Source organism: Panulirus ornatus, chromosome 19, assembly GCF_036320965.1.
Source record: "Panulirus ornatus isolate Po-2019 chromosome 19, ASM3632096v1, whole genome shotgun sequence".
Taxonomy (NCBI): domain Eukaryota; kingdom Metazoa; phylum Arthropoda; class Malacostraca; order Decapoda; family Palinuridae; genus Panulirus; species Panulirus ornatus.
Window position 1 is genome coordinate 58641020 of NC_092242.1, and position 122500 is coordinate 58763519.

General features: G+C 40.7%; 1 protein-coding gene across 1 annotated transcript; it reads left to right on the forward strand.

The window, feature by feature from the left end:
• The first annotated feature begins 42455 nt into the window (after positions 1 to 42455).
• On the forward strand, positions 42456 to 100079 carry LOC139755547 (influenza virus NS1A-binding protein-like). The gene is made up of 13 exons (XM_071673981.1): positions 42456 to 42948; positions 68030 to 68160; positions 70085 to 70195; positions 73560 to 73691; positions 75658 to 75798; positions 78223 to 78402; positions 82645 to 82779; positions 89730 to 89859; positions 90960 to 91418; positions 93107 to 93232; positions 93458 to 93631; positions 95156 to 95326; positions 95697 to 100079. Exons 2-13 carry the CDS (start codon positions 68035 to 68037, stop codon positions 95981 to 95983), a joined length of 2172 nt encoding a protein of 723 aa, XP_071530082.1. The 5' UTR covers positions 42456 to 42948; positions 68030 to 68034; the 3' UTR covers positions 95984 to 100079.
• The last annotated feature ends 22421 nt before the right edge of the window (positions 100080 to 122500 follow it).

The following is a 122500-nucleotide window of genomic DNA, read 5'->3' on the forward strand; positions in this document are numbered from 1 at the left end:
GAAGATTAATAAAAGAAGAAAAGAGTCTACACTGAAGATTAATAAAAGAAGAAAGAGTCTACACTGAAGATTAATAAAAGAAGAAAAGAGTCTACACTGAAGATTAATAAAAGAAGAAAAGAGTCTACACTGAAGATTAATAAAAGAAGAAAGAGTCTACACTGAAGATTAATAAAAGAAGAAAAGAGTCTACACTGAAGATTAATAAAAGAAGAAAAGAGTCTACAATGAAGATTAATAAAAGAAAAAGTCTACACTGAAGATTAATAAAAGAAGAAAAAAGTCTACACAGAAGATTAACAAAAGAAAAAAGTCTACACTGAAGATTAATAAAAGAAGAAAAAAGTCTACACAGAAGATTAACAAAAGAAAAAAGTCTACACTGAAGATTAATAAAAGAAGAAAGAGTCTACACTGAAGATTAATAAAAGAAGAAAAGAGTCTACACTGAAGATTAATAAAAGAAGAAAAGAGTCTACACTGAAGATTAATAAAAGAAGAAAGAGTCTACACTGAAGATTAATAAAAGAAGAAAGAGTCTACACTGAAGATTAATAAAAGAAGAAAAGAGTCTACACTGAAGATTAATAAAAGAAGAAAAGAGTCTACACTGAAGATTAATAAAAGAAGAAAGAGTCTACACTGAAGATTAATAAAAGAAGAAAAGAGTCTACACTGAAGATTAATAAAAGAAGAAAAGAGTCTACACAGAAGATTAATAAAGAAAAAAAGAGTCTACACTGAAGATTAATAGAAGAAAAAAAGAGCCTACACTGAAGATTAATAAAAGAAGAAAAGAGTCTACACTGAAGATTAATAAAAGAAGAAAAGAGTCTACACTGAAGATTAATAAAAGAAGAAAAGAGTCTACAATGAAGATTAATAAAAGAAAAAGTCTACACTGAAGATTAATAAAAGAAAAAAGTCTACACAGAAGATTAACAAAAGAAAAAAGTCTACACTGAAGATTAATAAAAGAAGAAAAAAGTCTACACTGAAGATTAATGGAAGAAGAAAAGAGTCTACACTGAAGATTAATAAAAGAAGAAAAGAGTCTACACTGAAGATTATAGAAGAAAAAAAGAGTCTACACTGAAGATTAATAGAAGAAAAAAAGAGTCTACACTGAAGATTAATGAAAGAAAATCTGATCAAAACCCGTCGAGGTATATATATATATGAATTAATGAGTTGGTCCGTCTGAATGGCAATAGCTTCACTCAGACACTGAGGATGGGTTGAGGGTGTGGCTGGAATGGTTGTCATCGGAGGCTCTGTGCACCCGATACAGATCACAAGAATTCATGAGTTTATGATGGTAGACCCAGAGACAGATCGGCACACGGATTTAGCGGACTTAAACCATAAAGGTCAGGTCCTCAAGTGGAGGGACGTGGATCCTGGCACCTGTGGAAGCCATGGCGGTAACCAGAGTATGACGTCACTGTCGTAAACTGGATCATTAAATCTTGTTCCACAACGCCGGTCATACTCACCTCGTGAGTGACGCTCACGTCTTTTGCACCCAGGACACAAATTTGCTTAAATTAGCACACCCAGCGCTACCTCCCTCTTCTATATGCAGTACGCCCTTAGGTGCAAATCTAGTGACACAATTTTTCAGGATGGGAATTACGTCCCCTTCCCACATAATTTATGCAGATTCTATACCGAGGCATGAAAGGTGTTAGCATGGCACCGCGTTAGCGTCGACCTAGTGATCCTCTGACGTTGTGTGTGTGTGTGTGTGTGTGTGTGTGTGTGTGTGTTATCATGGTCCGGTGGCACGACAGCACCAAAGCAGCCTCACACCACGACCATTACTCGCACAAGAGACCCATCCAGGAACTTCCCGTAAGGTCAGAGTAGCGTGTGTATGGAAGCACTAATGAAAGACGACACCCTTGTACAATAGCCATTTCTTCACTCGACTAATCCCTGTATATCAGTATGAATGACTGGTAAACATTATTAGTTCTATCTAATTCACCTCTATGGCCCCGAGAGATCTTTCCAGGTCAAAGATTCATGATGTACTTCATAGATTTTATCGACGCCTCACGTGTACCGCATAACAGCCGATTCATGTTAAAAGATATGATTACATGGAGGCCAGCTAATAAACAAGATAACGTGAGAGTGTTCGTGCGTGCAGTGAGGGGGGACCCTTGTGGTCATATGGAGATACCTCGAGACCCACACAGATCTGTAACAACGTGCAGATTCAGCTCTTGAGGACGGTGCACATACATGAGGATGACCTTCCAACATTACTGGGTCTCCTAGTGTCTTTTACGACGTTCCTAATCTATGACTGGAAGTCCAGGGAAATGGACTTGCAATCTCCTGAACAACTGGACTCAAGGGGTTCTTTACCTGATGCAGTGACTCAAGGTTTTCCCCGAGTTCACCTTCGTGAAGGCTGCGTGGCTGACAAGGTCCAGGTAGCTTTCCGAGATGGTCGTCTTCACTACTACGTGTTGCCTTTCGTCCCTCGCTCGCTTGGTCAGTGACGCTGGACAGACGGAGTAACTTTCTGCTTTGTATACAGCAGCCTGTTTAAGTAACTGACATGGAAGATTGATTTATCTTCTGCAGAATAAACAGATCTCGTATTGTATCCATCATTTCTTATGCAGTGGAAAGAGGTGAAATCTGTTGTAACAATACATACAATATATTTCCAACTATACTGACTATATCATGGTCAGAGGTCATATGTTATCTCAGAGGAGGAAAACTTATATTTTGTCTTCCTTTATTACTTTTAAAAATCCATCCTCCATCCTGCTGGATTCTGGCACCACCTGTAAGTGAGACATAAATTGATCGAATTCTTATCATCAGCTCCCATCACTCAGTTCACTTATCCCACCTTTCGTGCTTACAGGACGTATATACATTTCCGAATCTGTGCTACAGTGAAGTAACGACCCTGGCATAAGCTTCAGATACCATCCATCTGTTGTCAGCTTGTCTTATCAAAGAAGAGGCTTATACTGTCATTACTTATCGTCTGAATATCACGAGTGAGTCATCGAAGGTATAGCTTACCATATTGGATTTCGCAGACGTTCTTGTTTTCTCCCATCAGATCCAACCTTGGCAGCACAAGTACCCATGCCTACAGTGCCTTTATGATTGAAAGCAACTATTACCGTCGCATTTGCATTTGACAAGGGAGTAATATCAACACTTATAGAGCCTAATTACTCCCATCAGATACTGTCTGCAGCTGGGAATCATAGTGGCACTGCAGTAGAGGTAGCCGAGGATTGCCGTGGCCAGGAGAGATGCCTTCAGTTCGTGTCTGGGGTGAGACACTTTTATACTCCCGATCATCCGAAAGAAATCATAAAATGAGGATGTAAAGAAATCAGCTGAGGACTAGAAGTGAGCACGTCTAGACACAGCACTAGTCAAGATAAACTGAAGAAAATGGAAAAAAATCATCAAAATGAATATAGATACACATGATAAAGATTGGTAAGTTAATGTAGCCCTCTACGTGGCGAGCCTTCCCACCACACATCATGATATGCCTGACTGTTATATGCTTGCATCAAAATCTGAGTATAGATTCTGAGAGCATGAGAGTTCCACGATGAGAGACCTTAGTCTTTAAGGCCGTGGCAAATTCTTCATGTCAGACGGTCATCTGAGGAGAGGCATTCCCTTAGCGCAAAAGGGTGACAGGGATCATAGAGTCTTTGTCAGGCCCTAGTGGGCTGATATTACATAAACTGTAGAAAAAAAAGTTTCATTCTATGAGCTTCATTACACATTCACCCTTTCTTCTACATTGTTCTCTCAGACCCACGCTTCGCATCCGTACAGCACTAATAGTATTTACTATACCATCAAACTTACTCATCTTTGCCCTTGAATTCAATGACTTCTTCACCGAAGCCCTTTGCCCCAACACTCATCCTTCAACTCCTATGGTTCCATTCACTGTTACATCCACTCCTACGCATCTAAAACGCTCCATGTCCCCCAAATTCTCTCCCTTTAAACTTACACTCCAAATAACCCATGTCTTCTCTGTCAAACCAAACAACCTTGCTTTTGTTCACACTTACAACTTCCTACCTCCGCACTCTCTTCCAATCAGGCACCTGTTTCTGCGGTTTCTCACTCGAATTTGCCACCAGCGCTGTATCGCTAGGGTTGTATTGTCGTGTTTTAAAAGTTGCCAGGATCACGGGCTCGCTGTACGACAACCGTAGGTTGAGCGAAAACTGTGGCACAGAAACGAAATCTTTAACGAACAGTGTATGATATAAATACGCCAGACCTCTCCATATTGACAGTGAAATCCTCCCTTACAGAAGAGGTCTTAATAGATTCAAAGATCCAACCATCACGATCGCTCGCATGTCCCTCACTGTCACGACCTGGCCTTCGTCTCACGGCAGACGGCATGACTGCGCAAGTAACGACGGAAAATCACGGTCATCATGATGCGAGCGTGACCCACTCGCTTCCCAGATGACTTCTGTAAACATTCCTCCAAACATGGCTGACGTAATGAACCCTCGGATATGCCAGGCAACGTACAGAGCGGACCCCAGAGGGAGACTCCCCTCAGTGTTGCTAAGTCAGCCGGGCGATGAAATCCAGCCTTAACCAAATGCAGAGTCATAAAGACGGAGCCGAGTGAGGACAGACATGATTTCCGCCTGACTGACACAGAATAACAGGAGGCTTTCTGTAAGAGGGATGTGTTGTCCGCGGAAACCAGTCTGTCGCCACCATGACAGGTGTGAACCACAGTTCGAGAGCAGTAAAGGAAGTAAAGCATTTGTTGGTGAGGATCAAATGTGCTTTCAAGTAACTGAACCAAGGGCTGTAATTCAAGAAGTTTACTGCATAAAAATATCTTTCCATGTTCGAGTATGCGTCATTATGTTGATTAACTCACTCGACGATGCATGAATATCACACCTTTTCCGTTCCTCGTTGGATATAACGTTGTCGACACAGGAGGAGGAAATGATTAACGAAGGCACGCAGCTGGAAGGTGTGCAAGAGTGAGAAAATATGTGGAAAAAATATATATCTACAGTGAGAGAGTAATGTAAAAATGGAGAAGGTTGGACAAAGAAGCGACTGGCGAAGAGACCGTAAAGAAATTCAGAATACACATCGTAAGACAGAAATTGTATAATCCGCAGCGATGTTGTTGCTGCTGCTGCTGCTTCCCCCAGTTTCTGTGTAGAGACTTGCTACTCGAGAATTAACCGTTATCATACCTCCTTCTCGAGAATTAACCGTTATCATACCTCCTTCTCGAGAATTAACCGTTATCATACCTCCTTCTCGAGACTTAACCGTTATCATACCTTCTTGAGCAGATCTGTTACTCGAGAATTAACCGTTATGATACGTCCTCCTCAAGCAGGCCTGCTACTCGAGAATTAATCGTTCATCATACTTCCTTCTCGAGCAGAGCTGCTACTCGAGAATTAACCATTACCATACCTCCTTCTCGAGTAGACCTGCTACTTGAGAATTAATCGTTCATCATACCTCCTTCTCGAGCAGATCTGCTACTCGAGAATTAATCGTTCATCATACCTCCTTCTCGAGCAGACCTGCTACTCGAGAATTAATCGTTATCGTACTTTCTCGAGCAACCTGCTACTCGAGAATTACCCGAAATTATACCTCCTTCTCAAGCAGCTAAGCTGTAGAGTTCTCTTCCTTCTTTTGTCTTTCCTTCTTCATATAACACCGTCTACCATTAAGAGTCAGGCCTACAAACGCCTGAGGAGCCCTGTAATTTCTACGTCTTTTTTCCTCTCACTGTATATCTTAAACCCGAGATGGCCTTTGATTGGGGCATATTTTGCCCATACCATGTCGGTTACTATATATATATATATATCCCTGGGGATAGGGGAGAAAGAATACTTCCCACGTATTCCCTGCGTGTCGTAGAAGGCGACTAAAAGGGAAGGGAGCGGGGAGCTGAAAATCTTCCCCTCTCACTTTTTTTTTTAATTTTCCAAAAGAAGGAACAGAGAAGGGGGCCAGGTGAGGATATTCCCTCAAAGGCCCAGTCCACTGTTCTTAACGCTACCTCGCTAATGCGGGAAATGGCGAATAGTATAAAAGAAAAGATATATATATATATATATATATATATATATATATATATATATATATATATATATATATATATATATATTTTTTTTTTTTTTTTTTTATACTTTGTCGCTGTCTCCCGCGTCTGCGAGGTAGCGCAAGGAAACAGACGAAAGAAATGGCCCCACCCCCCCCCCCCCCCCCCCCCCCCCATACACATGTACATACACACGTCCACACACGCAAATATACATACCTACACAGCTTTCCATGGTTTACCCCAGACGCTTCACATGCCTTGCTTCAATCCACTGACAGCACGTCAACCCCTGTATACCACATGACTCCAATTCACTCTATTTCTTGCCCTCCTTTCACCCTCCTGCATGTTCAGGCCCCGATCACACAAAATCTTTTTCACTCCATCTTTCCACCTCCAATTTGGTCTCCCTCTTCTCCTCGTTCCCTCCACCTCCGACACATATATCCTCTTGGTCAATCTCTCCTCACTCATTCTCTCCATGTGCCCAAACCATTTCAAAACACCCTCTTCTGCTCTCTCAACCACGCTCTTTTTATTTCCACACATCTCTCTTACCCTTACGTTACTTACTCGATCAAACCACCTCACACCACACATTGTCCTCAAACATCTCATTTCCAGCACATCCATCCTCCTGCGCACATCTCTATCCATAGCCCACGCCTCGCAACCATACAACATTGTTGGAACCACTATTCCCTCAAACATACCCATTTTTGCTTTCCGAGATAATGTTCTCGACTTCCACACATTTTTCAAGGCTCCCAAAATTTTCGCCCCCTCCCCCACCCTATGATCCACTTCCGCTTCCATGGTTCCATCCGCTGACAGATCCACTCCCAGATATCTAAAACACTTCACTTCCTCCAGTTTTTCTCCATTCAAACTCACCTCCCAATTGACTTGACCCTCACCCCTACTGTACCTAATAACCTTGCTCTTATTCACATTTACTCTCAACTTTCTTCTTCCACACACTTTACCAAACTCAGTCACCAGCTTCTGCAGTTTCTCACATGAATCAGCCACCAGCGCTGTATCATCAGCGAACAACAACTGACTCACTTCCCAAGCTCTCTCATCCCCAACAGACTTCATACTTGCCCCTCTTTCCAGGACTCTTGCATTTACCTCCCTTACAACCCCATCCATAAACAAATTAAACAACCATGGAGACATCACACACCCCTGCCGCAAACCTACATTCACTGAGAACCAATCACTTTCCTCTCTTCCTACACGTACACATGCCTTACATCCTCGATAAAAACTTTTCACTGCTTCTAACAACTTGCCTCCCACACCATATATTCTTAATACCTTCCACAGAGCATCTCTATCAACTCTATCATATGCCTTCTCCAGATCCATAAATGCTACATACAAATCCATTTGCTTTTCTAAGTATTTCTCACATACATTCTTCAAAGCAAACACCTGATCCACACATCCTCTACCACTTCTGAAACCGCACTGCTCTTCCCCAATCTGATGCTCTGTACATGCCTTCACCCTCTCAATCAATACCCTCCCATATAATTTACCAGGAATACTCAACAAACTTATACCTCTGTAATTTGAGCACTCACTCTTATCCCCTTTGCCTTTGTACAATGGCACTATGCACGCATTCCGCCAATCCTCAGGCACCTCACCATGAGTCATACATACATTAAATAACCTTACCAACCAGTCAACAATACAGTCACCCCCTTTCTTAATAAATTCCACTGCAATACCATCCAAACCTGCTGCCTTGCCGGCTTTCATCTTCCGCAAAGCTTTTACTACCTCTTCTCTGTTTACCAAATCATTTTCCCTAACCCTCTCACTTTGCACACCACCTCGACCAAAACACCCTATATCTGCCACTCTGTCATCAGACACATTCAACAAACCTTCAAAATACTCATTCCATCTCCTTCTCATATATATATATTTTTTTTTTTTTTTTTATACTTTGTCGCTGTCTCCCGCGTTTGCGAGGTAGCGCAAGGAAACAGACGAAAGAAATGGCCCCCCCCCCCCCATACACATGTACATACACACGTCCACACACGCAAATATACATACCTACACAGCTTTCCATGGTTTACCCCAGACGCTTCACATGCCTTGATTCAATCCACTGACAGCACGTCAACCCCTGTATACCACATCGCTCCAATTCACTCTATTCCTTGCCCTCCTTTCACCCTCCTGCATGTTCAGGCCCCGATCACACAAAATCTTTTTCACTCCATCTTTCCACCTCCAATTTGGTCTCCCTCTTCTCCTCGTTCCCTCCACCTCCGACACATATATCCTCTTGGTCAATCTTTCCTCACTCATTCTCTCCATGTGCCCAAACCATTTCAAAACACCCTCTTCTGCTCTCTCAACCACGCTCTTTTTATTTCCACACATCTCTCTTACCCTTACGTTACTTACTCGATCAAACCACCTCACACCACACATTTTCCTCAAACATCTCATTTCCAGCACATCCATCCTCCTGCGCACATCTCTATCCATAGCCCACGCCTCGCAACCATACAACATTGTTGGTACCACTATTCCTTCAAACATACCCATTTTTGCTTTCCGAGATAATGTTCTCGACTTCCACACATTTTTCAAGGCTCCCAAAATTTTCGCCCCCTCCCCCACCCTATGATCCACTTCCGCTTCCATGGTTCCATCCGCTGACAGATCCACTCCCAGATATCTAAAACACTTCACTTCCTCCAGTTTTTCTCCATTCAAACTCACCTCCCAATTGACTTGACCCTCACCCCTACTGTACCTAATAACCTTGCTCTTATTCACATTTACTCTTAACTTTCTTCTTCCACACACTTTACCAAACTCAGTCACCAGCTTCTGCAGTTTCTCACATGAATCAGCCACCAGCGCTGTATCATCAGCGAACAACAACTGACTCACTTCCCAAGCTCTCTCATCCCCAACAGACTTCATACTTGCCCCTCTTTCCAGGACTCTTGCATTTACCTCCCTAACAACCCCATCCATAAACAAATTAAACAACCATGGAGACATCACACACCCCTGCCGCAAACCTACATTCACTGAGAACCAATCACTTTCCTCTCTTCCTACACGTACACATGCCTTACATCCTCGATAAAAACTTTTCACTGCTTCTAACAACTTGCCTCCCACACCATATATTCTTAATACCTTCCACAGAGCATCTCTATCAACTCTATCATATGCCTTCTCCAGATCCATAAATGCTACATACAAATCCATTTGCTTTTCTAAGTATTTCTCACATATAAAGATAAAATTCAGAGATGAGGCAACAGAACTATAAAACTTCGTTCAGTTAGTTAATCACACACACACACACACACACACACACACACACACACACACACACACACACACACACACACACACACACATGGAGACTCGACTGCAAGCGAGAGAAAGGTAACGAGACAAGCAGAGTATGACTCACCGCGCATGCTTAAGAGACGCCTGAACTGGCCGGCTGAAGCTGGTGGTCGTTGACCTCGCTTGTCCACGGGGCAGGAGCCCACCTCTCTCTCTCTCTCTCTCTCTCTCTCTCTCTCTGTGTGTGTGTGTGTGTGTGTGTGTGTGTTGTGGCCCGTGCACATCATGTATTCACCCACCAGTGTAGTGACACGTGTCACTTTTTGCCATCATCAGCGGCTGATTCACGGTGTTGGCCAGGCTCCTCCTGCCAGCTGAAGGGCAGGTGGAGTGCAAAGGTCATTAAGATCGTTTTGACAGACCCAAGTGGCAAGATCCAGCGTTCAGCGCATACAAAGTTAGTTCTCGCGAGAGAGAAGAGGGACCTCGTCCACAACACGGTCATCAAGTGCCTCCATCAGTGGCCACATAACTATTAACATTTATGTATTATAGAGTTGACTATGTTATCTCACAGTGTCGTCACAGAGTGGCCGAACTTACTTCTTTGACGTGACATACGGGAACAGTCTCAGGTGTTTTACCACTGACAGTAAATTACAGTGCGATCTCCTGCTGGGGGTGTCGTTAGTCTTGTCTTTTTAATCGTTCAGTCTTCGCACAAATGAAGGTACCCTGCTGTACTGTGTGTCCATATCTCCTCCTACACACTTTATGTTCATATGATCCGTATTACCGTAGGATATAAACTATACAAGGTCACTTTTAGTTGGTCCTTTATCTAGCAGTGGCAACAATCTTGAGTCATTTGATCTTGTACTTAATACTCGTAATTTACTTTATCAGTTTACTGTGACAGACCGTGGATCTGCGAATGCATACTTGCTCTCGTCTCCATGTGTCAGATGCATCTGGGAGCTCTTTCCTGTCCATAGTTTTCAAACATGTGTTTGACGGTTCAGCGTTCGGTTCAACAGCCCCTTCACTCTTGTGCAGCTCTTGAGCCAAGCCATCGGCCTCACCCTGTTCTCTGAGACTTAAAGTGAGATGGAATCGACAATATGTTCTGACTTGAATTCTTTTGACCAGTGAAGCATTCAAGCCTGTTCCTGGCCTGAGAGTCAAGCATGTTATATTCACAAAGGGGGGAAAAGAGGAGGAACATGCCGTCTATAGACGAAGGTCCGTGCCAGTCTAAAGCACCTGTGAATCTTAAAAAACGTAAAATTCACATTCACATTCGTGCTCAGCTCGGACGTCGTGGTGCCTAAGCTGACCCCCAGCCTCCAGGTAAGCCAGGATGACCCACTCTTAGCCCCGTTGTGGCCAGCCTTCCGCTGGTGTCCGTAACTCTGCTGTGACTACGGTATGTAGGGCAGTAGAAAGGCTAGGGTGGTGTGGGATGGGAAAATAGAAAAAAAAGTTTGATTACCTATTATGCTGTGCGGAGAGGGAGTTTTACACTATGGGACCAATTCACCTGAACTTTTCCTCTACTGTCATACAAGTTTTAAACTTCTGTAGGCTGTCCAATATCTTTCTCATAACTCAGTTTATTATCTTCGTTTACAAAACATATACATTGTATATGTATATTTGTCATGGACATTCGCATGTTTACCAAATGGCGTCCTAGCTACGTCTCTTCGTTTTATATCAACTGACTGTTATATTTCTCTCTTGTGTCTCTCCTGATGATGTGATTATTACACGAAAGGGCACTTGGGAACTTACCGTGTTTCATTTCCCCGTGGACTCATATATATATATATATATATATATATATATATATATATATATATATATATATATATATATATATATATATATATATATATATATAGATAGATAGATAGATAGATAGATAGATAGATAGATAGATTGATAGATCGATAGATAGATAGATAGATATAGATATATATCCTTGGGGATAGGGGAGAAAGAATACCTCCCACGTATTCCCTGCGTGTCGTAGAAGGCTACTAAAAGGGGAGGGAGCGGGGGAGCTGGAAATCTTTCCCTCTCCTTTTTTTTTTATTTTCCAGAAGAAGGAACAGAGAAGGGGGCCAGGTTAGGATATTCCCTCAAAGGCCCAGTCCTCTGTTCTTAACGCTACCTCCCTAACGCGGGAAATGGCGAATAGTATGATATATATATATATATATATATATATATATATATATATATATATATATATATATATATATATATATATATCGGAAACATCGATCCATATGTAAACAGATAATAAAATGACCAATAAATGCACCACTACCAGACACAATTTCGAATCCGAAATAACGACCAAATATCGTCACGGTAAAGTCCCTCGTTGACAGACCTCTGTATTTCCTTATGGGAGAAATGAACGTCTCTCGTAGATGTCTCCCGGTGAACGACCGCTGTGGAGATTCATGTATAAAAGTTGACGCCCTGGTGAAAGGGGGACCGTATCCACAATACTGTCAGTCCCGCGTGTAGTGGCCTGGCGATGAATATGACTGCCGACGCTTGATCGTTAATTTTTTTTTAAATGTGTTCCACGCAATTCTATTTTCCTTCATACTTGTTGTTTTACTTAGGGGGAACGTCACTGTATAACCACGAGTACTGAGGAAGAATCATACGTAAAAGTCTGCAAATACCGTACTTTGATAGTTGACATTCAAATGTGGACAGGGTAGCTACAATCATCTACAACCCAGGCAACAATGGGTTGTTAAGTCGAGTGATCCGCAGGTGGCAGTAGTGCAGTGAGGGTGGGCCACCACCTCTTCCACCCCACCACCACTCACTCCCCTCCAATAGAATCTCCCTCCCCGCCCGCACCAGCTGTCGCACTAGAGCGATGTTGTGGGCAGCGGCGGCGCGGTATGAGATAATGGCTGGCATCCCGGGTATTCACGCACTCTTGAGGCTTCGCGAAGCACTCCCTCTGGCAGTGGTCTCCGCCAATGATGTTTCAAGAGAGTCTCTTAAGAGTTTAATCGTTTGTTGCTCCATTATTACATCCGGGGTAACTCGTACGTCTTTTTATCTTTGTTAAGTATAACGAATCCGTTTCCGTAACGTTCAGGTTTTGCAATACGAATTATTACTGAAAAAAATGTATATATATATATATATATATATATATATATATATATATATATATATATATATATATATATATATATATATATATTTCGGTCTGTAATGCCTCAATTCGCAATACGTTCACAGAAACTTACAAATGTAGGAATAATGTCAGTATGGTGAGAGGTGGCACCATCACCCGGGGCCAGGATATGTTGATGGACAGGGGGGCCTCAAGCAGCCACCACACGACGCTCTCCTCCCGTGGCCCGCGGGTACTGGTAACCCCCTACGGCTTGACCCCCCCAGGATCACCCCCTGCGTTACAACTGACCTGGGGTCACCATGTGTCAACGGTGGTATAGCTGACCCATGCGGTTACAGCAAGTATGAGGGTAACATGTACAGACGATGATACAGCTGACCACCCTACCCCACCGGTACACCGAGCTAGGAAGAGCATGTGCCTTACGGCACAGCTGACCCCTGTGGTACACCAAGCCAGGGTCAGATGTGTCACCCAAGGACACAGATCTCACGGCAGCAGTCACACCTACAACCACTGGCGTTTGCGTCAGCTGGTGTCGATTTGCGTCAGGTGAGGAGGGATGTGTTTCCACCTCATAATTCGCCCATTATGTGTTGGCGAGGCAGCAGGGCGTGAGACAACAGACGTCTTGGGGGGAAACAGTTCTGGGAAACCTCTCATTTGTGTTAGTGGTGCTGAGCAGTGAAGATGGGTCGAGATATAGCACAAATATGCAGACCTTCACACACACACTGCAAAAGGGGCTGGCTATACCTTGAATCTAAAAGCCTTTGAACTCGACGGGAGCACCCTGTGTGACTGAGGACCTGGCCTTTCACATCTGACACTTATGGGTCAGGTCAAAGGCCAGACCTTCGTACTCAAGGGTCGCGCCCTCGTGCTTAAAGGTCGTGCAGTGGTCCTCGAGGCGATAATCTAATAAAATGCAACGACCGTGGAAGTTCTTTTGTTTTGCTGTTATCGCTCTCGGACTTCGTGCAGCAACGATGCCTGTTGATCACCGTACTCCACTGACAGTGGAGGCCACAAGTACACGCCTCACCTTATCATAATATTTTATTACATACTGTATCGTATTGCTGAGAAACAATTAAGATTTCATATCAACACGATCAGGTTGAAACATGTGGTGACATAATACACTGGCAGGGATCTCTCAGACCCGCCCAACGTCCGTCCTTCCTTGACCAGAAATGCGTTTGGAAATATCAAGAAGCGGCCCGACAAGAGCAGAGCGGCTGAATGCAAAAGTGGACTTTGGAAAAATCAGAAGATATATCAAATATGATCAAAGAATGTTCAGGAAAAGTTATGGTTATAAGAACACACAGTGACGACTGCAATGACATACTTTCTTCCCTTTGAATCATACTCAAATGCAACTCCAAGTCTGTAAGCAACAGCACCAGTGCTACTGTCACAACACACGCCAGAGTTCTAGGAACGTTTGTGGTGAACTGACGGAGGTATTTCATCTGTATCTCAGAGCACCAGAACCGGCTTAAGCAAGGGTCACAACACTGACAAACGTTTTGTGATATGAAAACTTGTTTTATATTTTTCTTCTTCTGAAGAGAAAATGTTAACACATCACATGACCAAATGTACGCATTATAAATCATTGGCCAGATCATTACACAGCCCTAGCCTGTCCTCATAATCATCTTGGTGACCTTATCATTAATTGTAATCAGATGAGGTGATTAGTTCTGAAAAATATTCAAATTCTTAGATTGTCCAAGGAGAGAATACGATAGTGCGACGAGGGATAATATACACGTATATATGGCAATGTCACAGTGATGGACGTGATCTAGTATTTGCAGATAACCACATGGTTATCAGCATATATATATATATATATATATATATATATATATATATATATATATATATATATATATATATATCATCCCTGGGGATAGGGGACAAAGAATACTTCCCACGTATTCCCTGCGTGTCGCAGAAGGCGACTAAAAGGGAAGGGAGCGGGAGGCTGGAAATCCTCCCCTCTCGTTTATTCTTTAATTTTCCAAAAGAAGGAACAGAGAAGGGGGCCAGGTGAGGATATTCCCTCAAAGGACCAGTCCTCTGTTCTTAACGCTACCTCGCTAACGCGGGAAATGGCGAATAGTTTGAAAGAAAAGATATATATATATATATATATATATATATATATATATATATATATATATATATATATATATATATATATATATATATTATCCCTGGGGATAGGGGACAAAGAATACTTCCCACGTATTCCCTGCGTGTCGCAGAAGGCGACTAAAAGGGGAGGGAGCGGGGGGCTGGAAATCCTCCCCTCTCGTTTTTTCTTTAATTTTCCAAAAGAAGGAACAGAGAAGGGGGCCAGGTGAGGATATTCCCTCAAAGGACCAGTCCTCTGTTCTTAACGCTACCTCGCTAACGCGGGAAATGGCGAATAGTTTGAAAGAAAAAAAAAATATATATATATATATATATATATATATATATATATATATATATATATATATATATATATATATATTATCCCTGGGGATAGGGGATTAAGAATACTTCCCACGTATTCCCTGCGTGTCGCAGAAGGCGACTAAAAGGGGAGGGAGCGGGGGGCTGGAAATCCTCCCCTCTCGTTTTTTCTTTAATTTTCCAAAAGAAGGAACAGAGAAGGGGGCCAGGTGAGGATATTCCCTCAAAGGACAAGTCCTCTGTTCTTAACGCTACCTCGCTAACGCGGGAAATGGCGAATAGTTTGAAAGAAAATATATATATATATATATATATATATATATATATATATGGTGTAATGGATTGAGTTTGGCTGAGGGAGGGGTTCTTCCCGATCGTGTAAGGGGAGGAGGATCGTGGGATGGCGTGGTTTGCTTTGCCTTCTGGTGCCCTACTGAACTGGTCTTGTGGGAGTTTTGTGTATATGAGACTATGGCGTGGAATCGCGAATTAATTCACCTGTTTCGATGCACATGGTTGACTCTATACGTCGGTTACCGTTGTGAAAGGTGTGTTGAAGTTACAAGAATCTTAGGGAGTGCAGCAGAAGAACGTGTGATCGAACTGCAAACACTAATAAGAATGATCTGAGTTATAACGTCCTTCTTTGGTAATCTATTCGTGACTGATCATCTCTAGTTCGAGTAGTGTTATCATGGGAACACAATTTTTTGAGTAGTGTGTTGCATGAATGTTCTACTGTGGAAAACATTCTTTGCGGTAATGTCCTCATTTTTCTGTCATTATCTCTTCTCCCGTGTGATCACAGACGATACTATACGTTAGCGTAATGGAGGCAGGCCCATCGCAGCTGCTTCATGCTGGCAGCCTCAAGATCCTTCATGTTCTTATCTTGAGGAGCTCCTCGACCACTCGTCCTCGACACTAAGAATTGTGCTTCATCACTCGTGGAGCAGATCCAAGCGCATCGTTATTGTCTCCGTAGATCCAGCAGGCAATTCCGGCGATACCTCGGAGGAAGGCGCTGCTAACACAAGATTTCCACTCATCCTTCATTGTCATGGGAAAACTGCCCACCCTGAAGACCGGTCATGGGATCATATCGTTGGGCTCCCAAGATGCCCTTTTTCCTTGGGGTGGCCCTGGGCGGAGCTATCCGTGATTAGCCTGAGCACTTGCCTCTCTATACTTCTTTGGGGGTGAAATGGGCGCCCCCACCTGTTGTCACTGGAGCACTGGATGTCAAGCCCATCTGTTGTCACTGGAGCACTGGATGTCAAGCCCATCTGTTGTCACTGGAGCACTGGATGTCAAGCCCATCTGTTGTCACTGGAGCACTGGATGTCAAGCCCATCTGTTGTCACTGGAGCACTGGATGTCAGGTTAGTGCCCGGCCCACTGCTCGTTATTATGACGATCAGAATCCATTTGTTCGGGTCAGCAGCCTCCCCGCTCCATTCAAAAGCTTCTGTTGGTAGAACGTTCCGAGGAAAGTTAAGTTTGGCTACACCCGGCCCCCTGTGTGCCTTGTGGGGAGGCGGTCCTCCACCTAGCCGGTGAATGTCGCAATGTCTAGCTAGGGCACTCGACGAGATGGATGGCCGTCATGCATACAAAATGGCGCTGGTCCGGCAAGGAGCAAGAGGCCACAGCAAGGGGGAAGAAGGCCAGGAGAGAGAGAGAGAGAGAGAGAGAGAGAGAGAGAGAGAGAGAGAGAGAGAGAGAGAGAGAGAGAGAGAGAGAGAGGTGGAGGAAGGTAGGAAAGGGATGAAGGAAGTGGTCCGAACGCCTTTCTCAACTTGGACTCATGTGGGATCCATAATGAGGCACTGAAGACGGTGATACAAGGATAGTAAGTAGTTAGCTGTCTGGGGGTAGTGTGCACTGCTGTGACGTCCGCCGGTGCCTAGCTACGGGTCATGTATGTCGAGGTGCCCAACTTATGTATGTTCATTCTATTCCCTCGCTCTCTTCGGCTCCCAGGTGTTCGTCGACGGGTGTTAGAGGGAGCAACAGAGGACTGACCACAGGAACACCTTGCCGGATAACACGTACATACGGGGTTTAGTATCGGGACGGAACTCCCCCAGTCTTCAGAGACTGGTGGAGAATCCTTAGTTTATTTCCCGTTCGTGCTCTGGATTAGAATATGATTTCGTACGTTTCAAGGAGACATATGATTGTCTATCTCGCTTCAGTGCTGCGGTCTGAATATAATTTCATAGTGAAAGTTTCTGCCTTGATTACGACGGTACGTCTGTAATAGGTATGACGGGCTGACCTACGACCTGACCTTACGGAACATATCAAAAGCCAGCGGGTCGTGCCCAAGGCTCGCACTGCCGTTCTCAAGGGTCGTGCCGTCGTGTTAAAGGGTCGTATCGTCGTGTTCAAGGGTCGTGCCGTCGTGTTAAAGGGTCATGCTGCCGTCGTGTTGAAGGGTCGTGCCGTCGTGTTGAAGGGTCGTGACGTCGTGTTGAAGGGTCGTGACGTCGTGCTCAAGGGTCGTGCCGTCGTGTTCAAGGGTCGTGACGTCGTGTTCAAGGGTCGTGCCGTCGTGTTCAAGGGTCGTGACGTCGTGTTCAAGGGTCGTGCCGTCGTGTTCAAGGGTCGTAGCGTGCTTTTCAAAAGGTCGTGCCTTCGTGTTCACGGTCGTAGTGTAACCAAAACATCAGAGGTATAGACTTGTCCGGACCAGCTGTTTTGTTTGACTACTTCGTGAGCTACGGTTCCCAGCGCCAACCTGACTCACTGATTTCTGTTCTGAGATTTTCTTCGTAATTGTGTCTGTTGGTATCACACAAGCAGAATGCATAGTATTAAGATCGTATATAATTATACTATTATCTCTGAAGGCAAAGTATATGATTAGCATACTTTCCAAGAAAGAAATCATATATAAGATATCTGAGAATGGAACGTATATATATATATTTTGGGATACAAACCTAAAAAAGGCTAAGTATTGGCTAATTTAGATTGCGTCCGGTAATGGCAACGGAGCTGACTAATATATTTCTAGAGAAGGGCAACGTCTACAATTACCATTAAGTCCCCCCGAAAAAATAAAAGCTACGAGTATCATCATTGCCAACGAAAAAAAGAAAAAAAAAGAATACACTTCTCCGTCCGAGTGTGGAAAGTGTACACCATAATAAACTTTTGATGACCGGATCGAAGTGTTGATGTTTTGGTTAACTGTTGTGGATATGACGTGTGTGTGGGTGTGTACCACCGGTCGTGCAGCGTTGACCTTGAAACTTTCCACGTCAATTACAGTTAGAGGCGGGAAGCCTAGGAAAGTGGCATGTAATATATATTATGCATTCAGTACTCCCCAAAATTCTACGTTTTAATTCTTTAGCTGAATACTGTCTGAACAATGGTTTATTGTAAGCTATTTTAGTTCGTTTTCTTTGTCTTTCTGTAATCCAGAAATTCCTAAAGTGAAATGATGATGGCCACATATATTGGCCTGCTTGATCTATCGCTCCTTAGCAGGCTTTTGTATTGTTGATATCACGTGCAAAATTGTGATCCTTTCCTATATATATATATATATATATATATATATATATATATATATATATATATATATATATATATTGGGGAGCGGGGGGCTGGAAATCCTCCCCTCTCGTTTTTTTTTTTTTTTTCCAAAAGAAGGAACAGAGAAGAGGTCCAGGTGGGGATATTCCCTCAAAGGCCCAGTCCTCTGTTCTTAACGCTACCTCGCTATCGCGGGAAATAGCGAATAGTATGAAAAAAAAAAAAAAAAAAAAAAAAAAAATATATATATATATATATATATATATATATATATATATATATATATATATATATATATATATATATATCCCTGGGGATAGGGGAGAAAGAATACTTCCCACGTATTCCCTGCATGTCGTAAAAGGCGACTAAAAGGGGAGGGAGCGGGGGCCCCCGGCTGGAAATCCTCCCCTCTCGTTTTAATTTTCCACACAAGACTCACTGATCATGAGCATTAGGGACTCGCAGGTTATGAGAATCTGTGAGCATTATGACGCACATGCGTTCCAGAGCTGACGACACGAGTGGTAACTCAGTCGAATCCAGAGACGGAGTTCGTGAAACAAAGGAACTGGGAAAGTTATCTACAATGACCAATTGTTCTGCGCTGGTGAATCGCTACAAGCTAAAACCAGTACAGACAGACACAGGCACCGCTACACGAGCGGCATCAGGTCATGGTTTACCTTTTTCACAAAATGTGAGACGATGCGTCCAAAACTGCTCCGGAATGCCGAGCGAGTTTGAAAGTATCGGAAATCCCTACGCTGAGAAAAATCTGAAATAACAACAATAGCGGAGCAACAAGTTATGAACTGTTTTAGTGAAGTTTCATCAGAATATTGGCATGTCTGGTGATGCAGAGTTATTCACTGCGTAACATCAGATCTCCAATACTCTACTAATGTTACATCAAGTGTATTTACAAATGCGACTTTTATAAACAACACGATTTAAACTCTGCTTGAAATGTATCCAATATCCAGAGTCCTAGATCAAGCGGGAAAGAATTTCTATTCGCATTTCTCATCTTTTTTTTTTTACATGAGGTAACGTATATGCATAGAGTTTTCTGTCCCAAAATCTTTACCTTTTGAGTAAGGTGTTACGACCCTTGTTTAAAGACGGTAAGACCCTTCTTTAAAACGGAGCGACACTTTACGACGATAAGGCCCTTGTGTACGAAGATAAGACCCTAGAGTATAATCTAGCCCTTGAGGGCCACGTCAAAGGCCTGAGGATTAGCGGCATGCCTGTGTAGTGCCACTGTATGATAACAAGGACGACAAAAGTGAATATTCGAATGGAAGAGGTGTAAGTCTGTTGAGTGTACCTGGTTAAGGAGCATAGGAGGATGGGAACTGAGAGGGCGGTGGCTTGTACAGAACATCAGACTGGGGAGGTATAACATGGTTTCAGGAGAGCCAGGGTAAATATTTGTACATCAAGTGATTAAGTATTTGTTTGTGGTATTCATGGATCTGGACAGTCATGTGATAGGGTGGATAGAGATATCTTGTGGAAGGATGTTAAGAATATATGGTGTGGGAGGAAAGCTTCTGGTGGGAGTAACGAGGAGTTTTTACCAAGTGTGTATGGCGTGTGTCTGAGCAGGGAGAGAGAGAGAGGAGGGTGGTGGTGGTCTCTGGTGGTGATGATGGTGTTTCATCTGTTTATGGATGGGGCGGTGAGGGAGGTGGATGCGACGGTCTTCGAGAGAGGGGGCAGGTCTGCTGTCTGTCGGGAGGGGGTTTCCGGAAGGTGAGTCAGATACTGTTTGCTACTGATGCAATACTGTTGGCAGACTCGAGTGAGAAGCTGCTGAAGATCATTTCGGAGTCTGGGGAGAGCGTGTAAAAGGAGCAACTTATGAGTAATTGTGAATAACAGCAAAGTTGTTAGGTTCAGAAGTGGAGGGAGACAGGTTAGCTGGAGGGTGAGTTTGAACGGAGAAAAGTTAAAAGTGGTGTTCGAGATACCTGGAAATGGACATCGAAGCGAATGGAACCATGGGGCTGAAGTGAGCCTTAGGGTGGGTGAGGGGACAAAGGTCCAGGGTGTATTGAGGAATGGCTGGAAAGAGAGAATCCTCACTTGGCCTCCTTCTCTGTTCCTTATTTTGGAAAAAGTAAAACGAGGGGAGGAGGCCCCCCTCGCTACCACCCTTTTAGTCGCCTTTTACGACGCACAGGGAATATGTGGGCAGTATTCTTTCTCCCCTATCTCCAGGGTTATATATATATATATATATATATATATATATATATATATATATATATATATATATATATATATATATATATATATATTCAGCCGCAACCCCGAGCCATGATTCCATTCACATAGAAAATATAATTCACAATGTTCCCAGTATTTACCAAGTGCTGCTTCCCAGAACCTGCGTCACAAGAAGAGTGTTTAAAGGAACATGTCACACGGCAGTCAGCACTTTCCTTGAAGGTTATCACGCACATGATAGCGAATAAGGTAGGAAGACCTCGCCAGTGATACAGAACTATAACCGTTACTACGTACATAAATAAACCCTATTTGTCGGTTCAATATAAACGCTATATGTCGGTTCAATATAAACCCTATTTGTCGGTTCAATATAAACCCTATTTGTCGGTTCAATATAAACCCTATTTGTCGGTTCAATATAAACCCTATTTTTCGTTTCAATATAAACCCTATTTGTCGGTTCAATATAAACCCTATTTGTCGGTTCAATATAAACCTTATTTGTCGGTTCAATATAAACCCTATTTGTCGGTTCAATATAAACCCTATTTTTCGGTTCAATATAAACCCTATCTGTCGGTTCAATATAAACCCTATTTTTCGTTTCAATATAAACCCTATTTGTAGGTTCAATATAAACCCTATTTGTCTGTTCAGTATAAAGCCTAGTATTTAAAGTTGAGTATTTCAATAAAGTGAGCCCATAGCTCCTAGGGTTCAAAGAGAAGCGTCAAACAGGTATGTTACCCACTGTCACGATGCCAGAGTGATATTACAAGCGTCTTCTTGGAACTTTCCCTAGGATCCATGGTATAATAAATACACGTAGTGTTTTCTCTTATATACATCACCCCTGGGCACTTGCCGTACGGTAAATCGATCCAAAATGGTCCGGCCAGGCGGTGTGAACTGAAGCTGACAACACATGACCTCCTCCGCGATGCCATCACTCGCCAGCCCCATTTATTGAGCAATCTAAATCAGAAGTCAGGAGCATCACTCACCGAGCGTACCCCATGTTGCTCATATGATGTTGCTCACGTCCGCCAGTTACAGTGACGCGTACGTTGTGTCCTGAATAACCCTCCGTCCGCATTGCGCAGGTTAACGTTTCTTCGCGGGATACGTCGAGTGGATGCCGATGCCATCCGCAGGATCGTTCGAGAATGATCCACGTACCCGATCGTAGTTCAACTCTTCCAGCTAGGGTTAACCCTTTGAGTTGCTGGAAGGTAGCTGTGTCTCCTGGAAGTCCAGCCTATTAGCTCAGTTTGTGGTATGGGCGTTAGCCTTTTGTTTTTTTGTTTTTTTCTAGGTGCAGTTGTGACAGCAGGTGCTTAAGACTTCTACATGAAGAGCTCTTTGATGAGTTTATTTACTCAGCACGTGCATAAGGCAGACAACAGTAATGGATACTTGTATCTCGTAAGGAAAAAAAAAAGGCCCTTTTAAATGGTGACCCTTAAAAGGCCAGTACGTAGTTTTATATTTAGTTGCTTTTATAAGTGTTCTTTGTCAAGATTTTACTTGCCTTTCCTTGTTGGCTTCACACATTACGCGCATCAGTGAAAGCTCTCTCCATCCAGGTCATGGCCACACTTTTGACCTGTCCCGTAAGAATCAGGCCCAAGGTTTGTTCCTACGTGCTCAAAGACCGTACCCGCGGTGTTCAAAGGTTACATCGTCATGCCCGCCCAAGGGCCTACGTACCGTCTTGCACAGGAGGTGAAGACCACTGCGTCGAATATCCCGTAATGAGAAACAGGGAAGGCGACACACTCTGGCGTGTAGGATTGGCCAGCAGTGACTCGTATCATCTAAGGGGGGAAATCATACCTTTATAATTTGAATTTACTTTTATAATTTGAATTTACGAATAGTTATTAATCCATAAAGCTGAACAGCCAAGTAAGAGAGTATGATATTACTACCATTCTGAGGCGTCACTTCCCAGAAATCTTTACTGATGCGAGTGATGCAAAGAGGAGGACTGTCTCACGTGGGAGGAATGTGGATGTGAAGGACTGCAGATGTGTCTCCTCTTTAGAAATTAAGGATTTACTGGGAAGCCTAACTTCCAACAAATCTGAAGGCACAACACAGGCACGCTTCTGACGTGGTTACTGTTATACTGTACAGTGTTCGCAAGTTAATTTTCAAATGTGCTGATATAATCTCTCCTTTGAAAATCAAAGTCAATAACGCCTCTGAATCCGATAATTCCAAGTCAAAAGGTAATTGGCACAACGGTTTAAACTTCTGCAGCACGCCATGGTGGACAAATCATATCAGTGCATCTAATATTGTTAATACTGTAATCAACCCAAGACCTCTTTCTAAATGCTTCCGCGGCGCAAGGCTGCGTTACTTCAAGTAGCAGGGAAATGTGTACTCCTTTGGAATGAGAAGTACTCCCAGTGGCACAGCCTCGCAAAAGCGACTATATTGTTCCATGTGTAACCTCGAGCAGGCGGAGCCAATAACACCCAGGTGTATGTCATGAATAATCAATTCGGTTACAAAAAATGCCACAGCACTGTTGTGTGAAGTTTAGTTTTGAAAAAGAAAAAATCATTGAATTTTGCAGTTATCAAGAGAGGTTTATGTATTTTTCGTGATCAAATTTGATGGGGGAAAACAAGTGTGTCATCCCGTTGTTTATGCGACGAATGAAGTCAAAACTGTTTTGATCGGGATAAACATAAGGGGGGAAGAAAAGTTCCGATAGCAAGTTGTGAAAGCAAAGTAGCGGTAACTGTCACACATCGGTAATGTGTGACCTACCTAGAGAAGGAGGAACGCAAATAACCAGCCGTCGAAAGCAGAAACCTAACAAACGTCCGTGAAAGACACAAAGAGACCGTCAACATCAGTTTAGATAAAAGGCAGAGTAATTAAAGAAGTGAGACAGGGTTGATATGGTAGAGCGAATCGCTGGTGATTGAACTTTATCAAGATGACATGTAAATCACCAAAATATGATTCGTATTTTTAAATACTAGGATGGATTGCCCCCTATGTTTACCATATTGGGTGACTGCTCTCATAAGTATACTTCAAATTACATGAGCAGAGTCCCGAATATTCGAGTGCAGACTTATTCAAGCGATAAGCTGTTTCTAAGAAAAAAAAAAAAGTTAAACTAATATGATTACAAAGTGGAATTTAAGAAAGAAAATGTTAGGAAGAAATTAAATTTTGGAAGCACTGAATTTGACCAGACTACGTTCAGCCAGTCGAGTTATATCGCCTTTGTCCGAAATGAGGAGAATAATTGAAACAAGGCAAGAAGTAAAACGTGCACGTCAGGAGGTTTGGTTTCTAAAGCAACCAGAGGAGTTAAAAAGCTAATCGTTCGCACATGAAGATTGTCCAGTTTTAAAAAGATCACTAAGAAAGAAGACTGAGACGAGGACAGAGGGAGAACAGAACTTGGATCGTGTTTTGATGGAATGACCCACCCTGCTCTTACCGTGTGTACTGCAAATGCTCCTCTGGTACATTTCCGGGTTGCATCTAAAAACGATCTTATGGTGCGCCCTTGCGAACCCTTTGGCGTCTTTCGTAAGTCCTCATGTGCAATGTTCTTTGTTAAATGCTTAAGTGCTCCAGGAGAGAAGTTGAACATAATGCAGGGAATCATACTGAAAAGAGGAAACTGACGAACGTTACCCCTAGGCGGAGCTCCTCGCTAATCCCATGCACAGGGATTAACAGGACAATCTGCGCATGCCCAGTGAGGTTTCTCTTCGTCATTGGTAAGAACACGGTGTGGGTGGTGCGGCCGCATCATTCATCTGGTATCTGTTCATTACCTTAAATATCGTTTTTAGGTTATTCGTTATTGAATAATAATAACAACAACAACAATAATAATAATAATAATAATAATAATAATAATAATAATAATAATAATAATACTGTACTCTGGTGAACGCGCATGTTTTACGAATATCGTTTTCTACTCATGTTAACGTAGCTGGAACCGCAAAGCGATTAAAATGGAATTTTTGCCCCCTACTCTTATAATCGATCCTCCGAAAATACATAACTCCTCTGAGGGAGGGATATGAGCATTTAATTCAAACTTTAAACATGGGGAATGGTTGTGAGCACGGGTTAGGTTGGGGGTTGCAAAGTATCCCTCGTGAAAATTGCATCAGTTTTGTATTACTGTGACGATAATGTGTTCTGAGCTTAGCTCCGTCCCCCAGCACATTGCCTGGTGGGATCGATAGGGTGAATTCGCCAGTGGCTGAAACCCGCTCCCACCGACACTTGAACACTTTCTGTACACGTCAGTCATTTATCGATGGGAGCGGATGGACAATAATTCTATTTAATAGAAGTGTAAGTGTCGATCTATTCTTATTCTCAGACTTTTCTTCTTCTATAACAAAATTATTCCAACAAAATATGATTCAATTAGATTAACATGATCGATTCACGTAATTATTTATTTATATTTTCTCTCAATTCTTTAGGTTTGTGTTAGATCATAGTTAAATATGGAGTGGTTTCATGATTCTAAGATAACAAGGGGATGCCATTTCCTTATTTAGACAAGGGGAATGATACTTGGAGTTAACCAGGGAAAGCAATCCCCCTCATTTCCCTTCAGTTCGAGCCCTGGTTGTGAGGGATGGGGAAAATGTGAGGATAAATAATAGTAATAAAATATGAAGTGCGGTAACGTATCAAACTCCACACCGAGTGCGTTAATGCTGGCAATGTCTGCAGTTAGGTGTAATGAGAGGTGTGTGTGTGCGGTCTGTTTATAGTGAAATCCATTATTGGTAAGGCACGTACCGATATTTTCATAAGTGTGTGGTTTAAGGCATCTGTTATAAGTGAAAAACATTTCGTAAAGTAGACGTACTAACATGTTATCTAGGAGCTGACCTTCCTGTAAATGCATTTTTTCTTTTTTTTTTGTTTTTAGACAATCTAACACCTTCAGATATTGCCTTTTTGTTTACGTTTATAAAAGAAGGAAGACATTACGGAATGTATGAAAAAAAAAAAATTGATCCTACTGTAGGATTTTCTTGGGAGAAAGATAGGGAAATTAATGTCATTCCTTTGACTGATGTCGGTTTTCCCCATAAATTTATGAAATATGTCGTCATTCTTGGCACCTCACGGCTCTGACACCTGGTGAGGACGTAGGTTGCTCCCGCCCTTTTGTGCATTCATGGTGGCTACCACGGACGGGCTGCTAGTCACTTAATTGAAAATATGTCGCTGCTTTGCCTACGCGATACAAATACATAAAAAAAAAATCCGGTGGGCATATCCAAATGAGTTAGCCCAAACCGTTTGTCATATGAGTTTCGTAATTTGGACATAACATTTAGGGTGGCCATATAATATGCATATAATATCTCCTTACGTTAAACCGTAAGGAGATAGATACATGGAACATCAGCGACTGTGGCGAGCTACGAAGTCTTCGTCAGTGTATCAAAGTCATATCAGGTTATGTCGGGGGAGAGAAAGGGAGGGTTATAATCTGGTCTGCCTTATCAAATGCTCCCTGCGGCATCTAGCAAGTAAACGAATAGAGCACCGGCACGACGCGTCGGGGACGTTCGGCTGTGCATGATTGCAACAAGGTTGAGGACGCCCATCAGGTTCTATCAGCGCTCAGAGAGAACTGAGGCAATGAGGCTTGCTGAGTGTGTAGCGCTCTGAGAGAACTGAGGCAATGATGCTTGCTGAGTGTGTAGCGCTCTGAGAGAACTGAGGCAATGATGCTTGCTGAGTGTGTAGCGCTCTGAGAGAACTGAGGCAATGATGCTTGCTGAGGGTGTAGCGCTCCAAGAGAACTGAGGCAATGATGCTTGCTGAGTGTGTAGCGCTCTGAGAGAACTGAGGTATTGATGCTTGCTGAGTGTGTAGCGCTCTGAGAGAACTGAGGCATTGATGCTTGCTGAGTGTGTGCTTGGTTAGGGGAAGTACCCAGAAAAGCTGGGGTTATATGAGGGGCTGAGTGAGTCTCATTGTGGTTGTTGAACTAGTGTAGAACACTGGACATACACACACACATTTTACCATTTTTTTCGGCTGTAAGTTAACATCGCTCTTCCAAAGTGACTGCGTCTGTCGACCTGTGGTTATATTACACTTTTAAGTTCGTTTTACTGATTCTTTTTTTTGTAATATGGACGGTTACCCAGACTATCACACTTACGTTTAATGACTTGCTATAAAATAGGCTATTACATCAACCCAGAACCAAAATTCGGACACTTTACTGAAAGTGATATTAGGTCGTCACTTAAGAGGATGTTCGCTGTGTCAGTTATGCATCTTACTTGACATAAAACGAGAGGTTTATGTATCTGGTAAAACTGACGTACCCGGCATTTTACGATGGTCAACAGATACTCACACTACTCGTTTTCTTTCTTGTAGACCTAAGGCGAAGAAAATGGACTGCATTGCCAGCTATCGAAATTCGCAGACGATACTAACTTGGGAAATAAAAGTCCACCAGAAACTGAACGTCTACCTCTTCAAATTGATATAGACAAGCTGATGGATTGTGCTCAGGTGGGAAATGAAATGTGATATTGATAAATGCAATGTTTTATATATCTGTAGTAAGAATGAAAAAGGCAAGCTACAGTAATCAATTCTGTTAAGCTGCAGAGATGAATAAAAAATATAAATGGGCGTAAAATAATCTGTAGAGACCTAAAGCCAGAGCAGTGAAAGAGGCGAACAAAAATTCTTGGATTCACAGAAAGAGCTTTCGAATTTCAGTCTTGAGAAATTTTCCTTTCTGCTTATAAAGTCACTGGTGAGTCCCCATTTTGAATACTGTGATCAGTTTTGGTCATCCTGCATGAAGAAAGACAAGAGACAGAATACAGTATAAAGGCAAGCTATTAAGGCGATTCCTGGACCGAGAAACAAATCCTAATGGAACCGACTAAACAACTAAGGTTCATTTAGCTTTAAAAAAAGAGGTTAAGCGGTAATCTAATACGGGAAGGTACTTATAATTATCAAAGGCTACGATAATCTCGATTTAACAGGCTACTTCAGGTTAGAATCCTTCGAATTCACTGGTACTAATGGATACAAGCCCGTGGGCTAACATTTTTCCTCGAATGAAGCAAGTACGTTTTTTCTTCAACAGGAATGTTAACATATAGAATGAAGTGCCATCTAGAGTAGATGAAAGCAGCACCACAGATATGTTTATGCACAGAGTTGATAAATATTTCACTTCGTATCCACGACTGACAGTATTTGCCCTTCCATAATTACGTGAAAAGTTTACAAGCTTTTTGAAAAATATATATCTACTCTTACTACACAAATCCACGAGTTTCTGTTCCCTTCCACTATCACAAACAGCCTCGTTAGGGAGCAATGGTCTCTTACTGCTTGAACTCCCATGTAACATAAAATCATGCAAGAAGAACCATACAAAGTATGGTTGAAGCTCGACTCAGTGTGGGCTATAGATACTCACATGAGTTTGTCTCTCCTCCTGCTGCTAATGAACAGAACACACGTAAACCTTGCCAGCGGATCTGCTCCCCCACCCAACAGTATCACGTACTTAATCGTTGTAAAATCAGGGAGTTCAGAGATGGTTCTTACCAAACATTAAAAGATATGTGGTAGCATTTCATCCATAACAATGTTCTACCTCGGATACCTGACCAAAATCTTATCTTTGCATATTGTGAATAGTTCACTAGTTGTATACTGATACATAAATCAAGCACTGTTGCTCATTTCTTGCATGCACTTCACATGATATAATACCATCGAAGTTGCCAAATAATTCATTTATTGCAGCCCAAACCCTGTTAAACAATTTTCTCAATGTTCAACTTGCACTTCAGTCACTGAGGGCCCCAGTCCCTGAACCTTTTATGCACTCTGTATCCTCTTTCGCGCCACCGCCCACAGGACTAGACAGATAGGTGTGCACAATAAATCCGCCATTATCTTGCAGCAAAAATCAAATAATTTCTGAGTCATGCTAGAGCACCTTCGTTGAACCCCCCTGGATCGATAACCTTATATTTTCTTTTTTCGATACTCTTTTTTCATCAACGCACTCCTCAAAACCCCTCCAAAACTCCTTCCAAGTTCTTTTCATATCCTAAAAGCCCCGTTCCTCCAAGTAAACAGTCAAGAAAATTTTCGTAACTTTAAGAATAATCAAAGTTCTTGAAATCACACTTCAATTTGGATATTGGTAAAACCTCGATGCCACAGTTGCATGAATTTCAGCATTCAATAAGAAATGTTCTTTCCTTTATATGTACAGCCCTAGTTCATCTCAAATCCTTTGTTTTCTGAAGATAATGACGTGGATATTAACTGCAACCCATACTATGAATAGAACCAATCAATCATCATAGTATTTTAGAATTCTAAGGTTTACCCAGCGAAAAGAAAAGTGAGCTTTTAAAGTTGCATGGGTAACTTGAAGCAGATGTGCCAACACGCGCGAGGGTGAGCAGTACCCACAGCTCCATAAAGCAGTTGCCTACCATATTCTGGCCTTGTTGATTGTCCTCATAATTCCACAGTGATCCCCGACATTAATCATGTATATGCTTGACTGATTGGTTATTTTTTCCTTCTTTCTTTTTTTCTAATGAACCACCAGGGTCATCAAGGCCGTCAGCTGCATACACCTAACGAAAAATAAGATATAATATAATATATATATATATACATATATATTTTTTTTTTTCAAACTATTCGCCATTTCCCGCGTTAGCGAGGTAGCGTTAAGAACAGAGGACTGGGCCTTTTTTGGAATATCCTCACCTGGCCCCCTCTGTTCCTTCTTTTGGAAAATTAAAAAAAAAAAAAAAAAAAAACGAGAGGGGAGGATTTCCAGCCCCCGCTCCCTCCCCTTTTAGTCGCCTTCTACGACACGCAGGGAATACGTGGGAAGTATTCTTAATCCCCTATCCCCAGGGATAATACATATATATATATATATATATATATATATATATATATATATATATATATATATATATATGCACAAAACCAGTCATTGAGCTTGTAAATTCTACCAACTGAGGACTGGTCACCGCGCCGTATGCTAACTACTGCTGGACTCAAAGAGAAATGTTTGAGTGAAACTGTGTTATACCCCGGTTGTCAGACGGACAACAGTAGTGTGTCCTACTGTTGTGTTTCTCATGTTTTTGTACCCAGAGATAAAGCGCTCGCCGGCGACTGTCGATAACTTAAACAGGTTCAGACACACTGACGAAGTTACTACGCTGTTACGCAAGAATTTATTCTCCGGTAAAGACGCACGGAGCCAACTAGGCTAGGCTGTGTTACGCGAGAATATATTCGGTAAAGACGCACGGAGCCTGAGAAGAAATTCTTCTTTTACAGAAAGTTCCGAAACCACTCCAACTCTGCTTGGTAATGGATTCACGACATTCAGTGTTCAAAGGTCACAGAGCAGTCAAACCTTTTGGATCACAACGGACCAATTTAGACTTGTAGTAGTAACCACTGGACAGTGAAGGAATGTTTCAATTACCATCCTAGCATCGCTATCACAGGAGGCAGAGAGATTGATGCCGCCCAGCGCCACATTGAATCTGGAACACATTTCCGACTACGATCTTAATTCCTATTTTGCCGATGGAATACGACCAGCTCCTCCTCCCTGGCCACACTTGTGCTATCCAGGCAAATGTGGCGTGGAAATGTTGCACACCCAACGAGACTCCACAGATTCCGAGTCATGTTACCTGGAAAGTAAATACTCGGACTGAAGGCAGATTAAAGATGACGGCTACAAACCAGAAAACAACAACACATGTAAATTCGGTGTGATAGATAGAGTGATATCACAGCGAACACCCGACTGACTGGCAACAAACAAACTGGGATCTACATTCTTGGTCCAAGTGTACCCTATTAACTCGTGTGTGTTTTCAGTACTCACTTAGCGTTATAAGAATAATAAACAACACGAGAGAAGTTTTCTTATAAATATTTACATGTCCAAAGCATTTTAAGAATATAATACAGTGCGTTTCTGTGTGGATATACACAGTACTGCATTAACTACTTTTAACTGACTACTTTACGAATATATCATTTAACTATTCTTACAGTTTGACATCATACTGAACAATTTTTTTTTAAGAATGTTCTACAACGATGATTCTACTGATTCTAACTTGTCATACATTTCATCAAGCACAGGGTTTCCTCCTAGCCCAGCTGGAGGTCCCGAAGCTCAGTGTCCGAGACTCCTGAGGTGAGCTTCCAGAACACACGGGTCTGGGAAGTGGAACTTAACACAAACACTTCAGATAAGAGTCTGGCATAAAAACAAAGATGCATGGCGGAGGGGGGGGGGGGGAGTCTCTCACTTGGAACCAGTTTATTTTTTCTTTAAAAAAAAAAATAACACTAAGATCAACCTCTGCTCAGACGAAAGTGTGTGTGTGTGTGTGTGTGTGTGTGTGTGTTTACTCTCCGGTATGAAAGAATAAGTGTATCATGTGTGGAACGAACACATAAACATTTAATAGTCTGACTATTAATCCGAGTTGGAATGCTGAGCGACCCTTGAACAGACGCAGTTTGTCATGCAATGTGCATAGCAGCATCTGTCTCGCACAGAGATAATGACTCACACTTTGGCCCACACATACACACAGTGGTTAGTGTCACTGACCATGCATGACTCAGCACGGGCCCGCCTGGCGTCGGGTTGGAATCCCGGGTGCTGCACTCTGCCCACACTTAACCCAGTTGTTCATCCTCTTCTCGGGTCTGGTCGATAGATGGGTGTATGGCTTAGGCTGGGATGTCGGAACTTGGATATCTATCTATCTATCTATCTATCTATCTATCTATCTATATATATATATATATATATATATATATATATATATATATATATATATATATATATATATATATATATATATATATATATATATATAAATATATATTGGAAAGGATCACAATTTTTGTGTCTCCCCTGATAATGTGATTATTACACGAAAGTGCACTTAGGAACTTTTCGTGTTTCATTTTCCCCGTGGACTCATAGGAATATATATATATATATATATATATATATATATATATATATATATATATATATATATATATATATATATATATATATATATATATAGAAGAGTAAAGACACTTTACATATGTACAAGATTAAGAAACGGAGCAGCACGAATGTGTAGCTGTCTCCCCACAACACACATACAGAAATTATAGACAGTGATCACACACACACACACAAGGATGACGTAGTGCGATGACTTTTTACACCCTGCGCCGCAGACCCGTCATGTGACGGTCTTGGCGCCCTCGTCCGTCATGTCTGGTGATACACCAAAATACACCCTAGTGATGCCGATAACACCCTTGGTCGAGAACCCAGCGTGAACTTGGGTGGTGGGTGGTGTGTGGGGTCATCCTCGTGATGGTTGTTTAAGACTCGCCAGGCCTTATAGCCTGGCACGGACCCTTGGCTTCACGTGGTCCGACCCCCTCATAATTCTCCTTGATCCCCGGTGTGTGTTTGTGTGTGTGTGTGTGTGTGTGTGTGTTAGGCACTCCATCAACCTCCACTTCCCGACTTTTAGTTCACTGACAAATAGACAAATAGTAGTGAATCTCCCATTTTTCGTACACAACGGGTTTGATCAAGACCGGGTGAGAGTGTTAAGAATGATGAAGCATGATGAGAAAAGTTTCGCAAGTTTCTGTTTGGATTTCACCCGTCCGGATCGCCCGGCTCGAGATGAGGACGGGCAGACGGAATAGTTCACTGAAACTTGCCGTTTTGTCATTAGGTCGTACCAAGAATGGTGGTGTTGACCAGTACGTGGCAGTTGACCCGCCAGTGGTGTTGACCAGTACGTTGCAGACCCGCCAGTGGTGTTGACCAGTACGCTGCAGACCCGCCAGTGGTGTTGAACAGTACGCTGCAGACCCGCCAGTGGTGTTGACCAGTACGCTGCAGACCCGCCAATGGTGTTGACCAGTACGCTGCAGACCCGCCAATGGTGTTGACCAGTACGTTGCAGACCCACCAATGGTGTTGACCAGTACTCTGCAGACCCGCAAATGGTGTTGACCAGTACGCTGCAGACCCGCCAGTGGTGTTGACCAGTACGCTGCAGACCCGCCAGTGGTGTTGACCAGTACGCTGCAGAACGGCCAGTGGTGTTGACCAGTACGTTGCAGACCCACCAATGGTGTTGACCAGTACGCTGCAGACCCGCCAGTGGTGTTGACCAGTACGCTGCAGACCCGCCAGTGGTGTTGACCAGTACGCTGCAGACCCGCCAGTGGTGTTGACCAGTACGCTGCAGACCCGCCAGTGGTGTTGACCAGTACGCTGCAGACCCGCCAATGGTGTTGACCAGTACGCTGTAGACCCACCAGTTGTGTTGACCAGTACGCTGCAGACCCGCTAATGGTGTTGACCAGTGCGCTGCAGACCCGCCAGCAGGCAGATGACAGATCCTCAACACAGGTCGTCCCCAATCATACATATGAGCTGTCAGTTATGACGCCTTTACTATTAAATTTCGTCTAGATCAGCTATGCCAAACGAACTGCCTTGCAGGTGTTAATGCAATTTTGAATTTTTATGTTTTTATCTGAAATAAAGCATTGGTTATTCTACGCTAATATAAAGGAAGAGATACAATTACACATCATAAATTGTCATCTGCATTTAAAGACTTGGTAATTACTAGATCAGTGCAGGAGCGATCGTCAAAGTTGGCTGTAACATCACCATGACTTGGGACAAAGACTTTGGTCAAAACTGTAAGGTGAATCGGGCTCAGTGTCTTGCTTATCTCTAGGTGCAGAGTCGCTCCTCATTACGACCACCTTGGCAAGTGGAGAGTTATGATCATCACCGAGGTGACTTCGTCCAACCTTGTCATGGGGGCCTCAGGGGGTTGATGAAACCCTCGCTCCAGCCACCGGCTTCACAACACACACTACCACGAAGACGGACTCGAGGCTCAGCCACAACGCATGGGTTTTTAAGAGTTTTGGACCTTCACCACAGCTCTTGGGTTATGGTCCTCACCACAGCTCTCGCGTTATGGTCCTCGCCACAGCACTCGGGTTATGGTCTTCACCACAGCTCTCGCGTTATGGTCTTCACCACAGCACTCGGGTTATGGTCTTCACCACAGCTCTCGCGTTATGGTCTTCACCACAGCACTCGGGTTATGGTCCTCTCACCACAGCTCTCTCGTTATGCTCTTCACCACAGCTCTCGCGTTATGGTCTTCACTGGTTGAAGGTCTTCACAGCACACGGGTTGGGATCTTCACCACAGCACGTGGGCTGGGGAGACTTAAATACATCGGCGACTGTATATTTGATCAAAACCATGAATCTCCAACATGATTCGATTTGCTCGGAAAGTCAAGATTACATTTACTTAACAGTGGAAGACTGATGACCAGATAACGTGAAGACATATACAGTGCCACTCATCTCTGACAGACATGGCCGAAGAGAATGACACGAAATCTATATCAATAAGACTCATGTCTTCATCATCAAGGGGGAAGGTTACCATTCCGTACACACAAATCAGGCAGTGGCTGAACTGGTAGAGTAATCGTGACAGATTACGTTACGGTAAAGGCATTATCGTACATTCCAGATAAATGATAATGAAAAAGAAAAACCAGCCGGTACAAAACTTTGAGTATTCAAGGTAAAGTAGGAGAATCAGATGCGTGTAAATATGCATCAGTCGAATACTCTCCACTCAAATTTACGTCATCTCTACGTCTATAGAGAAGACAACTCATCAACAAACAGGTGAGAATTAATGCCTCGGTTTTGTCAATAGGACCGAGATGTGAGTCTTACATGACACTCGGGATATGCTGAGATCTCTTAGACACACTGGATGTCATTAACAAAAAGTCATACCGTCTGATGAACCACGACAGAAGTCATAAGCAAGAAAAACTATTGGAAAAATGTCATATTTCTTATACTATTGAAGGACGTCGTCCTATACTACCTCACAGGGAGGTATGAGGTTCAACAATTTCTTATACTATTGAAGGACGTCGTCCTATACTACCTCACAGGGAGGTATGAGGTTCAACAATTTTTTATACTATTGAAGGACGTCGTCATATACTACGTCACAGGGAGGTATGAGGTTCAACAATTTCTTATACTATTGAAGGACGTCGTCATATACTACGTCACAGGGAGGTATGAGGTTCAACAATTTCTTATACTATTGAAGGACGTCGTCATATACTACGTCACAGGGAGGTATGAGGTCCAACAACTGAAACACAGACCAGTGTTGCGGTAAAGAACAGGTTGGGTGGAGAGGGTGGGAGGCCATAGTTACACAGGTGGGCGAGTGCTGTGGCCGTGGATGATGTTCATAATTACCACCTCCCAGTGCTGGCGTGCATTGACCCTGCTGCGGGACCCCTGGGGTCATGCAGATCCTGCTCCTACGAGTTTCATCTCTCCTGTATATTCTTCAGGTTTCCCCTCCCCTCACCTCACCTCCAGCACTTTCAAGTCGACCTCAAGAGTTACCCCCGTTTGCGTGACCGTTCACCATCACTCGTTTCAGCTGTTACCATTTTGCAGGTGTCCGGTTATTGAAGCGTCAAAGTTATGTTGCTACAGTGAGGAGGAGTGAGAGAGGTGCACGGACACACCCGGAGTAACAACACGGTGCTTATGAGTAAGGAAAGTTGAGCCTGAGCCACATGGCAGACGTTTCCAGATGAAGGCCAGTGTGCTGACTGAACTGCATGACTGCTCCCATGCCTGAATATATATATATATATATATATATATATATATATATATATATATATATATATATATATATATATATATATATATATTTTTTTTTTTTTTTTTTTTTTTCAAACTATTCGCCATTTCCCGCGTTAGCGAGGTAGCGTTAAGAACAGAGGACTGGGCCATTGAGGGAATATCCTCACCTGGCCCCCTTCTCTGTTCCTTCTTTTGGAAAATTAAAAAAAATTGAGAGGGGAGGATTTCCAGCCCCCCGCTCCCTCCCCTTTTAGTCGCCTTCTACGACACGCAGGGAATACGTGGGAAGTATTCTTTCTCCCCTATCCCCAGGGAAAATATATATATATATATATATATATATATATATATATATATATATATATGGGGGAGGGGAGGGGGGGTAGACCACGCCTTTAGTATTGATTGTGTGAGCGCGGTCGTCAAGTTCATGGCAGTAGACACCCCCTAGGGAATCATGGAGAGACCATGTGACCAGAGGGAATCTGAAGCGAATAGACCTCCCAGTGTGAAGGTCAGTGTCGTGTGCCCGCTCAGGTCCTTGGCCTGTGATCTGAACGATCACACATAAGGTCACACGCTCTTAATATCAACTTGAGATGATCGCATTAGAGCAGATTTCTAATGCTGGCTGCTAACGATTTCGCAATGACGTCAGGTCACCGCAGTGTGAGAGCTGATGCAGGACATGTGTAGCAACGTAGGTAGGTGTCGCCATACTTCTCCCACTTCCCCGTGATATACCCTCGGGCAGTGATGCAGTAGATGCTGTGGTTGTGCTGAGCGTCCATCGCTGGCTGATACCGGAGCAGCTAGAGGTCAGGTCAGGGCCAGAGTATTCACGTGGTTGGCGATGGTGGTACCAGAGTAGTGGGGGAGGGGGGATACTGTTGGCCTAATGTTGCTTGGCCCTGTAAAAAAAAAAAAGAGAGAGACAGAGGATGTGGCGAGGTAAGTGGATACGAATGGGTTGGAGAGGATGTAGCATTAGCAGGGGAAGATATCGTCGGGCTCAGGATGAAAGCATGACAGTCGGCAAGGTGCGAATAAGTTCAGTCATCTCACTCCAGGGTCAGTAGTTTAGCGGGTGTCTGGTTACTGAGGGGTGTGAGATCTATTGTATGGGAGAGGACTGAGATATGGATATTGAGACACGAATAACAGTAAGGTACTTCGCTGGAAAGTACAGACGTGATGTGGCTCAAGCCGAGCGACTGTAGGTGATGTAGGATGAGGTATGAAGATGCGGTAAGGTGAGGTGATATAGACAGGCGTGGAAGGAGTTCCGTGGCATTGGTGACGGTGTAGGAGGTGAGGCAGAAGTCCTGGAGGAGAGGTGATGGATCCCTGGCTTTCATGGTGCAACTATAGGAAAGGTGGCATGCAAAGTTCCTGAGGTGCGCAGCAGAAAGGAAGAGAGGTTGCTTGTTGAGGTCCCCGTACTTTTGCTGCAGGTGCAACAGAAGGCAGGCAGTTAAAGTGTCTCGGTTCGGAGAGTATGCGGCGGTTACTGGATTTGTGTTGCTGGAGGGAAAGCATAGTTGGGATACTATAGCGACTGCGGTAGAAAAAGGTGTTGACATTGTTCCAAGGAACCCTAGTCGGTAGAAGAGGGCGTCGGAATCACGCGAGCGTTGTTACTGACAATGGAGACGCCCTACGGACTCCATGAGTGGAAACTTATGCCTTGAGTCATATGGCTGACATATTCTGACGGAAGCGCTCCTCGGCGTCCAAAATCCAGTGTACTTTCTTCATTATTTGACTTTTCTGATGCTCGGGTAAATATAAGGATGGTAGGTTGACCACGCTTTTAGTGTCGAGTGTGTGGGCGCGGCCGCCTAACTCGCTGTGACTGCGAACTCTTGGTGAATTACAGAGAACAGTTGACTGGCGGAGTCTGACGTGAACAGACCTCCCGTTGTGAAGGTTAGTGTTGTCGGCTTGTTCACGTCCTCAGTCTGTGACCTGAAAGGTCACAGAAGGTCACATGTCGTAGACATCAGTAACTTGATTAGATAATCACAGTGGGTGTTTACAGCTCGTTGTGACTGGTTTGACTATAAAGCGTCAGGTCGGTGTCTGGGACGTCATGCAAGACGTGTGCAGTGACATCGGTATATGGCTGTGCGACCATAAACGGCCGTTGCTATGAAATCATCAATAGTCATTTCTGAAGATTCCCGTTGATTTCATGTTTCCACCGACTTCCGTTAATTCTGTAGTCCATCGTCAGCTCTGTAACGGCTGGTGGTCAAAGACACCTCATCTCTGGACAAACATTGGTTTCACATAATGTCATAATGTATTCCAGGTCCTCCTCACCGTTTACACTCCCCGAGTCATCTACCCGTAGGAGCTCCGACTGACCTCCCTCTGGTCGCGGCCTTGACCGCTGCTGGGAGATACTGAATAATGGGCGGCGATGCTGTGGGGGTGGCAGAATGTCTGGGGGGAGCATGACCATGTATTATCACGGGCAGCCAGCCCTCCAAGTGCTTGTTATTCCGGACGTGGGAGTCAGCACTTGACCCCAGGTGGGCAGACCCGTGGAAGTTCCGTTTTATCACTATGTATCAGCTCCCACGCCACCACGGGCACTGGATCAACTCGCATGCCGTGGTAATGTGCACACATTACCTATTCGATTTTCTTTTCTGCTTTTATTCATACTGGATTCATCACGATTCTCACATAAATTGGAAACAAGAGTTGACAATGAGGAATAGACAGAGTTAATATCATATTCATTTATCTTTATTACATTTTTTCCCATAATATACGAAGTATTCATTGTAATGCCCCAGATTTTTCATCATTCATCTTGATATATGTGAACTTCAGCCATAACGTTTAATCAATTCTCATATACCACTGAAGGCTTACATAAACAAGCTGTGTTCCGATACACTATCTTTAATTCTATTTTAGATATAGCTATTTTTTGTTTATTCTAAGTTTATTCTGTATACTGTATAAGATGGTTTACGTACCTTACTTTCCAAGCGTGAAGAGATAATGTACCTTCAGTATAATGAACTGATTTTCATTCCTGGACGTACAGTAGGGGATGACTAGTGAAACCATTAAAAAGGCTGTGACGTAAAGTAGGTCTCTTTTGAACTCTATAGTCGCTATCGTGAGAATGTGCTTCCCACTGTTTTTGCCAGCTTTGGTTGTATTATTGAATAACCTTGAGGAACCTCATCTCATAGTTTTTAACTACATTCTTAAATGAATCATTCTAATTTCATATTCACAATAGCAACCTATAAATTGAGAGTCGTTTATCATTTGCATTTAGCTCAGAACAGCATGTATTAGGCTGTCAACAGTTTTCGGAAGAGTGCTCAGAAAAAATACGAAAATCTAATTTCTTTTAATAATTTCGTATTTTCACTCCTCGACATGAATTACTGCAGTTGCTATCGAGAAACGCTATCGAAGCCCAGGGTGACGACTAGTGTCAAAACAACTCATTTACAAAAATTTAATCCGACCGATTACCGATTTCCTACCAATTTACTCTGTACCACAGGGAGCTGTAACATAATATCATTCAAAAGACAAGTGTCGGTACGAGCAGTAGTATTTGTAAGTGAAAATTTAGGGAAAAAATTAAATAGAAAATTCGAATAGAGTGAATAGTATGATTCTAAGTGTAGGCGGCTTAAGCGCATCTACTTCCGCATCAAGTAACGGAGAGTAGTATGTACAGCGCCCATTTCAAGTGACGGAGTTAAGTACAACCGCGTACAGTAGCGGTCATTATGCACAGCATCACCCACATCAAATGGCGGAGGTTAGTAAGAGCAACAACATCCACGTCAATGGCGGAGGTCAGTAGGTACAGCAACACCCACGTCAAGTGGCATAGAGCGGTTACGCCGGCAACAGTCACGTCAAGTGAGGTAAAATCAGACTACAGCAACACCCACAAGCTTTGGGCTTCAAGGGTATGTCTTGTTGAGAATTTCAGTTCCTATTCTTCTTGTCAAAGAATTAGCATTTTCTTATAAACACTGTAACCCTTTCGAAAAAAAAAAAGCTAATTAAATTTCCAGCAATTTCTAGGGTTTATAAATGTGTCGTTTCTTTCCTACGTTTTCTGTTGTCGAAATAACTTCCTGTATTATTTCCTGCATGTTGGTGGGTGTTTTCGACTGGAATTTATTTTTGGTAGTTCATCTTAAGTGTACTTCAACTTTTATCTTTATCTGAAATTTTTACACTGCTCACATGCTATCGCCCTGAATCATATTTATTAGTGTAAAATACCTAATTTTCTAGCGCTTGCCGGAAATTACTTCATCGCTATATATTACCACAGTTTCAATGACGGCTGATGTAAAACATTACCATCATGTTTGGTTTTTATCATCATTATCGAGATTTCGATATTAATCTAACAAAATTGTTGAAATTCTTAAATAATTTGTATTCTGTCTCCTCAGGTTTCAACTGACTTTTTTTTTAAATATCTAATTTGGACTGACGAGTCATCGAAAATACAAGATGAAATTATAATTTAATAATCATTCATAATGTTGACATCGTATGACGTCACATACGACACTAATGCTCTTAACGATATCCTTCTACTATTGTTACCTGAGTTGTAAAATGTATCATGTATCAGTCTCATGAAACTCTATTACTGTGTATCCTGTTTTTGAAAGAACTCTGACCCACTTCTGTATCCTAGGTAATGCCAGCATGTTCTGCATTATTTCATATAACACATTTAATTATCTTGTACATTTTCTTTATATATATATATATATATATATATATATATATATATATATATATATATATATATATATATATATCCTCCCCTCTCTCTTTTTTTTTTTTTTTTTTTTTTTTCCAAAGGAAGGAACAGAGAAGGGGGCTGGATGAGGATGTTTCCTCAGAGGCCCAGTCCTCTGTTCTTAACGCTACCTCGCTGACGCGGGAAATGGCGAATAGTATGAAAGAAAGATATATATATATATATACATATATATATATATATATATATATATATATATATATATATATATATATATATATATATATCCTATGCCAGTCTAGTCTTCTACGTGAACGTATTCACGAACTTGGTATACTATACACCAGTTGTCTGAGTACAGTCTGATCCTCTGAATTCTCACCACTGCCAAGGACATCGCTTTCCCTTTTATTCCGACGAGAAGAGACCCCTTTATGTCCTAGGCCCACCAGTCACCCTCTTATATCGACGTAATGTCTCCACTGTAAGCTCAATGCTTGCCTCCACCTACCCCCACACAATCTGCCATTCACCCACACTTATCATAAAAACACTGTGTATATGCATATTTAGGTGATTTAAACCGTCTGTATGACTGAGTGCTCGATCAGATCTGTCCCTTACAAAGGCTGGTAATATATAGATCGTCTCTTACAAAGCCTGGTAATATACTGTAATTCTAGAAATTTCCTTCCCCCCAGGACGAAAAAGTTTATTTTCCGTAAAGAACTTAAAGATTAATGAAAAACATGTAAAAAAAAAAAAGACTACATAGGCAAGTGAGGTAGAACGGCATTGAATGCACCTGTACCAAAGTATCATCCACTTTTGACGGAACGTTAAAGTATTATCGAAATATCAAAATAACATGTACTCAGATGTGCAGAAACCACTGCCACGGCCAGAGTTGCGCCCAAAGAAAACGTAACTAGAAATATGAGGAGAAAGCAGTTGTGGGAGGGAGTGCAAGAACGAGAGGGGGAGCAGAAAAGAGAGCAACGGGAGTGGTTCACTGTATGTGAAGGGAACTGAAGGACTAGGGTGTGAGGAGAAACTGCAAGGGAGAAAGAGAGTGGAGAGGTGGGTGGGTGAATGTGTTAATCAGCGGGTGAGAGAGGGGCACAGTTTGAAGATGAGAAGAAACACAAAGAACCGCTACGTATGCCCTTCTTAACAGGGAGAAGTAGATTAACTTCCCGTCTCCCTGAGCTTCACCATGCACCCAACGTAGGTTTCTTCGTACAGTTCATTTCTTGCCATTGACTATTACTGTCAACAGAGTTTTCAGAAAAAGTTTTTATTAACACAATCAAATTGATACTGTGTGGATGCCAACAGTCAAAACGATAAAATGGTTTACGGCCATGTGTTGCACAGTTTATCCCCATCTTTCAGGTATCATGGACGTAACCCTCGGCAAGCAGATATTCTAACTCCTGTCTGCGACGCCTACAAGGTTCCAATCATAAATGTTTTGAAAAACGATAACTGATAAAGTTTGTACATATAAATAACTATAAGCAGGTGGCCAAATCATTTAAAATAAAGGTGATGAGAAGGGAGGAAAGTTGGAAACGCCTCCACTAGTCGTACCTCAGCCACCTCCACCGCGCAGCAGCGTCTGCCTGGTAGGTGAGCGAGCCATGCGTGGTACACCCCATTGTATTGATCCACGCCACCCATACCAGAACAATCCAGATCTGCTCATTCGACGCATTACTCACCGAATCTACACACCAGACGTGATCATCACGATATAGTGGTCACACTAGTGGACTGAAGTCAACAAAGAACGACGACAGTTTCCATGCAAGAAATAGTGTAGCAAGTCTGAGCGGCATTACCACCATCTAACGAGGGCGAGTAAGACTCGTCAGTGATACCCCGCCAGCCAGCTAGCCAACCAGCCGTCAGCCAGCCAGTCGGCCAGCCGCTATCCCCTGCCAACGCGCACGGCCCGCCCGGCGCAGTCAGTCGCTCCACGTGTGTCAGGCGAGGTGGAAGCAAAGCTTGCTCGGCACTCCTCTAGTCTTGAAAGCATTGTGGAGACTTGACTATGTTTCATTAGTTCAGTGGAACTTCAAGCCAGGCGAAATCATAGGAACTTTTCTCAACTGAAAACTGCTGTGAACTAACTTTCGGCTCCAGAAGACGGGTTCAAACCCTCAGTACTTGTGTCAAGCACAACAACAGACGATCTACTATTACTATCAACTAAAGAAACCTGGAGGGTCACAGCTTCCCCAGGCTGGCGCTACTCATATCTCGGTTTCTCAACAATATGGTCGTTTTCCCAGTAGTTCTCTAGCAGAAGCTGCAGAGGTCGCCTTGCTTAGTCACAACCAACAAACGGAGACGAGAAACAACAAAGCGGCCCGTCACCAAGTTCACCCAACGTCGACCGCTTGCTAGGTAAGTAACCTGGGGAAATGTTCTTCTACACAGATTTTTTTTTTTAGCCTACAAGTGTGCCATCAAAGTGTAGAAGCAGATGATGAGCGTTTGTTTGTCAGACATGTCTGCAAGGTAAAGAGATTTTGCTGGTTTTTGTCGTTAAAAACAAACATATGGTGCTTGTTCACCGTGACTAACTTCGGATGCCTAGACAAAATATATTTTATCTTACAAATTAGGAAAGCTGGCTAATTAGTAATGACACCTGCTTTTTTCAAAGGAATTTTCATAGGGACAGATTTCCATATGTATATATATATATATATATATATATATATATATATATATATATATATATATATATATAATGTGTGTGTGTGTGTGTTACCGGACTACCTGCACGAGGTTATACCACGAGTATCGAGGACAGTCTCGTCAAAGAACTTATAACACTAAAGAAGTCTACATTTCCCTGCTCCTGGAAATAGTGCAGCTTTCGGCTGTTGGAGCATTTAGAAAGCGGTCCTAGGTAACACCAGGACTTAAAGAAATTGTTCTGTGTATATATATATATATATATATATATATATATATATATATATATATATATATATATAAAATGGTCGTGTATGTGTGTATACTCGTCAGTGACTGCAAGTACCTATTTGTACTGTACGGGTAGGGAGTTTTACTCTCGCTTGTGTTTAATGTGTTTGTGTGAGTGTGATTTATTATGTCAGTGTATGTTTCATTATTATTTTTTATTATCAAAGTTTTATGCTATCGAAGAATATTTTAAGTGGAAGATGGCTGTTCGAACTGAAGAGGGCACACACGGTAGGTATGACTCATTGATAGTTATTTTGAGCACAGACTTTTTGAAATAACAAAAGACATAATTTGGATTTCTTTTTCAAGAGCATGGTTGTACCTTGCTACATTAACGGCATATGAATTGTTATAGGTACGTCAGTCTTACTAAAACACTGAACAGGACGGTGCTGAGGGGGCTGATAGAATACATTTGACCAAGGCGATACAGTAATACTGAGAAAGATATTTAGAGGAGTTACGGGACTTTGAATGGTTGGGAGAAAAGAGAAGTTTCACTTCAAGACAAGAGTTATTTATGCTGTCCATTCCTTCACTCCGTACAACCACTTAACTAAAGTGCACTCACCCTACTACAGATGATTTTTTGGTTTTGTTTTTCAGTTTTAACCTCTGGGATTTTCTCTGGTTAATCAATAAGAGAAGGAGAGGTAGAGGGAGGAGCTGTTATGCTGTCTACTTTTTCAGACTAAGATGCCACCTCAGTGGCAAATTTCAAGCCTATCCCTACCCCCGTACTGGAGCCCGGGAGAGCGTTAGTTGAGCATGTTGCAACTGGGTATCGGCTTACAGTAAGCTTGGTGAATAGAGGCAGATGGAGTAACGAGATATGCCTAGAGATACAGATTAAGAATCTAAAATGAGAGAAAGACGTAATGCTTCATAGGAAAATATGAGGCGCCGATTTACATGGTCAAGGAGAAAGTGTAAGCCATGTACATACAGCCATCATAACGGAGTTATTCTGGCCTAGTAACCCACAAGATGACAAAAACTGACCTAATGATCACACTGGCTCCAGACAGCACAGTTATATACACTACTGTTATATTGAGACGGTTTCCCACACCAACTATGACAGAAAGGCGAATCGAGCTTAAACATCATCAAAGAACTGATGCTATGTTTCATAATAAATCTTTTATGAAATTCACAATAAATGTTGAAGTAAAATACAAACAATTTCTCAGATATAGGTTGACATATTGAACAATCAACTAAAGGGATGGAAACAAGTACAATATATTACGAAGATTCAGTGATTATTAATGACAGACTGGAATAAAGGATCATACAGGTGAACCGAAGCCATAGAGCAATATCAATTTACCGTAACTAACAAGATAATTGTTATCTAGGGTGAGTTGATAAGCTACTCCATCATGAAAAAACATATGAACGACAAACGATTCTAGTATTAAGACTTGTAGTTTGATGACCTGGAGGCAGCAAAACCGGCCGGCGTTTGTTGCGACTATCCATTCCTCCAGTACCTCCCGCAATCCTGCCATCATTGTTGCCTTCCTCCTTTCTCCCTCTTTCCCCTCGACTAATTAATTAACCCTCCAATATTAGGTGTCCCGACTTCTTTCTTTCCTCCTTCCTTTGTTTCCACTCTTCTCCCATGCCCCCTCTTCCGCTTTCTGCCAAGTTTCCCCCTTTTTATTACTTTCTCCAATTCGTAATCTCTCCACTCCCCTCCCTCTCTTCGTATCCTTTTACATTCCTTGAAAGTAGCCTAATTCTTCTGTTGCTGTGTTAATAATGTTCCTTAGCCTTTCTTGTACACTCGGAATGTGGTGTTATAGTGAACGAATATAGCCAAAAATTTCGCGTTCACCAAAGAATATAAGGTACTATGCTGGTAGCTGGCAACTTGTACTAGAGCTGGCAACCTGTACTAAGTTGACTTTCCCCACATGGCATTTTTTTTATTAAGCACTCCATTGTTCCTTCACACCAAATATTGTTCATGATATGCTTATAAAGACAACTGGTGGTAAGTATGCTTTCTTTAGCCATGTTTAACGCCAACGGATAGATAAAATACCGACGGGACGGATGTAAACACAGGAAGTTCAACAAGATAAACATTCTTCAGTTTTGTCGAACATGCCAGTGTGTGTGTGTGTCTGTGTCTGTGTGTATGTGTGTTTAGTGGCAGATGTGGGCGTGTTTGTGTGCCGTAGTGGACGTATGTTTCTGCGTCAGTGTTGGTGGGCTCCGAGGTACCCGACTTTAAAATTGCCACTCCCCTTACATAACTGGTTCTCTCTCTCTCTCTCTCTCTCTCTCTCTCTCTCTCTCTCTCTCTCTCTCTCTCTCTCTCTCTCTCTCTCTCTCTCTCTCTCTCTCTCTCTCTCTCAACGAAATTAATTAAGCCGGAGTGAAATAAGCAATTCACAGCAAAACTGAGATGACAACATATGAACTACCATGTTAGGCTGTAAGAACTCGAACATAACATCACAGAAAAAAAAGAGGTACGTGAAAACATACGCGTGACAACATTTCAAAGGGATCGAGGACAATTTTATAGTCCTAAAATCTTCGTAACAAAGAAAAGAGTAAGTCTGCAAGATAACACTGGAATGTACCAAATGGATATGAAATATAGCATAAATGAAATCGATTATTCAATGGACTACCTGGCAAAACGAAGAAATATGTATGGAGCAATTACATGAATGTTTAAAAAAAATGACAATTATCGATGATAATGTAATGAGTATGATGGCAGAAAAAAAAAAATTTATTGCTCGAGCAAGACGCGCTTTGAGTCACATGTTAGCTTTTGCATCTTCGTAAAATCTCCTCGTAGGTACTCCTTATTTTCGTCTTCTGCCCTCTCCATTACCCTTATTATATGTTGTGTTAAATATTCAGTCTTCACAAAACCAGTTAAGGCGATTATCTGGTCACTACGTGAGCACACAAAATTCAGCATTGATTTGTCTGTGCATATATTTTAAGATTTTGTTAGATGAGAGATGCAACTGTAGACGATTACTGTAAGTTTTCTGTTTCCATCTTCTAAGTGTCATCATAAGAATAATCCAGCAACTGAAGGGTGGGCCGTTTTGACAACTGCTTCCTTCCTTACACGTCGAAGCTTTGGAACTCTCTACCATCTCATGTCTTTCCCATCAATTATGACTTGGCATATTTCAGTAGACAGGTTTAACTTAATGAAAAAAAACAAAAAAAAAAAATATTTTCCCTTATCTTCTTTTTCGTTTAATAATTCTCTATATTTCAATTTGGGCCGGGGCTTGATTTGGAATTTTGTGCGTGACTGGAGCCTTAAACATAAAAAGAAAACATTTGCATCAAGCTCTGGATCGTTCTTACTTGCTCAAGGGGCTTACTTTTGTAGGATTAGCAAACCTAGGTGCATTCTAGTGACTGCTTCAGTTCCTAATTAGTCTTTCTAGACCTGACTGACAAGTAACTTTGAATCTGTCTGGTTAATGCTTAAGTGATTAAGTGAGAATGGGCGATATAAAGATTTGCCCTCAGTCAAAAGTATATTATTATTATTATTATTATTATTATTATTATTATTATTATTATTATTATTACTACTACTACTACTACTACTACTACTACTACTACTACTACTATCATTATTATTTCTCTAACAGTCTGGTTGTATTTAACCTTGTCCCTGTCCTGACAGGAAAACTGTCTCGGGAACAGGAAATGCGTTGAGCTTACATGGGTAATGTTATGGACACCAGTAAGGGGTCATTCGGAATCGTCGCATGACTCCTTATACATGAGTTTGGTTTCCTTTGTAAGAGTAGGAGGGGTAGGATATACAAATGTATGGTAGACTGTTAAGTCGTGGACTCAATGGATGTATCTTTCAGGTCGATGTTCTTCCCAAGACGATACTTTACAAGTGTAAAATTTTCAGTAATTTTTTTTTTAATCTTCGCGTTATGGCTGTCAATTCAAAGCTTCGCCCACACGAAGGTAAAGGCCACAGGATTCTCTGGTTAGTGCCAGGCCCTCCCTCTGGGCTGGTACTGGGTAATCGGTAATAGATCCTCCCTCTTGTGTTGGTGGTAAAAGCATATCGGTGGCATTTCTGTTTGAGTTCATAGTTTCTCACTGGTGGCACTTTTCTTTGGGTTCATACTATCATATTGGTGGCAGTTCTCTTCAGGAACATACTAGAACGTGGGTCCCCTTTATGTTCATACAACACATTGGTGTCAGTTCTCTTTAGTTTCATATTAACTCCCTCTAGGCTCATACTAGAACATGGGTTGCAGTTCCCTTTAGGTTCATACTAGAACATTGGTGGCAGTTCCCTTTAATACTAACTCACTGGTTGCAGTTCCTTTTTTTTTTTTCATTCCACCACATTGGTGGGAGTTCCCTTTGGGATCTTACTAATACTAGGTTCATACTAGTTCAGTGGAGAAATGTTTCCCTTTGGGTTGACTGTAGATCATTAGAGACGTGTGATATTGTTCATATTTTAGGTTGGTGCTAATTAATTGGTACCAAACAGCACCTTTTTAGTCGAGACACTAGTATCCATGGCATTTCCTTTTCAGTTCGTACTCCCCCAACAGAAGCAGTTTCTACCTTTAGGTCTGCAGTAGCTACAAGGAAGCAGTTTCTTCCCATGGGTTCGCACTAGCTAACTGGTGGCAGTTTCTCCTTTTGGGTTGGCTCCTGCTAATTGGCAGTGGGTTCATTCCATAGAATGATACAGCCTCATTGGTGGTAACCCTTTAGGTTGGTACAATGGCTTATTGATTGCCGGCATTCCTTTCATTAGGTTGCTGTTAGTTTACTAGTGGCAGTTCCTACCAGGATTTCCTTTCATTAGGTTGCTGTTATTTCACTAGTGGCATTTCCTTCCAGGATTTTATGTTTGTATTTGATGCCAGTTCTCTTGTTGGGGTGTTGATACCTTAGTAATTAGTCAGTCCATATTCGATAAATATGGTACTTAAAGTTACCGTGGCATTCGCTTGTATATTGCCAATACCATTAACACTTTTCTTTCTAACTGGACGAGGCTCTTCTAATATTGATAAATTGTGTCCGCTGCATGCGTGCCTACACTTGTGTGAGCCGTCATGAATAACTGCCCTGTCGGTGTTGCGTGTTGCGTCAAAGAAGAAGCGAACTTCTGGTGACAGCGAGGGTAGGGACACAGAATGGACATTAGCAGTAACTAAGAGGTTAATTTACACACAACTGATGCGCTGCGGATGAATCGCTCGACTGCAAATGAGAGAAAGGAGAGTTAAAGTAGGTGTGGAGAAGGCGGGAGAGTCGGAGACACTCATGAGCAAAGCCTAACTTCTCTTAACTAATCAGAACGTCTGAGGAAATCGAGTGTACGTAAGGAACACGTCTGGGGTGTCCCTTGGCGTGCAACCTGAGATCTACCGTGTTCCAGCATAAACAGATCCATCAGTGCAGTCTGTTGTGGCAGAGTCGTAAGGCCTGATGAACTAAATTTTCCAAGGCGATTTGAGAAAATGTGTTGCAGATGATCGGACATTTAAAGAAAACGCTGTTCTTTTCTAGGATCATTTGCAACATGTAAGCATATAGATTAGATTACTTTCTGCAATGCACCTTCAATGTCATTTGCACTACGAGGTGTAAAAGACCGCCAGACTTAAGCCTTTTTTTTCCTCTCGTTGAACAGAGCTCCTAACGAGGTATCTGTCCACCAGTGTTGTGACGGCTTGGAGGGGAGGCTAAAGCCCAGATCAGTAGATTCACTCTTTTATATAATTTGAGAGCAATAATACATTTATTGCTCTGGTATGAAAATCAGGTAACCAACTTTATATCTGGCCCTTTTCGGGCCAGTCTTATGTCCTTTTTCGAAGATTTCTTGAAATTGCATTACGTTTCGCGGTTAGGATGACTAATATAACGGCCTCTGACCCCAAAATACGAAATCCCTGTCAGTAACATCAGTATTTACACTGATATGCCTGAATCAGATATAAAGGTTTCGACATGCTTGCATCAGTTGAGTGTATGGTGTTTTACTTGAACGAAAAAGTTTAAAATTCTTCGACCAGTGCACTAACGAACTGCAGCTCCTCGGCTGGTAGCTGACGAGAACGTGGAGGGGGCTATCACAAAATGCTTATGGTTTCATGGTTATATACTGTAGATACTGTATAGACCGTATATGTAGTTAAATTTTCCTGTTGATTTAACAAACACTTCAAATTAGAGTTCTCTGAGGCTCGAATATTTGGCTAATAGGTGCATCGGATTTTTTTTTTTTTTTGTGGGCTACACTTTTAAAAATGACAAATGTTTTGGAAGAGTAAACTTGTTTGTATTTTTAGCAGTTATATTGGAAGAATTAATCATAAAGATTTATATATCTTTTTGGGTTCCTGACGCAGCCTCACTGGAGGGTGGGGGATGCTATTTCATGTTTGGTGTGGTGGCGACATAAATGGATGAAGGCAGCAAGTATGGATAAGTACATGTGTGTATATGTATATGTCTGTGTATGTATATGTATTTATACGTTGAAATGTATATGTATGTATATGTGCGTGTGTGGGCGTTTGTGTCTATACATGTGTATGTGAGTGGGATGGGCCATTTCCTCGTCTGTTTCCTTACGCTACCTCGCTAACGCGGTGTATGGGGTGTATGGGGGGGGTTGGGCCATTTCTTTCGTCTGTTTCCTTGCGCTACCTCGCAAACGCGGGAGACAGCGACAAAGTATAAAAAAAAAAAAAAAAAAAAAAAATATATATATATATATATATATATATATATATATATATATATATATATATATATATATATATATATATCGCTACCTTGCTAATGCGGGAAATGGCGAATAGTATAAAGGAAGGAGGTAAATAGGGTGCGTAAGACAAGGGAGCAAATGGGAACTTCAGTGAAGGGCGTAAATGGGGAGGTGATAACAAGTAGCGGTGATGTGAGAAGGAGATGGAATGAGTATTTTGAAGGTTTGTTGAATGTGTCTGATGACAGAGTGGCAGATATAGGGTGTTTTGGTCGAGGTGGTGTGCAAAGTGAGAGGGTTAGGGAAAATGATTTGGTAAACAGAGAAGAGGTAGTAAAAGCTTTGCGGAAGATGAAAGCCGGCAAGGCAGCAGGTTTGGATGGTATTGCAGTGGAATTTATTAAGAAAGGGGGTGACTGTATTGTTGACTGGTTGGTAAGGTTATTTAATGTATGTATGACTCATGGTGAGGTGCCTGAGGATTGGCGGAATGCGTGCATAGTGCCATTGTACAAAGGCAAAGGGGATAAGAGTGAGTGCTCAAATTACAGAGGTATAAGTTTGTTGAGTATTCCTGGTAAATTATATGGTAGGGTATTGATTGAGAGGGTGAAGGCATGTACAGAGCATCAGATTGGGGAAGAGCAGTGCGGTTTCAGAAGTGGTAGAGGATGTGTGGATCAGGTGTTTGCTTTGAAGAATGTATGTGAGAAATACTTAGAAAAGCAAATGGATTTGTATGTAGCATTTATGGATCTGGAGAAGGCATATGATAGAGTTGATAGAGATGCTCTGTGGAAGGTATTAAGAATATATGGTGTGGGAGGCAAGTTGTTAGAAGCAGTGAAAAGTTTTTATCGAGGATGTAAGGCATGTGTACGTGTAGGAAGAGAGGAAAGTGATTGGTTCTCAGTGAATGTAGGTTTGCGGCAGGGGTGTGTGATGTCTCCATGGTTGTTTAATTTGTTTATGGATGGGGTTGTAAGGGAGGTAAATGCAAGAGTCCTGGAAAGAGGGGCAAGTATGAAGTCTGTTGGGGATGAGAGAGCTTGGGAAGTGAGTCAGTTGTTGTTCGCTGATGATACAGCGCTGGTGGCTGATTCATGTGAGAAACTGCAGAAGCTGGTGACTGAGTTTGGTAAAGTGTGTGGAAGAAGAAAGTTGAGAGTAAATGTGAATAAGAGCAAGGTTATTAGGTACAGTAGGGGTGAGGGTCAAGTCAATTGGGAGGTGAGTTTGAATGGAGAAAAACTGGAGGAAGTGAAGTGTTTTAGATATCTGGGAGTGGATCTGTCAGCGGATGGAACCATGGAAGCGGAAGTGGATCATAGGGTGGGGGAGGGGGCGAAAATTTTGGGAGCCTTGAAAAATGTGTGGAAGTCGAGAACACTATCTCGGAAAGCAAAAATGGGTATGTTTGAGGGAATAGTGGTTCCAACTATGTTGTATGGTTGCGAGGCGTGGGCTATGGATAGAGATGTGCGCAGGAGGATGGATGTGCTGGAAATGAGATGTTTGAGGACAATGTGTGGTGTGAGGTGGTTTGATCGAGTAAGTAACGTAAGGGTAAGAGAGATGTGTGGAAATAAAAAGAGCGTGGTTGAGAGAGCAGAAGAGGGTGTTTTGAAATGGTTTGGGCACATGGAGAGAATGAGTGAGGAGAGATTGACCAAGAGGATATATGTGTCGGAGGTGGAGGGAACGAGGAGAAGAGGGAGACCAAATTGGAGGTGGAAAGATGGAGTGAAAAAGATTTTGTGTGATCGGGGCCTGAACATGCAGGAGGGTGAAAGGAGGGCAAGAAATAGAGTGAAGTGGAGTCATGTGGTATACAGGGGTTGACGTGCTGTCAGTGGATTGAAGCAAGGCATGTGAAGCGTCTGGGGTAAACCATGGAAAGCTGTGTAGGTATGTATATTTGCGTGTGTGGACGTGTGTATGTACATGTGTATGGGGGGGGGGGGGTTGGGCCATTTCTTTCGTCTGTTTCCTTGCGCTACCTCGCAAACGCGGGAGACAGCGACAAAGTATAAAAAAAAAAAAAAAAAAAAAAAATATATATATATATATATATATATATATATATATATATATATATATATATATATATATATATATATTGCAAGTAATTTACTTGTGTAGCTTACCACAGGCGCTCTAAATTGTAGAAAGTCTGTGTTATATAACGTTTAGTGCTAACTCGCAATTAACATGCCTTACGTCGGGGCAGATCTATAGCCTGCCAGGGAGGGAAGCCGGTGCCGGTCACTCATGACTCGTCTCCCGTCCCTGGCCACCCGCCCAGAGCGGCATTATTGGTAATGGGACGGTGCTGTATCAGACAGTCTGCTGCCTCTCATGACATGGGGAAGGGTCCCCGACATTCCACCTTGGGAGAGGCAAAGATAAGTTGTTAATGATGATAACTCCAGATACATGCCCTTCTCTTCTGCTCACTAATATTCTTTATTCCATATTTAGAAGAAAAACATTTTTTTGTGCATGAAATTGTATTTACAGGCTTGGCTTTGAGCAAGAAACGAGATACGACTCGACCCTTGTAGTTTGTGTACGGCGGTCAAAAGCTTTTAATATCCGGTGAATTATATACTTGCGGAAGTCATTTGCAGATTTTTTTTTTTTTTACTTTGTAGATACTCAGATAATCTACACACAGTTTAAACAATATGAATTGCTTGTATAACTTTTGTATCCTACATGTGAAGCGGACGTACTGTTTATGTATAATAAACGATTTTCCTTCAAACACAGGCACTCAAAAAGATTTCTAGATATTTCCCAGTAAAACCTGTTATCAAATACTACGGATTATCTCTAAATCTACGTCCAGTACAGGATGCGAAAGTAGCAGCCTAGTGCATCAGAGTGTAAAACGTCTGTGATTCCTACCTGAACCTCTTAACACCCCTGATGAGATGATAAAGGCTGATTGCTTTGCTTCACAACGAACGTGACCTAAGGCATGCGGGGGAGCCAGAACTGTTGTTGACAAGCAGCTGAGATTATGTTGGTGGAGAGGTAAGAAGACGGGGGTGGGAGACGCACGTGCCGACGGATGTAGGTTAATAACAACACTGGGTATTCCTAACCTAACCTGATTGAGGACGTCTGGCTTTCGTAGTAGTGAGCCTATTCCACCTGGTGGAACGGGAGCGATTGTATTGGTTGTAATCTGTGGTAGATGATATTACTTGCGATGGATACTGATTGCGGGAAAAGAATGGTTGAAAGGTGGACGAATGATGGCTGTAGTGGTGTTGGATAACGTCTGTTGGTCCCGAATGGTAATTGTAGTTAATGATTGTGTTGGTAGTATGTGATGATTGTGTGTTTGTGGTCTTGGTGGATGATGATTGTGGCTCACCATTGTGAGTGATAGTTAATGATTGTAATGTAGGTGTTGATGGTTGACCTTAGAGTGATGCTTGTCTCCTGTTTTGTATGCCTTTCCTAGACAGTGGCGAGTTATTTGGACATCATTTTGAACATATACCATAATTTCATTTTTTTTTTCTTTTTTTATAGTCGCATTTTTTTTACTTTTATTGGATGACCTTGACTTAGGCATGCTTTTGGCAGAGAGAGAGAGAGAGAGAGAGAGAGAGAGAGAGAGAGAGAGAGAGAGAGAGAGAGAGAGAGAGAGAGAAACGTAAGAGGTGACAAGTATTTAGGCTGTACCCCAGCCGAGAGCAAGGTAGGGTGGACTCCTGAAAGGAAAGGTCCACAATGATGCTGTACTCGGTATCGTCTGCTGACAAGGACACAGTCCAGCACACTGCGAACAACAGATCGCGGTGTTACCACCTGCAGGCAGTCTGCTAACACTTCTAAAAGTATCCATGTAACTTCCTGTATGTTTATCTATCTATATTTCCCTCTGTCATGTATATACTATTCATATTAATATATGTATTAGCAATGAAGAACATGAAATCTCTTGAGGAAAACTTGATAACTTGCATTCTAGAAACAAAGTAGGTTTCGAACATGAAAAAGTGGAACTTTCGGCAAAATTAGATGGATCGTACACGGATCACACGATTCAAGCGCAATAAAGTTGCCTCACTGAAACACAACTAAGCGGGTTACGTGGTTGTCGTTCCTTGCAGCATTTGCCAGCAGTCTTGCGACAGCATATCTCGGTGGCGCCGTGTTTTGGTACAGGAATGTCATGTACATTTTTACTGGAATAATTCTGCTGTAGTTATCATAAATACGTGTCTGCGCCAGAATTAGTATCCAGTTATTAATAGTCCACATCCCGCAACGTTCGGTCATGGGAATTTTATTTTTTTTTCAGAAATGAGGACGAAAAAAGAAAATTTCTTGAATCGTCAGCGTTACGAGGAGTTTTGGCATGTAGCCAGAAATGAACAAAACTCTCATGATGTGAGAGCGCTTGGGGAGGGAGAGCCACGATAACCTGCCAAGAAACGCGGGAAACTATCGTAGCAATTGAATACCATCACCGGAGTCCAGTCGCAACTCATGAATAATGTGATTGTCTTGGGAGTGCGGCCGGTTAAGACAGAAGACCTTAAAATGTGAGACGAGTCAGCTACCTGGCAAATGAGATAACAGATTTCTGCTGACCCACCCACCGGCCGTGCTGCTTAAAACTTATTTGCGAAAAGGGACGCGGACGTTACCCTGCGAGATATTTCGCTACGTTAATTTTTGTCGATATCGTTACGCAAGTTGGTGTATACGTGAACTCAGTACTAGAATATGTTTGATACTCCAGAAGCTTGTGGCAAAACCGTTTAAAGAATTCTTGGCAAAGACTTTCGGAGAGAAAAAATCTAGGAGAGTTAAAATCTAGAAGAGAGAGTTAAAGAGTGTGGGAGGAGTTTGAGGAAGGCGGAACCGGTTTCTTGCCGGTGGATGAGGCACAAGAGGCCGCTCGAAGCCCACGAAGGAGAGTGTAGAAACCAGATGAAGCAGGAGGAGGAAGTTGGCTGAATATTTCTAAGGCTTCGGCTGAACCTAAGCAGTGCAGACAACACTACAGCAGCTGAGAGAGAAATCCTCTGCCGTACGGTTATAATACTCCCTCCCATTTTTTTTTTTTTTGTAATGACCTAATTCGATTTGCTCCATCAAGACACTGAAGAAATTATACCTTCTGTTTTTTATTTGAATATACTTTCCCACATAGTTCCTTATTGTCATGAAAGAGTACGTACATTATTACGCCAGAGGTCGAAAAGCGCAGTGAAGTAAATTACTTAATGACAAAGCCAATTTAGCGGGAGACCAAGATTTTGCTGGGTAGTAAAGTAACCTCGTCTATCACCGTTAAAATACACACAAAGTACATCCAGGTTATGAATCGAGTTGCATTACATCCTGGCGTTAGCTACATCTGCTTTTGAATGAGAAACGATCGCTTCAAGATATATATATCGGATGTGGTATTTAATCCAGACTTACCGTTTTAAACACAATGTTACTTGATTATTTTAGGCTTCGAAAATTGATCGAATTGTACAGCAATGGACACGGCAATGCCAGCTCTTGATATATTTATAATCCTTTGGTTATCGATTTTTTTTTACGAATTGATAATTCAAAAATTCGTATACAGTACTTCATTACTTTTTCTCTGAAAGTGAACCGCGTTACAGGTATTATAATACAGAAAGTTTTAACGATTTCAGAATTGAACTTAGTAAAAAAAAAAAAAAAGAGAGATAAGCAAAATATTCAGTTTTCGATATCAGAGCCAGTTATTAAAATTTTGTTTGAATGGTCTTGATTTATTCCTGCCTGTGAAAGATTTCTAATGTCAACTTCACTGACTGTTTCGCTTCAAGTTATGGTTTTGTAAGGCGACTGAAAAGACAAATGAAAATAGTCAAAAAGACGAGGGAGGGAAAGGGCCCAGGTTTGTGGTCATGCTAGGAGATAGTTACTATATGGCCGCGCAAGGGGCGACAGATGTTTGTGGCTGCGCAGGGGGCGGGCTGCTGTTTGTGGCCGCGCAGGGGGCGGGCTGCTGTTTATGGCCATGCTGGTTGAGGGCTACTGTATATGGTCGTACTGGGGGCTGGCTATTATGGCCGTGTTGGGGGTGGGCTGCTGTTCATGGACGTGCATGGAGAAGGCTACTGTTTGTGGCCATGATGGTAGCGAGCTGCTGTTTATGGTCGTGCTGGGAGCGGGCTGTTATGGCCGTGTTGGAGGTGGGCCGCTGTTTATGAACACGTAGAGAGATGGCTGCTGTTTATGTCCGTGCTGGGGGCGGGCTGCTGTTTACGGCCGTTCTGGGGTAGCGTGCTGCTGATAGTGTTCGTGCTGAGGAGGGCTGCTGTTAGGGTCCGGGCGGCTCTTTGTTCCCGCGTTTGGGGGGGAGGGGGTGTTTGCTCTTTAAGGCCGTGCTGGGGGGCTGCTGCTTATGGCCGTGCTGGGGAAGGGGCTGCTTATGGCCGTGCTGGGTGCGGGTTACTCCTTGTGGCCGTGCTGGGGGTGATAGGCTACTGCTGTTTTTTAGCCGTTCTAGGAGGTAGGTTGTCATTTCATTTTTACAGGTAACAGGGTCAGGTCAAAGGCCAGACCATCATGCTGAAAAGGTCTAAAGGTCGTACCGTCGTGCTCACTGGTCTTACCCTCGTGCTGAAAAGGTCGTAAGGTCGTGCTCAAGAGGTTAATGTGATACACACTTCCAAGACGTGGTCGATAACGCGAAGTGCATGATGTGGTCGGGAAAGCTGGTCGACCTACAAAAACACAAGATTTTTTTTTTTTTCTTTTACGTTAGAGGCTCTAGTCATGGACAAAAGTTCTCATCAAGGCAGGGCCTTAACTGAAATACGGAGGTTAAATAAAGGTATAAAGAAGAGACGGGAAAGAATTTACAAATTTTGGAGGAAGTGGAAAACCTTCTTTTAAAAGGTGCTAAGTCACAGGTATTGGGGAAAGACATGATAGGTTAGAGAGTTCCGAAACTTCGAGGTGCAGGGAAAGAAACGGTTATCAAGACGGACCCACCCACGAGTTGCCATCGGCCACACATAAATCATGTGACGCAGTAGCTTGTCAAGTATTGTGTGGTCTAGCTTGTGGTGGGGGGGGGGGGGGGGGGCCACACAAGCAGCCAGATCTTGGGGGCAAAGACTAAAGTAATGCCTTTAGAGGAGGGAATGTGAAACAACGGTGCGGCGTAGGGCAAGGGGATTTAGTTTTGAATTCCGCCTGAGAAATTTTATAAGTCGGACAGCTTTGGACTCACTCTGTCCAGTAAGGATGCAGAGCTAGAACCATCCATACAAGACAGATCACAGTCCTTTGTGTAACCGGAGCAACTGTAGGGAAGGAAGGAAATCTCGACATCTAAGCAGGACTCCCAGTTTCTTAAATGCATACTTTGAGGCTATTTCTGTAATGTGGGGTTCCCAAGATAAAATGGATGTTACAGTAATACCAGGTACGTTCATTAATTCAAGAGGTGGCATTACAGAACATTCAAAGATAGGGTAGATGTGAGGAATATTCGATTGAGAGAGGTGCAGAAACAGGGTCTCTGAGGCATTAAACTTAACCACATTTCGTCTACCCCAGTGAGATGTCACGTGCAGGTCCGAGTTTAATGAGGCAGTTGTGTCGACACGAGATGCAGATTTTTTAAGGTGGTGCATGATTTTTTTCTTTCTATCCAAGTGTGGAATACGTATTTTCTTGTAGCCCACTCATACTAGACTGTGCTTTATATGTACGTCGCCAGAAAAAAAAAATCTGAATCTTAAGACACGGCAAGCTAAACTACTGACGAAACGTGCTTGCGTTGCTCAACTATTGAATAACCAGATACATACCAAGAAACATTCAGCTGAAGATGAATGATTAAGGGAAGTGCTGGCTGTCAATGAGAAATGAAAATGACAATAAGTAACTAGATGTTGTTGCACTGCCTCTGGATAAAGGAACACTTTCACGGATAACGGACTCGCAGTAATTGCGGGTAGGGGTGAATGGTGAATGGAAATGGGAGGGAGAGTTTTCCCAAGCCCGACATGCTGTCAGTGAATAAAAATGACGAGCGGATGACGAATAGCTGTTGCCATCTGAATACGAATAAATATGGACGTTGAGCAGAAACTACTCTTTCCATTTATTCTGGATTTTCTCAAGTTATCAACATCGTAACATCAGTTAATGACTTGCTTTCAAGTAGCAGATTTAAACGTTTAACTGCACACCACCCATTACACCGCCGTGAGCTGAGAGAAGCGAGGGTTTATCATCTTATCATCAATTTTACCGAAGCGTGCCTGACTGGCCATAATAACCTTGGCCTTCTTGCGAAACCACTCGGCAGGTGGCATTTCCTGGCACTTTTCACACGCTCCATCAGCCGAAATTGCATCAGATTTTACGGGACCTCTTAATGAGTATCGCTTCAGGAAATACTATCCTAGGTCGCGGTTAACGAGTATTAATGTAGTGTCCCCAGGAGTGTTTTCTCAAACAGAATAGAAATAAACGTTGTAAGAAACTGTTCGTTATTGTTAAAGTTTATGATATAAACGTTACCCAGCGAGTGCTTGTAACGACTCCTGCACACTCCTTCGCTTCTGACCAACACTTCACACACACCTACTATCTTATACGCCCAGATATAGTAGTATTCTTCCACCTACTGTTGTAGAAACACCCATGTACTTTTTCAGTCGGTAACATATATTGTAACACAGATGCCCACCTACAGTTTTACATACTAGTACGTACTGTACGACCATTTACATCGCTTATCATCCAGCTGGAGGAGTATTATACATAGGTGAACATCATCCACGCTTCATTCCCGACTTACGTAATACACACAAATTATACTCATCACCAGTCTCACATCACCTGCGCCCTGTACATCTGCACACACGGTTCTCTACCTAACGAGCATTTTTTCTCTACCATTAACCCCCCCCCCCCCGCACACACACACACACACACACACACACACAGACACTAATGACTTGCAGTAGTACATTCCATCCAACCTTACTGTCAACATACACTTAAGGACTGCTCTTTCACAAGCCTGAAGTACCCAATACACCCGCATCTAACACGGCACTATCTGTCTACCTCTCACCACAACTCACCATCATACAACCCCCCCTCCCCCTAACCTGCATTACCATGCTTTCTGCATCAAATTACGTCATTCTTTTAATCCTGTCTACTCCCAGTGCAGAGGCTTGCTCACCACCACAGCGTCCCACCCACACAGCCGTACCAGGTAGCATTGCTAGTTAGCCCGGACAGCTTTAAGATGAGGACCCTTCCTCCTTGATCAATGAACACAGTGTACATTCGGTTCCAGCCGACCGTCTCTGCTAGCTCGGCTGCTTCCCGTATAAGAACCCGAGAGACGGAAGCCTCGAATGTTATTTGAACTTACTAATTCTGACTGCTAAAAGGAATTGAGGCGTGGCCTGAGTAGCATGGGTAATACTGTTTAATCAGGTGTGACACTTTCATACTGCTGGATAAATTAATTAATCATATAACCGTATGACCCCGCTGCAGCAATGTGGCCTTAATCCTTACAAGAGCAAGAGAACGATGGATTCCTTTGGAATGAGAAATATAACACTGTACTTTTGTTCGTCCACTGACGTTACAGCCTTGTTGGTTATGTAGTTATGTAGGCTGTTTCTCCCTGACTACAGAATGCGTGTCGTATTGGTACTAGTATATTACGTTCTCGGACGTAAGATATCTTTCGTACTTTATAGAGAACTAATCTTTTTCGTATTATCGAAGAATCTTGTAAAGCATTGCTAAATATTATAGCACGTTGGAACTATCTCATCAGTACTTTTTCATGTTGGATTTCTTTCGCCGCCCATGCAGAGGAGCGTCTGGAACATCGTCTCCAGCTGTTATAAAACAATTCGTGGTGCAACTGTTAGCTAGACTTGACCTCCCAGTCACACCTTATCATCACTGAGGCAGCTGCTCTCGTGCAGTGAAATGGCTCAAAACAAGAAAAACAAACTTCAAATTTGTATTTCGATATGCCTGCTTGTGTCTTTGGATATATATTTATTTTCTACGTAAGTTTACTTCGTTTCGAGTAATTATATTAACGTTTAAGAGGGCTTTAATATACACGTGGGGTTGTACAGCTGGGTAGTAAGAAATCATACGAGTTTTAGGGCTCAAATAATGATTGTGAGGGAGCGGCCGGATGTGTTTATTTTGGGGGGTTACGCTTGTTGTAAAAACTTGGTAAATTTTATGGGGGGGAAGGGATGGTATTGTGGGTAAGGGTCTCATTAAAATATTTTGATCTCAACAGAAGAGTAAAATGCGAAGCCTCGCCACGCATAAGCACTTCATGAGCTATTATTCCGCGCACAATGAAAGCACGCTGGACAAAGGACCCACAAAAAAAATACCATTATATTTTTTATTTCGTCTTCCTTGGTATTTCTATTGAGCGTCAGTTTTTGACCGTAGAATTCCCCAGGCAACTTAAGGCCTCACTTGCGCAGGAAAAGCTTCTGTTCCATGTTTATATATATATATAACATACAAACCTCCAATAGCCAGGATCGAAACCAGGACCCCTGCGTAGCCCGTAGCCGACGGTTGTACTGCTGCTAGGCCACAGCATAACGGTAATGCTCCCGCCATCAACACAGGTGTCCCGTGTTCGATCCCGGCTGTTGGAGGTTTGTATGTTATATGGTAGTGCACGTTCATATGCACTATATATTATTTCAGTTCATTTCTTGAAAAAATTATCATAATACAATCCCAGGTATTTTAAGGGGTTCCTGCAGCTTCGCGCTCCACTCCAAGCAATGAAAGGAGTGGAATGAAATGATGGACTTCCTTGGAGAGAGTTTTTCCCCAACCGGAATACATGCATAGTGCCATTGTACAAAGGCAAAGGGGATAAAGGTGAGTGCTCAAATTACAGAGGTATAAGTTTAAGTATTCCTGGGAAATTGTGTGAGGGTATTGATTGAGAGGGTAAAGGCATGTCAGAGCATCAGATTGGGGAAGAACAGTTTGGTTTCAGAAGTGGTAGAGGATGTGTGGATCAGGTGCTTGCTTTGAAGAATGTATGTGAGAAGTACTTAGAAAAACAGACGAATTTGTATGTAGCATTTATGTATCTGGAGAAGGCATATGATAGAGTTGATAGAGGTGCTCTGTGGAAGGTATTAAGAGTATGTGGTGTGGGAGGTAAGTTGCTCGAAGCAGTGAAAAGTTTTTATCAAGGATGTAAGGCATGTGTACGAGTAGGAAGAGAGGAAAGTGATTGGTTCCCAGTGAATGTCCGTTTGCGGCAGGGGTGCGTGATGTCTCCATGGTTGTTTGTTTACGGATGGAGTTGTGAGGGAGGTGAATGCAAGAGTTGTGGAGAGAGGGCAAGTATGGAGTCAGTTGTGGATGAGAGGGCTTGGGAAGTGTCAGTTGTGTTCGCTGATGATACAACGTCGATGGCTGATTCGGGTGAGAAACTGCAGAAGTTGGTGACTGAGTTTGGTAAAGTGTGTGAAAGAAGAAAGCTGAGTAAATGTGAATAAGAGCAAGGTTATTTGGATAAGTAGGGTTGAGGGACAAGTTAATTGGGAGGTAAGTTTGAGTGGAGTGGAGTGAAGTGTTTTAGATATCTGGGAGTGGATTCAGCAGCGGATGGAACCATGGAAGAGGAAGTGAGTCACAGGGTGGGGGAGGGGGCGAAGGTACTAGGAGCGTTGAAGAATTTGTGGAAGGTGAGAACGTTATCTCGGAGAGCAAAAATGGGTATATTTGAAGGAATAGTGCTTCCAACAATGTTATATGGTTGCGAGGTATGGGCTATAGATATGGTTGTGAGGATGGTGGATGTGTTGGTGGAAATGAAATGTTTGAGGACAATATGTGGTGTGAAGTGGTTTGATCGAGTAAATAATGAAAGGGTAAGAGAGATGTGTGGTAATAAAAGGAGTGTGGATGGAAGAGCAGAGGAGGACATGTTGAAATGGTTTGGCCACATGGAGAGAATGAGTGAGGAAAGATCTACAAGGTGATATATGTGTCAGGTGGAGGGGACGAGGAGAAGTAGGAGACCAAATTGGAGTTGGAAGGATGGAGCGAAAAAGATTTTGTGCAATCGGGGCCTGAACATACAGGAGAGTGAAAGGCGTGTAAGGATTAGTGAATTGGAACGATGTGGTATACCGGGGTCGACGTGCTGTCAATGGATTGAACCAGGGCATGTGAAGCGTCTGGGGTAAACCATTGAAAGTTTTGTGGGGCCTGGATGTGGAAAGGGAGGTGTGGTTTCTATGCATTGCACATAACAACTAGAGACTGAGTGTGAACGAATGTGGACTTTGTTGTCTTTTCCTGGCGCTACCTGTGCGCGCGCGGGGGGAGGGAGGGGATGCCGTTTCATGTGTGGCGGGGTAGCGACGGAATGAATGGGGGCAGCAAGTACGAGTGTTTACATGTGCATACATGTATATGTCTGTGTATGTATATGTATGTATACGTTGAAATGTATAGGCATGTATATGTGCGTGTGTGGGCGTTTATGTATATACATGGGTGGGTTGGGCCAGGTCTTTCGTGTTTCCTTGCGCTACCTCGCAAACGCGGGAGACAGCGAATAAGTATAAAACAATATACGTATATATTATATATATATATATATATATATATATATATATATATATATGTGTGTGTGTGTGTGTGTGTGTGTGTGTGCTTGTCATTTTTACTGACGAGACCGATAAATGTGATATGACCACTTGTTAAAGAAATGTGAAATGCAAGAAAATTTGGCTGTTCGACAACCCCACGAGTGGCGGACACGGCAAGGAAGCGTTACTGGAATGTCTTGAGGGAGGTGGACGTCGGCAGGAAGTGTGTCAGTTTTTGACTGGATTGTTGATGCAGGATGGAATTCATCATCATAATGCGATTTTTTTTTTTTGGGGGGGGGATGTGCTGTAAGAAGTGCTGGATGTTTTCAGTTCAAGGACAAATTCATTACTGAATCGAAATGCCAGTTCTCCGAGAATTTGTTTCCCGTCGTAAGACTTAAATGAAACCAGTCATTTAGAAGTACGTGTGAGTAATATTCATTTTACTCAATCATCTGATCTTCAGGATCTTAGAGGTGACTGGGAAAGATCCAACGAATGATATTTATTAGGAATTCGCATAGGTTATGCTGGAGGCAGAATCAAGGTTGATAACCATGATCATAACGAAACATTGATAATTCTATGCACATAAACTAAAATCAGAGATAATTATGTCGCAAAAAGGAAACATTTTGTGATTATTGATCTGTTTTTGTATTGTCTACGAAGAGCATCTAGGAGACCCAGCTCTCCTAATGTAAACATTAAAAGTGGTTCCTTGATGAGTCCTAATCTCCAAAACTGATACTGTTTGGTCGTCCTTAGTTTCCCCTCTGTGCCTATAAAATGGAAGTATATCATGATGCTTACAAATTTGGTCTCGCCACGCAACCCTTTCCCTTTAAAAAAATAATCGGCTGTCTGGCTGGTATGTACCTCGACCTTTGAAAAGTAGTTAACGCACAACAGTGCCTAATAAACGTAGTTTGATCAGAATATCAATTACGAAATAGGGAATGTACTCAAGAAGTATTTCATGACTTGTTTCTGCCTTGTTGTAACAGACATCCTTGGATGAAACTGCGTTCTGTACTTCAGTCATAAGAAAAACCCGAAGCTAGTCGTTAACCAGGGAAATATACCCGAACAAATTGCATCAAATTAAGTCATTGTTAAAAAAAAAAAAAAACTACGTGGTGTATATGCCGTGACATCAAGCACCAAAAACAACGCCAGAGGAACACGACTTAGTAAGCACGTTGTGTGATCCAAATAACAAAATAAACACAGCTGCACTGGGACACTGCAAGACCATTGTTGCCATGGGAAGCAAACTTCTTTGTAGGGAGAAATAAAAGGATGAGTTAAACTTGAGTAATGGAGACGTTAGACGTACAGGTCTGGACCAAGACATGATCTCCAAAAAGGAAATATTCCAGAAAAGCACTAAAAAAAACAAGAACCATTATCTTGGTACGTTAGCAAGTCAAAATGCATTTTCCACGTTGAAACAGGTTTTTTAAAGTGCAGATTTTTTCAGAAAAATGAGACATGATGATACATACAAACGTAACTTAAGATGCTGTAGGACACCGTAGAGTACAACAGTTGGCCCACACAAAATGAGCGCTAATTTCTCTTAAAACTGGCGGTACAAAATTGTAAGTGGCACAAGGGATGAGCAGATTCTAGACATGTTATCCATGTAGACATGACAAATATTTTTAACGCACAAGAGATTAATGATTGTAAATATTTTTAAAACATTCATGAATCGAAAATAGATATTTAGGAAAGCATATACATCAGCAGGATAAGATTGTACAAGGTCATTGTTGGTGGAGAGTTAGACATTTGTTTACAAGGAAATTTAAGTAATGTCTCTAACAAAGTTTAATAGGCTAGTCACCAAAACAACAACAGCATCTTGCTTGTTCTCAAAATGCTGGTGGGCAAAACAACAATCGTGGCCACTTGCGAGTCGGCTGTGAACGGATGTCAAATAAAACAAACCTTTGGATTCTGAGGCACAAAACAGAAAGATATAAAGTGAAATTAAATTGTTCATATAAGTTGCTATGCACTTTGCAATATCGCCATTAGACCGTTGGAGGGCGGAGGAGCTGACAGATTACAAATTCCCAGCTTACAAAGACCTCTCCAAATTGCGTTGCAGAAGGCAAACTTGACTATGCAAAACATAATTAATGTAATGACTGTTTGTCACTGTTTGTTCAGTCGAGTTGGGGCTTTAACATACACGCGACAATGATTCAGAAATAGTTAAAATGATTGCTTGAATCAGTAGCTACAATACTGTCAAGAGAAACTACTTACCGGTGATGAAATGAATCCCGCACACTTTCACGTCACTGTCTGGGCTTGTCTTTGCCAGGTATAAAAATTTTTTCTTCGATTAATGGCTGCCACCCAAATTCTCCTTCCCGGGTATTTTGTTAAGACGACTGAAAGTCAGATTTGAACCCATAGTTTGTTGAATGGCACATCCGACAGCTATACAGCTTTTCACCTTGTTCAAAAACGTAAAAAGAGAGAGATTGTATACACAGAACAACACTAAATGCCCAAAATGAGAACACAAAAATAATCACAGTAACGTTCCCTGCCCACCAGGCTTTCAAAAAGTCACGTGACATCACTATTGACGGCACTCAGTATCCTTATATCAGTTAAGAATACATCGTTAGTGAAGTGATATAGATAACATATTGATTAATTTGTAGAAAAAAAAAATGAGTATAGATATAGATACGGAAAATATTGGTTTTGAAAACCAATTATTCTTGGTCATGTAAATGCTTGATAAATCTTACAACTTCTGTCTTCGTTTGTTACATATAAAAGTTTTAATGTAGAAAAATTGGGCAGTTATCATATGGTAATCCCTGAATCGTTCCTGCAGTGTAAAATAAAAGGACAGTTTCAGGTGATGCCTAAAAACTTTTAGAGCACTGGTTGCAACATTAATTTTTCACCGACCTTTCATTTCAAACATACGAAGGTATATATTTTACCCTTTACTACACTATTTGGTGTAAGATATTCACAGTATTCGAGTTTGAGATTGATAGGTTTAAAGTATTGGGTTGGTTAGGTGGAGGGCATCAGTGATGGAGTGTGCTAGAGAGAGGTAATAGTAGAAACGTGTGGGTACTTTTGAAGATGTGCTGTAATTGACCGTTTTAAGGTAACAAGAAAAAATTGAATGCACCAGAAGTCCTCACCCCTGTCTGCTTTTACCTGGGGTCATGAGGAGAATACAAATAACGTGGAGAGTGAAGACTAAGGACCCAGTTCCTACCCTATGGAGCCCTAATACCAGCTGCCTTGTGACCCAAGACATGCACCAGGAGGTGGGACATGCATCTACCATCATATGCCAACTATGTCAGTATAGTTGAGAGTGTCTTTAAATTTCTTTTTAGTTTTATACACACACACACACACACACACACATATATATATATATATATATATATATATATATATATATATATATATATATATATATATATATATATATATGTATGTATATGTATATATGTATATATTATAACATGGTGCAGTGTGAGTGTAGAATTATCTCACAGCAACTCACAAATAGTTATCACACACATGGGGCTTCGTAGTGTAGTGGATTTGAGTACTGATTATGAATCAGCATGATCCCGTGTGAAATAGAGCCCACATTGGTTCGAATCCTGGGCATGGCAGTCAGGTCACAAGTAGTTCTAGTTGTTCATTGTCCCATTGGGGCCGTCAATAAAGGGGTTCCTGGCTTAGGGTGGTGTATATATATATATATATATATATATATATATATATATATATATATATATATATATATAAAGACATGGTGCATATGTACAAGGTCAAGAGACAGGGCAACTTTAGTTAGATACTCTCCCTGTAACACACTGTATATATCAGTAGGTATATGTTATTGAGAGTTGGTTGTGTGATAGAGCGATTTTGTGTTTGCAAACTTACACCTGCAACCCAAATGTGTAGGAGACAGAAGGAAAAGACAGCAGTTTGGGCTAGGGAATGGGAACCTGCCAGCCACTGTAGTGCTAACTTACTGTGCTGCCATTATTAATCCTCCAGATACCCACATGGTAGTACTTCCTAGTTCAGTTGGATTCCTACCATTTCTCTGTGAGTTTGTTTAGCTCACTTATAGCATCATCTGCAAGCAAATTACCAGAGACTCAGTCCCTCTGGCATGCCTTTTTCAGAGATCAGGAATAACTATGGCCACAATTTGGGCTAAGCCTTTACATTCCCACAAGTATTTTTTAGTTTGTAAAGACATCTCTGACATGTCCTGTTTCTTATGCTTATATGATATTCTGTTGTAGCTTCAGGTGAATGTGTTGTGTAGCAGCCATAACTTAGAGATTTTTAGGAAATGCACATGAGGTCCAAGAGATTTATAGGAAATGCATAAAGTGGACCTCTTACACTTACTAGAAGCAAGGACGTTAAATCATCTGACAAAGAATCAAGACTTACTGGGATGACTCTTAAGTTTAGGGGTGTCTAATTTTTTCATGGTGACCAACATGGCATGGACAAATATATTCAGTCAAGGCCATCTCATTGTAGAGTTATAGAAAGAAAGTAGACATTGATTATGACAGCCTAATACTACCCCCTCCTCCCTACCCATTTCAGTTTTATTCATGAACAGTGGCACCACATGAGATGTTTCCTCCCCAAGCCAAACCTCTCATAACCAATATTTTCCAGGATTAACTTCTCTCATAACAGCTTGTCAAAGAGAAATTTATCATCGCTTGTTATCCCACAAAATTTTATCCATTCTGACCTGTATACCCCAAGGCAGACATTACATGCCTGTTTTTCTTCCCCATAATTAATTCCACTTGATCATATTTTGATATTCCTCTCAAGATTGACCTCACATGATCTATTGTCTTGCTAAGTAAAGATTCATCTCCTCTCACATCATAGAATACTTGCCCCATTTCTCTCCATCAAGATTACCTATTGAATTTATTTTTTCCCTTCGGTGATTAGCTGCAACAGACCTGCAACATTGGTGAGTAATGTTATATTGTCTTTGCAGGAAAGATGGTGACTGAAGGCAAGATGAAGGGCAGCCTGGTGATGGATGACCTGCCGGAGGTCCTGCACCAGCGCCTGGGACAGCTAAACCAGCTCAGGAAGAGTCGACACTTCTGTGATGTTGTCCTCCAAGTGAGTCGGGGGCTATGGGATCAGGAGCATGGGAAGTTGATTGGAGGTGGGGTAATGGCTGAGGAGTAGGATGGGTAAGTTAATGGGAAGCAGAGGAACATGAGGGGAGGAAGCGTAAAGGGAGGTGGAGGAATAGAGAAGGAGCAGTAAGAATTAGGGTATTAATGAACGTAAGTAAAAGAGGAGTGATAAAAAATGAAGGTGAAAGGAGCAGCTTCTGCAAGTGAAGGAGGAATATGAGCTGGTAATGAAAGCCAGGGAAGTAGAGAGAAATGATGTAATCCAGTCCATACCCTCTAGATATTCTGGGCAGGCTAAAAGTGCTGATAGTAAGACAAGAGGAGGTAGAAATGAAAGATCTGGTTTATGAAGTATAAAGATTACTGAGAATTATTCTTAAGGTGTCATAAGATACTGGCATGAAAATTATGTTTATAATATGAGAAGGTACTGGGGAAATAAGACAAAAAGTAACCATTTTATTTCCTGGGTATGTTAAGTGCTGATCATTGGTACTTTTCATTGGCTCAGATGCTGGAACTCAGCCAGCAGTTGTCAGCCAGTACTGCCATGTGCTCTCTCTCTCTCTCTCTCTCTCTCTCTCTCTCTCTCTCTCTCTCTCTCTCTCTCTCTCTCTCTCTCTCTCTCTCTCTCTATGTACAGTCCACAAGGAAATGGGCACAGAATTCAGTAACCTCTAATGAGAAATTCTATAGTCTACATTGCAGCTGTATTGATAAAAGGTTGAAGTAGCTTGTTACAGGATGAATGGATAAAGTTGCCATGGTCACCTTTCAACTAGATTGATAAAAGGTGCTGCAGTAGCTTGTTACATCTGAATGGATGAAGGGTGTCACTTTAACCTGTCAAAGCTGGATGGATGACGGGTGTTGTAGTAACCTTTCTTAGTGAGATGGATGAAGGGTGAATAACAGATGTAATTGTAGCCTTCATAGTTGTGGATGGATGAAGATTGTTGCCATAGCATGGCATTGTGGATGGATGAAGGGTATCATTTTAGCTTATCACAGCTGAACAGATGAAAGGGGTTGCTGTAGTCTTGCAACTGGTAGGATGAATGTATGGCTGTAGTTTGTTGATCACCTGTAATGTTAGTGGAGAGTAGCTGGTTTCAGCTATTATGGTTGAAGTATGATTTGGATGTGATTTGTAGTCTAGTACCATTCAAAGAGTTTGTGGTATTGATCATGGTACTCATGTGATGAAGTGTATGATTGGTTGCATCATGGTTTTTCGATTCAAGAACAGGGTGTGGGGGTGAGAATTACTGGAAATTCTCTGTCTGTTGAAGCTTGTGAGGTGAGCAGAGAAGCATCATCATAACTTGCAGGAAACCATCCTGTGGAGGTAAAAGACCTCAAAAAGAGAATATGCTTACAGAAGTATTGGATGAAATAGATCATATGAATTAAGTGAAGAAGTAGTCACTGGACAAAACAAAGGATTTAAGAAAATGAATCGTAGAAAAGAGAGATTAAGAGAATTTATGCCCAGAAATGTAAGACTTCCTTCTTTGCACAAATAGGTAATCAGACACATACTTCCACATACACTTGCTCATGGACATACTTATACTCACATACACACATAGATGTACTAAGACCATTTCACACACACCAAAATAGACCAAAACCATGAACAGTTAAGTAGATTCCATCCATCACTTTAAGGAAATGCTTGTTTGACATCACATATATCATGTCTTCTTTCTGCTTGCATATTCTAGCTTGTATCTGTGAAACATTGTTGTAGTTTCTCAATAAAGAAGCACATGGCTCTCTTTCTGATTAGCTCCTCATGTATATTTTAAGCACATGTCTTTGGTTTAGAATATAATCTGATATGTAAAGATTTTAATTTTGCCTTTTTCTTTGTTTCTCAATTGACAAGGATTTTTTTACAGGTTGGGAGCTCAGAAATCCATGCTCATCGCTCTGTCTTGGCTTGTGCTTCACCATATTTCTTTGAGTTATTTACTTCTGAGGATGATCATAAGACTGCACATGAAGGAAGGGTAAGTTAGTAAAAAACTGTTGATCATAATTATTAAGTTTTTTCAATGCCAGACTACATTGTATATTTGCACAGTGGCAGTATTGTAACCAGTGAGGTTAAACAGGTGCTCCTATTGTGATAAGGGGGCTTAAAAGTTTTGAATTACAGTTTCTCAAAGGGATATTCTAGTTTTATGGAGCATGCAAATCTCACTCCACCTTCTCATGCTAACCATGTTATTTCACCATTAGAGGTGGAAGAGAAGGGAGAAGCATTGCCGATCTCCATCAGGGCACTAATAGGTTTTTAAATCCAGACAGATGCTTGAGGTATGCTGGGATTTTAGTATTTTGGACAGTTTGGAGCACTGCTGCCTTTAGGAAACACTATACTAGAGTTGCCCTTTGCTAATGGCCTATTAAGGCTAAGAAGTGGCACTGGAGTCTACCACTTGTTTATAGGGAGTAATAGGGATGAGCGGTTGAGGGTGATGGTCCTTAATGTAAATGGGATGACTGGTTAGAATAAAGGAGGGAGCTTGTTGAGAAATTTAAAAGTTAGTTTTGATATGCTGGGGATCAGGGAAACCCATATCCTTGTGTAGGGTGTATGGAGTGAAAAAAGAAATGAGGAATGCAAGTTATGGGAGTGCATGGAAGGAATGGTGTGGATGGGAATGACTGAAAATTATCCATGAAGTTCCCTAGGGAAGGAAGGATATGCAATTGTGCTCTGATCAAGAGTATGGATGGAATCAGTCAAGAACAGTGTGGGTGATCGGAAAGGCTGAACTTGTTACACGTGTAGTTATGTGTATATGTGCCTGTGAATATGAAGACTGAGTGGTAAGTTGTTTAGAGGTGAGAGAATGGTTGCCATAATGGGAGATATTAATGCAAATGTGGGATGAAATTGACATGGTAGTTGGTAAATGGGGAGTAAATGAGAATAGAAGTTATCTAGTGGATGTCTGCACAGAAAAGAATTTATTCCTTGCAGACATCTTTTTTGAGCACAAGATGATCTACAGGTATACATGGATGAGAAATGATGGAAAATAACAGAAGGGTTTGATTGATTATGGGGCAGTGGACAAAGGTTGAGAAAGGTTGTGGATCTTGTGGGGTTGGAGATTAGGGAGAGGTAGAGGTGTGATGTAAGGAAGAATAGAGAGGTAAAAGTGTTGGCAAGTGAGAAAATGAATCAGAAAGAATGCAAGGAGGATTATGAAAGGAGGGTGACCAGAGGTTTAGTTGGAAGTGTAATAAATGTAGGGATGCAGTCATGTGTGAATGAGATGTTTAAGATGTTTAGATAAAGACTTAAAGATTGTAGAGTTAGTAGTTGGATATACGGTCATGAGATATGGGAATAAAAGGGGAAATGCTGGGGAAGAGAAGGAAATGGTGCATGGTACATTGCTTGAAAGGATTGTACCATTGGAATTTTAGCAAAGTAGGTGGAAAGAATACGAGTTAGCAGAATGTTAAGAAGCTGAAAGCATAGAAAAAGTAGAAGATTTTGGAAGAAAGTTGAGTGAAAAGGTTAGGGAAGATGAGAAATTGTACTGGAAGGAGGTGAAAGTGGAAAGAGGTGAATGTTAGAGTGGAAATGTTAATGTGAACAGTAAGGAAGGGGACTTGCTGAATCAAATAATTAAGTAGAAGGAAGGTGGAAAGAGTATTTTGCAGAACTGATGAATGTAGAGGTGAGGCTGCAGTTGTTAAATGCATGGGTATGGAGGATGGAAGTTAAGCCATACAAATGCAAGGGCATATAGCAAGAAAGGAGGTATAAAGGGAGGGTATTGATTAAGAAGGTGAAGGCAGGTACAGAGCATCAGAGTGGGGTTGAGCAGTGTGGTTTCTGAAGTGGTAGAGGATGTTTGGATTAGGTGTTAACTTCAATTTGAAGAATGTATGTGAGAAATATTTAGCGAAACAGATGGATTTGTATGTGGCATATATGGATCTGAAGAAGACATTTAATAGGGTTGGTAGAGATGCTTTGTGGAAGGTATTAAGAATATATGGTGTGAGAGGTAAGCTACGAGAAGCATTGAGAAGTTTTTATCAAGGGTGTATGGCATGTGTGCGAGTAGGAAGAGAGGAGAGTAGATGGTTCCCAGTGAAGGTTGATCTGTGGCAGGGGTGAGTGATGTCACCATTGTTGTTTAATTTGTTTATGGATGGGGTGGTTAGGGAGGTGAATGCAAGAGTTTTGGAGAGAGGGTCAAGTATGCAATCTGTTTGGGATGAGAGGGCCTGGGAAGTGCGTCAATTGTTGTTCACTGGTGATAGAGCACTGGTGGCTGATTCGAATGAGAAACTGCAGAAGTTGGTGACTGAGTTTGGAAAAGTGTGTGAAAGAAGAAAGTTAAGAGTAACTGTGAATAAGAGCAAGGTTATCAGGGTCAGCAGGGTTTAGAGACAAATTAGTTGGGATGTTAGTTTGAATGGAGAAAAATTGGAGGAAGTGAAGTGTTTTCGTTATCTGGGAGTGGACTTGGCTGCGAATGAAACCATGGAAGCAAAAGTGAGGCATAGGGTGGGGGAGGGGGTGAAGGTTCTGGGAGCGATGAAGAATGTGTGGAAAAAGAGAACATTATCTTGGAGAGCAAAAAATGGGTTTATTTGAAGGATTAGTAGTTCCAACAATATTGCATGATTGTGAGGCATAGGCTGTAGATATAGTTGTACAGAGGAGGGTGGATATGTTGGGATGGAATGTTTATGGGCAATTCTTAGTGTGAGGTGCCTTGATTAAGTAATGAAAGGGTAAGAGAGGTGTGTGGTAATAAAAGAGTGGGATTGAGAGAGCAGAAGAGGGTGTGTTGAAATGGTTTGGACACATGGAGAGAATGAGTGAGGAAAGGTTGACAAAGAGGATATATGTGTCAGAGATGGAGGGAACAAGGAGAAGTGGGAGACCAAATTGGAGAGGAAGAATGGAGTGAAAAAGCTTTTGAGTGATTGGGGCCTGAACATACAGAAGGATGAGAAGCGTGCAAGGAATAGAGTGAATTGGAACGATGTGGTATATCAGGTCAACTCGCTGTCACTGGACTGAACCAGGGCATGTGAAATGTCTGGGGTAAACCATGGAATGATCTGTGGGACCTGGATGTGGATAGGGAGCTGTGGTTTTGGTGCATTACACATGACAGCTAGAAACTGAGTGTGAATGAATGTGGCTTTTTTTTGTCTATTTTCCTGGCACTGCCTTGCTAGCGCAGGGGGTGGCAATGCTGTTTCCTGTAGGGCGGGGTGGGGATAGGAATGGATGAGGTGAAGCAAGTATGATTATATTTTATTATATAATGTATTAATAAGATGAATATTAAGTAGATAGATATTTAGAGAAAAAACTCGTTCTTTTTTCAGCTGATGTACAAACTAAGCAGCGGATTTGATAAGGATTCAATCGAGAGGCTTGTGAGCTATGCCTACACTGGATACCTGGAAGTGCCTGAATCCCTTGTCAAAACTGTTTTCTTTGCCGCTAAAAGGCTTAAGGTTTGTACATCCTTAACAGTATACACTGGTATCCTAATTAATCATAATTTTCTTTTAAGAGGATTTACATTGTTGCACTCAGAGGAATTCAACATTCATGCTGCCCCCAAAATACTTAGGTATTATTAGACTCTGCCTGCTTGTGGTTACAGATTAAGTAAAAAGTCTTTTTTGGTGAGGCTATATCATTGTAAGTGGACAAAAGGAGTACAGTTTCACTGAGGACCTTCTCACTCCAAAAGAGTCTGTCATTTTCCTACTCCTGATTGGAGTGCAGCATTGATCTGCAAAAGCTTTATGCGATGGGTCCTGGAGCTGTATAATTGTTTATGAATACTTATGAAGTGGGCAGTTGTTACAGGACTCAGCTTGCTTGTGTTTACATGGTGAGTGAAAGGTCACCTTTGGTGAGGATGTATCATGATTAATTGATAAGTAAAAAATGGAACTTTTCACTGCAGTGGAGTGCACCATTTCCTTTCTTATGATTGTAGTGAAACTTCAAAGCTGGGGTTATATGATAATGATTATAATTATGAAGGATGACGATTATGAGGATGATTTTCTCACACTTAATTTTTTCATTAGGATTTGAATTAAAACTTCAGCTTATAAAAAATTTCTAAAGCTGAAAATTAACACCATAGTTCATGTAATGAGAACAGTGTGTTGTTAAGTAGAAAAGAGAAATTATCATCAGTATATCTGTCTAGTTCTATTCGTAAAGGGTATATCCATTGCAACTTCATATTACTTTATGCAATAGAATGTTTCAAAAAGAAAATGCTGAAAATTTGAACAAAATCCATGGAAAATTCTTTGAGATATCACAGAAGAATGATCTTTCTTACCTTTATGAGAATTGAGTTTGAGCAGTCCTAGTTACCTACATTGCTGTGACATCATTGTTTGAGCCACCATATTGTGAAAAGGAATAACTTGCATTGGACTAAGAAACAGGAGTTTTTGAGTTGAATTGTGGATAATGTAAAATCTTTAAAGGTTTCTAATTAGCATTTAAGTTAAATTAGTTTAAAATTCGTTCTGTAAATTTATTAGTCAGTATAGATAGTTTTGTAATTAAACTATAAAGTTTGGTAGGGACAATTATGGCAGATGGCGACATTGGAACCTCACCGTCCTCAGGTTCAGGCAGCCGCATACAAGATGGTAAAAGATATGTTGCAGCATGACAAACAGGAATGATTTTACTCTCCATTCCTTTCCATTAGATTTTCTGGCAGTCAAGCAGCAGTAGATCCAGTCTGTAAAAGTCAGGCACATGAACTGGAAAGGACCTACCAAGCACTCTGTATTTTCTTGTTTTTACTTTCCACTCGTATCTGCTTTAGTTCAGAATAATGGAGCCTTGAAGCAGACAGTTATGCAGGTGAACACTTGACAGGATTTACATCAACTTAAACTAACAAGGAAGTTAAGGCAAATCTTTTATTCCTTCATGGGATAATAAACTTCAACAAGGAAGCCAAGGTTAATCTCATATTCCTTCATGGAATAATGCTGTCATTTGCTGTGCTTATAGCATGAATCCCATTAGAGAGAACTATAGATTTGAAGAACAGCCTCTTCTTTCTCATCATCCTCAATTTTTTGTTAGTGAATTTAATGTTTTTTAGTGTTAGAAGTACCCAAAAATCCATATTATAAGGGGGTACCCCATAGAGTGTAGTAGATTCCTACAGCGCAGTGACCCACTGAATGGTGAAAGAAGGACAAACCTTCAGGATGGGGTCATTAAGGTTTTACTAGCCCTGACAAATTTACTGTGTTTAGGGGACTTTTTCTCATAGATCCCTTATTCAGGAATCTCTCTCTCTCTCTCTCTCTCTCTCTCTCTCTCTCTCTCTCTCTCTCTCTCTCTCTCTCTCTCTCTCTCTCTCATTACTGTTTTTCTCCAAAAAATATACAGTAGATAATTCTGTAATGACATGCTTCATTTTCGCAGATGGAAACTGTGTCTCGGGCTTGTGGTGAACACCTCGTGGCTCATCTGACTCCTGAAAATTGCTTGGCGGTGCGAGCTGTCAGCGGTATTGCTTCCAATGAAGAACTCGTCAAGCGTGTTGATGAGTATATCCAGCAAGTGGTGAGTTTCACCTTAGAAGTTAAAGCATTCTAGAATCCAGGTATTGGACAATGAATGCTTATTGTAAACAATTATAGACTTGAGACTTTAATTTGAACTTTATTATTAGTCACTCTTTAGTTGTCATTTATGCAATGGAACCAGAGCCGACCATCCACAGACCATTTCATGGTGTTTTCTAACTGCTTCATCCCATTATCTATATATTGTCCCAGTATACCCCATCATTCCAGTTAACTCTGTCCCATGCATGCCTCTCCTGTCTGGATGTTCAGGCCATGACATCTCAAAGCCCCTTTCACTCCGTACTTCCATCTCCTTTGTATCCCCATTCCTGATGTTTTCTTTTCATTCAATATGTAGATCCTCAGTGTCGTTCTTTGATTTCCCACTCCATGTGTTCATCCATTTCCATACCCAGGCCACTTCTCTCAATTAGACTGTGCTTACTATCAAACTTTGCCATACATTGTCATTCTACACATGGTCAACCAACCTTATTGTGCATATTGTTCTCAAGTGTTTAATTTTCAACTTGTTTAACCTCTTCTGTTCCTTTATATTGTTAGGCCGTAGACTTGCATCCATACAGTAAAGCTGGGACTACTTTACCATCATACATTCCCATCTTTACCCTAACAGACAGTGACATGTTTCCAAACTCCTTAATGTATCCAGGACTGTAGTCCCTCCCTTTCCCACCTGATGACTCAACTCCCATGTTTTTTTTCAGCTGCTATGTCCATACCCAGGTACCTAAGACACTCCACTTCCTCCATGTCCTTCCCATTAAAATCTTGTATTCAAACCATCCTGTCTCATCCCCCTGCTACTTCATGGTAAATCTCCTTTTCCTTCTTTTTCACACTTTCCCAAACTTAGACAAGTGTTTGGAGTTTCTCTCTCAAGTCTCCCACCAAAGCTGTGTCATGCAAGCAGTTTCTGGCTCACTTCATAGGCCCCACCAACCTCAGCATACTGTAGCTCCACCCCTTTCTGTAAGACCTTTGCATTTCCTTCTGTCATCACCACATCAGTGAGTAGAGTAGATAGCTATGGTGATATCACACAATATTGACAGACACCCACCTTCATCTGGTCTCACTCGTCCTCCTCCATCCCATCCTGTACATATCTTACTTCCTTGATAAAAACCCTTCATTGCACATAGTAGTATTTCTATCTCACCATGTATTCATGACACCTTTGACTAGGTATCTCTGTCAGCCCTGTTGTATGCTTTCTCCAGTTATATAAATGCTACGTTCAAATCTTCCTTTAACTCCGAGTTCAGTATCTTTTGAACAAGTTCTTCAGAGTTAGCTCAAACTAATCCAAGCTTTTGAAGTTTTTCTTTGGATCTGCATTTAGAGGCATGTCATCTTCAAACAACAACTGATTAACCAACCTGTTCCTTCACCCCATTATAAATATGTATATAATGCAGACTGCATGCTTATGGTTACACTGCAGGAGAAAAGTCAGCTTCACTGAGTTTGTATCATTGTCAGTATTTGAAAAGAAATACAATTTTGTTAAGAACATTCACTCCAAAGAAGTTCATTCTTTTCGTTACTGATTGTTTTGCACTCTTGAAGATGCAGGATCCTTTTTAAGTCGTCCTGGGGATATATAATTAAAAGAACTGGTTTTATTTTGAATGAAATTGGTATACTTCACCTGCAAGAGGTAACACTGTCAGTGAGAAGTCTCCTTTAAGAATGCTGTATCGTTGTCAGAGTACAAAAAAGCTTACAGCATTTCCAAGGATCCACTTGCTCCATAGAATTCCACTTCATACTGTTTCTGTGTGGTGCATTGCCTCATAGCTGCAGGAGCCAAGGATAACATAAAAAGAAATATGTTCCAAAGTGACTTGCCATACTTTTGAACTTTTCCTATTATTCCAGTAATAGAAGAGTGTTGTTCCTTCTTTTGGAAAATTAAAAAAAAAAAAAAAAGAGGGGGGGGCCAGGTGAGAATATTCCACAAAGGCCCAGTCCTCTGTTCTTAACGCTACCTCGCTAACGCGGGAAATGGCAAATCGTTTGAAAGAAAAGAAAGAAGAGTGTTGTATACTTACAAATGCTATGCTATATATCAGTTCATTTCTCCATAGTTCAGCAGTGCAACACTTATCGATCATCTTCAAGCCCATCAATTATATGAATATGTAACACTCATACCTCTTGGTGCACTTATTCCATGTATCATTTCACTACTGCCATTTTCATCAGGCCATAGCTACCTATCATTCCCAATGCCTCCCATGCTTTTTAGAACCTAAGAATGTTTTGTCCTTGGTCATCAAGCTACAGCAGATTACTGTACATATTTTTGAATAGGAATTCCAAAATGATATTTTGTGATAGATGAATAGACATTGTGAGCATAGTGTATTGAAGGCTTTCTCTCACCTTTCAGAGTGATCTGGTGCAAGTGACAAGGGATTCCCTTGATATTCCTAAAATTCAGGTGTCTGTTATACATAGGACACATGATGAAGCAGCCATCACAGGTCATGCCCTCTGTAACTTAGTTTTGGAATGGGTGAAGAAACAAATGATTGAGCAAGAGTTTCATTTGGATTTGATGAAAGAAAAGGTAAGGATCAGTATCTTTTACTTTAGGTTAGTGTTATTTAAGTGAATTAAAAAACTTACCTATATCTGTAAAGATACAGCCTAAACCTTGATGCTAATCAGTGATCCCAAGTAAAGGTATATATTTTTGTCCGTAATGTGTTCTGAGCTAGTTTCTCTGTTTTCAAGAAACAGTAGAGTTAACTTGTTTTCATATATAAGGATATCACATGACTAATTGTAAATGAACATGATTAGCTTTTAAAGTATTTAAGCAGTTTTACTGCAGATGTGAATATATTTCAACAGCATTTTCTTTAGTTTCATGTCTAATGACAGGTGATGTCTACATGCACTCATACACCCCACGAGTGTAAAGCTCCCTCCCCTTACATGACAACAAATAGGTAATTACATTCACACACACAAAGAAGGTACCATAATTAAGAGAACTGTGGTACATGGAAAGGCTAGAGATATAGATTTTCCCACCTTGAAAGAGAGAAGAGTGAGGGGTGACCTGATCACTGTCAGTTCTATAAAACGGGATTGATGGATGAATGGAATAAGATGACTGAGAACATGGTCAGTACTGACAGCATACATAAGTTTAAGTAGTTGTATGGTACATAATGTCCAAGGGATGGGTCCCCATGGGTGTAAAACTCCCTCCCCACATAATACAAATAGGTATCAATGTGCTTTCTTCCACTTCTGATACATAATATAGTCTTTTTTTCTTTCATACTATTCGCCATTTCCCACATTAGCGAGGTAGCATTAAGAACAGAGGACTGGGCCTTTGAGGGAATATCCTCATCTGGCCCCCTTCTCTGTTCCTTTTTTTTTTTTTTTTTTTTTTTTTTTTTTTTTTTTTGTGTGTGTGTGTGTGTGTGTGTGTGTGTGTGGGGGGGGGGGCTCCCCAGGGGCTCCCAGCCCCCCGCTCCCTTCCCTTTACGTCGCCTTCTACTACACGCAGGGAATACGTGGGAAGTATTCTTTCTCCCCTATTCTCAGGGGATATATATATATATATTATTTATTTATTTTTTTATTTTGCTTTGTCGCTGTCTCCTGCGTTAGCGAGGTAGCGCAAGGAAACAGACGAAAGAATGGCCCAACCCACCCACATACACATGTATATACATACACGTCCACACACGCAAATATACATACCTATACATCTCAATGTATACATATATATACACACACAGACATATACATATATACACATGTACATAATTCATACTGTCTGCCTCTATTCATTCCCATCGCCACCCTGCCACACATGTAATAACAACCCCCTCCCCCCTCATGTGCGCGAAGTAGCGCTAGGAAGACAACAAAGGCCCCATTCTTTCACACTCGGGCTCTAGCTGTCATGTAATAATGCACCGAAACCACAGCTCCCTTTCCACATCCAGGCCCCACAGTACTTTCCATGGTTTATCCCAGACGCTTCAGATGCCCTGGTTCAATCCATTGACAGCACGTCAACCCCGGTATACCACATCATTCCAATTCACTCTATTCCCTGCACGCCGTTCACCCTCCTGCATGTTCAGGCCCCAATCACTCAAAATCTTTTTCACTCCATCTTTCCACCTCCAATTTGGTCTCCCACTTCTCGTTCCTTCCACCTCTGACGCATATATCCTCTTTGTCAATCTTCCCTCACTCATTCTCTCCATGTGACCATACCATTTCAAAACACCCTCTTCTGCTCTCTCAACCACACTCTTTTTATTACCACACATCTCTCTTACCCTTTCATTACTTACTTGATCAAACCATGTCACACCACATATTGTCCTCAAACATCTCATTTCCAACACATGCACCCTCCTCCGCACAACTCTATCTATAGCCCTCGCCTCGCAGCCATATAACATATACATATGTACACATATACATATTCATACTTGGTTGCCTTCATCTATTCCTGACGTAACCCCACCCCACAGGAAACAGCATTGCTACCCCCTGCTTCAGCAAGGGGGTAGCAGGAAAACAGACAAAAAATACCACATTCATTCACACTCAGTCTCTATCTGTTACGCGTAATGCATTGAAACCACAGCTCCCTATCCACATCCAGGCCCCACAGGCCTTTCCATGGTTTACCCCAGATGTTTCACATGCCCTGGTTCAATCCATTATCGGCATGTCAACCCCATTATACCACATCATTCCAGTTCACTCTATTCTTTGTATGCCTCTCACCCTCCTGTATGTTCAGGCCCTGATCGCTCAAAATCTTTTTCACTCCATCCCTCCACCTCCAATTTGGTCTCCCACTTCTTGTTCCTTCCACCTCTGACACATATATCCCCTTTGTCAGTCTTTCCTCACTCATGCTCTCTATATATCCAAACCATTTCATCACACCCTCATCTGCTCTCTCAACCACATACTTTATTACCACACATCTCTCTTACCTTTTAATTACTTACTTGATCAAACCACCTCACACCACATATTGTCCTCCAACACTTCATTTCCAACACATCCACCCTCCTCCGCACAACTCTATCTATAGCCCTCGCCTCGCAGCCATATAACATATACATATGTACACATATACATATTCATACTTGGTTGCCTTCATCTATTCCCGACGTAACCCCACCCCACAGGAAACAGCATTGCTACCCCCTGCTTCAGCAAGGGGGTAGCAGGAAAACAGACAAAAAATACCACATTCATTCACACTCAATCTCTATCTGTTATGCATAATGCACTGAAACCACAGCTCCCTATCTACATCCAGGCCCCACAGGCCTTTCCATGGTTTACCCCATATGTTCACATGCCGTGGTTCAATCCATTTGCAGCATGTCAACCCCGCTATACCACATCATTCCAGTTCACTCTGTTCTTTGCATGCCTCTCACCCTCCTGTATGCACAGGCCCTGATCGCTCAAAATCTTTTTCACTCCATCCTTCCACCTCCAGTATGGTCTCCCACTTCTCCTTGTTCCTTCCACCTCTGACACATATATCCCCTTTGTCAGTCTTTCCTCACTCATGCTCTCCATATATCCAAACCATTTCAACACACCCTCATCTGCTCTCTCAACCACATACTTTATTAGCACACATCTCTCTTACCCTTTAATTACTTGATCAAACCACCTCACACCACATATTGTCCTCCAACACTTCATTTCCAACACATCCACCCTCCTCCATACAACCCTATCTTATCCCATGTCTCGCAACCATATAACACTGTTGGAACTACTATTCCTTTAAACATACCCAATTTTGCTCTCCAAGATAACATTCTCTCCTTCCACACATTCTTCATCACTCCCTGAACTGTCACTCCCTCCCCCATCTGTGGCTCGTTTCTGATTCCATGGTTCCATTCACTGCTGAGCCCACTCCCAGATATCTAAAACACGTCCTCCTCCAATTTTTCTCAATTCAAACTTACATACCAATTAACTTGTCCCTCAACCCTACTGAACCTAATAACCATGGTCTTATTCACATTTACTCTCAACGTTCTCCTTTCACACTCTTTTCCAAACTCAGTCACCAACTTCTGCAGTTTCTAACTCGAATTAGCCTCTAGAGCTGTATCATCAGCAAACAACCACTGACTCACTTCCCTGGCCCTATTATCCCCAACAGACTGCATGCCCTCATAGGCATCCTTTCTTCTGTCATCTTCGTATGTTCAAACCAATTTCAGCATACCCTCTTCAGCTCTCTCATACATGTGATATTTGTTTTGGTTTACCAGATGTTGTAGGATTGTATACTATGAAAAAAAGCTGTGCAACTGTTTTCTTCAGTTACTTTTCCCACTATGAGATATATGAATACTTCCTGAAACTTTAGGTTTCCTGTTAGTAGAAGGACAAAGTCCCGTCCTTCTTTCCTTTCATGCAGTTTTTTATAGTAGATTTTATTCCATCTCCTCAGTAAATTTGATCTTGTCTACTGTAATACATTGATATCAGGTGCAGTCCTTGAACGTAAGTTTTCTCCCAGCTACAGCCAGTCTATCTTTATTACTCATGTATGCTGCTTTTATGTATCTGGTCTCTGTTTCATTGATTTTGGTGACCTGCTGTCTGGTTTTAGGTATCTCTTATATTTTGCTTTTCAAGTGTTTTCCTTACATTTTTGTTGTCACCATGCCCTGTTTGTTAATATATCAACTTATTAAATTCTTTCTCTATGTAATGCATTCACATTTTTCTGCAAATTATGAATATTGCCTGTTCAATCAATTTATTTTTTTCCACCCAGAAACATATGCTGTACCTGAATATTGACAATTCGCTACATGACTGTGCTGATATCCAGTCAGGTGACCTCAATGATTCAGACATCGTTCAAGACTACAAGAAGATGTCTAGAAAACTCTCTCAAACCAGTATCAAGGTAAATCAAGTTGGAATATTGAGTTTGCAAAGAAGGAATAATGAAATTGAATGGTATTGCCAGAAAGAGTATATGTGAATTTTTGTAAGCTTTTACAGTATTTCTGAGGTAGATTTTATTCCCAGAAACAGTACACACTTATTATTGTTTGATTGGAAAGTAAAACATAAGTTTTCTTAATTTCAAGTGATTACCATAGTTCCAGAATAAAGAAAGAAGAGTTGCTGCATTGAAATGTTGATTGTATGGTGTTTAGAGTTCAGGGAGATATGCAAAGTGAGTCATGAAAGGAGGTGTTGAAAGTCTTGTGTAAGATAAAATGTGGCAAGGCGGCTGGAGTGGGTGGCACTGCGGTTGAATTTCTTAAGAAAGGGGATGATTGTGCTTAAATTGGTTAGTTAGGATTTTCATTGTATGTATGATTCATGTTGAGGTGCCTGAGGATTGGTGGATTACAAATATGGTGCCATTAGGTGCCATTATATAAAGGCAAGAAGGACAAAGGTTTGTATATTGTACATGATTAGTTATATGGGGATGTGATGATTGAGAGGGAGAATGCATATACAGAGCATCAGATTTGGGAGGAAGACTGTGGTTTCAGGTGTGATAGAGAGTATGTGGATTAAATAATTGCTTTAAAGAATTTGTGTGAGAAATACCTAAAGAAACAGAAGGAATTATATTCAGCACTTATAGATCTGGATAAAGCATATGTTAGGGTTGATAAAGACGTTTACTTGATGGTCTTATGAATATATGGTGTGGGAGGAAAGCTACTGGAAGCAGTGAGAAGTTTTTATCAGTTTAAAGTGTGTGCAGTTATGTAGTGAGGAGGGTGAGTGGTTTCAGATGAGGGTCTGCAGCAGGGGTGTGTGATATCTCCATTGCAGATGGGGTGGTGAGGGAGGTAAATGCAAAGGTCTTGCAGAGGTGCAAGTATGTAGTATTTAAGAGGCAAGGGGGCCTAGGAAGTGAGGAAGTTGCTAGCTGATGGCTCAGCACTGGTAGCAGATTCGAGTTTGAGACTGCAGAAGTTGGTATCAGAGTTTGGAAGTGTAAGAAAGGAGGGAACTAAGAGCAGTTATGAACAAATGGAAGGGTATTAAGGTTATCAGGGTGGAGGTACAGGTTAGATGGGATGTAAGTTTGAAGAGAGAAAATTTGATGGAAGTGGAGTGTTTTAGATACCTGGGAGTGGACATGGCAGCAAAAGGATTCATGGAAGTGGAAGTGGATCATAGGGTGGGTAAATGGGCAAAGGTTTTGGGAGCATTAAGGAATGTGTAGAGAGGTTATCTGTGAGAGTGAAAATGGGTGTATTTGAAGGTCTAGTAGTCCTCAATGTTGTATGGATGTGAGATATGATCTGTAGATGAGAATATGCTGAGGAGGGTGGATATGATATGATAGAAATTATATGTTTGAAGACAGTAAATTTTGTGAGGTGGTTTGATTGAGTAAATGACATAAGGGTAAGAGAGAGGTGTGGTAATAAGAAGAGAGTGGTTAGAGCTGGAGAGGGTGTGCCAAAATGGGTTAGACACACACAGAGAATGAGTAAGGAGAGGTTGACAAAGAGGATTTATGTATCAGAAGTGGAAGGAAAAAGGTGAAGAGCAAGAGCAAACTGGAGATAGAAGGATGGAATGAAAATTATTTTGAGTGTTTGGTATCTAAACGTGCAGGAGGGGGAAAGCTGTGCAATTGATAGAGTGAATTAGAGCGATGTGGTATACCTGGCTTGACGTGCTGTCAGTGGACTGAACCAAGGAGTATGAAGCAGTTAGGGAAACCACGAAAAGTTCTGTGTCTGTTGGGTCTGGATATGGATGGGGGCTGTGGCTTTGGTGCCATACACAGGACAGCTAGAGAATGGTTAAGAGTGTATGGGGCCCTTTCTTCATCTGTTACTAGTGCTACCTTGCTAACATGAGAAATGGCAAAGAAGTATGAAAAAGAAAAATTATAATAATCTGCTTTTCTTACTTCCTACTTGCTTGCTGGTTCCCTCATTAGCAAGGTAGTACCAGGAGCAGATAAAGAAATACCTTATTCACTCGCATTTATTCTCTAGCTGTCTTGTGTAATGCACCAAAATCACAGTCCCCTATCCCCGTATAATAATGATGACTAGACAGCCATGTTATCCTGTTTGATTCCACACTTTTCTACTGCCATACATTTCCCTTTCCTTTTTGCAGTATCCTGATACACAAGGATGCATTTTTTATTGTTATTTGGCCCATTTTGCACGCCACTACTGCTAAATTATTAATAAAAGTGTTAAGCAAAAGTAGAGCACATGCAAGAAAATACAAGACTAGCAAGGGAGTCTTGGTATGATGCTTGCTGACTGTGAGTCTCAAGCCTCCTATCATGATGCTTTTTGGTTTTTGTCTCAGTTAGGCTCGGTGTTGTTACACTGTCAATATCTGCATTTTCTAGACCAAGTGTACGGTCAGTCATCCACCTTAAAACTATTGAAAGTGCAGTGGAAGAGTGATGAGCCAGTCATTTTAGTGCATTGTTATTTGATAGAATGAGGCTAGATGATTATTATATCATAAAAAAGTATTTTTTGCCTATGATGGGCTTGTTCAATCATGCTGAATGCCTGAAATGATACTCTTATAAGTACTGCATTACCACAAGGATGTGCAATTGTGAAAAAAAAATTTGAGACTGTTAAAAAGGGTGATTGTTTTTGAGAAAATTAAAAGAAAATGGAATGCAAAAGCAAATAAAAGGAAGGTGGATGTCTTAACAGTATGGAAACTATGATTAGATAAAAAGGGTGCCTTTAGAGTTTGAATATTTTGATAGTTTATTGCCATCAAGGGTGTTAGAATGAAAACTAACATACAAGAGGGACTATTGAAATGCAGGTATGTTGTAAGAGCTTCAAGGGGAGTAGTTCAAAGAAAAGAAATAGCCATCAAGAGCAGAATGTTTCATATAAGAATTGAAACAACCTACATCAGTTGATAGTAATGACAGTTGGATCTTTTCTAAATGTCAAGAGCTGTGATGGATTTTCTGAGAACTAGATGAATAATTTAAAGATTAAATGCAGTAAGAACTGAGCAATCAGAGGGGATAAGATAGCATGAAAATAGTGTGAAATGAATAGATCATTGAAATGGTATAATCTGTACTATAGATGTATGGAGAGAATGTCTAAAAGATTAAGCTTGAATTAGGGTAAGAAAAAATTTAGGGGCCACTCACAGGTAAAACAGGACAGAATGAGGTGTAGCAGGTATGAATGGAGCATCTTGATGGAGGAGGACTTTGGAGAAATTAATAGAGATCCTATTGTTTCGAATGTGTTCTGTTTAAGCTATCCTGCTATTTACTGGAGGTGTGCTATATAAAGGTTACTATAGGGATAGGGGAGAAAGAATACTTCCCACGTATTCCCTGCGTGTCGTAGAAGGCGACTAAAAGGGAAGGGAGCGGGGGGCTGGAAATCCTCCCTTCTCTTTTTTTTTTAATTTTCCAAAAGAAGGAACAGAGAAGAGGGCCAGGTGAGGATATTCCCTCAAAGGCCCAGTCCTCTGTTCTTAACGCTACCTCGCTATCGCGGGAAATGGCGAATAGTATGAAAAGAAAAAGAATATATATATATATATATATATATATATATATATATATATATATTTTTTTTTTTTTTTTTTTTTTTTTTTTTTTATACTTTGTCGCTGTCTCCCGCGTTTGTGAGGTAGCGCAAGGAAACAGACAAAAGAAATGGCCCAACCCCCCCCCCCCCATACACATGTACATACACACGTCCACACACGCAAATATACATACCTACACAGCTTTCCATGGTTTACCCCAGACGCTTCACATGCCTTGATTCAATCCACTGACAGCACGTCAACCCCTGTATACCACATCGCTCCAATTCACTCTATTCCTTGCCCTCCTTTCACCCTCCTGCATGTTCAGGCCCCGATCACACAAAATCTTTTTCACTCCATCTTTCCACTTCCAATTTGGTCTCCCTCTTCTCCTCGTTCCCTCCACCTCCGACACATATATCCTCTTGGTCAATCTTTCCTCACTCATTCTCTCCATGTGCCCAAACCATTTCAAAACACCCTCTTCTGCTCTCTCAACCATGCTCTTTTTATTTCCACACATCTCTCTTACCCTTACGTTACTTACTCGATCAAACCACCTCACACCACACATTGTCCTCAAACATCTCATTTCCAGCACATCCATCCTCCTACGCACAACTCTATCCATAGCCCACGCCTCGCAACCATACAACATTGCGAGGCATTTGGACAATTTTTGCAGGGGAAAAATGCAATTGAGTGGGAGATGTATAAAAGAAAGAGACAGGAGGTCAAGAGAAAGGTGCAAGAGGTGAAAAAAAGGGCAAATGAGAGTTGGGGTGAGAGAGTATCATTAAATTTTAGGGAGAATAAAAAGATGTTCTGGAAGGAGGTAAATAAAGTGCGTAAGACAAGGGAGCAAATGGGAACTTCAGTGAAGGGCGCAAATGGGGAGGTGATAACAAGTAGTGGTGATGTGAGAAGGAGATGGAGTGAGTATTTTGAAGGTTTGTTGAATGTGTTTGATGATAGAGTGGCAGATATAGGGTGTTTTGGTCGAGGTGGTGTGCAAAGTGAGAGGGTTAGGGAAAATGATTTGGTAAACAGAGAAGAGGTAGTAAAAGCTTTGCGGAAGATGAAAGTCGGCAAGGCAGCAGGTTTGGATGGTATTGCAGTGGAATTTATTAAAAAAGGGGGTGACTGTATTGTTGACTGGTTGGTAAGGTTATTTAATGTATGTATGACTCATGGTGAGGTGCCTGAGGATTGGTGGAATGCGTGCATAGTGCCATTGTACAAAGGCAAAGGGGATAAGAGTGAGTGCTTAAATTACAGAGGTATAAGTTTGTTGAGTATTCCTGGTATATTATATGGGAGGGTATTGATTGAGAGGGTGAAGGCATGTACAGAGCATCAGATTGGGGAAGAGCAGTGTGGTTTCAGAAGTGGTAGAGGATGTGTGGATCAGGTGTTTGCTTTGAAGAATGTTTGTGAGAAATACTTAGAAAAGCAAATGGATTTGCATGTAGCATTTATGGATCTGGAGAAGGCATATGATAGAGTTGATAGAGATGCTCTCTGGAAGGTATTAAGAATATATGGTGTGGGAGGCAAGTTGTTAGAAGCAGTGGAAAGTTTTTATCAAGGATGTAAGGCATGTGTATGTGTAGGAAGAGAGGAAAGTGATTGGTTCTCAGTGAATGTAGGTTTGCGGCAGGGGTGTGTGATATCTCCATGGTTGTTTAATTTGTTTATGGATGGGGTTGTTAGGGAGGTGAATGCAAGAGTTTTGGAAAGAGGGGCAAGTATGCAGTCTTTTGTGGATGAGAGAGCTTGGGAAGTGAGTCAGTTGTTGTCCGCTGACGATACAGTGCTGGTGGCTGATTCGTATGAGAAACTGCAGAAGCTGGTGACTGAGTTTGGTAAAGTGTGTGAAAGAAGAAAGCTAAGAGTAAATGTGAATAAGAGCAAGGCTATTAGGTACAGTAGGGTTGAGGGACAAGTCAATTGGGAGGTATGTTTAAATGGAGAAAAACTGGAGGAAGTGAAGTGTTTTAGATATCAGGGAGTGGATTTGGCAGCGGATGGAACCATGGAAGTGGAAGTGAATCATAGGTTGGGGAAGGGGGCGAGAGTTCTGGGAGCATTGAAGAATGTGTGGAAGTCGAGAACATTATCTCAGAAAGCAAAAATGGGTGTGTTTGAAGGAATAGTGGTTCCAACAATGTTATATGGTTGCGAGGTGTGGGCTAAAGATAGAGTTGTGTGGAGGAGGTAGGATGTGCTGAAAATGAGATGTTTGAGGACAGTATGTGGTGTGAGGTGGTTTGATTGAGTAAGTAATAATAGGGTAAGAGAAATGTGTGGTAATAAAGAGAGTGTGGTTGACAAAGCAGAAGAGGGTGTTTTGAAATCATTTGGTCACATGGAGAGAATGAGTGAGGAAAGATTGACAAAGAGGATATATGTGTCAGAGGTGGAGGGAATGAGAAGTGGGAGACCAAATTGGAGGTGGAAAGATGGAGTGAAAAAGATTTTGAGTGATCGGGGCCAGAACATGCAGGAGGGTGAAAGGCGTGCAAGGAATAGAGTGAATTGGAACGATGTGGTATACCGCGGTCTACGTGCTGTCAATGGATTGAACCAGGGCATGTGAAGTGTCTGGGGTAAAACGTGACAGCTAGAGCCCGAGTGTGAACGAATGGGGCCTTTGTTGTCTTCCTAGCGCTACTTCGCGCACATGAGGGGGGAGGGGGTTGTTATTACATGTGTGGCAGGGTGGCGATGGGAATGAATAGAGGCAGACAGTATGAATTATGTACATGTGTATATATTTATATGTCTGTGTGTGTATATATATGTATACATTGAGATGTATAGGTATGTATATTTGCGTGTGTGGACGTGTATGTATATACATGTGTATGTGGGTGGGTTGGGCCATTCTTTCGTCTGTTTCCTTGCGCTACCTCACTAACGCGGGAGACAGCGACAAATAGAATAAAAATGAATATTTATAGATAAGTAGCTTGACATGTTTGGAGAATTTTAGCATAAGATATCCTGTGCAATGTTGGAGATGAAGTCAGATGTATGTAATTTTTATAGTAAACTATGCAATGTATTGTTTTCACTGCTTTTACTACAAGGAGGTGAGAGTGTAGGGAAATCCCAAGTTTCACCATATTATCAAGCTGTTGAGAAAATCCCATCCACTGTTACTGTATATGGTAGTTCTTTATACATTATTGGACAAAATTAAAGTATCTTAAAAAGCTCACTAGTACATCATTGATCTTTCAGATAGAATTTCATTGCTTTTAGATTTATATATAAATGCAACATGGTTGTCAGAAAGTGTAATGTGGTTGCTTATGACAGGTACGAAGAAAATCAACAACACCACAGCCAGTCAAGCCCCGTCTGATGTTGTATTCTCGTAGTATCTCTGACAAAGATGACTCAGAACAAGATTCCGATTGGAAACTAATTGCCCACTCTCAAGTTTCTGGTGAGTGATAAAAGTATTAGGTATGGACATTAGGCAGGAGTGGAAGTAGTTGTCAGGAACATTAGACAGGAGCATTAGGGGGATGTAGTTGGCTTGAATGTTAGGCAGGAACATTAGCTAGACATGTTAGGTAGAAGCAGTTGGTTGAAACGTTATTCAGTAGGAACTTCTGCAAACACTGCTCTAGGGTTACCCTCTACCAGAGGCCTGTTAAAGTTGAGGTGCTAAAGGCTAAAAAGCAACACAGGAATTCACTAGTTCTGGAGACTTTATTGCAGTGGCCACCCCTTTGAGGGAGTTCCAGATGGGAGCAGGGATCAGAGATATACAGTAGATTGATAGGTAATAGATTGCAGTATTTACATTTTGTCTTAATAATGTTTTATGAAGTTTAGTTATTATCCACATGATAATTACAGTGGATAATTAGTATAAGCTGTTGTTAGCTGCACATGACTGATTTGATATGCTCTTAGTTGAAATATTGAATGACTTATGGAGAATTGTTTGATGTGCTAAATTAGATATGCCCATAGATCCAGAAAATGCTAGTAATTTTTCTTTTATCATGCTGCCACAAAGATAATTCATTATTATCCTTTTATATGTTGCCCGGTTTCGTGTCTTTTAACATTCATGTACCCACACCTTCCTCCGTTTTCACATATTTTGTTAACCACGTGTCATACAGTGGTTATGTACTGATCATTTGATAGCATAATTCATTTTATGTTGTATGATATCATCATAGACTTCATCATCTTGCCAGTTAAAACACCTGGGGTAAGATATTGTTTGTTTGATAGGAGGTGCTCTTCCATTTTTGAAGGAAAAGTTATGGAGTTATTGGTCTTTACAACTAAATAGGAAAGTTTTCCAAAACAGTATGGATGACTACAAAATTTTCATTCATTGAATACTACAAGCATTTCAAAACATGTGTTTTTTGATGAAGTGCACCTTCTTCCCAAGAGCATTCCTTTATTACAGAAAACCTTGTAGGTAATTTTCTTTCCAGTTTGCTTATTTTTTCTGTAGAACTTTAAGGATGGCAGAAATTTTGTATTGAAGGTAATTTTTACATTTTGATATTCTTCCAGAGATTTCATGGGTGGCTGTAGTAACACTGAAGGGATCGGTTGCTGTAATGTCAGTACAACGTAAGATGGACAGTTCTTCCCCTACTTCTACTCCAATCTCGTCCCGTCCTGCCTCAGTGGAAAAAGTTGATTTCTACACCGTTATTCCTCACATGTCATCTCCAAAATGTGCTACAGGCACAGGGAATCTCAATGGTCATCTTCTGGTTTGTGGTGGGTACGATCGTGGTGAGTGTCTACGAACTGTTGAAGAATACAGTCCAGAGACGAACACCTGGACTACACAACCTCCTATGCGTCAGGGTCGTGGACGGTTCGACTTGACTGTTCTGAATGGAAAAGCATATGCTATTGGTGGTTGTGATGGCTCTAGGGAGCTCAGTAATGTAGAGGTTCTTGAGGAAAACTCCAAGAAATGGATCAGTGTGGCACCTCTACCTTTGGCTCGCTCCAACACTGGTGAGACAACTGAGTTTATACTGTTGATTTCTACTCATTTACTCTTCTGCTGTTTTGCAGGCAAGCTGAAAAGAGCTTCCAGGAATGAAATGGAGATTGTACAAAGGGAGTAGTGTCATGAAGGCAAGTAGCTCTATCATACCAATTTTGTAAGATTAGCACAATAACCTCCTGAAGCTCTCTCAACTAGGCAAACACGTGAGTAACCTTGACTTTTAGCCATTAACAGATATCTCCCTCTCTCTCTCCAACAGGACAGTCGCTATCATGGACTCTCAACTTGCTAGATACAGGAAGGAAAGGGGCACAGAACAATTTTTTGTCCTGGCTATGATCATCTGTCATTTGACCAAAATACAGGCAGATTCACAAGCCACTTTTCCAGATGTTCATGTGCCCATTTCTTGACCTGAACTTTCGAGGCAAGTGTAAGATAAAGCTGTTGGAGGGGCGGTGCTCATCACAACACTTGGAGAGTAACCTTTTGGCTCTTTGTTTTGCTACATCGGTAAGTAACCGAAAGGATACATTATAGTTTTGCTCACCAAGCACTTGTGCAGGAATTTCATGACCTAATCTTGCTAATCTTCACATATTTCATGAGATCTCGATATGTTTTTCCAGATGGGAGACATATCCTGTGACGCGCTCACAACTGGATGCCTGGATGCCAAGCCAGAGGAGTCAGTCCCCTTTTTTGTATAGATTGCTGTTTTTGTTTACCTGTGTATGGTAAGCTGTCCTCAGGAGTTTTGTTAGTTGCTTCATTGAACAGCAATATAAACAGATCGTGATATACTGTACTTAGTACTGTAATCATATTCTGAATTGTGTTTATAGCAATTTCTGATATTTTTTTTTTCCCATTATAGTCAAGGTGGCTGTGACTGAAGATAACAAAACTTTTGAACAGTGCTGTCCATCTCAGTTTCAGTATAGGATCCATTCTAATATGTTTCTGTCTGCATGTGTCTCACAAAGAGTCAAACAGTTCAACCAGAAGTTAATACAGACCTTACATACATTTATTTTACCTATTGGATTTGCATCAGAATTGAATGAAATGATTATCTTTTATGGGATATCATGCAGAAGTTTACATTGTCTACAATGATCTGAATGGGTCCTATTCAGTGTTGCAGAAATTTCTGAGCATTGTTTTCAAGTTATAGTCTTTCTTTTCTAAGATCATCAAAGCATTTCATATGATAGTTATCTTTGAAGAGCTTGGGACTTTTACTTTAGATATGTTTTTTAGCTGCTTATTTGTTTTTATATTGAAGAATAGTGATCACAGAAGCATAGAACATATTGGGCCAGGCTTATTCTTATTTCTTTCATTGTTAGAAATTGTTTTAACATAAGATTCAAGTTGAAATATTATACAGCACTCATGCATTGAAACTGAATACAAAACATTCTTTTTTACAGTTGTAAAACAAACTGCAGTAGTAAACCAATATTTGAATTCATAATGTTTCATGGTTATCATAGATACACTTTGTTTTTTACTATATTCCCAGGCTCTTTTCATCACTGTAATTTTTGCCACTGTGGGTATGCTCAGAAATTTATGGCAAACTGACAGTCTATTATGGTAGATCTCATTGATATGCTTTGTTGTAAGGTACAGTCGTTAGAGTTGTATTTTCCTTGTGACTATGTTTGCTTTTCTGTTTTCCCTATAGGTGTGTGCAATGTTGATGGTAAGGTCTTCTGTATAGGTGGATGGAATGGTCAGTATGGCATAAAGCAGTGTGACATGTATGATCCAGATACTAATATGTGGACGACCATTGCCCCTCTAAATATAGGTAAGGTTTTTGTTAATAGAATATTTTTTTTGATGTTTAATGTGCTGATACTTTTATTGGTAATGGGCACAAGTTTATATTGCTGAATGCAAAATTATTTCATGATGAAATTCTAAAAGATGAAAAATATTTCTCAGTTTTCATTGCATGGAATAGCATTTTTCTTAAAGATTCATCTGCAGTGTTTTTACAATGGCTTACTCCTCTGAATCTTGATCTACTTAGGACGATATCAGGCAGGAGTGGCTACTTTGAATGGCAAGGTTTATGCTGTTGGAGGCTGTGACTCATGGAACTGTCTCAATTCTGTAGAGGTATATGACCCTAAAACAGATGTTTGGAGGTTTGCAGCTCCTATGACTACTCCAAGGCGAGGATGTGGAGCTGAAGTTTTCAGAGGTAAGTTTGAAATGACTCTCTTGTCTTTAGATATATTTTAATGCATATATTAGTTAACAAGTCCTACTGGATGAAGTAACATAAAGGTTCATGTAAATAATCCTTCTAGCAAATAATTTTATGATTAATGATTGATAAACCCTTTCCTTTAGAAATGAAGTATTCAAATTGAGATTAAAGTAAAGGATTGTGTATTTACTTTGCAATGTGTCCCAAACATGCAACCCTCTGTGAATGGTTTATCTTGTACAAAGAGTGATGCTTGAATGATAGAGGTTAAGTCCATCAGGTAAGATGTATGGTAATGTGGTAATCCAGAGGTTGGCGAAGAGCATTGTGGTTTCAAAGGAGGTGGTGGGTGTGTGGACTAGATGTTTGATTTGAGGAATGTATTTTGGAAATCGTATTATGTCTATCCACCTTCCTTCTCTTAGCAAGGTATCAGGAACAGATGACCAAGCCTTCAAGCAATACTCTTGTTTCCTATTCTGTTCCTCCTTTCAGAGTGATAATGTTTAAGGTATACTTTGGGAAGAATATTGACTTGTATATGGCATTAGATTTGAAGGGATCTGATAAGGTTGATAGAGATGCCTAAAAGAAGGTCCTAAAGATATATCAAGTAAGTGGAAAGTTACTTAAAGCATTGAGAAGAGTTTACTGGGAAATCAAGGTATACATGTATTTAGGAAGGGAGGAATGGTGAATGATTCCCAGGGAAGTTGGGGTCTTCTTCAAGTTTGTGTAATGACACCATGGCTGTTTAAATATGTTTATGGACATGGTGGTGATGGAGGTAACTGTGCAAGTCTTGGAGAAAATCTGCAATTTGCTGTAGGTTGGGTGCATTTGAGGTGATTCATTTATTGTTTCCTGTTGATATGGCTATGTGGCAGACTCCAGAGAGAAACTCCAAGAGCCATTTACAGATTTTGGAAGAATTAGGAAAAGAAAGTATTTAAAGATATTAACAGAAGTAAGGTAATGAGATTCAGCAGTGGGGAGATATAGGGCAGTTTTTGTGTGCTTAAGTGGGGAGATTTTGGAAGTGGAATGCTTTAAGTACCTGGGAGTGGATGTAGAACCAAATGGATGCGTGAAGTTAATCACAGGATGGTAGAAGGGGTGAAGGTCATGGTACATTAAACATGTGTGGAAGGAAACATCCTTGCCTATTAAGGCAGAGCTAGATGTATTTGATGGTTTAATGGTTCCAGCAATGTGTTATGGAGTGAGTTTTGGGCCTTGAATTGCAAAGGAAGGGAAGAAGGTAGATGAACTGGAAATGTGGGGCTTTGCTGTGGTTTTGTGATGCCTTATCCTTGACACTTTGAAAGTGGATGTGAGCAAATGAGGCTGCCCCTGTTCCTGGCACTGCCTTGCTACACAGGAAATGACAAACAGATATGCCAAAAATTCATTGGTAACATCTTGTAGCATAGGAAGAGCATAATCTTCTCTCTATACTTGATGCCTTTAGTCATCAGATAGACCTGAATGTGTATAATTGTTGTATCCCTTTAGGTAAACTGCATGTCATTGGTGGCTCAGATGGGACCCAAAGTCTTTGCACAACAGAAGTATATGATCCTGAGAGTAATAGCTGGATGCCTGGGCCATCTATGACCACTTGCAGAGCCAATGTTGGCGTTGCTGTTGTGAATGGAAATCTATATGCTGTTGGAGGATTTTCAGGTAAGAAGAGAGGTACAGTTAATTCTTGTATAAACAGTGTTCTTGCACATTTGTATGCATTGAATGCACACATTGATGCGTATAAGCTCTAGCTTGTATAAGTGCTGTGCACACTGAAGTACTCATAGATAGATGATTATTCCCAGTCAGAGTAAAAATTTTGAAGAGACATTGATTAGATTAATGCTTAAACCCCAAATATGAATGGACATATTAAAGTTTTTTCATCCCTGCTTCTCATGGAAAATTTATATATATGAGAGGTATGTTATATCACAAAATTTGAAATAGAAGGGGCATACAGCTTGAAGAAAGCTGTTCTGATTTATATTGTGTTGTTTATTCTACAGTACCTTGCTTCTTTTTACAGGTAAGAACTTCCTAAACAGCATTGAGTACCTAGATCCTGTAACTGGTGAGTGGACCAACTTTACCCCTAAACCTGAGGTTCTCAAGAATGGTAGTGATAACTACACTAAGGAAAATGGCTACACAGATGAAGGAAAGGGTATTGATACTGAAAGTAATGAAGAAAATAGCAGTGATCCAGAAGATACTCTTGAAAAGGAAACTGTAACGAATGGTCACCACATGACAGAGAATGGATGTAATAATCTCCCAATTGGAATGCGCCCATTTGCTATTAATGGCCATTAACCTTTTGACTGTGTTACCCCCATGATCTGGAGAATATGGGGGTATTCCCTCAGGTTAAAAAGTATGCTGTTAAGCTGTTTATTAAGCTAATTAGGGAAACGATAATCATTTCTTTAAACTCAGCACTCTGCTCACTTGAGGGTAAGCACATGGGTGTTTGTTCTGTATATTAAACAGCACAATATTGTGTAGCCTCCTGGATCTGCTGAAGAAAATATCAGCACATCTGCAATGTACATTTTATGGAGCTTTTTCATCATGTTGCTTCTTCATCAGAACCTCCCCCTCTGGAAGTAGGTGCCTTCGTTTTTTTAACTGATTTCATATTCAGCCAGCCATAGTAAGGTATCATGTCACCAAGAGAAATTACAACTTTATGATGTCAGATATTTTTTTTTGGTATTTGTTCCCTACTTCATTCATAGGTTGGGGTTTAGCCATTTGCCTGTGTTAATAAAGAATTCACTATATTTTGATAGAATGTTGATTAAAGGTTTTATTGTTTGTATATTGTGGCTGTGGAAAAACCTTTATTGAAAAATTGTAGAGTTGATTTTCAAAAAAAAAAGATATCTTGTGCCTCTCCCATTTATTTTCTGATGAATTTTCTTAGAAATTAAAGCAAATACTGGTAATTTTACATTATTATGTTTCTGTATGGTTCAAGGGATCAATTTTACTGTAAGCAATTAATTTATGATTTTAGCTAGGGCAACACATTGTACCCAAGACTTTAATACATGAAGAAAATAAAGTGCCAAAATAGATTCATGAGTGACTCATGCATCTCAGGATTCTTGGCATCTTCTGACACTTATTCCCAAGTTCTAGAATAAGATATAGCATGTTGGTTGAAGTTTTCTTGGAATTTTCAAGAATGTACATATTTCTATCAGAATTTGGGTACTAAAAATGCAACTGGTCAGGGATCTGTGTGTGATATGTTTGATGCCCTGTCTCATCTCCCAGATCTGTTTTTTGATAAAACAGCAAAAACTGGAAAGAAAGAATTCATAAAACAGTTTTGTAGATATTTGCAGTGGGTAATTTTCTTGAATTCTTATGCTCAGCAGTGCACAAAAGGAGAACATGTATTACAGTGCAGGACATGACAAAAAGTTGATTTTGTGAGTTGTTGCTACCTTCCTTTTCTCCAGGTAATGCATTTTTAAACTATTGAATAGTACAAATTCCAATTTAAGTCATCTTAATTTGGAAACCTGGTGATTTCAAACAAATGGAAGTTTGCATTACCTACTGTTATATTATTAAGTAATTCAAATGTTCAGAGATCATAAAAGAATATTTTGAGTCCTCATTGCAAATCTGTCAGGTGGCATGATGACAAATCAGGTGTAATACATTGAGAATAAAAGAGTGATATACACAGGTAGAGAATGAGGCATATCATACATAAGCTCCAGCTTCCAAAAAATAATTTCTGTATTTGCTCGTCAGATCCTTTTCCGTCCAACTATTCCTGCTATACTTTACAAGTGTGTCTTAAATATCTTCTTGCTGTTTCCAGTGTGAGTTGCTCATTGATGAAATTTTAGCACATTGCGTTTGGTGATATACAGTGTATGTAGTTTTTAATGGCATTATTTAATCATATTTACATGCTAGATATTCATTATATATGACCATATATAAATATTGTGATATGATATACACTGTATGTTGCAAATAGATTTAGTTGTAACAGACTCAATGCAGTCATGATTTACATGGAATTTTTATCACATTGCTTACCTGCACTGTAAAACTGATATGTAACATATATTAATTTTTTCAATTGATTTATTTCTCTAAAATAACGGGATAACAAATCTCATTACACTTACAAGGCTTGAATATTTAAATTCATATGCCATTTTTTGTAGAATAAGGGTAATTTAGAATGAGGATATTATATATATTAGAAGAAACTTTATTTATTTTTATTATAATTCATCTGTATGATAATTATACAGGAATTCCACTCCTCAGACTGAATAGTTAAGTGAGCTGCAGATGTTATTCTCTGTCAGTCATCTGGAGTCTCATGATGATATCTGTGCTTGGGTTTTATGTGAGAAATAGAACTAACTTTTAACATGGCAGAAATTTATTGTGATACTGTACTTGAAATCCCAAGATCCTTTAATGTTATCCATTTGCATTTAATTGTGTTTAATTTTAATATCTTTTTCATTATTGGTTCACATACTCAATAACAGTGCATTGATTTATCACAGTATGTTCCATCTCATGATGCAGTAATGCAACCATTATTCATCTTCAATCATTGCATTCATTTTTTCAGAAATAGGGGAATTAAGAAATCATAACAAATATCATTATTGTAAGTAACCCTCATATCATATTGCATATGTCCAGAATGAATTTTCTTATGTATTCATTACAGTATTTTTTCCTTCATGTACAGCACTGCAAACACCTATTACTTTAGACTCTGAAATGAATACTGTTCTGTTATTGATATTATAAATGCACGTCATCATGAGCAAATGTGAATCACATGTTTGAGACAGGTGACATCTAAAACTTTCCAGTTCCACGTACTGTACTATACTGAACCTGAATCTTCAAGCTTTAATCAGTACATTTGCTCAACTTTTCATTCTTTTATGTGTGTATAAATTGATATCTGCATTTGGAGTTGGTTTAAGGAACCTGTTGCAGAAACTCGCAACATTTATAAACCTCTCATAGAGTATACGCCACTTATTTTTTGATAACTGCTGCTCTATGCAATTTGATAAGGTTACATGGAATACGTTTTCTAGATACATGCATCGAGGTGGCCTTGGGATGTTTGTAAGATCAGTTAATTGTTAATCATATTCACTACTCAGTAATTCAGACAAGTATAAAAATTTGCTATTTACTCATAAGCAAATCAGCAGCATAATTCTTTAGTGAAACAACGGGTAACAGCACAGAAAATTTGACAAAAGAATGTAAGTAGATATCACAGCAAGAATGTTGAAAAGAATATCTCCAAAGAGAAAAATTCCTATAATTGAAACAAAACATTTATACAGCAGGTTCCAACATTCCTGGATATGAATTTCCATATTGACAGTAGGTATAGCAATGCAGTACCTACTGTATTTTTTTTAATAAAACTTTCAGTTTTGAGAGTATTGGATAATAGACTGGGACCTTCAGAATGTTGCACTTTCTCTATCTCTATTTCTCCCCTGCATTTTTTGAGAGCAATAGATATATGATTGGGAACATTCAAGCTTTGTATTGTGAGACAATTTTTGTTGATCATGTATTTTCTAAGGACATCAGGCATGGTTTTATATTGTATTTTCTAATGCTCTTATCTTTAATGGAGAGCATACCAGTCACCACTAGATCATCAGACACAGATATTTTGATATAATGGCTCTTATTTTTAAGTGTATGAGCACTGTGGGCTGCCATGTCAGTCATTCAGCAGATTCAAATGAAGCACGGTTTCATTTCAATGGCACAGAAACTGAATAATGTATCAACTACCCATAAAGGAATGCAAGTTTGGATCACTTCACTTGAATTGAGATGTCTATTCATGATGACATGTTTCCAAATACCCTTTTTTTTTTCTAAGGGGTCAATTTTTAAATGTGCCGTGTTTCTCCGGTCTTGAAAAATGGTAATAGCAAAGTTGATTGCTATAAGATTGAATTTTTTCTCAAAACGAGCTGAGAGTGAGTGAGAACAATGTATAGATATCTAAGACTTTATGGTTATTTGATTTGCGTCAACTAAATGTCCAAATGCAGAGTAAGCGATATGTATCAGTTTATGTAACCATATCACATCTGTATATCTATGATCTTTTTTCACACACAAAAAGAAAGTTTGATTAACATGGGTGTGTTGTAGTTGGGCAAATAATCATGCTTGCCAACACTTAAAATTTGGGATATGCTGGTCACCCAAACAATATATTTTGTATGATACTGAATTGAAGTAATACACCAAGTCTAAGCAGTTAGGAGGACTTGTAGTGATTGAAGGTTTACTTCACATATTGATTACATGGTATCAACCACATTGTACATTATTTACTGAAACAATACATATATATGACAAAGGATTTTGAATTTTACTTTCCTTTTATAGGTTGAAGTAAGAATATAACTACCCAAAATTTCAGTTAACCTCAAAATGATTTTATATATCAATTATTATTTTCATTATTCCATAAACCCAAGGAACCCTCCAGGCATTCCTGTAGCTTCAATGCTGAACTTCAATCAGTAGCAGAGGAAGGATGGATTTTTTTGGACTGAGAAGTGTTTTGATGTGATAGCAACCTTGCTAAAGGTGATTTCACTTAAGAAATCACAAGCAGATAAAGGTAGATAACACTGAATAACCATGCTATAGCAAGGACTTCTAATCCTGATGCTCCTCTCTCATTTACAAGGCACAGATAAAGTATGTGCAGCCTCAGTTTCCCCATCTTAACTTTTGTCCGATGTGCTAAAGTGGATCATTGAGTTTCCACACTATGAGCACTTACTATTTGCATATTTTGCACTTTTAAATGATTTATTAATTGACAACCTAGTGTCAATAATGATTTTCATCTCTACCCTTGTACACCCATCAATGATAGCTACTCCAACATTCTCATCATGCCCATAGACTTGATCAACTCATTCATATGCATCTATCCAACTTCTCTGCAGTCTATCTTTTTACTTATATGTTAAATGTAATAGTGTTATCATTATGATTATTATTATTATTATTATTATCATTATTATTACTTTTTTTTTTTTTTTTTATACTTTGTCGCTGTCTCCCGCGTTTGCGAGGTAGGGCAAGGAAACAGACGAAAGAAATGGCCCAACCCCCCCCCATACACATGTATATACATACGTCCACACACGCAAATATACATACCTACACAGCTTTCCATGGTTTACCCCAGACGCTTCACATGCCTTGATTCAATCCACTGACAGCACGTCAACCCCGGTATACCACATCGCTCCAATTCACTCTATTCCTTGCTCCCTCCACTTCCGACACATATATCCTCTTGGTCAATCTTTCCTCACTCATCCTCTCCATGTGCCCAAACCACTTCAAAACACCCTCTTCTGCTCTCTCAACCACGCTCTTTTTATTTCCACACATCTCTCTTACCCTTACGTTACTCACTCGATCAAACCACCTCACACCACACATTGTCCTCAAACATCTCATTTCCAGCACATCCATCCTCCTGCGCACAACTCTATCCATAGCCCACGCCTCGCAACCATACAACATTGTTGGAACCACTATTCCTTCAAACATACCCATTTTTGCTTTCCGAGATAATGTTCTCGACTTCCACACATTCTTCAAGGCCCCCAGAATTTTCGCCCCCTCCCCCACCCTATGATCCACTTCCGCTTCCATGGTTCCATCCGCTGCCAGATCCACTCCCAGATATCTAAAACACTTCACTTCCTCCAGTTTTTCTCCATTCAAACTCACCTCCCAATTGACTTGACCCTCAACCCTACTGTACCTAATAACCTTGCTCTTATTCACATTTACTCTTAACTTTCTTCTTCCACACACTTTACCAAACTCAGTCACCAGCTTCTGCAGTTTCTCACATGAATCAGCCACCAGCGCTGTATCATCAGCGAACAACAACTGACTCACTTCCCAAGCTCTCTCATCCCCAACAGACTTCATACTTGCCCCTCTTTCCAAAACTCTTGCATTTACCTCCCTAACAACCCCATCCATAAACAAATTAAACAACCATGGAGACATCACACACCCCTGCCGCAAACCTACATTCATTAAAAACTTGACCGCCGTTTCCCGCTTCAGCGAGTTAGCACCAGGAAACAAACGAAGAACGACCCATCCGCTCATATACACATGTACATAAACGCCCGCACACGCCCATACACATATATACTTAACATACACGGACATATACATATATACATGTACATATTCATACTTGCCTTCATCCATTCCTGGAGCTACCACGCCAGAAAACAGGCATAAAAAGGTTACCTTCGTTCACACTCAGTCTCTATCTGTCATGTGTAATGCACCGAAACCACAGCTCCCTTTCCACATCCAGGCCCCAGAGACCTTTCCATGGTTTCTCCCAGACAGTTTCAAGTACCCTGGTTATCCATTGACAGCATGTAAGTATCTGACCAAATTACATATGTCATTCTGTCCATTGGCCAAACCATCATATGTCTTTCTTCCAGGCATCTAAATAATGATTTCTTCACACGACCTAACCTTACACAGTTATCTAAATAGGTCTTCGTCTTCAGTTACCAACTTTTTATTTGTAAACGTCACTTTATCCACCCTGAAAAGTAGCCAGAAAACACGCCAAGCGTTGACAAAAAAAATGTACTTCTGTATTACAGGCCAAAGTGCTCAATCAAATGATCAGTCAATAGAGGTAATTCGAGCGTCTCAGTGACTCTAAATTATGCCAATTAAATGGATATCATAGTCCCCGGATGATGATTATGATTCATGCAGGTAAAGAAAACAATACCTATACTATATTTGAAAAAATAGAATAGAGCGATTCTGCCAGGTCCCAGTGAGCTACTTCTCCCTCGCTGATGTTACTAAAAGTTCATTGTTCTTTACTTTCTAGTTGTTCTGAGAGTTTGTATGTGCCAATTTTTGTGACGACCCACTTAGACACTTCGTAATTATAGGAGCATTTTTCCAAGTTGGCACAACCCATATTTAATAGCCAAGCTTGCCCTCACACTCGACAATTATTTTGTTATGCATCTTTGGTTTTGAATGACTCATATCACTGTACACATGTTCAACATAAGCATGGCATTGGGTAATAGGAGCAATGTCATAATTTTTGCTCACTTTACGTGATGCTGTTTTCTCACCGGAAATCTATGTTTGGAAGAGGTGATGCATCTTAGCCACACATTTAACTAAGATCCAATATCCTGATTTTATTGGCTGCATTCATTTATCTGCATTCAGAGATGACAAATTGTAAAAGACGAACATTGTCCGGTAAACACATGTTCCAACACACTGAAAACAACCTCGGCAAGTGTTTATTTCATAGGAAAATGAAAAATCTATTTCTTTTTTATACAAGAGCACATTGACGCTGAGTTGAATGACTTTCTAATATTCCCTGTGTTTGGTCATGTTGCCATGGGTTTCATCAACTTGTGGTTTGGCCTCCATGAACGCCTACAAATACATTGCGTTTTATCTCTATTTCCCTAAGCCAATTTTTATATCTAGAGTCACTGGGCCGTTGCATCAGTATGTGCAGCGTTAATTTCCTACTTTTGAATAGGTGTTAAAAAGAGGTATAATCTTTCAGTCACATGGCAATTCGAATTTAATATCAGCTGAACCTAATATTACTGGCAAGGAGTTGGAACCAAACAGTATACCTGACCAAATGTCAAAGCTTTATATTGCATCAGTATCATACGCATGGCCTCTGCAGGTTATGAAATGGAAGGGTTTCTTTGGTTAACCTGCGTTTTTTCTTTTTTCTGCTTTACTTAATTTATTTTACTTACATCTTGTGATTGAATACCAAAATTACCATGTTTTTCCTTAGGTTATGCAAGAAACATCCAAATTTCGGACGTATAATTAAATCTAAGATAATATCGCCTAGATGAATAGAAAATCAAATCTCATCATAAAATCGCCAAAAATATATATTTTTTTCGTCGCCTCCCGTTGAGGCTTCCCTCTAGTGGTCACCCCTCGAACAGTCTTTTTTAATTCCTTATTACATAGTTGAGTTTTCACGCACCATTACTTTTAAATACTGATATAAATTTCCAACAAGAGTCAAGTTACTTGTCTTGTGAGAAGAAAGTATGCTAAAAGCAAACATTTTAGATTATGACCTGGCAATTTAGCCAAAGGTTAGATCATTCTGACATGACTTACAAATCCAATGGCAGTTGTCACAATGTATCACTGTGAGGAGACAAGTGCAACAGAGATCAACATAAAAACCAAGGTAGGCTTAGCTTGGGTTGCTGCTTGTGACCTGTGATGTGCTCTAACTGTGACGAAGTATCGCCTCTCAAAGCTTATCACAAGGAAGTAAGTTGAAATACCACACACAGAACTAGTCTGTAAAGTATTGTTTGTGTTCATACCAAAGATAGGGCTAGTGACGTCAAGGCATCGAATTTTCTTTTTTTCTACCAAGTTAATGTAATATATTTAGTAACTAGTGGACCAAAATATTCTTGACAGACGATTTGATTGATGTAGATTACTGTATTTTTTTTCCTACTTTAGAAAGAAGTAGGTAATTTCGGTTATGTAGGTTATCTGTAGTGGCTACAAGATTGCTGAACAATTTTGATTCCAAATGAATAAGTTAGCCATTTATATTGCTTTTATTCTTTACGTATTCTGCTCAAGAAACACCAAAATTTAGTAAAATAGATTCCTCCACTTTATTGTATTGCTCATCTTTTTCGAAAATAATTACTTAAAATATCCTCTAAACTCATTTCACATATGCCATTTTATTCAGATATCGATTGCTGTCTTCGGAGACATTTTACAGATAAAACTGAGGGAATGATACATATGAACTACCATGAAAAGTTGAAAGATACAAGATAACTTTTAGCTTGACAAAATGCAGAAAACGAGACAATGATCATAAAGTTTTATATAGCTTTAGCTAACAGTACTGCTTATGTGTAACCATGATTATAATGTAAACAGTTCTTAAGAATATGTTTTGAATATTACTGTTAGGGTCTTTAGCTGCCATGTTTATGTTATAGAGGAAGAGTTAATGATATTTGAATTTGGCGGGTGTTTATTAATCCTAAAGATAACACCATGTCTAATAGGTTGTCTTGCTGAGCTTCAAAGTTTCTGTGAAAACATGGTAGTTAATTCCCAACCTTCTAGGAATTATTGCTGTAATTGAAGCAGGGTTGTGATTGAGTTGCAGGGAGATAGTGGATCTTATGTCTATGCAGATATTGATCACTGGGATAATAGCTCAAGGTAAATTGGTTCATGCAGGGATCTTTGAGGCTGGTATCTATGGGGAGAAAGAGAGAGAAGAGGAAGAAGAGAGAAAAAAAGGGGGAATTTAGAAGAAGATTGATTTGTTCTGTGACTGCTAACTCAATTATAGTCAGCTGTCTTTGGTAGTGTAACATGAACTTGTAATATGAATAATTTCCATTATGTAACTGACAATTTTGGTACTATAACTCTTTGAGGTGTGGCAAATAGCCTACCGTGGGAGTGTGCAGGGTGCATATGTAAATAGCAAGTGGAAATTTAGACAGGTGTTTACTATCAATAGTGGCGGTATCAAGTGTCATATCTAACAAGGTAGAGCAAGGTCCTTGCATAGATATTGGTGCTTACGGCACTGTGTTTGAGTAATCGTAAAGTTGTACAGAAAAGGGATACATTGATTTTACTAACCTTCTTGAGCTAACAATGTTGTTAGGTAAATGAGCTTAGGATGTTCTGCTTAAAGTGACGGGGCCACCTTCTCATTATATGGAGATGGTTGGTGTATGCAGAATTGCTATTTATTAATGTATAGGTTCACATGATATATGAGATACACACAGGAGACTTATACAGTTAAGGTGAGGATATGAAATGAAATTCCGAGGGAATTGATTTTTTTTTTTATTCTAAAAAGCTTCTTATAACTTGTGTATTACTCAAGTTGACCCGCACCTATGGACATATAAACCTCAACTTTATGCACCTGCGTTATAAGTACAAATATTTCCTAGAACCTCGATATTGCATGAGCTTTTATGGAACTATGATCAATCTTTGTGACTTAAGTATCACGATATTTTGATGAATGCATATTTCTGAGTGGCTTTGTGTGCTGATATACATATTCGCTTATATATATATATATATATATATATATATATATATATATATATATATATATATATATATATATCGAAATGACCCCTTTTTCGGGAGCTCCTGCAGCTTCTAGGCTGCATTACAATCAGGATAGAAAGGATGAATTTCTATGGAGTGAGAAGTTCTTCGACAAGAATATACAACAGTGATACGGTCTCGCGGCTCATCTACAAGCAGTTGGAGTCCGGAAACTTCCACACACACACACACACACACACGAACCAGCCTGGTGTAGACTTTAGCGTTACTGACCATCGTGCATGCACGAGCCGCGTGGGATCAAACCCAAGTAATGTTGGAATCCTGTTTGCGGCAGCCAGGTAGTCCACCCAGCTGCTCAGCCTTCCCTAGGGACTAGTCGAAAAGATGGGTACCTGGCATAGACTAGGGTGTGTGTGTGTGTGTGTGTGTGTGTGTGTGTGTGTGTACGTAAGAGTAAAGGCATGGTACAAATACACAAGGTTAAGAGATGGGATAGCACGAGTGTAAACTCTATCCCCATAACACACAAATAGCAATCTCTCTCACACACACACACACACACACAGAGGCACACACACACACACACACACACACATATATATATATATATATATATATATATATATATATATATATATATATATATATATATATATAATGGCATGAGTGATAGTAGATTCGAGGGAAAACTGCAGAAGCTGGCTTTTGACTTAGAAAAAGTTAATGTGAATAAAAGAAAGCATGTTAAGTTTGGTAGAGGAGAGAAAGGTTGGGTGAAGTGTGATTTTGAATTGAGAGAACCTGGAAGATGTGGAGGGCTTTAGATACCTAGGAGTGGACTTGGCACTAGATGGAACCATAGGAGCTGCAGTAAACCGTAGGATGGGTAAGAGACAAAGGTCGTGGGTGCTTTGAGTATGCCGTGCCAGTTGGCCCAGTAGCCTTTATCCTGGGTTCCTTGTGCTTTAAGCTACACTCGGTTGCAGGAACGGTTCTTTTGTGCTTTGTTTTGTCAGAATATATATATATATATATATATATATATATATATATATATATATATATATATATATATATATATATATATATATGTACTCGAGTATAGATATTGTATTTACTTGTTCACAATCGTCTAAGAACCCATTTTAAGCAGAGATCTTTGTGTTGCTCAGGATTTCCTTTCCAGTTGGCCAAGTGTTTCTTCATCTTTGGTCAAGGTCTGATGACCAGTATCCACCATTGTTATCCAAATGAGGCCTGACAACCAGGCGTTGCAAAAGACGAGTTACGTTTCTAGCTATGAAACATAATCCTCTGGAGTTCACCATATGCACCAGTCGTTACCATACATTTCATATTCATATTTTGGGCACCAAAGTCTTTTACTTTGCATTCGTTCGTGTTGAAACCAGTCTGCCATTTGTCAAGTCCCTCTATCATTTCGTCTAAAATCGCCGCGAATCTTTAGGTTGTCTTCTTTGAATTGGCTATTTTCTAGTTTCGTCTCGTTGGCAAATTTTGGTGATGGGAAAAGATATTTTCGGGTTAGTTTTTTTTTCGATAATCTGGATTGGATATCATCAGGACCACTTGATTTTTTTTCGCATTCAGTTTGTTTGTTATGCCCATGAAATTGCATATTCCATTTGTTCAGTTTTGTCATTTTGTCTTAGAAATACATTTTGTGTGTGGTATAATAAAGACGAATTAACAGTGGTAAACCGAGTCGAAATACTTATTTAGGTAACTATTTCTTAACTGTCACTAATTACTGTACCATTGTTATTTGATAATGGGCCAACTATATCCTTTACTTGTTCTTGTTATTTAACATATCTAAGGAATTTTCTAGTATTTTTCACGTTTTGAGGATTATTTATTCACAGTTTTTCTTACTGGTTCTGATTTTCTTCCTACGATCCTTTAACTTGGGTACATGTAAGTCTTTCTTTTACATTTTTGATTAGTCAAGTAGTTAGTTTATTAATCCAGTTTGACTCTTGCCTTCCACAACTTTTCAGCTTTCTAGGAATACTTATTTTTTCAAGGGAGGGTATTGCGTTTTTGATGTTTCTCCACATCTTTTGAACGGTATGTACGTTTATCAGTCTGGTCCAATTCATCCTAGTCTTGGCGCATTTTGTCAAAGTCAACTAATTTGAGATTATCAGTTTCCTGTGCAATTGACCCTGCAGTTTACAGTGGATCTGACAATATTTTTTTCGATATTTCCTGGCTTTTCACCGACCACGCAGGTGCTAATTAGGTTTCTGATTGTGAAGTTCATTTTAAATATATCCGGCCCTATGTATGGTTTCTGACCATTTAACAAGCAGTCATAGATTAATCAGTCTCATTATTTGGCATACAAGTTTTTACGCAACATGATTGCCTGTAGTTTCTTGTGTACGTATCGTAAAAGCACAACCTGAGTTGTGAAGCTAGTTTTTTAAGAACTTATGGATTGATAACTTTGCCGGTATGAGCTTTTTGGGGCGGACTTTGTTCTTGTCTCTGTTACTGCTATGATATCGGGTTTTTTCTGAGAAAGTAAATAATGTCAATCCATTGCGTTTTAGATTGTATTGAAATTGGACTGAAACACGTGCCGATATGTGCACATCTAACTTGAATTTGAAAGATGAATTCCTGTATCGGTAATGAACAATGGTTATGGTAAGTGCTTGCTTAATTTATGCGCCCGTCTAAATCTCTGTCCAGTCTTGTAGTATCAACCCCTGTATTAAAGACCTCTAACTCAGGACACTTCTTGTGCTTAATTATTTCCTCAGTTAATTTTCTTTCTATAGACACCAAACAACTTGAAATTATCAGTTCAGTTTCTAGTTTGATTGCTTATATCGGGTGGCTGGTGTAAGATATTTGCCATGAGATTTGAAGTTTTCTTTTTAAGCACCTTCAGTGAATTTATCATAGCTTCGTAAGTGTTTTAGGGAGAAGAGGGAAAATTTTTTAGGAGGATGAGAATATGATAGGTACCCTGTTCGAGGGAAGGAAGTTCCTTTAAAGCCCGTTGCCACCAAGAAGCCTTGGGGAGCAGAGACAGCCGCGTGCTGAGGTCCAATCCTTCTTGGCTGAGACATGCATTGACTCATGAGTGCATTGAGTAAAACATTACAGAACTGAGAGAGGGTAGCTACTTCCTGATGTAAAAGAAAGTGAAGGTTACAGGAAGGCGATGTTTGGAGAAATAATGATACCAAAGGCATTCAAGTCCACTCCTATTTATAAAGAGGGCGACGAAGATTATCTTAGACATGTTGAACAGTACTCTGTATCATGACGAATAAAACCCACGGAGGTACGGAATAATTGCTCATATGAAAAATAGTTTTGGCAACTGTACAACCCTTCTAGGCTCCGAACTTTGGGGGAGTCAGACTGTTATGTTGATTATGTGTGATTTCCAGGATAGGGTGGAGATATGGTTATGCCCAATTTATTTATGCTATCACGATTGAGTTATGTTTTGAGACTGAACAAGAGGAAACGAATGACACGAGCAGGAGGTATAGGGAGGAAATGCTTCTTAGCACTGTTAGATTTAACCTGGTTACTGAGTTCCCAGTGTAAATGCTGCATGGATCTGTATTAAGAGGAAATATGATCACTGCGAAAAAGGGAACGAATATTAAAGTAAAGGCGAGGGGGAGGGTTAACGTAGAACCATCACTATTAAACTAAATAGTAGATGATAAGAAATCATTAATGGAGAGAAGAGAGTGGGCGATAATTTGGAATCTTGAGATCTCAGGAAGCTAAGCTTTAGGGAACAGAGAGTAGAAAAACCAGAAGGAAATATAGAAAGCATAGACTTGTGCCGCACCGTCAAGTGCTTTGATGCCGAGTGCCGTTACAACAAATGTTTCGCCAAAATCCCAGAGAGTTGCCTCACTTAGAGAGCTCACCAGTGAATCTCACACTACGAAAGCCATGCTGTTGGTGAGAAAGAAGGGAATGGGATTCTTAATGCCCAAGAAAGAGAGAGTTGAGGAAAATTCCATAAATTTAGGGATAGTGGAAGTGGGGGCAATGGACCGATAGTTGGAAGAGTTAGAATGGTCTCCTTTTGTAGGGATGGGTTGTACCAAGGCATGCTTTTATGAAGAAAGGCCTGGGTTTCCAGACGGAGTTGAATCAGATGAGCAAGGACTGGAGACTTCTAGGTCACATGCCTCGTATACTTGTTGCTGGAAAAGAACGTGGAAGCCCGCATGTGGAGAAAATATAATAGGTAGTATAGGTTCAGTAGGAGTTGAGAACTAGATGCAGAATCTTCTCAAGTTAAATAAAAGGAAGTAGCATTACGAGTGGAAAAATTAACTGTACATTGATTATGTTGGAAGAGATGAGGAAATATTGAATTAAAAAAGTTATTTGAAATTCCTTGATTAAAGAGCAGAATGCAAGTCAAATCAGCATATTTTTGGTGTATGAATGCGAACCTGACTTTATGAAGGACTGCTTTGCAGTAATTCTGAAGAGATGAAAAAAAAATTGGGTTTGAGAAGGGGTGATTTCATGACTCAGTATGTTCTGTCCATGACATGAGAGGTATAGGGCATGAGCAATCAAACCATGGGCACCCAAAGAAACATTTTTGGGGGAGAGGGGGTTATAAAGCATATGGAGGGAATCAGCTTTTACAGTGTAACTCGACAGGCTACAAGAATAAGTTGTTTGCTTAAATGCAAATTCAAATTTATAGTTTTACTAATGATTTAGTTAAATTCGATTCAAGTAAATATGACCATGCAATATGTGCAATTTTTTTGTGAAATGTAAGAGTGGGGCAAATGTCTCTTCTTGCCCCTTCCTGTGGGTGTCCATGTTGGGGGAGAAAGGTATAGTGGAAGAAATGGGTGTAAGACTCCATCCTAGTTAGAATAACCTCTGCCATTGGGTCTGAATAGAATCTGTGCAATTCTGACCAATTGTTCATTTTAACCTCACTACAAAGCTTAAATTTTTGAGTGACAAATTACTGCTTATTACTTATGAATGACAATGCTTCCCTATAAATGAGACCTGACCTATCTTGAGTCCTCACAGGCTGTATATTTATTTTCAGACTGTTACTTGTCCAGATGTCTATGTGAAAAATCGAGTTTTTATCAATTTGCCTTCAAAATACTAATCAGAATAAATGAATGTAGATGACCATGCGAAATGTGTATTGAAAAAAATTATTTTCCCGAGCCACTCCCTAAGATAACAAGGGATCTAGTAAGTGAAATTCTGTTAAATGAAGGTTGGCTCATAGACATAATTATAAATAAATTACAACCTCTGATTATTTCACAGAAAAACTGCCGAGGAAAGTCATGTTGCCATGTGGGAGCGTGTGCCACCAGAGAGCTGGAACACAAAGTTAATGTGGTAAGTTAGACATTTGATCTTATGTTCAGGGGTAATTATTATTTAAAAGGGGTTTAGTACTCTACTGTTGGTTATCTGAATTTCAGATTAGTACCTGGGAATGTTTCATTAACAAAGAAAAGCCAAGGAAATTTGAATGTTTCATATTACATTGTGATGGAACAGGTACTTCTTAGGGAAAACAATGAACAACCTGAAGGATGCTAAAGAATTATTTATATTGTCCTTTTGTAAAGGAAAAAATTATATGTTTAGGGAACATTTCATCTGATAATGAGTCCCATAGTTCAAGAAACCCCATGGTATAATGAGACTCATGGTATAATCTACACTCATGATCCTAGTTCAAAGGTAGTGTTTGTGCTTTTTCCAACATCAACACGAATGTTGCATGCCTCAAGAACCTTAAGTCCTCACACTTTGATGTTATGTGGCTCAAAGTCTGTCTCCCAACTACCACGCTTTTTCTCTGTTTCACTTATTGTTCTTTTTTTCTATAAATTTTATATCTCTCTCTGACTGCTGAAACTCCTACCATGAGACTGTGGCATCATCTCACCTGCATCTCAAGATCCTCTATTTCAGGGATTTCAATGTTTATCATAGGGAATGGTTGAATTCTTCCCATACGGATGGTGGAGGGATTGAAGCCCTCACGTTCTCCATTCTCAGTGATTTAGAACAAATTATCTCCTACCCTACCATTATTCTTGACTGCTGTAACCACTTGCCTAATATTCAAGATTTATTTTTCACCTCTAGTTCATCCCACAGTAAGTACACCATCTCACTCTCAATTGGAAAAATTTGGGGAGTCTTATGTAGTTGCTCTTGACATATCCAAAACTTTTGATAGGGTTTGGCATTGAGGTCTCATCTCTAAGCTCCTTTTTTTGCCTGTCTCCTCACTTTGTTCCTCATCTCTAAATTCCTCTCCGGCTGATCTGTCTTCATGATTATTGATGGATCAGCCTCTCCCCCTTTCTCCATCATAATTGGTACCCCTCAGGGTTATGTCCTGTCCTCTATACTTTTTATCAATGATTTCCTCTCTTGTGAATAGCCTTGTGCACTCATATGCTGATGACTCAATACTGCATTGCTCCACATCCTTCAGTTCTGCTTCATTTTCTTTCACTCGATCTGCAACTTGTCTTGACACAACTTCCTCAGTAAATTCAGACTTGGACAGGATGTCTCAGTGGGGTAGACAGAATCTAGTTATGTTTAATGCCTCCAAGACCCAGTCTCTACCCATCTCACTACTATTGAAAACTCCTCACAACTCTCGTCTCTCCTTTGATGGTTCTGTAATTCCATATCTTGACTCAATGAATGTACTTGGCATTACTGTAACATCCACTCTTTCTTGAAAACCTTACATTTCAGTAAAGCCAAGTCTGCCTCCTAAGAAACTGGGAATCCTGTTTAAATTGTCAAAATTTTTCTTCTGAACAGTTGTTCCTTTTATACAAAGGATTGATTCATCCTTGTATGGAGTACTTCTCTCACATCTGGGGTTGGTCAAGCTCTTCATCCTTACTTGACAGAGTTGAGGCTAAAGCAGTTTGATTTATAAACTCTCCCAGGCTAACCTCAAAACTTGACCCTCTTGCCCTATGCTGCAATGTTGGATCACTTTTCCTCTTCTATAGGTATTACTTTTGTTTTTGCTCCCAAGAGGTGGCTTCTTGTGAGCCCCAACCACTAGCTAGACCACACAATACCCAGCAAGCTGATTCATTACATGATTACTGTGTGGCTGTTGGCAACTCAAAGATGGGCCATACTGAGATATGTTTCTTTCCCTACATGTATTTCCCCATAACTATGACCTGGTACATTTTAAAAAGAGAGGTTTTTCACTTCCTCTCACATTCGTAAGTACTTTCCCTTGTCTCTTCTTTTTCCCTTTCATTATCCTATCTATTTTCCAATTATGGGCCGGCCGTGATGTGGACTTTTGTTTATGATTGGAGCCCCCAATATATTTAAAAAAAAAAAATACTGTGGTAAAACAGTCAGGGTAAGCTATTAGTTTTTTGCACTTACATAAGCAGACAGCATTATTCCCTTAAATTCCTGTGACTGAGAACTGCTGATAAGTTATTTTATGAAATAATGCCAAATTTGTCAGAATAATTTCTAAATGAAATCAGTGTCTATTGAAAGATGTCATGAGGAATAGCCAGTGTAATACATCAGTCAGTAACTTATGAAGGCAATTATATCTCGAGTGGTTTAAAAAAAATAGGCTCATATGACAAGGAATCTAAGACCCCATAAGATGTGCTGTATGATATGTATTCCAGATGTCTTACTTTTAAAAGGTTATATCCTATTACATGCATTTGTATACTGGTATAAACTTAGCATACTGCAGTGGGTTTACCCTCATTAAATAGCTTCCAGTCATCATTCCAGCCTGTGGCTTCTGAATGTGATGGCCTGTTTAACAACAGAATGTCTGATAAAGGATGTAAACCAGTTTTACTTTTGTGCTGGTCTGAGGTTTTCTGACAGTTTCTGGGCTATCTTCCAAAATACATGAAATGATGGTGCAAAAAGACAATTCGTTTATTTCTTTCTGTCAATTGACTGTGAAAATTTTTTCATAAACAGAAACAAATTTGTCCACAATTCAGCCCTTGACATTATTTTGTCATTGGTTCAAAATTATATTTAAGAGTTCTGTAAAACCTAAATAACTTATATATCTTTATGTTATTATATGTATCTCTGTGTAACAGTTATACAATCATTGAAATCGGTGTCCCAATGGAAAGTTAATTTTCAGCAGCTAAAACTCTTTCTGTGATTTGAATAGTCTTGGGAACATTAAGCTTAGATTCCACAGGTATCCAGTGCATGCATCAGCCAGTGGAAAGCCAGTTTCCTTTTTGTACTCTATGATCTGGGTTTAAAAAGCTTTTCAGATTGAGTCAGTACAATTAGAACAAGAAATTATTGAACCTATAAGTAAGAGGCTTTTAATGACCACCATGCAATTGATAATGTCAGAGCTTGTGAAGCACTTACAGTATTTGTGAGCTGAAGATTAGGTAATGTATATGGTGGTTCTTACAGAACAGCAATTCCAACATTTATTACTGGAATAGCAAAAGTTTTTGTGGCCTAGCTGTGTGTAATGGATAGCAAGTTTCTCCACATTTGATAGTTTTATTTGTCTACTTTTTCCAGGAATTCTAAGATCTAAATTCTAACAATGTTTTTTAAGGTGTCATTTTCTTATAACTTAGTACTGGAAATGTTTCATCAAAGTTAACTTCTTGCGATTATTGAATGGTGATTAGTATTGGGACAGTGATAGACTGGCATAATTCATTGAAGATATGGCATATGGATAAGTTGTTAATGCATTTCATTCTGAAATCTAATGTAACCCAGATTTGTAAGAAAATTGGAATCTTGTGATTTTTTACCTAGAATTTGAGTAAGGATGTTATAGTTTCATGCTCTGGGAGGTTCATGGGACTATATCAACCACCACAGCTGCTAGACTTTATTGTATTTGGTAAATTTTTACAAAGTTTATGACTAATTTGACAAACAAAATTCCAATGAAGATTTGGAAAAGTGGCAATAACAAGTCCAACTGATAGCAAACAGACATGTTGGTGAGATTAAAAAATTTCTTTATAAGGTGGATCTCTCATTCTCAGAGCCAAGAGTTCTACATTTCATCTATTAAAAAACTACTGAGAACTCTTAAGACCTGATGTCTTGAGTCATGTCAAAGGCAAAGCTATGAACTCATAAAATGAACCATGGATGATTTTGTTCAAAATCTAAGAAACCTGCATGACTTGTAGAAAATGAAAAAATTATTGGTTTAGTTCCTGAGGCTAGAATATGATCAGTTGATTAATTCACCAAAAACTGAAGAGATGTTTGATGTAAAAACTTATCTGGCAAAACCATCGTGTAGCAAGAACAGAAAAACTGCTATAATCAGTCAAGAAGAAACAATATGTAAATGTTAGTTTTAAATGTGCACAGACTCGTTCAGTACTGTAATGAATTAAGTAACTGGCACAAGACAACTAAGTTGATTATGATAGTTGCATAATTCCTGTCATGTAATGATGAGTGCTTTGAAAACTGTGATTCTTTGATATCATGATGCACCAGCTATCACCGTGACTGGTAGCATGTGCTTTATATATACAAATTTTATATATATATATATATATATATATATATATATATATATATATATATATATATATATATATATACTTATATAGGTGTTACCAGCCTACAGTTGACTGAAATCTCACCTTTGAAGAGATGACAAAATGTGGTCTCACTTCCTGTTCCTGATCAGAGCATAGCATTGAAGCTGCAGAATCCGAACACAGAGGGTCCTAGGGGTTGTATAATCAAATTACATCCTGGTGTGTGTGTATATATATATATATATATATATATATACACACAAATGTGGCCTGTTTTGTCTTTTCCTAGCACTACTTGCAGAGGAGGAGGGTGTGTGGTATTTCATGTGTGGCAGGGTAGCGACGGAATGGATGAAGGCAGCAAGTATGAATATGTATGTGTATATATGTATATGTCTGTGTATGTATAGGTATGTATATGTGTGTGTGTGTGTGTGTGTGGGCATTTATGTATATACACATGTATGTAGGTGGGTTGGACCATTCTCTTGTCTGTTTCCTTGCCCTACCTTGCTAATGCGGGAGATGGTGATTAAGTATAATAAATAAATGAAATATATACTGTATATATTTTTTTCATACGCATTCGCCATTTTCAATGTTAGCAAGGTAGAATTAAGATCAAATGACTTAACCTTGGAGAAAAAATCCTCATTTGGCCCTCTTCACCGTTCCTTCTCTTGGAAAAATAAAACGGGGGAGGGGGGTCCAGCCCCCTGCTTCCATCCCTTTCAGTTGCCTTCTATGACACATAGGAATACATGGGCTGTATTCTTTCTTCCTTATCCCTATTTTTTATTATTATTTTGCTTTGTCGCTGTCTCCCGCGTTTGCGAGGTAGTGCAAGGAAACAGACGAAAGAAATGGCCCAACCCACCCCCATACACATGTATATACACACACATAAATATACATACCTATACAGCTCAATGTACACATATATATACACACACAGACACATACATATATACCCATGCACACAATTCACACTGTCTGCCTTTATTCATTCCCATCGCCACCTCGCCACACATGGAATACCATCCCCCTCCCCCCTCATGTGTGCAGGGTAGTGCCAGGAAAAGACAACAAAGGCCTCATTCGTTCGCACTCAGTCTCTAGCTGTTATGCAATAATGCCCGAAACCACAGCTCCCTTTCCACATCCAGGCCCCACACAGCTTTCCATGGTTTACCCCAGACGCTTCACATGCCCTGATTCACTCCACTGACAGCACGTCAACCCCGGTATACCACATTGATCCAATTCACTCTATTCCTTGCCCGCCTTTCACCCTCCTGCATGTTCAGGTCCTGATCACTCAAAATCTTTTTCACTCCATCTTTCCACCTCCAATTTGGTCTCTCACTTCTCCTCGTTCCCTCCACCTCTGACACATATATCCTCTTGGTCAATCTTTCCTCACTCATTCTCTCCATGAGCCCAAACCATTTCAAAACACCCTCTTCTGCTCTCTCAACCACGCTCTTTATATTTCCACACATCTCTCTTACCCTTACATTACTTACTCGATCAAACCACCTCACACCACACATTGTCCTCAAACATCTCATTTCCAGCACATCCACCCTCCTATGCACAACTCTATCCATAGCCCATGCCTCGCAACCATACAACATTGTTGGAACCACTATTCCTTCAAACATACCCATTTTTGCTTTCCGAGATAATGTTCTCGACTTCCACACATTCTTCAAAGCTCCCAGGATTTTCGCCCCCTCCCCCACCCTATGATTCACTTCCGCTTCCATGGTTCCATCCGCTGCCAGATCCACTCCCAGATATCTAAAACACTTTACTTCCTCCAGTTTTTCTCCATTCAAACTCACCTCCCAATTGACTTGACCCTCAACCCTACTGTGCCTAATAACCTTGCTCTTATTCACATTTACTCTTAACTTTCTTCTTTCACACACTTTACCAAACTCAGTCACCAGCTTCTGCAGTTTCTCACATGAATCAGCCACCAGCGCTGTATCATCAGCGAACAACAACTGACTCACTTCCCAAGCTCTCTCATCCACAACAGACTTCATTCTTGCCCCTCTTTCCAAAACTCTTGCATTCACCTCCCTAACAACCCCATCCATAAACAAATTAAACAACCATGGAGACATCACACACCCCTGCCGCAAACCTACATTCACTGAGAACCAATCACTTTCCTCTCTTCCTACACTTACACATGCCTTACATCCTCGATAAAAACTTTTCACTGCTTCTAACAACTTGCCACCCACACCATATATTCTTAATACCCTCCACAGAGCATCTCTATCAACTCTATCATATGCCTTCTCCAGATCCATAAATGCTACATACAAATCCATTTGCTTTTCTAAGTATTTCTCACATACATTCTTCAAAGCAAACACCTGATCCACACATCCTCTACCACTTCTGAAACCACACTGCTCTTCCCCAATCTGATGCTCTGTACATGCCTTCACCCTCTCAATCAATACCCTCCCATATAATTTACCAGGAATACTCAACAAACTTATACCTCTGTACTTTGAGCACTCACTCTTATCCCCTTTGCCTTTGTACAATGGCACTATGCACGCATTCTGCCAATCCTCAGGCACCTCACCATGAGTCATACATACATTAAATAACCTTACCAACCAGTCAACAATACAGTCACCCCCTTTTTTAATAAATTCCACTGCAATACCATCCAAACCTGCTGCCTTGCCGGCTTTCATCTTCCGCAAAGCTTTTACTACCTCTTCTCTGTTTACCAAATCATTTTCCCCAACCCTCTCACTTTGCACACCACCTCGACCAAGACACCCTATATCTGCCACTCTATCATCAAACACATTCAACAAACCTTCAAAATACTCACTCCATCTCCTTCTCACATCACCACTACTTGTTATCACCTCCCCATTAGCGCCCTTCACTGAAGTTCCCATTTGCTCCCTTGTCTTACGCACTTTATTTACCTCCTTCCAGAACATCTTTTTATTCTCCCTAAAATTTAATGATACTCTCTCACCCCAACTCTCATTTGCCCTCTTTTTCACCTCTTGCACCTTTCTCTTGACCTCCTGTCTCTTTCTTTTATACATATCCCACTCAATTGCATTTTTTTCCTGCAAAAATCGTCCAAATATATACTATTTTTTTATATTATACTTTGTCACTGTCTCCCGTGTTGGTGAGGTAGCACAAGGAAACAGACAAAAGAATGGCCTAACCCACCCACATACACATGTATATACATACATGTCCACATACGCACATATACATACCTATACATTTCAATGTATACATATATATACAAACACACACATATACATATGTACATAATTCATACTTGCTGCCTTTATTCATTCCCATCACCACACCACCACACATGAAATGACACCCACCTCCTCCCTGCACGCGCGTGAGGTAGCGCTAGGAAAAGACAACAAAGGCCACATTCATTCACACTCAGTCTCTAGCTGTCATGTATAATGCACCAAAACTACAGCTCCCTTTCCACATCCAGGCCCCACAAAACTTTCCATGGTTTACCTCAGACGCTTCACATGTCCTGGTTCAATCCATTGATGGCATGTCAAACCCGGTATACCACATCATTCCAATTCACTCTATTCCTTGCATGCCTTTCACCCTCCTGCAGATTCAGGCCCTGATTGCTCAAAATCTTTTTCAATCCATCCTTCCACCTCCAATTTGGTCCCCCAATTCTCCTCGTTCCCTTCACCTCTGACACATATATCCTCTATGTCAATCTTTCCTTACTCATTCTCTCCATGTGACCAAACTATTTCAAAACACCCTCTTCTGCTCTCTCGACCACACTCTTTTTATTACCACACATCTCTCTTACCCTTTCATTACTCGATCAAACCACCTCACACCACATATTGTCCTCAATCATCTCATTTCCAACACATCCACCCTCCTCTGAACAACCCTATCAATAGCCCACGCCTCACAACCATATAACATTGTTGGAACCACATTTTTGCTTTCTGAGATAAAGTTCTTGCTTTCCATACATTACATTCTTCAACGCTCCCAGAACCTTCGCCCCCTCCCCCACCCGGTGACTCACTTCCACTTCCATGATTCCATCTGCTGCCAAATCCACTCCCATATATCTAAAACACTTCACTTCCTCAAGTTTTTCTCCATTCAAACTTACCTCCCAATTGACTTGTCCCTCAACTCTACTGTACCTAATAACCTTGCTCTTATTCACATTTACTCTCGGCTTTCTTCTTTCACATACCTTACCAAACTCAGTCACAAGCTTCTGCAGTTTCTCACCTGAATCAGCCACCAGTGCTGTATCTTCAGCATACAACAACTGACTCACTCTGCAAGCCCTCTCATCCACATCGGACTGCATACTTGCCCCGCTCTCCAAAACTCTTGCATTCTCCTCCCTAAAAACCCCATCCATAAACAAATTAAACAACCATGGAGACATCATGCACCCCTGCCACAAACCGACATTCACTGGGAATCAGTCATTTTCCTCTCTTCCTACTTGTACTCATGCCTCACATCCTCAATAAAAACTTTTCACTACTTCTAACAACCTGCCTCCCACACCATATACTCTTAATGCCTTCCACAGCACATCTCTATCAACTCTATCATAGGCTTTCTTCAGATCCATAAATGCTACATACAAATCCATTTGTTTTTCTAAGTATTTCTCACATACATTCTTCAAAGCAAACACCTGATCCACACTGTCTCCCGTGTTAGCGAGGTAGTGTAAGGAAACAGACGAAAGAATGGCCCAACCCACCCACATACACATGCATATACATAAATGCCCACACATGCACATATACATACCTATACATTTCAACGTATACACACACATATACATATCCATACTTGCTGCCTTCATCCATTCCCGTCACCACCCCGCCACACATGAAATGGCACCCCCACCCCCATGTGTGTGTGCACGAGGTAGCACTAGAAAAAGACAACAAAGGCCACGTTCATTCACACTCAGTCTCTAGCTGTTATGTAATGCACCGAAATGACAGCTCCCTTTCCACATCTAGGCTCCACAAAACTCCATGGTTTACTCCAGACGCTTCACATGCCCTGGTTCAATGCATTGACAGCACGTCAACCCCGGTATACCACATTGTTCCAATTCACTCTATTCCTTGCACACCTTTCACCCTCCAGTATGTTCAGGCCCCGAATGCTGAAAATATATTTCATTCCATCCCTCCACCTCCAATTTGGTCTCCCACTTCTCCTTGTTCCCTTAACCTCTGACACTTATATCCTCTTTGTCAATCTTTCCTCACTTATTCTCTCCATGTGACCAAACCATTTCAATACACCCTCTTCTGCTCTCTCCACTATACTCTTTTTATTACCACATATCTCTCTTACCCTTTCATTACTTATTTTACTACCACATATCTCTTACCCTTTCATTACTTACTGGATCAAACCACCTCACACCACATATTGTCCTCAAACATTTCATTTCCAACACATCCACCCTCCTCTGCACAACCCTATCAATAGCCTATGCCTTGCAACCATATAACATTGTTGGAACCACTATTCCTTCAAACATATCCATTTTTGCTCTCCAAGATAACGTTCTCGACTTCCACACATTCTTCAACCCTCCCAGAACCTTTGCCACCTCCCTACCCTGTGACTCATTTCCACTTCCATGGTTCCATCTGCTGCTAAATCCACTCCCAGATATCTAAGACATTTCACTTCTTCCAGTTTTTCTCCATTTAAACTTACCTCCCAATTAACTTGTCCCTCAACCCTACTGAACCTAATAACCTTGCTCGTATTTACATTTACTCTCAACGTTCTTCTTTCACACACTTTACCAAACTCAGTCACCAACTTCTGCAGTTTCTCACCCAAATCAGCCACCAGCGCTGTATCATCAGCGAACAACTGACTTACTTCCCAAGCCCCCTCTCATCCACATCAGACGGCATAGTTGCCCCTCTCCACATCAGATGGCATAGTTGCGCCTCTCGAAAACTCTTGCATCCATAAATGAATTAAACAGCCATGGAGACATCATGCACTCCTGCCACAAACTGACATTCACTGAGAACCAATCTTTTTCCTCTCTTCCTACTCGTACACATGCCTTACTTCCTTGATAAAAACTTTCCACTACTTCTAGCAACTTATCTCCCACACCATTTACTCTTAATACCTTCCACAAAGCATCTCCATCCACTGTATCATATACCTTCTCCAGATCCATAAATGCTACATACAAATCATCCGTTTTTCTAAGTATTTCTCGCATACATTCTTCAAAGCAAACACCTGATCCACACATCCTCTACCACTTCTGAAACCACACTGCTCTTCCCCAATCTGATGCTCTGTACTTGCCTTTACTCTCTCAATTAATACCCTCCCATATAATTTCCCAGGAATGCTTAAAAAACTTATACCTCTGTAATTTGAACACTCACCTTTATCCCCTTTGCCTTTATACAATAGTACTTATGCATGCATTCCGCCAATCCTCAGGCACTTAACCATGAACCATACATTCACTGAATATCCTTACCAACCAGTCAACAACACAATGAAGTGGATCGATGTGGTATACCGGGGTTGACGTGCTGTCAGTGGATTGAATCAGGGCATGTGAAGGGTCTGGGGTAAACCATGGAAAGCTGTGTGGAGCCTGGATGTGGAAAGGGAGCTGTGGTTTCGGGCATTATTGCATGACAGCTAGAGACTGAGTGTGAACGAATGAGGCCTTTGTTGTCTTTTCCTAGCGCTACCCCACACACATGAGGGGGAGGGGGATGGTATTCCATGTGTGGCGAGGTGGCGATGGGAATGAATAAAGGCAGACAGTGTGAATTGTGTGCATGGGCATATATGTATGTGTCTGTGTGTGTATATGTATGTGTACATTGAGATGTATAGGTATGTATATTTGCGTGTGTGGACGTGTGTGCATATACATGTGTATGGGGGT

Excerpts from the sequence above, each read along its gene's own strand:
- LOC139755547 (XM_071673981.1), top strand. The coding sequence starts at position 68,035 with ATGGTGACTGAAGGCAAGATGAAGGGCAGCCTGGTGATGGATGACCTG. Across the intron at positions 68,161-70,084 it reads TCTGTGATGTTGTCCTCCAA|GTTGGGAGCTCAGAAATCCA; the intron begins GTGAGTCGGGGG and ends ATTTTTTTACAG. Across the intron at positions 91,419-93,106 it reads TTTGGCTCGCTCCAACACTG|GTGTGTGCAATGTTGATGGT; the intron begins GTGAGACAACTG and ends TTTTCCCTATAG.